The 144,179-nt window shown below is 39.1% G+C and overlaps 9 protein-coding genes, 1 long non-coding RNA gene and 1 pseudogene across 22 annotated transcripts in view; 7 read left to right on the top strand and 4 right to left on the bottom strand.

Moving 5' to 3' along the window:
• st8sia5 (ST8 alpha-N-acetyl-neuraminide alpha-2,8-sialyltransferase 5) overlaps positions 1-18,363 on the bottom strand; it is an 18,411-nt gene extending 48 nt beyond the window's left edge. Inside the window, exons 1-9 of one of the 3 annotated variants that reach the window (XM_058416292.1) lie at positions 17,635-18,363; positions 12,687-12,797; positions 11,813-11,905; positions 10,016-10,108; positions 9,659-9,748; positions 9,406-9,550; positions 9,049-9,161; positions 3,083-3,175; positions 1-2,375 (exon numbers count right to left, since the gene is read on the bottom strand). The exon at positions 1-2,375 is cut by the window's left edge and continues 48 nt beyond it. In XM_058416292.1, coding sequence (XP_058272275.1) covers positions 1,907-2,375; positions 3,083-3,175; positions 9,049-9,161; positions 9,406-9,550; positions 9,659-9,748; positions 10,016-10,108; positions 11,813-11,905; positions 12,687-12,797; positions 17,635-17,813 — 1,386 coding nt within the window. In that variant the 5' untranslated portion in view covers positions 17,814-18,363 and the 3' untranslated portion in view covers positions 1-1,906. The remainder of the gene's footprint in view (positions 2,376-3,082; positions 3,176-9,048; positions 9,162-9,405; positions 9,551-9,658; positions 9,749-10,015; positions 10,109-11,812; positions 11,906-12,686; positions 12,798-17,634) is intronic. The other 2 variants (XM_058416294.1, XM_058416295.1) reach the window with 2 other exon arrangements.
• Positions 18,364-23,771: 5,408 nt separating this feature from the next.
• Positions 23,772-26,740, bottom strand: rpl37 (ribosomal protein L37). Its single transcript, XM_058416516.1, has 4 exons — positions 26,601-26,740; positions 25,876-26,011; positions 24,520-24,604; positions 23,772-23,873 (listed from the first exon to the last, which is right to left on the bottom strand). The coding sequence occupies exons 1-4, from the start codon at positions 26,601-26,603 to the stop codon at positions 23,804-23,806; spliced, it is 294 nt and encodes a 97-aa protein (XP_058272499.1). The 5' UTR covers positions 26,604-26,740; the 3' UTR covers positions 23,772-23,803.
• Positions 26,741-29,817: 3,077 nt separating this feature from the next.
• On the top strand, positions 29,818-36,736 carry LOC131369155 (radial spoke head protein 3 homolog; annotated as a pseudogene).
• Positions 36,737-50,699: 13,963 nt separating this feature from the next.
• Positions 50,700-66,046, top strand: thbs4b (thrombospondin 4b). Its single transcript, XM_058415047.1, has 22 exons — positions 50,700-51,020; positions 53,158-53,355; positions 53,528-53,814; positions 54,723-54,825; positions 54,942-55,024; positions 55,126-55,177; positions 55,498-55,646; positions 55,909-56,046; positions 57,164-57,241; positions 57,434-57,586; positions 57,777-57,881; positions 58,002-58,109; positions 58,344-58,503; positions 59,310-59,428; positions 59,725-59,777; positions 60,054-60,247; positions 61,970-62,148; positions 63,224-63,272; positions 63,399-63,595; positions 63,786-63,958; positions 64,622-64,761; positions 65,657-66,046. The coding sequence occupies exons 1-22, from the start codon at positions 50,942-50,944 to the stop codon at positions 65,713-65,715; spliced, it is 2,856 nt and encodes a 951-aa protein (XP_058271030.1). The 5' UTR covers positions 50,700-50,941; the 3' UTR covers positions 65,716-66,046.
• On the bottom strand, positions 55,422-77,475 carry LOC131368880 (uncharacterized). 2 transcript variants are annotated; one of them, XR_009207211.1, is made up of 4 exons: positions 77,081-77,475; positions 64,400-64,771; positions 63,771-63,926; positions 55,422-59,225 (listed from the first exon to the last, which is right to left on the bottom strand). It is a non-coding gene; the product is annotated as an uncharacterized LOC131368880 (long non-coding RNA). The 2 variants fall into 2 exon arrangements; XR_009207212.1 differs by having other exon boundaries at positions 55,422-57,871.
• zgc:122979 (uncharacterized protein LOC641576 homolog) lies at positions 71,763-75,178 on the top strand. Its single transcript, XM_058415049.1, has 4 exons — positions 71,763-71,968; positions 72,392-72,638; positions 72,836-73,338; positions 74,400-75,178. The coding sequence occupies exons 1-4, from the start codon at positions 71,876-71,878 to the stop codon at positions 74,631-74,633; spliced, it is 1,077 nt and encodes a 358-aa protein (XP_058271032.1). The 5' UTR covers positions 71,763-71,875; the 3' UTR covers positions 74,634-75,178.
• Positions 77,476-78,460: 985 nt separating the features above from the next.
• hwa (huluwa) lies at positions 78,461-82,897 on the top strand. Of its 2 annotated transcripts, none has more exons than XM_058415052.1 (3): positions 78,461-79,446; positions 81,409-81,595; positions 81,906-82,093. In XM_058415052.1, the coding sequence occupies exons 1-3, from the start codon at positions 78,859-78,861 to the stop codon at positions 81,941-81,943; spliced, it is 813 nt and encodes a 270-aa protein (XP_058271035.1). In that variant the 5' UTR covers positions 78,461-78,858; the 3' UTR covers positions 81,944-82,093. The 2 variants fall into 2 exon arrangements, with proteins under 2 accessions (XP_058271035.1, XP_058271034.1); XM_058415051.1 differs by having other exon boundaries at positions 78,463-79,446; positions 81,952-82,897.
• A 140-nt stretch (positions 82,898-83,037) lies between these two features.
• atp5fa1 (ATP synthase F1 subunit alpha) lies at positions 83,038-88,419 on the bottom strand. Its single transcript, XM_058415048.1, has 11 exons — positions 88,263-88,419; positions 87,415-87,490; positions 87,127-87,296; positions 86,826-86,999; positions 85,860-86,026; positions 85,338-85,638; positions 84,488-84,712; positions 84,227-84,334; positions 83,980-84,124; positions 83,379-83,529; positions 83,038-83,252 (listed from the first exon to the last, which is right to left on the bottom strand). The coding sequence occupies exons 1-11, from the start codon at positions 88,320-88,322 to the stop codon at positions 83,174-83,176; spliced, it is 1,656 nt and encodes a 551-aa protein (XP_058271031.1). The 5' UTR covers positions 88,323-88,419; the 3' UTR covers positions 83,038-83,173.
• Positions 88,420-93,887: 5,468 nt separating this feature from the next.
• Positions 93,888-100,852, top strand: haus1 (HAUS augmin-like complex, subunit 1). Its single transcript, XM_058415053.1, has 9 exons — positions 93,888-94,017; positions 94,105-94,279; positions 95,944-96,079; positions 97,046-97,180; positions 97,663-97,786; positions 98,563-98,628; positions 98,871-98,942; positions 100,261-100,308; positions 100,673-100,852. The coding sequence occupies exons 1-9, from the start codon at positions 93,997-93,999 to the stop codon at positions 100,730-100,732; spliced, it is 837 nt and encodes a 278-aa protein (XP_058271036.1). The 5' UTR covers positions 93,888-93,996; the 3' UTR covers positions 100,733-100,852.
• Positions 100,853-102,374: 1,522 nt separating this feature from the next.
• ark2n (arkadia (rnf111) N-terminal like PKA signaling regulator 2n) lies at positions 102,375-120,467 on the top strand. Of its 6 annotated transcripts, none has more exons than XM_058415277.1 (6): positions 102,375-102,651; positions 104,571-104,748; positions 105,816-106,615; positions 114,424-114,501; positions 116,353-116,437; positions 117,038-120,467. In XM_058415277.1, exons 3-6 carry the CDS (start codon positions 105,886-105,888, stop codon positions 117,201-117,203), a joined length of 1,059 nt encoding a protein of 352 aa, XP_058271260.1. In that variant the 5' UTR covers positions 102,375-102,651; positions 104,571-104,748; positions 105,816-105,885; the 3' UTR covers positions 117,204-120,467. The 6 variants fall into 6 exon arrangements, with proteins under 6 accessions (XP_058271260.1, XP_058271263.1, XP_058271259.1 ...); XM_058415280.1 differs by lacking the exon at positions 104,571-104,748 and adding an exon at positions 116,779-116,849 and having other exon boundaries at positions 102,377-102,651; positions 117,038-117,133; XM_058415276.1 differs by lacking the exon at positions 104,571-104,748 and having other exon boundaries at positions 102,377-102,651; positions 117,038-120,465.
• Positions 120,468-123,936: 3,469 nt separating this feature from the next.
• ark2ca (arkadia (RNF111) C-terminal like ring finger ubiquitin ligase 2Ca) lies at positions 123,937-140,179 on the top strand. Of its 4 annotated transcripts, XM_058416131.1 has the most exons (11): positions 123,937-124,238; positions 125,066-125,288; positions 127,184-130,534; positions 130,818-130,936; positions 132,957-133,146; positions 133,310-133,435; positions 134,071-134,197; positions 134,609-134,713; positions 134,813-134,908; positions 135,017-135,120; positions 137,248-140,179. In XM_058416131.1, the coding sequence occupies exons 4-11, from the start codon at positions 130,909-130,911 to the stop codon at positions 137,363-137,365; spliced, it is 894 nt and encodes a 297-aa protein (XP_058272114.1). In that variant the 5' UTR covers positions 123,937-124,238; positions 125,066-125,288; positions 127,184-130,534; positions 130,818-130,908; the 3' UTR covers positions 137,366-140,179. The 4 variants fall into 4 exon arrangements, with proteins under 4 accessions (XP_058272114.1, XP_058272115.1, XP_058272113.1 ...); XM_058416132.1 differs by having other exon boundaries at positions 125,173-125,288; positions 127,184-130,936; XM_058416130.1 differs by having other exon boundaries at positions 127,184-130,936.
• The last annotated feature ends 4,000 nt before the right edge of the window (positions 140,180-144,179 follow it).

Here is a 144,179-nt window from a genome sequence, read left to right as displayed (position 1 = left end):
GTGCATAGTACAGTAATACTATGTTTGAAAGCTATGTTTATATGTCGCAAATGTCCCTTTTGTCATTTTAATGACTTATTCAAATTCTTAAGTGAATGAGTTGTGATTCTAGTATGAGTTCATAATATGCAGAACATACTTAATAAGGCTATGTGTGAACTTCCTTGGAGAAATCAGACAATGTTAGTCAGATTAACACTGATCAACCTCAGAATGTGATCAATTATTCACCATTTCAGTGGAACCTGACACCACCTCTATGTGAGCATAATGAATCAATTATGTTTGTTCTGCTTCAGTGTACATATTTCCTAATGGTGACTGTGCAGAAACACAACACACAGAACATTGCCTTCTAGGAAAGATAAAAAAAAATAAGATGGACAATTTACAAGCCCATCCCACACACAGAGACTCATTAAACATTTGTCAAACAGTGGCAGTTCTGTAATATGCGAGTTAAGTATTTTAAAAGATTTTAAAATGTACCCGATGAACCAAAAGAGTGCCATTCAGAATGGTGGCATCAAGGAGGAAATATGGCATGACACATAAAAGCAACAAGAACAAAAGAAAAAGACAGACAGTCACAAAAAAAACTCCCAAAGTTTGATTTTCCCTAAATGGCTGTGATTTACAAGTCCATTTATTGACAACTTTTAGTTCATTAGTCACATCCTTGTTATAGTTTTGAAAAACCTATAGCTCCTGCATGATATCTTAAGACATCACTTGTATGGTACACCACCTTTTTGTCTTGTGGTAAAAATGTCTTTTAAAAAACTGTTGTTTTTTTAGAGTTCCCTTTGTCCTTAAAACTCTGTATACAAATCATTAGTCTTGTAGAAATGTCTGTTTCTGAAAACCTCAGTTCACTGTGAGGTTCATCGTGGTCCAAGCAGTCTTGTAACAGAGTCAAAACAGTCTGTTATGACAAATCATCCATAATTCAGAAAGGGTCATATAAATTAACACTGTAAAATTCTGCATAACAGTTTTAATTAAACGTTTTAAAAATAGCCAAAAACTATTTAAACCATTAACTGTAAAGTGATTATATTCCCACATTATTATGCTGATACATTTGCAGAGGCTTGTCAATAAATTATACAGCAGGAATGATAAGCATTTTTATTTTATTATTCCATATATAAATGTTTTTATATTTGTGTATCCACTTCAAACATTGTGACAGGGCCATCACTTCACGACTCTTTTACTCCATTATTTTCAATGCAGTGCTGTTTAGACGTTTTTGTTTTGTTTGTTTTTTTTGGCTGGTACTGTCTAGATAGGAAAAGTTTTGTCCTTTCTCTATACAAATCTGTTTGCTATTTTTGAGAACATGAACTTTATTACAACCACTCTTTAGAGTCGCAAGAATATCTTATGAAAAGAGAAGCGCTTGCATGATTATTATCAAGAGTTTGTTCATGACAATAATAAGTCATTTATATTTAAGTGATAAATAGTTCTACGGTGGGCATAAGACATATTTATGCTTTTTGAGGTTTCATGGTATTTTCACAGAATAAAACCACTGATTTGATGTTTCACAAAAAACAACTGCACAAAATACCTCGCACAAAACAAGCACCATGTAGCGACGGCACAGACTAAAGTATTTGTTATCTATATGAAAAACATAGTGTGAAACAAAATGGTTGCCTTTAAAGACAGCGATATCGTGTTACAGACACTAAATCCGACCCCTGGCTTGAATTCAGTCAACCAGATCAGAAGTCATCTCAATGGAAACCACATTAGCACATCTCAAGAATATTGTCTTTCACATGCAATCACACTCAGAGGCTCATTTTGAGTTTCACACCACTGGCTGTCAACTGGAAGCACCTCGCTTAACAAAAAATGGCTGACCATTTGGCAGCTTTGGTAGTGAATGCCATCACCTGCACTCCCCCGTATGCACATGCAGGATTCCACGTGCGTGCATGTGCAGAAAGTTGAAGAGCTCATGTGGCATGTCATGGAAGCCTGGGCGGGGTTTGACGTTGTCGTAGTAGTGGTGCGTAACGAATATGCCTGCTGGGTTCATGGGAAATGCCCAGAATCCGTAGAGGTGAACCTCCTGGCACAGTTCGAGTGCCGCTGTGGCCAGCATGAGGCCACTGCTTAAGCGTTTGGCACGAACACCCTGTGCTGCCCAGAAGCGTTGTGCACCCAGGAGGTACTGAGGGTGGAAGAAGAAAACACCTCGTGCAAAATTGCCACCAAAGTCATCCAGCGCATACTTGACACGAAAGGACACATCAGTATTGCGTGCATTATAAAAGGCAGGCAGCACAATAGATGCATTCATGTAGTTTGCCAGGACATCATAGAAGGGCCGTCGCCACTTATCCAGTTTCTGGAACCTGTATTTGGTTTGTGAGTGAGAGAGAAAGACAGAAAGGCAGTAAATTTGAGCACCTGCATTTGTATGCTTTCATATATATTATTGATTTCAAGTACATTTAAATGGTACTGTGAAAGTTTGATTGCATGATATTTCCATTCTTCGGTGCTTTAAAAAATAAGCATTATGTATCAAGTCACATAAACACATGCTCCAATATTTTATGAAATCTGCTAGCTATGGATTTGTTAAAAAATAATTGGAATGGTTCAGGAAGCAGCCACTGTTTTTAAGAGAGCAGAGTTTTATCTTAAAAATGAACTTTAAAAAAATAAAAGATAATTATGAATAAAGATTTGGCTGTAAAAAAAACAATTGGTTCAAATATAAGCAATAATATGCACAAATATACAGTATGGTTCAATCTACACACACACACACACACACACAGACACTCTTGATGCTCTTCCAGTGCCTGTGATGCTACGTTCAAAATAAAGTGATTTTATTGCTGCAAGGTGCCAGTCACTGTACTATGAATTCACCAGTAGGAGTTGCAACTACTGGTTGCCATAGTAATAGCATTTACCAGTAGCATTCAACAACAAATCTGTTTTTTGTTGCTAAAATTTTGGATGTAGAGTGTTCGTCTGGATGATTGTGTGTTTGTTGGTATGAGATGCTCTATATGTGAGCATATCATGAGCCTCCCAACCCCCTGCTCACTTCTCTGTAATGATGCTCGGGTTGATGGTCACGAGATTAGTCTTAGTTCCCACATCTGCTGCATACTTCTCAGAAATAGGAGGAATGTTACATCTGCAGTGACAGAAATAGAGAAAAAAGGAGAGAAATAAGTAGTAGCTTCAAGGAAAATGTCCTAGCCAGGATTAAAGGGTAGTTTATTTAACTGGTAAAGGCAGACAATTTGTGATAGACACTGATTACACTGTGAGAAATTCACTGTGACTTGTAAAGGGAGACAGTGACCCTGAAAGACTGAGATCATTGTTTTGATATTAATTACAAAGACCGTGGTCATTTAAAAATATGATGAAGAGGGACAGTCCAAAAAGGTCAAGTGAAGAGTTAAACATATTGAAAGGCCCTTTAGCTCACTGAGATCAATGGAGATTAATAATAAAAAAAAAAAAAAACAGTGTCCTAATACACCGAGCCTGGTAAGGAATATTTAACAGCACAGAGAAGGTTGCTTCGGTGTTAGAAGTGGTGATTCTGGGAGTGCTGTAGTGCCCCCTGCTGTCAACAGTATTAACTGCAACAATTCTTTTTAGACAGTATGCTGACCTCATTAATGTTTTTGTAGCTGAAAGAACACAAATTCCCCCAGCTGTGCTCCAAAATCTAGAGGAAAGTCTTCCCAGAAGCATGGAGGTTAATATAATAGCAAACAGAGGACTAAACCTGGAAAGGGATATTCAAAACACACATGAATGCTATGTTCAGGTGTCCACAAAGTTGTGGCCATATGGTGCATTATAATGATTTTTTGTCTTGAGATGACTTTTCTTGATATGGATTGTTTAAAGTTCACTCTCATAATACAGACCCTATGTGTGAATCATCAGGGACTACTTACATATGTAGTGCTGTATACATGCATCTATATGTGACATAGACAGAATATTATGTCCATTTATCGTGTTTTTCTCAACACATATTCTTTTTGAGAAACGTTATTTGAGCCATTCCAACTAGTAACCAGAGACATACTGTATAGAAATAGACTTGGGGGCCATAAAGGAATGACACATTGATGACAACGTTTAAGCTTTGGAGTATATCCAATGTCTTATGAAGGCATGGGTCAAATTGGGGCCACAGTTGAAAAAGTTGCTCACTGGTTTACTGGAAGCAGGCATATCGTACACACACAGGCACAGATTTGGGGGGAAACAGGTTTGGGGTTTCACTTACATATATTGAAGGTTGCTGGTTTTACCTTTGTTTTTTTAACTATTAAATTCATAGGCAACTATAGCTATCATCAGATCTTTATTATGCTTAGGTACAGAAGAGTGGGGAAACTGGTTATCTTGTCTGCTGCAGAAAATGCAGCTTCATTTTCCCAGTGGATGTTCATGAGTGACAAAGCTAAACCTGAGGTAAGTACAAAGAAAATGCAAACTGTAGACTTAGAACAGGAAATGCTATGAATCTAGCAGAACTGTGCACTGTATTCCTGTATTTTAATTTATGCACCTGTGCATAACAGACATTGCAAAGTGTAATAAGTTTGGACCTGGAGGAGGCCCACAGGATTTAGGGCAACATTTGAGATGAGGCCTCTAGTAGACAGCATTTATAATTATAGCAACAACCTCAGAGAAATTCTGCAAGGTCTTCCTTGCTGTCTGTGACCTACTCAAAATAGAACATATGTACGTCACAGCCTATCTAGGTTCCATACTGACATAATGATTTTTGTTTTCCCTACTGATACATGCATTTCTCTAATAAGAAATGTGACACGTTACAATTTCTCAGTTGGAATGGGAACTGTGGCACAATTTACAATTTAAAAATCTGAATATTTTGCCTTTTTGTCTTAATTTATAAGTGACGTGAATTGAATTATCAAATTGTGAGCAAGGCTTCATATTCATTTTTATAATTAGGTGTAGAAAACTCAAATTCGGTTTGGTGACATGATCTATTTTAAATTTCTTCAAATTCATATCAATTTTTTCAAAATACTACATATTTTGAAAAAGTACATCACTGATTTGAATAGTAACAATCAAATCTGTGCTACTTTGCTTTTCTAAAGTTAAAGACATACACCAATCATGTATAACATTATGAGCATTGAGAGGTGAAGTGAATAACACTGATGATCTCCTCATCATGGCACCTGTTAGTGGGTGGGATATATTAGGCAGCAAGTGAACATTTTGTCCTCAAAGTTGATGTGTTAGAAGCAGGAAAAATGGGCAAGTGTAAGAATTTGAGCGATTTTGACAAGGGCCAAATTGCGATGGCTAGATGACTGGATCAGAGCATCTCCAAAACTGCGGCTCTTGTGGGGTGTTCCCAGTCTGCAGTGGTCAGTATCTATCAAAAGTGGTCCAAGGAAGGAACAGTGGTGAACTGGCGACAGAGCGAAGGCTGGCCCGTGTGATCTGATCCAACAGACGAGCTACTGTTGCTCAAATTGCTGAAGAAGTTAATGCTGGTTCTGATAGAAAGGTGTCAGAATACACGGTGCATGATGGGTCAGGGCTGTTTTGGCAGCAAAAAGGGGACCAACATTTTTAGGCCGGTGGTCATAATGTTATGCCTGGTCTGTGTATTGTATCAGTGTAGTGTTTTAAAATCTTCATAAAATCTTCAATCTGAATTTTGAAAAGCTCAGTCTGAAATTGACTATGTGACCAAAAATGTAAATTAATGTTTCTACACTTGATTCTTCATATTATAGTTTCATACGAAATCTTGCAAACAAATTGAAGGCATGGAATGAAATTTCACATTGATGTAATTCTGCTATAAATTTCACCTTAAAATACAAACAAAGGCAGAACATTTAAATGTGTACTTTTTAATTCAGATAATATTGGCACATTTCTCATTCCATACAATTCTCACTTATTCACTCCAACTCAGCTAATAAATATCTAATAGTGTTTTATAAAACCACAAGACTCTAGAGTGATGCGGATGCAATTATAGATATTGACTGCAAATGATTAAGATACTGATACTAATAAAAACCATTTACTGACCACAGTGGCATCAACACACATTTTTATTTGTGGTTCACATGGGACCAAGGATTATTCTTAAAGTAAATTTAACTAGCAGTCTTCTTTATTTATAAGAAATCTGTACTCAGTTTTATAGTACAAATAAGTAAATTGCACTCAAAATTTTGTTAAATAATCTCAACACTGCAAAAAGGATCCATTACCCAAACATGAACATTACTATTTTACTGACTACTTTACCGACACAACACAAAACAAGAAAAATTGTAAACAACCCAAATATTGAAAATTGTCAAATTTACTGAACCACTGATTTTTTTTTATTCATTGGAGACGAGACCACACCCATCAGGGTAGAAATGTAGGAAATCATAGGATAAATGACAGAATCTGGTTTGTTTTGACAATCCAGAATCTGGACAGGATCTAGATTGTTTTGCAGTGCTTCTTCCTTGTTTTTTCCTCATCAGTAAAATGCCTCCCATTGCATAACCGAGCCATCAGTCCTCCTCACTGCAGGGATCAAGTGTTCAGGTCAGTGCTACTCTTTTGCCTGTACGCCACGCATGCACTTGAGAACAAAATGAAGCATGACTCATATGATATTATTATTTTTCCCACCCATATCTATGTAGAGCAGTGTCTGTAATGTCTGAGCCCCCAAACTCTCAAATATACATTTATGTAATGAAGATTTTACTGTAATCTCCTCCTCTGTGTATTTGAAGTTGGCCTGTCCTTTCTGGCAGTCTGAACATATCCTGCACTGTTTTCATTCACTTGAATTCATTTGTAAAACACCTGCTCTTTCTGTTCACTCGCATTAATGCACACATATCATGGTCACTTTGTCCAATGACCACTACATTTCTGACACAATTATGTCAGATGTCACTTTCCCTGTTTCTATGGAAACACAAGCCACTTCAATCTTGTATGACTGAAACTCTTGTCATCCATGCCCCAATAATTTTATTATTCAATAAGGTCATTCTTTTCAAAATCAAGACCAACTTGGCCTCGACATCTATTTTTTATAAATACCATAAAGCAAGGCAAGATAAATTAATTGTTTATTTGGTTAGGTTACAGCCTAATAATCTGACAGCTAGGTAAATGGAAGTAAAAAAAAAAGAATTGCATACACCTCAATTGGAATTGTGGCCAGTCCAAATAATTTTTTATAAGATCACCAAACATGCACAAAGCAAAACATTTTTATTTCTTGTGGTTTTCACAATCTACTGCCATTCATGGTAATATTAAAGAGCTAATAAAAGCATTATACTGATAACTTATATGTGCAGTTTGTTATTTTCAGCAACCAGAGTCTTCCTTAATGTCAGACAAATCTAAACATTGAGACATTTTACTGCAGCACTGATCTGAGCAAGTGAGCAAACTCAGAAGCTCTACGTTAATATGGGACGTTGACAACAGTCCACATTCCAGGTACACACACAACATTGGATCAGGTTGCATGTAAACGTGCACTTAAATGAAGCGTGTCTAGACGGTGTCCGGTTTAGCATCCACATAAACATTTCATCAGGACACTGCAATTAGAATGAATTCCTTTATACCGGCAAAAATCTTTGCATGTAAGTATAGTCACCCATCTATACCCATCCGCCCACAACATTAAATCCACCTGCCTAATATTGTGTAGGTCCCCCTTGTTGTGTACACACAGACTTCTGATGGTGTGCTGTGGTATCTGTCACCATGACATCAGCAGCACGTACTTTACCTCCTATAAGTTGCAAAAGATGCTCAACTGAACTGAGAGCCGAAATTTCCGGAAATTTGAAACAAAAACTCTTTGTTTTTTTTGCAGTGTGGTTATTATCCTGCTGAAAGATGCGAGTGCTATTACAGAATATTGTTGCCATGAAGGGGTGTACTTGGTCTGCAACAATAATTAGCTGGTACGTGTGAAATTAACTGCAATGTACTGAATGTTCTAACACCTTTGTCTCATAGGCAGCATTTCGTTTTTTAGCAATGTGTGCAACAGTTGCTTTTCCATGGGATGAGCTAGTCTTTGCACCCCACATGCATGATTGAGCCTTGAGCATCCATGTTCACTGGTTGTCCTTCCTAGGACCACTTTTTCTAGGTACTAACCACTGTATACCAGAAACACACCACAAGAGCTGCTGTTTTCAAAAAATAAAAGGCTCTCACCCAGACATCCCAATCTGGCTCTTGTCAAAGTCACTCACATCCTTATGCTTACCCATTTTTCCTGCTTCTGTCACCCTGGAGACCTGACTGTTCACTTGCTGCCAAATATAAATCACACCTACCAATGATTTTAATGTTATTGCTGATCAGTGTGTGTGTGTATTAGCTATACACTAGCTTTAAGTCTTTGAGACATTGTTACATCTCAAGATATTAAAAGATATTATCTGGCTCTTGTCAAAGTCACTCACATCCTTATGCTTACCCATTTTTCCTGCTTCTGTCACCCTGGAGACCTGACTGTTCACTTGCTGCCAAATATAAATCACACCTACCAATGATTTTAATGTTATTGCTGATCAGTGTGTGTGTGTATTAGCTATACACTAGCTTTAAGTCTTTGAGACATTGTTACATCTCAAGATATTAAAAGGACTAAAAGAAACAGAGTTTAGGTTTAGAGGGAAAGCCAGTGGGAGTAAGTACTAGTAGTTACTTGTGCTCTTCTTTTTAACCACAATACAGTGCCACGTCTTTTAAAAACTGGTATATGACTGATACAACTAGAGAGTGACAAATAAAAGAGTGGCTCTAGCTAAAATAGAGACACAGCAAACATTCTGAGAGATACTAATTAATCATAACAGACATTCTGACAGCTCTAGCAAGACCGATAGGGACACTGACTGCACTGAGACATTTTTACTCCAGACACCATAAAAAAGAGGCAGTATAAACAAAGACATTGACTGATACAGAGGGGGGAAAACATCTTACCGGAAGACAAAGTCGGTAGAGTCAATCTCTTTCCCACATTTGCTGTTTTTAATTATTCCTCCATTTCCAATTACAGCACATTTCTTAAACTGGGATTTAGAGTAAGGCATGTCCTAAAGGATAAGAGAGAAAAAAAATAAACAGATGCAACTTTTCAGCAAAGTCGTTGTCATGTTATTATTCCTGTGTGATGCTGTTGCTAGGTGACAGTTGCCAGGTTGTTGTTGGGTGAGGGTAGATGAGGTAAATGCTAAGCAACAGCTGTTTTACTTTACTCTATGTGTGTGTGTGTGTGTGTGTGTATGTGAGAGAAAAGAGAGAGAGGGAAAGTGTAAGAGAGACAGAGATTACACCAACCTCTGGAAACATTTTAAATATCTCGGGGCTGATGTGCAAGATGACACTGGTGTCAACTTCATAGCGCAGTTTAGTCGCGGATGGTGTGTTCTTCTGTGTCGTAAACAAGAAGGAGGGAGCATTACAGCACCGTGACAGAGACATCCTGTTGCACAGAGAGCAGAAAGGTTGGTTTAGACTATTGTGACCCGGCCAAAATACATACATATATATACACTTTTAGGAATGAAAGAGTGATTATGGGTGTACATACTTGAAGTTGCTGATCTCTTCTTTGTTCAGCTCCCATGAACAAGCCTGCTGCAGATTTTTCCATCTTTCAAATAACTCTGATGTCTTCACCCTAACACACACACACAGGGGCAATTCAACTCACAACTTACTCTACATCAGCACACATCATGCCTTTTATATATTTGATAATGACGGGAAAAGAGAATCAAGAGAAGACATGAAGGCTAAAGTGAACACCCTGGCACGGAAATAGCAAATCTATAAATGAACGTCCTTCGCTGACTTTCTCATTCTAATCGAAACATTCTAGAAACTTGATTCCATCAGGAGAGTCCAGACTGCAGATATCTGGGAATCTGAGTTGTGTGTGACTCACATGGACAGCACTTTGATGTCTTTGATTTCTTGGCGCAGTTCTTTGCAGGTGGTGGTGTTATACAGAAGGGGTCCATTAGCACTCTCCAGATACCTGCCAGGATACACACAGTCATACAGCAGCTACACTACACTAAAGCCTGGTCTCAAACACACATATACACACACATACACACACACACACACATGCACCCAAAAGATTGTGTGACTCAGATGTTGTCAAGGGTCTTACTGTCTGCTGGGTTTCGCACCTCCAACGCACACACATGCATTCAGACAAACTGCATTCTTTGGTTGGTTGTTGAGGAGAGACAAAGTTCAGAGGGGTTCCATTACATCGATGATAAGCAAAGGAACACTGCAGAGACATTAAGATGTGTGCGTGTGTGTGTGTGTGTGTGTGTGAGTGGGTGGGTGTCCACCTTGGTTATGAAACAAAAATACAAGAACGTACATAAAACATAAAAGGATTTAAAGTATGAAGAAAAACAGAGCAGCACTGCATGTAAAATGGGTAATTGTCACGACCCAAACCTTTCTCTCTCTCCCTCTATAACTAACATATATAAACCAGCTTAATTACTTAACTACTTCAGAAGTAATGAACTTTAAATGGACTACAGCAATACCACAGACCACTTACTGTGCTTTAGTCCAGAGCCAAAATGGCAGCTAGCTATAAGTACGGTAAAACTGAAATTTATTTGACAAGCTTTAAATAATGGTGCACTTAAAATTCACTTAGCAGAACTGTGGCTTTAATGGGAATCAAACTACTACAAGTGGATTTATCAACCTACTTGTACAATGTTAGCTTCAAGAAATTGGAACTGAGTTATGCTTTAGCATTCAGAACAGTTTGTTAGTGTTAAGTGATGATCCCAAAGCTGATTATTTTTCTAAAAGATATCCAATTAGATATATTATCCCACTTATGGACATTATGGGAATGTTAATATTCCCAATTCCCAATGCAGCCCAATCCAACACGGCCAACGGCCAAAGAATTTGAGCCAACATGGTGGTCGATATCAGATGACAGACAAGAGCAATGTAAAATTGAACAGACTAGTGTAGAACAGACAAAATGCAACAAAAAAAATGATTTAAAACAAAGGACAATGCGGCCGGCGAAACAGACTCAAAAACACACAAAAATACAAAAGAACCATTCCATACATCTCTGACTAGAGTGACATTATGAACATCTGACTGTGCTGTAGCCTAGAGAGGTGCACGCTAGATACTCAGGAGCAGTCTGGATGTGTACAATTATAACCTTTGTGCAAACGCATGACAGATGTTTGTTCATAGTACAGATTAAGAAAAGGAAGAAAAGCAAAAAATTAAAGCGAGAGCCCAGTCAAAGACAAGATGGCAATGCGGGAAGACTGACTTTAGGCAGAAAGTGACAATAACACACACATACACACTCAACACGAGGGTGCGCTGTGTTTGTGACCCACATGCTGGCGTGGGTTTGGAGATGAGCAGCAAAGGATTATGGGAGACAGAGAGAACAAGAAGTAAATACACTAAGGAGGACAGAGTGAGCACTCCCAGCTTCAGGGTGAAGGTAATGCAGGAGATGGAGTCAGAAGTCAAAGGTCAAGAGGGGGTTCAGACAGCATGCAGAAGCAGACCACGGGGTGGAGGGGCGATAAACAAATGCACCCTCTCAGACCAGATGGACAGGGGACAGACATCATTCCCAAAGAGGTGGAGTAGGGAAGGGGGGAGGACGTTTGGCAAGAAAGAGAGAAACTGATCGGAGACGCCATCATCATCAATGGCCTACCTTCTCTTTTCTTTTTTTTTCTTCTGAATATCGGCTAGGCAGGGAGAGATAACTACGGCGTTCTCTGAGTGCTGAAAATTCTGACGGAAACATCTGTCAACATGCAGACAGTTTGGGGTTAGCGTCATTCTTTAGCAAACGGATTTAACCCTTGTGTTCTTTTCAGGTCAGAATGGCCCAGTTTAATTTACTTTGACATTGAAATAACATTTAAGTGAAACCATTAAAGATTGTCCAATATAAAACATGATGAAACTTGATGTTCATCTTTAATGGAAAATTACAGTTGTGCTAGAAAAATCAAGTTCTATTCATTCTGACCTGAGGGTAATGGGTGTATAAAAAAAAAATCACAATTATTTTATAGAGATTGCTGTTTAGTTCATTCTGACCCGAGACTAAAAAACATATAATAAATCCTATTTATGCTCCCATCTGAATCTTTTCCCAAAAAAAAAACTACAGTTTTTTTTCAAATATTGCTTAGTTTAGTGAAGCTGAAAAATATATTGTTGTAAAATGAAACCAGAACAGATGACCAAAATGAATGAATAACTTATACTGCTAAATGGTGAACAGAACAGTTATCACCCTTCTGACTTTTTTACTTCTATACCCTCTCTCCCTCCCTCTCTTTCATCCTTCTGCCTCCACCTTTACCTGGACCATTCCTTGGCAAATTCACACAAATGGAACAAAATTGGTCCCCGGCCCCTGACTGGCTGTGGCGTTAGCAAAATCTGTTAAATGCCTTTGTAGTGTTAATGTTAATTAAGTCCAAAACATGCATGAAGCGGCATTCATGTTTGTTCACTTTCACACGTTTTTCTCTCTCTCTCTCTGTGGGTTGGGTGGTTTCAGTGCTGCATTGTACCTTTTCCTCACAATTCTGGCAGGTTGCTTCATCCCTCCATCATCACGGTAACTAACGAGGCCGCTCCAGTTGCCCACCTCCTCTCCTTTGAGGCGGGTAAACTGTTGCGTGCTAGTGAAAGAACGAGGCAGTGCATTTAAGGTTTAAAGGTGCATTTCAAAAGAGTGAAACACATTTACATTCACATCTAGTTTGCATGTGAAAAGATCACAAGTAAACTGATGAACCGATCAATGTAATTAACCAGCAATCACACCCAGTTTTTAAGATTTGTTTTCCTCTGGTACCCCTCATGTGAGAGTGTTTCTATTGTGGAAAATAAATGTCAAAAATATCAATACCTTCATCAGTGAATCATCCGTTAACTAACAAATTAACTGACAATAAACATCAGTTAACCAGTGTAATAGTTATTTCACCTTGAGAAAAATGTATGTGCAAGAATTGCATCAGGAAAAAAGAGATTTGGTCAAATAACCAAAGGTCTGAAATAACAAATAATTGATAATCATCTCAAACAATTAAGGTGTACTTTTATCATTAGTAAAGTGGCAATAAAAAGGCACTCGACCACATTGATCTTGATATATCGCTGTTTAACAGCGTTCAGCCAATATATCTGACACCCTGGCAAGAACCCAGAAGATCACTGCCTCAGAATAAACTGGCCTAAATTAATCTTTTTATCTAAATGTAGAATTAGTTATTGCCATGTGTGACTAAAAGTGGGACATCTGAAATCCAATTACAGTGTCCAGTGAAGATATATGCAAGGCAATGGGATCCACACTCAATACTGAAAAGTAATCTCAATGTTATAATGGGATTATTCTAAACTTAAAAAATTCAAAATAATTGCTTTAAAAAGACCCTTCTAAATATTGTAGTCAGTAGTGAATGGGCCAACTGATCCACAAAAGGCCTTCTGGTTTTTATTCCATCCAAATAAGACAGACACCTGATTGCTTGTTAATCGGATGATTTTAGTCTTCAAATTACTATTAGGCACGGCGACTACTTTGCAGAAAATGAAAACATACAGCCACACAAGCCCTTTATATCTGGACAGCCCTAGACATGTGCACAGTAATGAGCACAGAATGGACTCTTGAAATTCTAGGCCATGTTTCATATGTCCTAGGTTTCACATTTCACCTGTTTAAGTGCTCCTTGTGCTTTTCCACCTCCGGTTTTCAGACTGCTATTCCTTTCATTTTAGAACAAACACTATGAGTGCCTTTACTTAAATCAGGAGTATTCAAATTAGCTTATTTCTAGTTTTAACTGTTTGGATTATATATACATAAGCATGTTTCAGCAAGTCTTAAGATAAGTGATGTAGGTGTTTTGTGTTTATTATTCACATTTATAAATGTATTTAGGCCCAGTTTCCCAGACAGAGATTTAGTCTAATCATAGATTAAAAGGCTATTTGAAACTGGACTAACTCCAAATCTCTTTACGTCAGTTGATCTAAGGGAAAGAAATAATCATAGATTCAGCATCCTCTAGATTTACATGATCTGACTCCCAAGCCAAAAATGAATGTTGCTCTTAGAGTCAAAGTAATTAGAGTTTAAATTAAACCTCTGATATGCCAGGTTTAAACAACAGTTTATTGTTGTTTGTAAAATGAGATGTACACTATATCAATGAGGACCAGCAAACACCACAAACCCCAACAGATATTCAGAGATTAGTGAGCATTTACAAGAATTAGATGTTAGTTTTGAGTTAGCTTTAGAATGCATAAAATAAATGCATTAAAAATCATTCCTCTGTAACAACTTTCATCAGTGACCCAAAGACAATCATTTGTCTTGTCTGTTAATGTTGAACGCGGTGCAGAACTTCAAAACTGCAGATATATGTGTTGTCAGTGAACCAGCATCATGTACAGTGAAGCAGACAGTCTGCAATGCAATTTGTAAAATAGAATTACAATTACATCTGGTTACCTGATGCTCCCAGGCTACCTACAAAGTGCAATTCTATAAATATGGCAGGCTGAATTGTAAAGGTGCCATATTTCCATCAAATGTCCAGATTTGTAAGTACAGGAATTGCATAAACTACTATTCCATTCCTTTCAAAGGTTTCAAACACATTCAAACTTTTTCCTAAACTAATCTCTGTGTGTTCAGAAGATGCAATATAGAAGCCTTTGGAAAATTGCATTATTAATCCAAGACATATACCCAGAGTAGGTTTCCTAATATGAACTGTCCAGATCTGTTATCACCTTGTGAACTGTCGGTCCAGAAGCAGACCCAGCAAAGAATTTCTGAAGGCTTAAGAGAAACAAGTATTTGTTTATTCTCCCTAAATCAAATTTAATAGTCAAAAGTGGTAACATGAATCGCCCCTATGAAACAAAACATAAAAGCATCAGAACAGTTAAGCATGAAACTGTCAGTTTTTTTATACCCTTGATCTCGATGCTCATCATCTGCTATACTGCGGTCTCTCCATCATTCTTGTCATCATTCTTGCTTGATAACTTTATTTGTAGGTCTCATGCCAGTCCTAAGTCTTTTTTTTTTAGACTGAGTAATGTCAATGTCAATTCTGTACTTTTATTAAAGATTGAGGAAAAATAATAAAGGTTGTCATGCTGTTCTTTTATACGTTTGATCACTGGAAGCAGATTCATCACAAACAGATGTTCAGGCTTCAGCAGCTGATGTGTGCTGTTTATCCATAATTCTGCAGTGTCTATTTGCCAAACAGCTTCCATTTTTGCTTAGGTCCATTGCAGGTTCAGGTGGATTTATGTTAATCTCACTAATTTCACTAGAACATCTAGTTTAATTTGATTCAGCACTATATAGCCTGGTAATACATTGTGTTTCAAAGAATTAAGATCGTAATTAAATGTGAAAAATTTGAATTGTTTTACACTGCTTATATTTAATTGTATTTACTGGCCTAGCTTATTATTGTACTTTTATTAACACATTAAAAGGAAAATGTTTTTTCCCTTTACACTTTGGTTTCTTCAGTATTTTTTTTTTTTCAATTTACTGTGGAAAAATACACAGTATATCAGCACTCTTGTGTCAAGGATAATTCTCATTGAGAATAAACAACAGATTTTATTTTTGTAACTGGAAAGTTTATCTGTGAAACGTGGTCACTCAAGGTGATTTTTCCCCTATGCATTTCTGAGTGAATTAATGGAGATCTTAGAGGTAAAGCAGCCTTAATTATTTATACTGGGTTGAAAATGAGGCCCTACCTCAACAGCTAATGGTGAGAGATCTAGGAAGAGAGGGTCAGCCAGGAGCTATTAAAGATCCCTGAGAATGAGTTGTTAGTACTGACAAACATCAAGACTAATGTGTTCACAGGCATTTCACTTATTTCTAAAACCTTGAGTGAAGATCCTGATGATCAGATTAGGATGTTGCTGGTGCAATACGATTTGCATCTATTATTCCAGTTGTTGAGAAGGAGTGATGAAAACTGATTTTTGGAAAATGAGTGTGTCACTCTCCTCCTCTTTTGTTTGATTAATAAACTACAGGGTCATTTTGTTGAAATGTGTGTAATGATTTTCATTCATTACCAAGCACTTAAAGTGTTTCAACAGTGTAAATGATGACAGACTCTCCCTGATGCCAAAAATAACCCAAAACCAGTTTCATCTGAACACTGAAGTGAGAAATGTCTCTTACACGCAGAGAATGATTTCTCCCAACAGACATCTAAAGAAAACACACACACACTCATAGGTACAGTCACCTGGCTATTTTAGAGTGTGAAGTGTTTCCCAAAACCCTGTCCAAGAACTAAAGAGGCCTAGTGCACACACAACCTGGTGAAGAGTGTGTAAGTCTGTGAAAGGGTTCAAGTAACCAAAATTTAGCAATTCATAGAAATCAATGAAATAGTTCATCAAATTGTAGGTGGGGTCAGCATTTTTTATGAATTCCAGTGGAATCATGCTAGTTCCATGAAGTTTTTGCACGACATTAGGTTGGACCTCATTTTTGTATTTACACACCTACACACTCCTCTGTTTCCACAGGTCAAGTGCAGACAGACGGTTCAGACAGGATTCATGCTATCAGAGGCGCCATACACCTGATGTCATGAATGCACTGTGTGCGTGAGGCAGTTGAGGGTAAGGTGGAAGTGGGGGTGGGCGTGGCTTTAAATGTAGCATATGGACATCTGCAGGCTCACAGAGACCATAATGCACAGGGGGGCCCTCCGTCTGAGAGGCGCCATTTTGCACTGACACACAAAGACACACGGGCGATGATGTGCTGTCTCAATCAAGGAGATCCACAATTCTCTTGGACCAAGAAGCTTAGTACCATTCTGTCCTTCTCAAAACCTTCCAAAATTGAGAGCTCTAATTAGAATAAAAAAGAAAAACTCATGAAGCTCTGCTATGATGCAGAATTCAGGCTACACCACAGTCCTTTCCTCTCTCTCTCTCTCTCTCTCTCTCTTTTTTGTACACTGTCATCATAGATCATTTGTATTTTTACGCAATTGCTCTCAAATATCTGGAATAAGGATTTCACAATGCAGTTTCATGTAAAGATGTATGATTAAAGGTTGAAGGAAGAGTGAAAATAAAATAAAGAAATAAAAAACTAATTAAGGAAAAATAAAACTGAAGGACCCAAAGCGTCGCGCGGCATAGACAGTCGGCCAGTGGGGACTGTGTATGGCATTTGGGGAGGTGGTGTTATGGAGCTCACGCCTCGAAATCAGGTTTTGTATTCCCTCCAAACAGAAAACCGCATGAATAATGAAGAAAACCGTGCGACTGTTTAAACATAACGATCACCTGCGTGTTGTTGTTTCTGCGATTATCACAGAAAAACATGCCTATACGACCTATTCCGCTTTGTTGCAGATCTAACGCCACAGTTATAGCGCATGCATTATAATACTGACTTACAATTAAAAAAAAAAAACATTTTTATTTTACCTCCTGATATAGTTCTTGCCGTAGAGGATTTGCTGCAATAACGTGACCACGCCGAAAGCGCAGATGAAAATGAAGCACAGGGATCTATTTCCCAGCAAATCGCGCCCGGCCGTCGGGTCCGAGTATCCCATCCTTCCGCGCGCTAATAATAACGGGGAATAACGGAGAGGCGCGTTCATCCAGTCCTTGAGCGCATTATTCTGGGACCCAGTCCTCACAGGGATTACTTATTTTGCAGTTATGTTTCGAAGCTCCGGTTTCCAAAGTCGGTACGGGAATATGTCAATAATCTCTGGTGATATGTGTCTGTGAAGAAAGACGCCGCCAGCATCACGCGCGCTCCAGTTTCCCAGGTTCAGCGCACGCGCGTGACTGGAATAGAAGCTCCCATCGGACCTCTGGGAGGAAAACTAAGAGGTATAGAATATAAAGGGCGCGAACCCACCAAACCTGTCGCCTGTGTTCAGTAGTCGTGTCCGCGCTTTCGCTTGGAGTCAAGCATGCAAACAGTGTGCTGCAAGATTTCGGGACAAATGAAGGTCTTTAGCCTACAGAGACGGTCTCCATGCCTGGACCTCGCGACTGCATGTAACGCGTGTGATGTCATTTTAACGCAAGTCTCAAACGTTGACTAACACGCCAACATACACGTGCCACTTCTGTCCTTAAATCAGTTTGTAATAGAAGAAACAGTAAATAACGTTTTCCCAAAAATAATAAATAAACACACACAATAGCTATGCTATGCTCCACCTGCAGGACCACTGCAATGCACAACCTCATTTAACGCAACCGATTCATCTGATCAGCTGATTAATAAAGGAGTTTATTGGCTAGATGTAGAGGTGTACAGTCGTTATTTTCCTATATCAAACGTAAAAATATGTGATATGTAAAATATGCCAATGAATTTAAACACCACACCCCACCTCTGAAAAATCTTCCTTTTTATCTGGAAGCAAAACGCAGGATTTAGAAACACAGACCACCCAGAGTCACACCAGTAAAACCTACACCTATCTAATCTACAGCTACTGGTTTTCATTTACGCTGCTTGTTAATGGGGCACAAGAGCTTAGGGGTTAGTGTGTTGGTTGGGACTTTGATTTCTTGCATACTGAGGTGGCAAGTTCTCCTCATGCCCTGAGGCTTTCCTTCCCCAATCCAAAGATATGCATGGTAGGCTGATCTCGAAATTGACCCTGTTCAGGGTGTCCCAGAGCCCGCTGGGATAGGATCCAGGTTTCCCTGATACTGACTTTGACTGTGAAATCTCCTCGAGATTCCCTGTAGGAAAAGTGGTACAGATAATGGGTGGAGAATTATGCTGCTAAATGTGTCTGAATTGGAACACTGTCGTTGATGTTCAGTCAATCATATTTTATTAGTTGAATATTGTAATCAATTGAAAATGGAAACTTGGAGCACATATTCAGGCAATGCTTATTTTGACTGTATCAAAAATGTATTAATTATCAAGTCACCACTATATTGCAGGAAAGCTGAGTTTTGGGAATAAGTAAGAAGAGAGTTTAAAGCTGCAAAGATATTTAAAACACCATTCTTTGAGATCATTTTATATCTTTCAAGGTACATGTATCTTGTGTCTATAGAGGCACAGTTTAGGTATACAATTTAATTCAATCGAGATGACCCTTACAACTGTTTCAGTGTTGTAAAAGCATTGAAATTCTTTTAATCATGTAAAAAAATGTAATACCTGCTTAAACAATTAAAAATCCTGATCAGGGTTCAGGAGAATCTCGGGACAATACTGAAAACTCTAGACATGAAGAGCGAACACATATTGGAGAGATGCCAGTCCACTACAGGGCAGAATATAAACACACATTTACAGAAATCCACCTACATGTCATGTTTTTAGAAGTGGAGGAAATCAGGGCCCCTGGAGCTATGAGCTAGCAACCTCTGCACCACTGCACTGCCCACACTATTGAAATCGAATATAAAGATTTTTTTTGTAATAAAATAATAATAATAAAAAAACCTGACCCACAATAAGCAATAAACTATCAGTGCAAATGTCAATCAGGGTGTCTATATGTGTGGGTTTGGCATTCATTGTCAATTGTGCATTAATCAGTGTTAGTAAGAGTGCAGAATTGATGGATAATGAACATTACACCTTTTCTAAAGTTAATTTCCCATAAATTGCTGTATTTTTGGCACTTGTTTAAGAGCAGCATTGCTCTGCACAGTGTGCACACTCTCTGCATTGTAGGGTGCCAGGATTTCATATATCAGCTCAGTCTGATGGCCTGCCAGTGTGCAACAAGCCTGTGCTTTGTCAGTGTGCTCCTCTATTTGATCTCTGTCACTGTCTTCAAGCAGTTCAGTTTGACACAGCATACTGTTGCCTTGGGTTCAGACAGCACTGCATTTTATCTATAAACATGAATAAAATCCCTTCATCAAACAATAAACTACAAGACTTGAGACACGATCTGTTACCTTGCTCATTCCACTCACACACGTGTTCAATACAAATAAACTTTGCTACTGGGTGCACTCTATCATGGGTTTGATCCTGTTCTTAGCAATTTTGTCCTGCTTATTCCAGCCTAAATTTGTCTCTGCCCATTTGTCTGCTTGGTCATTTCCATCAATAAACTTGCAACTTGCATCCAGCCAGCTCCTGGTGTTACAGTGCTTTGTAATGGTACATGTGCAAGTCACTGCTCCTTAAATGGAGCTAGATTTTAATGGATCTTTTTCAGTTTGAGTAATAGTTAAATCATCTTTATTTAGCTGTACAACCATTATAATATGAGTTGTGTTTCTGTGCTCAGTTAATGCTTTTACAAAAATTTAATGCGTATAATTTGGCTGGGTGTTTGTCCCATTGGTTAAAGTTTTAACCAACTTCAGTTATTTGGCAGGAATGTTTTTGCTGTCCTTTATAGCATGTCCTGAGTGCTTTCTCCATCTGTTAATTCGAGTGAGAGAAAAAGTCAATTTTTCAAGCTCTTTTCTGGAATATGAGGGTTTGGTTAATTTTAGGTTGAAATTTTATGTTTGTAGCCCTTATTAGCTTTGCTAGCCTCTGTTGGCCCTGCTAGTTTTTGTTAGTTGCTGTCTTTCTTTTTTCTCCTTGTTAGTTTGTTGCCCCTGTTGGCCTTGCTAGCCACTCCTGTTTACCCTACCTCACTTGGTTTACCCTACCTCACAAGATACATTGCACCACGTAGGCTTAGTTTAGCCTAGTGTAATCAGTTAGTTTTCTTTGCAGTTAGTTAGGTTAGTCAACTAAAACAGAGCACAGAGTAGTTTTTTTATGTTCATTTCTTTGGTACTGCCCATGTTCTCCTACCATTGTGAGTTAATATCCTGTGCTGTGTTCTACCTCCTGTCCTGTTACGTCATTCGTATGCAATCATCTCTACATAAAGGTTATTGTTCCTTTACTTCCCTAGGACTAATATATATATATATATATATATATATATATATAATATATATATATATATAATATATATATATATACTGTATATATATGACTATATAAATATTTATCTATATATAAATATTTATATTTAATTTATATTTAACTAATTACTTGGTAATGAATAAGTATAAATTGTATAAAGTGTATTTTAACTAGCTGATATGCATTTAGATATCCATAATATTATTATGATGAGTCAAAACACATTATAATACATCTTTATATTAAAATTACCTCTAAATTATAAAGATCAATATTGCAGTGTAGATATCTAGATAGATATCTAGTAACATTTCAACTAGTGAAAATGTCATTTAAACAATGGTATAAGCAATATTAATAGAAATGTGAAAAGGCCTTTAAAATTCAAATTTTATTTGTCAAATACTCCACACACAGTAAAACATGCTGTAAAATGCAATTTTAACCATCTCTGTCACAAAAATATGATCAAAACAGACTAAGAATATTAATTACAATGTCCATCGGCTGCTCCCTGTTTAGGGCTGCCACAGCAGATCATTCGATCAGCAAAACTTGATTTTGCCACAGGTTTTACGCAGGATGCCCTTCCTGAGTCAGTCTTTTTTATATTTTATAAGGGCTTGGGATCAGCTCTGACAGTTAGCCCCTCAGGGGTTGATTTCCTGCCCAGCAATTGGACCCAGGTCACAGTGGTGAGAGCACCTAGCTGCACACTGTGCACTTTACGTGGCCAAGACAAACGTCTGTCCTAGCTCTGTGGTGTTGTTTTTGTGTTGAACTTGTTGTTGTATGTTTATGTAGCACCAGGTCCTGGAGAAACATAGTTTCATTTCACTATGTACTGCACCAGCTATATGTGGTTGAAATGACAATAAAGCTTCTTGAATCTTGAAACAAGATTCTGCTAAGAACATTACTACAATGAAAGTTGAATTTAACTATACAGGTGAGAGAGAAAATATAAGATATGGATATAGATTGGTGGTAGTTGTATGCAACATGTAGTTTGTTGAGGTAGTGGGTGTTTTGCAGAGAAGTCCAGAAAAGTTGAAGGATTGAATGACACCCTGGAAGATGCTCCTCTTCCTATCACTGTGTTTGTCATTCATATTGACTGGCATGTCAGAGCTGTTATGGGGATTTCTCAAGGTTCCTGTGGTATCAGTATTTTAATAAGTAATGGTTATTGCTTTGTATAGATGTCAGCTAGCAAACCAGGGCATGTGAACAGATTCACACAGATCTGTACACATTTCTAAGAAACTGCAGATGTCAATGTAGAGATGACTAAAAGAAATGTCACTAAAAGGAATGTACACAGCACAGATTGTGGCACAGAATGTTTACCATGTTTCCTGGAGGATTATAATGTCTTATATTTGGTCTGAAGTCATTTCTTTTACAGCCAAGCAGTGAGGATTTGATGCTCTGGGTGTTCTGCATTGAATTGATCATTCGGTGAATCATTTCATACGTAAAATAAAATTAAATCCACGTTAAAAAAAAAAGACAATAGAGATAAAATTAGAAAAAGATTTATATTTATGTAGATGTGAGAGACGTGCTCATACTCAACAGTCTGGCGCTGATGAGTAAACTGCTGTTGACTGGGCTCTTCCCTCCCCTGGTGGAACTGCCCCCAGCCAGAGACTGAGGAGGCCCTGGCACTATATAATTACTGACTAATGCCCATCTGGTGCTACCAGTTATTATTTGGGTGGTGATAGATCTCACCACAGCAGTGACACTGACGTGGCATGGAAGTGGGAGTAGAACTGATTAAGGCACTGTAGTGTTGCTGGGACATTTTGAACACCTCAGTGTCAATGCCAAGTAAAGAATATGCCAGAAATATCCAACCAAGTGTTCTGTGGTCATACACTGTGTACTGATGAAGTGCTAGAGAAATATTATCATACACAGGTATATATTTATCTACTAAAGAAAATGCCTACAAAAGCCATTCAAGTGTAGTGTTTCTAAGTCTCTATGATTATTGCATTACACTTAATCACTGTTAATTACTGATGGAAAAGCTTAGATAGTCCCACATTACTTACAGCAATAGCTATTCTAAGGAATGACAGTAAATCAACTGATTTGTCAAATTATGTATGCAGGGAGCAGATTTAAGATGGATATGCCTAATAAATCTACAGCTGTCTAGAAGCTGTGTTATGAATCATCTCAAAAACATATCAACTATATGAGGGTCACCACAGAACATGTAACTCAAGCACAAACATTTTCCTATTTTTTGGTGCAATAAAATATGTTAATATGCTGGTTAATATACATAAGAAAATCTTATTCAAACTTCAAACAAAGGATAACAGAGCATCATTAAGCCAAAAAACAAAAAGGATAAATCCAACTAGTATTACTATTATAGAATCAAGTACAATGCATGGGTAATGTGAACTAATATGCCAGAAAAAAGTTGTTAAAAAAAAAAGTTGTTGATTTTTTAAAATCAGCACAAATCAGTCCAAATGATATCATGTCAGCAACTGAAGATAACATTAATTAGAAATATTGATTTGCTAGTCATTCAGGACAGATTTTTTCCTTCAATATTGCAGACATTTAATCTACCATAGAGAGTAATGTTAATGCTATGTGCACTTTAATACACACAAGTGTGTACTTGAGAAATTGATTGAAAAACAGACCACAAAGCATCATGTTTGTTGTCGACATGTTTATTGGGAGCATGTATTATGAGGAGCTGGATGCAGCCACTGCTGCCCGCCTGGGTTTGGGGACGGTTCCTTCACGGAATCCATTCCTGAGGGGAAAGAGATATTTATTCATAAATAATTTATTTTTAAAAGATTAACAGATCTGTGGATTTATTGCATTTACTTGAGTACAAAACTGATCTCATCCATCTGACCATTAAGCTTTAAACAAAATTAGTAGTCACAATGAAGCTGCACCCTCAGCTCAAAATATTGATGTTATTAGCTGAAGTCTATACTATACTGCTATGTTTTCCACAGAAATACTACACAATTCAACAGAAGCAGAACATTAAACAAGTAAGCACCACACAAGTAATTAAGACTTGTTTGCAAACATTATTTCAGGAATCCAGTGAAGCTGAACCTGAATTTTCCCTTAAGCAATCCCTCTAACAAATTAAATACAAACACTTCTAGCATCAAAACAAATTTGAACAATGTGTACATGTTCTAATTTGCAATAATTTCAAATTTCACCTATACTGTTTATTTTACGATAATAATAACAGTGCTGGAAAGTTCAGTTTTGTTGAGGTTTTGAGTGTTTGGTCATACCAAAAAAGGAATCTTATTAACCGATGAGCTAAAGAGCAGAGATCAAAAAACAGCAAACACCAAGTAACTGACACTTCATTTAGTCCTAATAAAGCAAACATTTAATTTTTCTGGCTCTGGGTGCAAGTGACTCACCTGAATCTGCGGAACACAACCTTCATGTGTCTCATACGGCCAGTTCCAGTGGTGCTGCGCCTCTTGGCCTTGGCACTCCAGTTATCTAAAGACACAAAAAAACAAGCATACATTTAAAACATGAACAGAACATCTCCCGCTTCCTAAAATCTGTAACATCAGAAAATTAAATGATTAAAAGAGCTAAGGGATAATGTGGACACAATGAAGTTCCATACATCTCCATTTATCTAAACTGCATGCAGATCTAAGACATTGGAATGGATTCACAATTTTAAAGACTCAAATTCCATGGACATATACAAATGTGCAATTAACACAAAAGGAGTCACTGTGGATTCATCGTTCAAATGCAAAGACTTTAGTGCGTCTGCTTTCCTGAAAGGCATCTAAGGCATACTATAGTAAGTTACAAGGAAATCTGTGGCTCTTGCCCATAAGGCCCAAAATACTAGCACAGTGGTAGACTATAGTAAGGATATGGAGACTGCAAACGCATTTCAGTGGTTTAAACTGAGCACTAACAGTATGCCAGCATGTTCAGCAGGTCCAATTTTGTTTTCAGCATGAACCATGGCACCTATTTTATGATTTTATTTCATATACTTACCCTCATATGATTTGTTAAGTAGCTGATCTCTTTTTCATTAACAAAACATTTGAAGATGCCTGGATAGAGGCTGCATCTACACTAATCCAGATAAATTAGAAAAGGCGATGCGTCCACATTATCGTTTTCAGTCGTTTCCCAAAAGTTGGTCATCCACACTGAAAGGTCCGAAGACACTTGTCCCTGTATTGCGCACAAATAAAACATGACACTTTGACCTGTGTCATTTCTGCCTGCCATTTATTTACTTTCCGGCTTTCTGAAACGCCTTGGCAATATGTTGAGGAAAAGCACAGTTTTTTTTTTTTTTTTTAATAAATGGACCTGCAGTGAGGTGCAGTGGAGTTGCTGCTGCGAGTAACTAGAGTATAAAGTCGCAAAAGCAGGCGAGACTTCATCTTAGCTGAACTGGTCACATGACTATAAATGCAGCATCGTTTTCGAAAGCCTCCGCTTTCACAGTCCACACCGTCACGCAAAAACTGCAATTTTCGATGTTATCCGCTTTGGAGCGCGTTTTCAAAAAGATACGTTTTCTTCAACTAAAAACACCTTCTCAGTGTGGATGGAAGCCCAAAATATGGGCTTCCATACTGCAAGTACAAGCACAACACTATAATAGATGTTCATAATCATGAACCAGTTGTTCATCACATCACTATGAGGTGCGTTCATGATTGCAAGTCCCCCTGATCTCTCGGACCATGATGACCTGAGGTGGACTGTGTAAAGAGTGAAGTACTCACACTTTCTCTTGCGCTTGGCAGGATAGCCGCACTTGCCGCAGGTAGACTTCTGCAGGTGATAGGCTTTGGAGCCGCAGCGGCGGCACAGAGTGTGCGTCTTGTTGCGACGCTTTCCAAAAGACGACGTACCCTTCGTCTGGAAAAAGAGGAGAAAAAGTTCAGGTAAGGATTCCTGGGGTTGGATTCTAACCTGCGGTTCATCACAGAAGCAACCGAGCCAAATAAGCTCGGTCAATTGTATTAATAACACTAACTAGAACTCTACCATTCTAGGCATAATAACTACATGAAGTATCCAAGTTAATGTTAACTGAAACACTGATGAATATCACTACATCAGCAGGAGATACTCGTTTGCCAACTTTTCTAAAAGTAACGTCCAGGAAAACAGCCAGGCCTTATACAAACATAACAAAATATGAATTATGACATAACACTATAACATAAAATAAGCCTGAAAACGGTCAATTCAGATGCAACTGCCTGCCCATGTCGCTAGCATAAACGCTAGCCGCCTTGCTCTGTTGCCGAGACGGCTAACGTTAACTAGCTAGCCCCTACAACAAATGATCTAATTTATGTATTTATACTCAATCCTCCACAATATCGAAGTCAACTGACTCTAAATATCGTTAGAGTATAAAAACCACACCGAAACAGCGATATTAAAGTGAATAAAAGCAGATGTTAGAAGATTTTCGGCGGCGAGGCCACCAAATACTCACCATCTTTTCCTCAGATGAGAGCCGAAAGAGGGCGGAAAAGGAATTGGTGCAACACTAAAAGACATCCGGGTTTGGTTGCGGTGTAACACCGAAATGGGTCCTGAAACTTTTCGAGCGATTCATAACAGACAGACAGACAGACAGACAGACAGACAGATAGATAGATAGATAGATAGATAGATAGATAGATAGATAGATAGATAGATAGATAGATTTTAGGCATAGGTCTATAGGACGCATATAGTAGGTTTAATATTAATTGTATTTATTAGTATTATTTAGGGGGCGTTATAGAAGAGGCGTTATAAAAGCTCAGGTTAATTTCAGATTAGAATTTTTTTAAGTAGTCTTTATTTTCCATGTACTCAAAGACAGAGAAAGTAAGGAAACTGCTGAGATGAATACGGGTCTGTGTGTGTCACGTTATGGTGTCGTATTAATATTGACCACCAGAGGGCGATAGAGTGCCAAACCATACCACGAAAGAGTAGAGCAAAAACACACACACACACACACACACACACACACACACATACATGCAGCTCCCGGAAACACGTGACGTGGTTTCCAAGCATGAATTTCCAGTATGAAATCGTCATATAATTTAAGATGTATTTTAGACTCATAGAATAAAACTTAGTATCAGGTTATCAGGTATCACACACAGACACACACACACATTTATACAGACATAGACAGACTGGCTAACATCACAGTTTTCTGTGATGAACTTTACCTATCTATTTCCTTGACAGGAAAACAAAATGACATGTAAATGGATAAAAAGTACATCATTCATTCATTCATTTATAAAAAAAAAAAATTCTTTTTAAAAATCATCAGTAAAGTACTATGGAATATGAAAAACAAAACTTTTGTGACATCACACAGCCGAGTGTATATGACTGTAGAAAGGACATTGTTCATAATCACGCTCTCCGGTGTTTATAATAATTTATAATCAGGTGAGGTTCATTTTGAGTCCTCACAAGGTTTCTTCCTCATACCATCTAAGGGAGATTTTCCTTGCCACAGTCACCTCAGGTTTCTCACTAGGGATGATTTTGCCTAACATTAATCTAGGACTTTTGTACTATGTTTCTTATGTTCTGTAAAGCTGCTTTAAGACAATGTCCGTTGTTAAAAACACTATACAAATAAAATTGAAATTGAAAATTGAATTGACATGTTGGAGTAGGAAAAGAATCCACTTTGGGCTGGTCAGAGTAACTACACTGTTGTTGATTATTTTCCTATATAACATAACATTTCCAGTTGGTTGATGATTTTGCTTACTTTTAGAAATAAATACTATTCTAAAAATAAGAAACTGAAAATGTGTACAACTTTATAATAACTTTATAAATATGTATTTTTTCTTTCATCTCTGAGACATTTACAATATATTGTGGCATTGACATAAGCAGCTTTTATATTGTAATATACAGCATATGCATATTATCTCTGTGCACTGAGCTAAATAATATAACAGACTCTTTTTGACCTTCAGATATAACCTGAATTAAACACCAAACACATTCCTGAATGGAAATGAAGCCATGTGGATATGGAGGATCATGATGATGATGATCAAGATGATGATGATGATTCTTAGTAATCATTTTCTTGTCTTTCTCTCTCAATCAGAGACTTCTTAATAAATTGCATAGGACAGGTTACACCAGAAAATATTATGATCTCATCTGATGAAGAACTTCTCACCTTTAAAAAACTTTCAAACATCAATCCCCAACAATCCCCACTCTGCTTTTTACACGATGTTCTACAATTCTGAGGAAAGACGTACACAGTATGGAAAAATCTCCTATTTCTTTATAATGTTTGGAGGGGTGTCCAAACATTTTGCACTAAGGTGAATTAGATCACATGAAGCTCCAATAAATGGGCATAATTACTTCCCCTCAACCATATAATAAATAAATGTTGTTAATTAATATTACTGAGTACTCAAACCAATTACAATGTAACCAGGTCACTTTAAAATAGAATATGAATATACAATATGAAGCGGGACATTTCAGATGATCATGTGTGTAAACATTTGCTTTTACAGGTGGACAGAAGAAGAGTGCATCGACTAAAGATGTGAACCAGAAAGAGCCAGAAAAGGCTTTCTTTTAGAGCACAATAATACAATAATCTCTGGAAGTGTGAAAATTGTTGTGTCCAAATTGTGTTTGATTTGAGTCCAAATATTGTGTATATTTTTTTTTATTTCATCGTCTGTACCGCTTATCCGATCTATACTCGGGTCATGGGGAGCCTGTGCCTATCTTAGGCGTCATCGGGCATCAAGGCAGGATACACCCTGGACGGAGTGCCAACCCATCACAGGGCACACATACACACTCAGTCACTCACTCACTACGGGCAATTTAGAGACTCCAATCAGCCTAGAAGCATGTCTTTGGACTGTGGGAGGAAACCGGAGCACCCGGAGGAAACCCACCAAGCACGGGGAGAACATGCAAACTCCACACACACAGTGAGCGGGAACGGGACTCGAACCCAGGACCCTCAAGGTGTGAGGCTAACTACTAAGCCACCGTTACTGTTATGAACGGGATAAAAATGTACAGTAGTGCAAAACCAGTTTTGTTTTATTTCTATAGTGCAAAGATGCCAAGTGGATAACAGTGAGGTAAAGTAAATGTACACAGATATTGCAGTGTATAAGTGTGATCAGCTATTCAGTAAGGAAACAGCCACAGGGAAGAAGCTATTTCTCAGTCTGTTTGTGTGGGCGCTAAGACACCGGAAGCGCCTTCTGGATGGGAGAAAGGTAAGCAGTCCATAGTTCCGGTGAGAGGCGTCTTTGATAATGCCTTTCGCCCTTTGCAGGCAGTGTTTATTGTAAATGTTATTGGTGGAGGGTCTGAGTGCCAATGAATGAGTTTTCACCACCCACTGAAGAGCTTTACGGTCTGTAGTTGTGCAGTTGCCGTACCAGACTGAGATGTAGTTGGTGATGATGCTCTCCATGGTACAGCAGTAAAAGTTTACAAGAATCTTGAAGTAGAGGTGGGCCTTTTTCAGTCTCCTCAGAAAATAAAGGTGCTGTTGTGCCTTTTTAACCAGGAAGGAGGTGTTCATGGACCAGGTGAGGTCCTCTGAGATCTGGACCCCGAGGAACTTAAAGCTGGGTATCATCTGCAAACTTGATAATGCTGTTAGAGGCATGTACAGGTATGCAGTCATGGGTGAAGAGGGAGTAAAGGAAAGGGGACAATACACATCCTTGGGGAACTCCAGTGTTGAGGATGAGCCTGGAGAATGTTACGTTGTCCAGTCTGACAGAGTCCAATTGCAGAGAGGAGTACTAATTCCAAGCTGTTTAAGCTTCAAGATTAGCGGGTTGACTGTGTTAAATGCTGAACTAAAGTTAATGAACAGCATCCTGACGTAAGTGTTGGGGATGTCCAGGTGAGTCAGAGCACAATGAAGCGCTGTGGAGATGGCATCCTCTGTTGACCGGTTACGGCGATAAGCGAACTGGTGTGGACCCAGAGTGGGAGGTAGACAGTCTTGGAGGTGGGTGAGGACCAGTCTTTCAAAGTACACAGATAGGGAAATAAATACAACTCCTTCTCTTAACATTAATTTTTTCAAGGTAAAAACCATTAACATATTCATGTACATGTGTGTATAAAATATATCTGATGTAACTGCAAATGATTTCACAACAACAACACAAATGCCCTCAACAACACACAAATATGAACAGAAAACTGAATATAATTCCTGACACAATATAAGGAAATGAAACACATTTATTAATCAAGTCTAGATCAGTTTATTGATTAACAGCATCTTCAGCTTCACGGCTTCATAGCAATACAGTAGTTTTGGGAAACCAAGTGAAAGGTCACAATGACCCAAATGATGCAAAAGATTATGCAGAAAATGTTCAAATCTTAACAAATATGAACTGGAAAAAAGGTCCATCCCATTAAAACCATGGCTCTCAGTGTGGGAAAAAGGAGTCTGACACCAGTTTTACTATTTACTCTTTTACTACATTAACATGTTATGCATATTTATAGTGACTTATTGCTATTTTTTATAATGATACAGATGCTTTTTTTTAAATAATGTTTGTAAATAAAAGCAAGATCACTTTTTTGGTCACTTTTCTTAATTCATACAATCATCCACAAAAGCAAATGTAGCAACAAAAGCCCTCTCTTTTCTGTTTTTTTCTACTTCTAACAATATATATATATATATATATATATATATATATAGATAGATAGATAGATAGAGAGAGAGAGAGAGAGAGAGAGAGAGAGAGTAAACACGTCTATCACGTGATTTGACGTCACTGGGCCGTGTACGCACATGTACGTCATTTCGAATTGTTGCTATGGTAACTTCCGAACATAATCTCATGACTTTGGAAACAACCTCAGTAAAGATGTATCTTTCCAAAAGAGAAAATTCCAAAATGAAGACTGATTTTATTATACAGGGTAAGAGACTGGCCATCCCTAACCACAGTGGACACACGGACCGTGAGATGATGAGGTAAGTCTAACTGAGTTATCGAGCTAAATCTAAATCTAGCCTACTAAGTGTTTGTTTCTATCATTTGGTGTATCTGATTTATGTTTATTTTAAAACTCACTGGTATCACTTAATTTTCATGTGAAACAGAAATGATCGACGTGTCGTTAGAGGACATGCCCATGCCCAACACAACGTGCCCACCGTGAGTATTTACACCAACGGGAATCGTACTTAGTGCAACAAATGTTTACTATGGAATCACATTACTGCCATGCAAGAAAATTAAATCCTCATCAGTATCTCGTTATTCTGTGAAAAACATCTAATTACTCAGTGTTGTGGATTCAGGTCACATGACTTCAACTCCACATTTTTAACAGACAGCTCAGCTTGACCGAGTCAAGATTCAAGATTCAAGATTCAAGAAGCTTTTATTGTCATTTCAACCACATATAGCTGGCGCAGTACATAGTGAAATGAAACAACGTTTCTCCAGGACCTGGTGCTACATAAACATACAACTACTAGTACAATACAAAACAACAAACAACACCACAGAGCTAGGACAGAAGTTTGTCTTAGCCAAAAAAAAAGTGCACAGTGTGCAGCTAGGTGCAAACAGAGCATAGACAAGACAGTGCAAAAAAAAGACAATAAATACAATAAAGACAACACAAAAGAACACAGGACACTTAGTGCTGAAAGGAAATAAAAGAACGTGTACTGGAATGTAAGTGAAATAAAATAGATAAAGTGAAATGATGTAGAAAAAAAGTATTGTGCAAAAATACATAGTAGCGGTTGGAAGCAGCAGTTACTTTTTTTAGAAAAAAAGTATTGTGCAAAAATACACAGCAGCAGTTGAGGTAGTGCAAATAGAATAAACATAAGTATAACTATAACAGCGGATGACAGGTAGAGGTAGTGCAGTAAGTAATGAACAGTATAAATTATGTGTGTGTGTGTTTGTGTCCACACAGTCAAGAGAGAGTGTGTGTATCAGTGTGTGAGAGACAGAGAGTTAGTATACAGTTCAGTCCTGAGTGAGAGTGTGTGTGTGTGAGAGAGTGTAGAACAGTTCAGTCCTGAGTGAGAGTGTGTGTGAGAGTGTAGAACAGTTCAGTCCTGAGTGAGAGTGTGTGTGAGAGTGTAGAACAGTTCAGTCCTGAGTGAGAGTGTGTGTGAGAGTGTAGAACAGTTCAGTCCTGAGTGAGAGTGTGTGTGAGAGTGTAGAACAGTTCAGTCCTGAGTGAGAGTGTGTGTGAGAGTGTAGAACAGTTCAGTCCTGAGTGAGAGTGTGTGTGAGAGTGTAGAACAGTTCAGTCCTGAGTGAGAGTGTGTGTGAGAGTGTAGAACAGTTCAGTCCTGAGTGAGAGTGTGTGTGAGAGTGTAGAACAGTTCAGTCCTGAGTGAGAGTGTGTGTGAGAGTGTAGAACAGTTCAGTCCTGAGTGAGAGTGTGTGAGAGTGTAGAACAGTTCAGTCCTGAGTGAGAGTGTGTGTGAGAGTGTAGAACAGTTCAGTCCCGGGTGTTGAGGAGCCTAATGGCTTGAGGAAAGAAACTGTTACACAGTCTGGTTGTGAGGGCCCGAATGCTCCAGTACCTCTTTCCAGATGGCAGGAGGGTGAAGAGTGTGTGTGAGGGGTGTGTGGGGTCAGCCACAATGCTGATGGCTTTGCGGATGCAGCGTGCGGTGTAAGTGTCTGTGATAGAGGGGAGAGAGACTCCGATGATCTTCTCAGCTGTCCTCACTATCCGCTGAAGGGTCTTGCGATCTGAGACGGTGCAGTTCCCAAACCAGGCAGTGATGCAGCTGCTCAGGACGCTCTCGATGGTCCCTCTGTAGAACACAGACAGGATGGGGGGAGGGAGATGGGCTTTACTCAGCCTCCTCAGGAAGTAGAGGCGCTGCTGGGCTTTCTTGGTGATGGAGCTGGTGTTGAGTGACCAGGTGAAGTTCTCCGCCAGATGGACACCAAGGAATTTGATGCTCTTGATGATCTCCACAGAGGAGCCATCGATGGACAGCGGAGAATGGTCACACCGTGCTCTCCTGAAGTCAACAACCATCTCTTTGATCTTGTCGACGTTCAGGGAGAGGTTGTTGGCTCTGCACCAGGCTGTTAGATGTTGCACCTCCTCTCTGTATGCTGACTCGTCGTTCTTGCTGATGAGACCCACCACGGTCGTGTCATCGGCAAACTTGACGATGTGGTTGGAGCTGTGCATTGCTGCACAGTCGTGAGTCAGCAGAGTGAACAGCAATGGACTGAGCACACACCAATGGAGGAGCTCCAGTGCTCAGTGTGGTGGTGCTGGAGATACTGCTCCCGATCCGGACTGACTGAAGTCTCCCAGTCAGGAAATCCAGGATCCAGTTGCAGAGAGAGGTGTTCAGGCCCAGGAGACTCAGCTTCTTAACCAGTTGCTGAGGGATGATTGTGTTGAATGCTGAACTGAAATCTATGAACAGCATTCGAACGTAGGAGTCTTTGCAGTCCAGGTGTGTGAGGGCCAGATGGAGGGTTGTGGTGATGGCGTCTTCCGTGGAACGGTTAGGACGATACGCAAACTGCAAAGGGTCCAGCAAGGGTGGTAGCTGTGACTTGATGTGCCTCATGACGAGCCTCTCGAAGCATTTCATCACGATTGGTGTGAGTGCGACGGGACGGTAGTCATTGAGGCAGGAAACCGTGGACTTCTTTGGCACAGGGACGATGGTCGTTGTCTTGAGGCACGTAGGGATGATGGAGCTGCTCAGTGAGATGTTGAAGATGTCAGTGAAGACATCTGCTAGCTGCTCCGCACACTCCCTGAGAACTCTGCCAGGAATGTTGTCTGGTCCAGCGGACTTCCGTGGGTTAACTCTGTATAGAGTTCTCCTCACGTCAGCCGTGGTGAGACAAAGCACTGGGTCATTAGGAGGAGGGATGGTCTTCCTCGCTGTTGTGTTGTTCTATGCCTCAAACCGAACGTAGAAGTCGTTCAGCGCATCTGGAAGGGAGGCGTCACTGTCACAGGCAGGTGAAGTTGTCCTGTAGTTGGTGATCGCCTGAATGCCCTGCCACAAGATCCAACAGCAGCAGGAAGCAAGGAGACGAGTTGCAGGAAGAAAGGGCACAAAAAAGAAGTTTCAGTCAGAAAGTTCAGGCAAACATCAAAACAGAAAACACATAGATGTTCAGACTGGTAGCGATTTACTAATCAATGAAACTTTTCTAAAAGTGTTCAGCTTGTATATATAATGTTTAGGCCTTCTCTGTCATTAATTTCATGAAACACATCAATAAGCTAGAACATGCTTATACCAAGGACTCTCAAACATTTTGCTCCTCATTAACTGTCCAGCACTACCATGAGCAGTCAAATAAACTAATAACTATAAAAACCTCAGTAAATATAACAGCTTAGTATAACAGTGAGGTGTGATTTCCATCAATGTAACAGAATTAAAAATACAGCAAGTGTAGCTGTGCTTTATGGATCCCACACTGATAACCATGTGTTTATAGCAAACGGTTTATTTTACTATCTAGCTGAAGTGGTTGCATTAATCTTTAATCTTTAAAATATAATATGCTTATGACATGTATATAATGTGCTGAAAATCCAATTAGCAAAGACGTACTTCACAAGTTTACACAGTGTACTTCCTGTGTACTTTGAGTTTAAACTCAGCAATGCTATCTGTTTGTCCCTAGAGTCTAGGATATAAACAATTTGAGAAGCAAATGTAAAAAAAATCAATCTTCCATTTTATTCGTACTGCTTGAATTGTTTATAAATTGAAAGTCCAGCACTATCACTGTTGGGCCCTTGAGCATATGCTAATCTGTGCACCAGGCTAAGTCTGATTTCTGTCCTAGAACTATACCTGGAGGAGCTGAGTGATCATATCGAGGAGGTCAGTGTGGCATGCCAGACAAATGAATTTCTGGACAAACCATCAACACCCCTTTTTATTCCTGCCAAAACTGGCAAAGATGCAGCGACCCAGATAGAAGATGGAGAGGTACAGATAACTTATTCATTATTCGTCAACACGGTTAATGTTTTTTTCACCGTAATACAGTAGTTATGGCCACTTTTTAACAGGTTTGTTTATTGTGTATGGATTTTATATATAAACACCAAATCTCCCTCTCCAGTCTGCAGAAGAGACAACTTCCTACTTTGCAGTGTCTAGCTGTTTCAACATAATAAGTGTGCGACTAATAAAGTTGGTGTCTTTCTTGGTTACAACTGTTTGACTTTGATCTGGAGGTTCAGCCAGTGCTGCAGGTCTTGATAGGAAAGACCATGGAGCAGGCTTTACTGGGAGTACTGGAGGAGGAGGAGCTGGCTGGGTTGAGGGCTCAGCAGCGTGCTTTCCAGGAGTTGCATAATGCTGAATTGGTTGAAATTCAATGACTGGAGGAGCAGGAGAGGTGCCACAGAGAGGAGAAGGTAAGATCAACTGCATCATGTCCAGCTGGAATTCTCATTTTGCCCATTTCCCATTTTTAAAAAATGACATGGTCAGTCTTCAGCAGTTCTGGATAGATAATAAATAAGAATTAAAATTGATTAATCTTTAGAGTCTTTAGACAGATATATGCCTATTATAGGCATGTTATTCAGAACAAGACTGAAATAAAATCTTTGTACAAACTGAACACAAATTTGACGTCTTCCAAATGCAGGCTCGGAGGGTTGAGCAGCAAAGGATGGTCTTGAAGAAGGAAAGAGAGACAGCAGAGAAAATTGCTGTTAGAACATTCAGTCAGCATTATCTTGCTGACCTGCTCCCCTCAGTCTATTCGAAACTGAGAGACGATGGATATTTCTACGACCCAGTGCGGAGAGGTGTGTTTCTAATTTACTGTCATGCAAAGAAAATACTTTGTTCTGTACCTAACCAGAACAAAACCTAGAGCAGACGTGAGACTAACACTTCTGTTCTCTGGGTTCTAGGATGTTTCCAAATTTAAATGAACACTAGCTATAACCATTAATAATTAAAAATATGCAAAACATTAACACAAAATGTATGTGTCAGAGAAGAAAAGCAATTAGTCAAGCAGTTCATTATACCACTAAAATATACTCATTTTCTTTACATCAGATATAGAAACTGGATTTCTTCCATGGCTGATGGCAGAAGTCAAAAATACTCTGGAAAAGCACCGAATTGTACAAACAGAGCTTGACGGTGAGTATGAATTTACCATTCTACAGTAGCTGTCATATTCTATACAAATTCTATTTTATTCTACTCTACATCAAATGTGAAGTTTGCTTTAGATACTGGCTACCTTTAGTTTACTGACTTTCTCTAAAATATTTACTCATCATCCTGTTAAAAATCCCTCCATGATCATATTTAAAACTTCACACAGTTCACATTTTGTGTGACAGTTGAAACAGTTTCTATTATTATTTATCACATCCCACTCTTCTTTTTCTGTTACAGGTCTCATCCAAGATGTGACCAACCGCAGACTGTGTCTCTACTACAAATGAAATACAACTAAAAAAACTATCTATCTATCTATCTATCTATCTATCTATCTATCTATCTATCTATCTATCTATCTATCTATCTATCTATCTATCTATCTATCTATCTATCTATCTATCTATCTATCTATCTATCTATCTATCTATCTATCTATCTATCTATCTATCGACAACAGGTACTACATAACATCTGGTACCTACATCTGGGATTATTCCCAAATGGACAAAGCTATTCGTCATATCAACGATATCACTTGGAGTTTATTATTATTATTGTTATTATTTTTATTTTTATTCTTACATAAACAGTTAGAGTAGAACCATAATCTATTATACACTATTTTGTAATATTAAGCAAGCAGAATATTGCTATTGTTCTTTGTGTGTGTGTTTTCCTACTTTTGTGTTCTCATCTAGCTGCAATTAATCCACAGATGCTAGAGTTGTAAAAGTCTTCATTTGCAGCTTTAGGTGTTTCCAGTAGCTGGAACTACTGAGGAGGCTGTCTCAATGGCTTGGATAGTGGGGAGCTGTCTTGACAACTGGGATGGTGTCCACTGATGGAGCTGACTTGACAATTGGAACAGTGTCCACTGATGGAGCTGTCTAAATGGCTATATATATATATATATATATATATATATATATATATATATATATGTTTTAAGATTAAGTTATGTTTTTAAGATTGGTTTTTCCCAGCGGAATCCAACCCACAGATATCCACCTACTGTATATACATTATGCAATAATATCATGTATTACAAAATAAATGCTAAAAATGTGTATTGTAGTGGAATTGTAGCGCCCTCTTCTGCTTAGATCTATATATATATATATACAGTGAGGGAAAAAATTATTTGATGTGATCCTCTGCTGATTTTGTATGTTTGCCCACTGACAAAGAAATGATCAGTCTGTAATTTTAATGGTAGGTGTATTTGAACAGTGAGAGGCAGAATAACAACAAAAAATTCCAGAAAAACGCATTTCAGAAAAGTTCTACATTGATTTGCATTTTAATGAGTGAAATAAGTATTTGATCCCCTATCAATCAGAAAGATTTCTGGCTCCCAGGTGTCTTTTATACAGGTAAGGAGCTGAGATTACAGTAGGAGCACTCTCAGGGAGTGCTCTTAATCTCAGCTAGTTAACTGTATGAAAGACACCTGTCCACAGAAGGACACAATCAATCAGATTCCAAACTCTCCATCATGGCCAAGACCAAAGAGCTTTCCTTGGATGTCAGGGACAAGATTGTAGACCTACACAAGGCTGGAATGAGTTACAAGACCATCGCCAAGCAGCTTGGTGAGAAGGTGACAACAGCTGGTGCGATTATTCCCAAATGGAAGAAACACAAAAGGACTCTCAATCTTCCTCGGTCTGGGGCTCCATGCAAGATCTCACCTCATGGAGTTTCAATGATCATGAGAACGGTGAGGAATCAGCCCAGACTTACACTGGAGGATTTTCTCAATGATCTCAAGGCAGCTGGGACCATAGTCACCAAGAAAACAATTGGTAACACACTATGCTGTGAAAGACTGAAATCCAGTAACGCCCACAAGGTCCCCCTGCTAAAGAAAGCACATGTACAGGCTCATCTGAAGTTTGCCAGTGAACATCTGAATGATGAGGAGAACTGGGTGAAAGTGTTGTGGTCAAATGAGACCAAAATCCAGCTCTTTGGCATCAACTCAACTCGCCGTGTTTGGAGGAGGAGGAATGCTGCCTATAACTCCAAGAACACCGTCCCCACTGTCAAACATGGAGGTGGAAACATTATGCTTTGGGGGTGTTTTTCTGCTAAGGGGACAGGACAACCGCACCGCATCAAAGGGACGATGGACAGGGCCATGTACCATCAAATCTTGAATGAGAACCTCCTTCCCTCAGCCAGGGCATTGAAAATGGTTCGTGGATGGATATTCCAGCCTGACAATGACCCAAAACACACGGCCAAGGAAACAAAGGAGTGGTTCAAAAAGAAGCACATTAAGGTCCTGTAGTGGCCTAGCCAGTCTCCATACCTTAATCCCATAGAAAATCTGTGGAGGGAGCTGAAGGGTCAGCCACAAAACCTTAATGACTTGGAGAAGATCTGCAAAGAGGAGTGGGCCCAGATTCCTTGAGATGTGAGATGTGTGCAAACCTGGTGGCCAACTACAAGAAACGTCTGACATCTGTGATTGCCAACAAGGGGTTTGCCACCAAGTACTAAGTCATGTTTTGCAAAGGCGTCAAATACTTATTTCACTCAATAAAATGCAAATCAATGTAGAACTTTTTTGAAATGTGTTTTTCTGGATTTTTTTGTTGTTATTCTGTCTCTCACAGTTCAGATAAACCTACCATTAAAATTACAGACTGATCATTTCTTTGTCAGTGGGCAAACATACAAAATCAGCAGAGGATCACATCAAATAATTTTTTCCCTCACTGTATATATATATATATATATATATATATATATATATATATATATATATATATATATATATGAGAGAAAGAGAGAGAGATGATTCCTCACATCATAGAAATATTTTGGATATTATAGATCTAAGCAGAAGAGGGCGCTACAATTCCACTACAATACACATTTTTAGCATTTATTTTGTAATACATGATATTATTGCATAATGTATATACAGTAGGTGGATATCTGTGGGTTGGATTCCGCTGGGAAAAACCAATCTTAAAAACATAATCTAGAAAATCTAACAAGGAAATACTAAATCTACTAGACTGAGTCTGGAGTGTTTATGGGCAGTGTAGTGAAATACACTGGCATTTCTTCTTAAGGCTGAAAGCTGAGCTCTTGGCTTAAGGCTTAAGTGCATTTTTTGTTTTCAGAATTGTCCATTTTAACAATGTTTCCTTCTATTATTTTCAATATTTCCTAGAATTATTCCACTTTGTACTCTGTGAAAGGCATTAATGAAGTCATAGGAATGAAGAATTATATTCAGCTTGGCAACAGCTTTCTTTCTTTCTTTCTTTCTTTCTTTCTTTCTTTCTTTCTTTCTTTCTTTCTTTCTTTCTTTCTTTCTTTCTTTCTTTCTTTCTTTCTTTCTTTGATGGGGTCAATCCATCCATCTCTGTAGCCCCACCAACAGGCAAATCTTCAAGGTCCATTTTTTCTTATAACCTCTGAACCATTTGTCCTAGAGTTGTAATCTTTTTTCTATTGAATCCTTGAGTCATGCACCCATTGGCATATTGGATTTTGCATCATTTAGAATTTTGCAAACTAGCAAAATAATAATTCTATCTAATAATAAGCATGTTAAAATATTGTTGTTTAACATGCCATTTTTGATGTAATAAAACTTTCTTTAAGAGATGCTTCAAGGTATAACATGAAGTTCATTAATCAATTAAAAATTATACTGACTGGCAGAATATTGTGAAATAAAAGGAATACACCTCAAGTTGTTTTATTTGATTTGATTGTTGTCCTATAACAGAACACACTGTTGTGTTTTATTCCTTACATAATTCCTTATTGACATTAACAGTGTTAGAGATTTACAGCTTTCCTCTAACCACATTTCTAACCCGGGTTCATGCTTCAAACTTAAATGTATTTAGTGAGTTTTTGAAGAGCTCTGTAATATCCTGTCGCATGTTGTATGCCTTGTTTTAAACTCTGTCTTGTTATTTGATTAATAATATGTCAAATAGTAGAAGGAAGCTTTTAAACCTTATGTTACTTCCTCAGTGACCAGGTGTCTACTTCATCTAAATGTCAAACAACCTCCTAGTCCACATATGGTAGCCTAATTACAGAGTGAACACTACTAACTTGTGTAGTTTATAGGGATAGGGTGTCATTTCAGAATCAGCTACAGACTGAGTCCATTTCCGTAAACACAGTGACAGCCAGGTTCATGAAGGCATTCAGATGTCATTCATTATTATTCATTTCACTGAGGTCACGAGTACTGATTATTTCTGTGTGTGTGTGTGTGTGTTGAGCATAATTTAAATGAACTCGGTTTGACACATGGTTTTCTTTGGCAGCTCTCTTGCACAGAACACAAATGAGAACCTTGTAAAAAAAAATTGAATAAACACACTTCCACACACTGCCCCTTTCTTATATACTGTACAACAGGTCACTTGGTAATCCATCTAAAAGAAAGCTACACTATTTGTAACTTTTGTTTTTAGAAATTTTGGCCATCACGTACATATGTGGGTCTTCCCCAAAGTGTTGCCATAAAGTTGTATAGGATGACTTCTAGTGTTTTGCTTCACTGGGACTAAGTGGCCCAAACATGTTTCAGCATGACAGAGCTCCTGTGCACACATGACAGAGCTCCATGAAGACATGGTTTGTCAAAACGGTCTGCACAGATCCCTGACCTCAACCCCATTGAACACCTTTGGGATGAACTGAAACAGCGACGAAACCCCAAACATCCTCACCCAACCCGAAAACCTGACATCATATCATTAATGCCGTTATAGCTGAATGAACACAAATCCCCACAGACACACTCCAAAAACTAGTGAAAAGCCTTCACAGGAGACTAGAGGATATTACTAAAAGCAAATAGAGACTAAACCTAAATAGGGGTGTTCAGAAAGGAGATATGGTTGTGATGAATTTGTCTATAATCTTTTGGGCATATAGTATATGATAGGCAATCGAAATAAAAGGGAGTTGCAAACGAAACACATAGCATGTTGCTGGATCACCAAAATACTGCCATTATCTCAGCTCCTACTGGGTTGAATGCAGTGCTTGAAGTAGTGCCACGTGGATTGGCCCATGAATTAACTTTTTATACAGAGAGTTGAGAGGAACTTCTTGAGCTTTAAATACTTTGTAAAGAACTTAGAAAATACACTTTTGCTTATTTTTTTACTCAGCAAGTAGATTATATGAAAATTCGGAAAAAGTTCCTCTTCAATAAAACAGCCAGTTGCGTATTCACAAGGCATTGCATAAACACATGGTGAGTGTATTTTTTATTAGGCCCCAAGAGGAATATATATTTTAATACACACATGCACATGCACCATGTGAGAATGTGTGCATCAGAGATGATCTAGTTCATGGTGTTTGTGTGTGTGTGTGTGTGTGTTTAGTTGGTTTATGTATGAGATGGCAGGTTTACTGCTCTCTGTGGAGTGGGAAAAAGAACAAAAACAGCACTTATAATCAGTAACAGTGTACAGTAAACAGTTTCTGCTCATTTAGACAAGTTTTTCACATCTGCTTTGGACTTTTAGAACTAATTTAACACTCTTTATGGTTATATTTTAGATGTGTAATGATTGATGTGTAACAAGCTGTATACATTTTGTAACTCTAGTAATTGTTTGTTGTTTATGTCTTCAGATGTCTTCATGGTACAGCTTATTTGTGGGGCATTGCTTATTTCCACATGACCAGTGTTATTTCTTGAGTTTCTTAGATCCAAACTGCTGACAGTGTATAGTACATTTTTTCCACAGTTGTAATCATTGTATTTGCATTTTATGCATATAGCTTGAGTATGGACGTACATATAAAGTTATTCCCAGGTATTTACATATCTATAACTTTGGCTGGCACAAGATTTTCGACCTATTGAATGGCTTCCCAACTGAGGCTAGCTAGGCAGAATGCTCGTATGCTCTTTTTAATCCAAGTTTTTCTATTCCAGATGACACAAAAAGAAAAACAAACAATAATAAAAAATCCATCTTTTTTTAAACATCTGATATATGACATATTCCTGTTTGTGAAAATGTTTTCGCAATGTTCTGAAAGGGAAAAAAAAAAAAAAAAACGTCTGGATATTCTGTGCACTTTCTAAGGTATTGTGGGCTCTGTAAAAGACATTAACAGAGAAAAATGCACACTTGAACACGCACACTTTAATACACCACACCATTAATCCACATATTCCATTGCCTGTGAATAAATATATATAGAAACCTTACCATGTATGCATGGTAAAGTTTCTATATATGTTAAGTGTTAAGACTAACAGAAAGCACATACCTGTCGCAGTACCCAAAAAAAAGTAATTTAGCACCATAAATTAAGTCCTTCTTTGCCTCTGGCTGAACCCTTAAAAGTTTTATGTTGAACCCTTTAGACAAAGCGAAAAGAAAACCTTTTTTGGAACACTAAAACTATTAACCATTCAAAGAACCGTTTAGGAATCCTTTTTTGTAAGAGTTTATTATGTTTAGGATCAGCTGATGTCTAACCATTACACATCAGTCTGGCAATTCGCATATGCGGTTTATTGAAGCAGGCTAATCTCAGCCCTAAGTCATGCAGAACACAAGGTAAAAGCGAAACCACATAAACCAGCTTGTCTTTGCTTGAAACTGGAACCAAAAAAGACAGCAAATCATTATAGGATGAACCCAGAGTGTATAGAAAGCAGGCATTCAAATGGCCAGATATTAATATGCAATTCCCCCGATTACTGTCCATTATCACAATCTTTATACAAAACCTCAACCCACAAACTCCCACAGGCTGTTAAAATACACTTTTACAGGGACAAATTTTGGGCAGGGGTTTCATGAAGAGATCCACCATTGTACAAAGGTTATAAAGACAATTTTTAGAAAGAAAGATTCTGTCAAGGCATTGGGGCATTTTTCTGCTACATCCCACCATATGCAGATGGCAATAAATAAACGAGTGGATAAACGTAACTGGTGCTTTGGTGCATTTTGCTGATATGTTGTGAATCTTTCTAGCTTATCAAAAACATAAGATAAGATTGTATAACCCTAGAGTGTAGTCAAAGAGATGGTTTATTATGCACAAAGAGAGCCTGGGTAATCCATACTTTTTTTTCTGACATATACTGTGCACACTTGAAGGGCATATTTGAGATAATATACCCCCAAGGCTAGCCATCACAATTTGGCCCTTCGTCAAACTCGCTCAAATCCTTATGCTTGCCCATTTTTCCTGCTTCTAACACATCAACTTTGAGGATGTTCACTTGCTGCCTAATATATCCCACCCACTGACAGGTGCCATGATGAGGAGATGATCAGTGTTATTCACATCACCTCTCAGTGCTCATAATGTTATGCCTGTTGGTGTATATCATCAAATTATCATGGATAACTCCCACAAGTCTCCCCTTTGGATGACTTACAGTAAGATTCTGTATTTATCCTATGTAGTACAACCTCTGGCCAGGTGATTATTCCACTATGCATCCCAAAATAAGAATAGGTTGTAATTTTTTTTCTGTGTACCAAGCATAGAATAGTAATGTCATATCAATGTAGGCATTAGACCTAAGAGTAGTCAACATAACTGTAGCTTCTGTTACCTCAGCCTGGTTCAGGTTTTTAGAAACACTCAGGCAGCAATAGCAAACCATGATATAAACAGGAGTATGGCAAAGAAAACCATGACCAACCAGAAACCTAGCCAAGCACCTTACCAATCACTGTTCACTGATCAATACACTGAATACAGTCATGTAACTCATGTAGACTTATGCCCACCACTGCACAGATGCCCTCTTGTTGAGGGAAGGGTTGCTGCAATTCTATACACTATTTTTGAGGCTAATTACCTTTATCCCACAATGATTTCTATCCTAATGGGCATGGTGTCACCCAGAATAACATGCCCCATCTACAGGGTACAACGCTTCACTGAATGGTTTGATGAGTATGAAAATGATGTATGTTGTTGCCTTCACTGATTCTAGATCTAGGCTGAATTGAAAAACCATGGGAGATTTAGACTGCTTTCTATCATTATAATCCTCATAAATTTGATCAAAACACCAACAGAGGGGAAGAATCGTATACAATATTTATTTTTAAACTCTTTGCCTTCTGTGTAAATACAGTGCTCCCTTAACAAGGCTTGTTTTTACTGGCTGTTTTACTTGCTGTGTTTTACAATACAGTACAGGAAACAGGGGCACAGTCGCTTATTGGTTAGCTCGGATGGCTCACACCTCTGAGGTTGGGGGTTCAATTCCCACCTCCACTCTTTGTGCACAGAGTTTGTATGTTTCCTCCCCAGTCCATGATGTGTTGTAGGTTGCTCAGCATCTCTAAATTGTCCTGTGTGTGTGTGTGTGCCCTGTGATGCGTTGACACCCTGTCAAGGGTTTTCCCCACCTTGTGCCCTCTGTCCTTGGGAATGGTTCCAGGTTCCTGGTAACCTTGTGCAGTATAGAAAATTGATGAAAATGAAGGAAAGGATGTTTTGTGCTTTTTGGTACGTCACTCCACTTTCCCATTACATGTTTAACCTCCTTTATAACCTTCCAAGTAATTAGTGTTAGAAGTAAAGGTCATGTGTGCTCTCTCAGTTAAGTATTCATATATGCGACTGTATATATACTGAAAAACGCAATCACTGTTTTGTTTCTGTGATCACATGATTCATCTGCATTGGGCTGCTTTGTTCGTTTTCCATCACACTCTTCAAACGTGAGTGGTATCTCTGTGTGTACAGAAGAGAAACAGACTAATTATCTCGGTAATGGATCCCATGTGTAGTTGTTGATATTTATCTGTAAACAGACACAGTACACACAGTATATCTGTACTAATGTGTGTGTTTAAGATTTTGGAGTGGAAAATCTGTGTGTGGTTGTAATGGATGAGGCTTGCCTTCAAAGGTCAGGAACAGAAATACCACCTATCATTTCCTACACTTGGCTCATGACACGACCACCACTCTGACCAGGATAAAGCGGTTAATGGAGAGAAATCAATGAATGAAAATGCCTGAACACTTAACAAACATTTTGGCTAAAAAGAGTAAGTGTATTCTATAATATAACACATATTTCTACATTTGTATTCTATATCTGTTTGTATCAAACCTTACTTTTAGCATGTGAAAAGAAAACACACAGGGAGTCAGCAATAATTGATTCTGTACACCAGTGTGTAATTATAGGCTTTCATTTTTAAGTAAACATTTGTACAGAATGTGCTTTTCAACTTCAACCTCAGAAAGTGGTAGCGTCAATCAGGGTGGCTACTGAAGACTCACTGTAAGATTCATCAGGAAAGAATTCCACTGCCCACAAGGCAACCATTATTCTATTGACATTTAAAAGTAAAAAGCTCGGGGCTAGAATCTAGTGCCCTACAACAGGCTAGCTAGTGCCCTCTAACAAACCAGGACTGATTGCAGTCTTGTTAGGTATCTGCATAGTTTCATGATTTGCTGCATGAACAGCCTAAATACATGGGTTTGCTCTGGATAGTACCACTTAGAAACCATAATGAAGACTTCGGAATGCAATCGATCAGCAGATGAATAGTTTTGCACTCAATACTCCATCACTGAACAGCTGATCTCTTCAACAAAATAGACATTAGGTTAAAACTAGAATGAATTTGCATTATGTTACCATATAGTACACTATATAGAAGAGAAATGTTTTATAATCACACTGTCTGGTGTCACTGAGATGCTTTTCCTTTTGGGTCTGGTTCTTCTGGTTCATCATTGATATCCTTGTCGATATTACCTCTGGCTTGCTTATTAGGCATACATTTAAAATGTACATTTTATATCCTAAATTAAGCTGCTTTGTGACAATGTCCACGGTTAAAAGCACTGTACAAATAAAATTGAATTGAATTTATGAATCAACATATCAATGCATGGTTAATATTTTGAACTGTGAGTGAAGCAACCTGCAGAAATGGCAAAAGGTCTTATCTTACATCAACACATAATCTTCATGAGGCCTGGTGAATTTCTGAAGATTCTGCATTTTGTTGGTTTGCTTCTTTCATGCAACCATTTCGGACATCCTGCTATTATGAAACTGGCATCTGATATTTGATTTGATATTTGATTATGAATTGTGACCTCCACACAAAAAAATCTACTACATTGACTTAAGCATGCATCAATTCCATTTCCATTTACGGCAGCTGGCAGAAGTGTCTATCAATGAATACATTAATACTGGTTTTCTGTGAGTCTATATCTCTGATGTGAGGAAATATAACACACCAAAATACACAGGAAAGTAGTAAGTGCTAGTTGACGTATTTCAGGAAGAGGTGGCTCTTTAGATGTTGTTTGAAGACTCAGGTGTTCAGATGTCTAGGGGAAGTTCAGTCCACTACCGAGGTGCCAGAACAGAGAAGAGTCCTGATGCATACCTTCCTTATCATCCTCCTAGACAACTGTTAACCACACATTACTAAATACAGAACACTGTGCAAAGTTAACAACCATGCTGGACTTCATTTCACAATATAAAATAAAGGAGTACTTATATCCAACCTATTGAGACTGTGAGTCTGTGGGCTTTCCCCACTTGGGAAGAAGCTGAGACTGACTTGGTGTGAGTGTGTGACACAAAGGCAAGGACTGATCAGGTGTGGAAATCATGAACTAATTTAATAGTCCACCAGGCAAGTAAAAGCAATAATAATTTTCGCCCAGTCTCATATTTTGGTTGCTTGGAAATCTAACTGACTAGACCAAGGTTTCCCAAACAAGGTGTGGCGACCATATGGGGTTCACATTCAGACAAACCATGTGCCAATTAATATGTGCTGTTTTTAGTGTTTTTTACTTTCCTGACACTCAGCACTAATGTACATCAGTAAACAAAAAAATTGGACAAATTTCAATCCATCTCTGTCTTCAAAACAAACTACTATTGTTTCTTAAATCACAGAATTATGTACTATGTCTGACTGTTATTGTTAGTGACTACCACTCACTGGTTTTCCTATTACAGTTACTTTTTCATATTTTAAAACCATACAAGGTCAGGTTTTGCAAACCAGACTTCTAAAATTTTCTAGACTAGAAAATATTTTCAATTTGAGATGCAGCTCATGACAGTAATCATGATGACACCAGCCAGATTTAAACCTGCCAGATTTAAAACTGAGACAGAGTTTGTCAGTATGTTTAATTGCTGTGAATGGAACCAAATATTTTACAGTTTGACTCGGAAATCTGATGAATGTTTTGGCACTGATGAGCCGTTTAGCGGATGTCACTTTTAGCTCATCTGGATGTAAGACAGCGAGTGAGAACATAATAATTCCTTCCATGTTACTGCTGCTTCTGCTTCACGAATGCAAAATCACGCCTCAAGTATCATGCTACTATATCACACCAGCCTGGCATACATTCATTTCCTTAAATAACACAACACATCCCACTTGACTGGTATGTCAGTGCAAGGAATATTCCTTTGGATTTTAGTCACGAATGTTAAACTTAATATGTTACTAACATAATAAAATGTAGTTCTGTAGTACTATATTTTAGATCTGGATTTTAAAGAATGCGACGGTTGATGCAGGAAATTCATAATGTCAGTTTGGGGATGTTTGCCCCTGATGTTTGGGAACCTTTAGACTAGGCTCAGGGCCAGAATCCTGCCTCCACCATGTGTGCATGGAGGTTATACTGTATATTCTCTCGATGCTTTAGGGTTTTCTCTCTCTGGTTTCCTCCCCCAGTCTAAAGGTATGTACTGTACACTGATTGGCATCTCTATATTGTCTGTAGCGTGTGAGTGTGTATGTGAATATGTGTGTATGTGTGTGCAATTGTGCCCTCTGATGGGTTGAAATATCAGCCAGGTTGGCCCCCACCTTGTGCCCTGAGTCCCCAGGGATGGAATCCACATTCCCCCCAAACCCTGTGTAGGATAAACTGTACAGGAAATGGATGGATGGATAACAGATTTTTCTTGTCCCAGACACCGTGACTACTGATTTGTTCACCCATCCATAAGTTCAAGAGCAGGGACTGATTAACAGGTATGTGAAAGAGCAGAGATCAGTAGGAGCAGAAACTGATGTATGGAAAGATTTAGGAGGAGGATATCATGACAGGGCCCATCAAAGAGCTAGACCTTCCTGTTAAAACTACCACTGTAACAAGTACTAAATCACATGGTGGTCGGATTGAACAAACACACTCATAAAGACAGCTTTTTCAAGCATCATATACATTGCTTGTACAGTCTTTTAAATAAGATCAGATGCATAAGTTTATAATCTCTCTCTCTCTCTCTCACACACACACACACACACACACACACACACAGAGAGAGAGAGTATCCTTTTGTTCCCACAGTATAATAGTGTAATAGGATGCTGTTGGTTCGCTGCAAGACTACCCTACTAATGACTTTAACATATGTGTGTCTGTATGTGTGTGTGTGTGTGTGTGTGTGTGTGTATGTGCACTGATCTACTGACAATTCCAACAGAGCCAGACATCAAGAGGCAGATCTTAAACCCTGTTCTGCTACTTGTAACACACACACACACACACACACACAGACTCAGAACATTCCATGTAGCCCACCTGGGTTCAGACATACCCACAATGCCCTGGAGCTTAATGACATAGCACAGTCTAATAAAGACTATAATTTCCCTCCCCCTCTCTCTCTCTCTCTCTCTCTCTCCCACTCCCCCCCCCCTTTCTTTCTTTCTCTGATCTCAACCAGATCAGAATACGCTGCTGCTAGGGATTATGTCATTAACCACTGCAATGAAATGTAATGACTGGTCAGAATAATCTCTGTCTGTGTGTGGTTCAAATATGGACACAGGATATATAAATATCCACTACTTATTTAAATATTACTACCCTCAAATATTTTTGTCACATTTCCTGAATTAAGGAAAGAACCAAAAAACGAATTTATTTGAAAGCTATAAAAGCTGAGACAGTGGAGACAGATGAACCCATTTTATCAGATCTTCAGTTTGATCTTCAGTTTAAAGCCTGTGGAGGTATTTCACAGCTCAATGTCCAACCTGCTGAAACATGGACAGATAGGTCATTAGCTAGCCTGATCACTTGATGCCTAATAGTATAAAAGCTCTGTATTTAACAAAGATGTCACTTTGATACTTGTAAGCATTTGCCTTGTTTTAAATATACAGTATCTATGTGCTTCAAAGAGGTAGCACTCAGGATAATGTGTAAGGGGCTAAATCCGAAACACGTATGAATGAATATGAGCTAGATAGCTAGATGTAACAAACTTCTGAAACCCCAACTGTATTTTGTTAATATTGGTAACGGCACATTTCTGTACACAGTATACTGTTAATACTTGAGGTGTTGATCACTTCAGCATAGCTGATTAGTTAACACAACTATTACTAAGCATTCCTCAGATATAGAGGTATAGATATTTTAAAGATAATGAACATATCTTTTCACCAGATGACTTCTTTACTTTTACTTGAGTGAGCTACTTGAAGACTCTTTTTACTATAACTTAATAATACATATTACTACAATAGCAGTACGTCTACATTTGGCAGACACCTTTATCCAGAGGTAAATAGAGCAGCTTACAATTTATCTTTTTTTTTTTTTTTAATTAAAACTGAGCAATTGAGGGTTAAGGGCCTTGCTCATGGGCCCAGCAGTGGCAGCTCGGTGGACCTGGGATTCACAACTCACAGCTTCTGACCAGTAGTCCAATGCCTTTACCACTAAGCTACCACTTAGTTCAGTAAGTTGCTGGAACTGTTGCATAAGCACAGTTCTTGTAGAGCTTACTTTACAAATCTGAAAAACTGTCTACCTCAACATTTAGCAAATAGGCATATATTACAAATGAGTTTAACATCAACCAGGATTATTTTTTGATGTAATATGTTTCATTACAAACATTATGCACCAATTTAATCTCCCTCTTATTAAATTGTGAGATCAGTGGTGTAAATTATAGTACAAGAACAAGATTTGTGCAGTGTTTTCTACGAATCGCATAGAACATTGCCGTTCCTAAGATTCATGGAACATCCCAGCTCAATCCAGCAGTATTTTCCCAAGCTCCCAAATGATCCATCATCACATCCATTTTAGCACCTGCCAATGACAAAGCAATGAAAATATGTATAAACATGAGCAGGAGATGAAAGGTGAAATGAAGAAAGGAGAGCATGATGGGAACCAAATGAAAGCGTATAAACTGTGCCAAAACAATTGCAGACATGACTCAAGGCAGCCAACCCTGGCTCCGCCCCCACAGCATGGGGCCGCCTGTTAAACTCATAACTCCGCCCACCACAGCTGCTTTAATGTGATAGACAACCGGTTACTTCACTCTTTTACACACACACACACCATTAAATACACACAGGAGCACATAACCCACTCTTTTCTCCCTTAGAGACACATCGAGAGAAGGGAAGCAGAACAAGCAGAGGAAACAATCACTACACAGACTGGATATTTTAAGTCCCATATATAAACAAACTAATCTAACTTAGAGACACTTCACAGGGTAGACAACACACACACAGAGTGTGTGTGCGTGTGTGTGTGTGTGTGTGCGTGTGTGAAAGATGACAGGGAGGATGCAGCTTCTCGTAGCCATATCTCTAATTCTCAGTTTAAATTCAGCAGTGGATGCTGAGTCAACTGGTGAGTAGACTTTATAACCTTCCTATTATTACCTTCAAAGCCTTAGAGTACATTATAATAAGTTATGTACATTTTCTAAAACATCGCACTACCTTAAACTTATTTTATATGCATTTTTAACTTGAACTTATTTATGTGAATACATTAACTTGTTCTATTAATTATTTCGACGTTTCTTTCATGTTCTTTCTTTCATGTCTTTGAGAGATCTTCTGTCAATCTTTTTCATGATGTTAGTTCTCTATTTTTATCCATCCTCAAGCAGTCTGAACTTGTTAAGCTGTGTTGGTTTATGAAACTTATAATCATTGTATAATCATCAAAGTGCTTCAGCTCCGGTTACTGCCAATTTAGTGTGTGTGTGTGTGTGTGTGCTTTCAAAGAGAGAGAGAGAGAGATTGAAAGAAGAAGAGAGAAACAGACAGTGAGCGAGAGAGACAGAGAGGGAGAGAGAGGCAGACAGGGTAACTGTGTATATGACCTAAGCTGTGTGCAGGTTAAACTCATGATGATTTTAGCAGGGCCAAGGAGATCAGATTATTGTATAAAATCCAAACAACACAAATGCCGACACTGATACATCATATTGAAACAGACACAAATTCTCTCCCTTAAATATTCTACCACAGTTTGCCATAAATTCAGGCATTATTCCTGATCATGAAATCTATGCCTAGTGTTCTATTCATTCAAAAGTGAGATGATATTATTGTTTTGTTCAAAGTTTAAATGGTCATTTTGCCCTGGTTCAAGTCTAATCAGAGGTTAAATTAATTTCATCCCTCGGGCTTAACAGTGATCTGGATTTGATCTGAGATGTATTGCACACACATGCACATACACACATAATCAAAGCACATATGTTAGCGATCTGCATGCGAACAATCTCGAGTGCTCCAACTTCAGTCATTCATGACTAGTCACAGCAGCTGGTGCTGAGCTCTGAATAGTTCAACGGGTTGCCCTCACATTCTTCTCATTCATCTTCCTCTACAGAAAGAGAAAGTCGATACAGTTATAGTGTGCTTCTTTATCCTCTCTATTTTATTGCCCCTGGTCTCAGAACTCAGAATCTTTTTAGCCCTTCAGTGGCCAGAAAGACAGACGGTAGTTAGAACTGATTAGGTGCTCGTAAATGTAATGGCACAGCAACCACAGCACGGCAACCAACTCAACAAACACAAACATGATAATATTAACTTTGAAGTGTGCAGAAAAATCCCTGACCAGGCACCCAAACCAGCATGAACGGAGGAAACGATTTAGAAACTTGCCAAAGCTTGCACACAGGTATGGCACTTCAACCAAAAGACTGGAAAAAAGTTGGGTCTAGGCTTAAATGTCAGTTTAACACAGCCGATTTCCCTGAGCAGTTCTCTAAACACATAAAGGTTTGAACTCGGTTGCTGGACTTGCCCCAACACACACCTTTATTATAATAAGCGGAAACATAAATAACAGCCCTGTTCAGGCTCCAACAGCCAATGGCCAGTAGCCACCGCCATAACAACCAACATCTGTATTTGCAGTTTCAGGCAGTGAAATCATTGGTACCACTGGTCAAAAGAGCTAACTTCTGGAAACTTTTGAAATGATTCACTTTCAGTAAATAAAAGTCCACTTGAATAAGAGTCAATGTGAATAAAAATTTAAATGTAGGTTACTCATGGGTTTACTTCAGTTAGTTTTCAGTTCACTTTTTAGGTTTATGTATTACAAACCACATTTATGCTTAAAGATGGAGTTTATAAGTGAACCTAAGAAGCACAAAAAACACATCTTAGTTTATGTTTAAAATTTCTTTTAAAATCCTTTTACACACTGGCAAGGAATGATCTATGCCAAGGGGCCTCAATCCAGTAACTGATGATGTACACCAATGTCAAATCTCATGTCCCACTTTCATACCAGTAATTCGTAGAGAACTGTTTCCACCAAATTTGGTGCATGTTCTCTGTCTGGAGAGAATCATGGGTTCTTTATAAGGCAATGTCAAGGTTGAGTTTGAACTGATTTGCAGCTACACACTTTCTTTAAAGCCATATGCATCTGGCTTACCAACATATGGCTAAAATTACTTTTTCACAGTCCCCATTTCCTGTTTCTACATTTAAATTGACACTGTTTACCTCTCCAGTGTACAACCTCCTGACGTCACCAGACTGTCTGCCAGATCTCCTGCATGGAGGTTTAGCAGAACAGGGGGTCACAGAGCTCTTCCTGCTTGCAACATTCCGCCTGCAACCCCGAACTGGAACCACAGTTTTTGGGCTCTATAATCCACGAGACAACAGCAAATACTTTGAATTCACCGTTTTGGGCAAACTGAACAAAGGTGAGCATGTATTAATGGTCTGTATACAATTTGAACAAACATTTAGAATCCAGTTTGCATTGCTGCAACTCACTGGAATAGCTGAAGAACTGATTTCTCTTTTTTCTTCATCCTTCTTCTACCATCTATGTATTTTAATCAATTGTTAATCACTTTCTCCTCTTATGGCTAGCTACACTACGTTATCTACGCATTGATGGCAGGGTGGCCACCGTCACCTTTAACAACCTCAAGCTGGCGGACGGAGAGAAGCACCACCTCCTTTTTCACCTGAAGGGCCTGGAGGTTCCATACAACCCGGCTTCTTTCCCACCTGGCCAGGCAACTTTGCCGGTGCCAGGAGTGGAATTGCATCTGGACTGCCGATTGGTGGAGACACTGAGAGATTTACCAGCAGTGTTTAATGGGCTCAGTAACAACCAAGGTGTGGAGCTGAAAACCATGCAGAAAAAGGGACAGGTATGCACAAAAACAACTAGACATTAACAAAGGAATACACAAATAGGTGTGCACACACATACAGTACACTCTGTTCCACATGCTTAAACATATTTTTAAACCATCCAGGGATTAACTGCCTTGTACTCAACAAATTACTATTAGAAATGGAAAGGAAAATAAGCAAAGTTTCTAGAGAAAGAGGACAGTTTAGACACTTCCGCAGTTGTGCAAGAAAAGTGCTCCTAAGGGAGTACTTGCAGGTTTATAAGCTTTTTAATCTGAAACATCCTCTTTTTCTGGAAACTTTTTGTACTTGAGTGAGTATGTGCCCAGGATCACCTCAGATGTGTGTTCTTGGCTAACAGGAGTGGAACCCAATGTGGTCTTCTGCTGTTGTAGACTATTCACCTCAAGGGTGGATATTTAATGCATGCAGAGATGCTTTTTTGCTCACCATGGTTGTAATGAGTAAATATATCCTTCTTGGCAACTTGACCTTGGTCATCTAGCCCTTTTCCTCTGACCTCTGTTATGAACAAGGTGTTTCCACCCACAGAATTGTCACTCACTCGATGTTTTTTTTTTGTTGAGCCACTCTGTGTGAACTATAAAGATTGTCTGTGCAATTTCCAGGAGATCAGCATTTTATGAAATATTCAAAACCGCCCACTCTGGGACAAACATCCATGCCACGATCATAAGTCACACTTTATATTTGTTCTGAAGTTTGATATGAACATTAACTGATGATTTTTTGCATTATGCTACTCCCACATGATGATTAGACAACTGTATGAATGTACAGATTTACATGTGTTCCTAATAAAAAGATATGTGGAACGTATATCTCTCACAGAAGTATATCACATATCTATATCAACTGCCTATGCATTCTTTACAAGCATGCTGAAATCAATATTTGGCAGGAGGAGCTGGAGGAGCTGAAACTGGCTTATGGTGATTCGGTAGAGAATGTTGCATCACTGCAGGGCTGCCACACCCACCAGAGTGACTCTGTACAGACACTAGGTAGAGACAAATAAAATATAATAATGAGAGAGATCTCTCTCTTTACCGCCAAAGATGAACTTTATACTTGAAATTTGCTTGAGAAGTGGATCCTGATAAATCAGTTTTTTTTCCAGGGCTCAATACTAAACAGCTGACCAACCAGATGCTGGAACTCACCAAAGTTATAAATGAGCTGAAGGATGTGCTTGTTCAACAGGTAATGGGTTTGAATCAATATCTTTCCATTATATTCTATTAATGTGCACCACATTTGATTCTCTTTGATCCTCTTTGACCCTTATTTATTTGTATTTACAGGTGAAAGAGACTGCCTTCCTCAGAAACACAATCTCTGAGTGTCAAGCATGTGGTAAGACACTTTTCTAACCAAAAGGTTAGGTATGTTTAGAGATACAATCAGCCGACCTTAACAGTTGTCTCCACATATGGTAACCAAATGGTCTAAGCACAAGTCAAAACAGCTCAGAGCACGGACAGCAAGATTTTCTCAGAGACCAGTACTGCACAGTGTTTTTCTTACTCTAACAGACCTGATATTTGGATGCTTATTCATAAAAACAAGAAAAAAAACCAATGAATACCTTCAGTCATGATATTGCAAAGTCATACCTATTTATTAACGAGGGATTATCCTCAATAAATGTGCACATCTGGGTGCTTGTCTTGCAGATCTGGCTGGTACAACAGTGAAACAGCAGTGTGCTCCTGGTGTGTGTTTCCGTCCTGACATGTGTATCGAGACGGTGGATGGGGTAGAGTGTGGCCCTTGTCCTGACGGATACACCGGAGACGGCTACAGCTGTGATGATGTTGATGAGGTAACACTTCAGTAATTACTAAAATATGACAAATTGTTCCACCAAATATGGACATGACAATTATCCATGACCGATTTTCACAATATTAACCAAGTTAATAGGTCACAGAACACTCTAGGGCTATAAACTCATTTTATAAAAATCATCCAATATTTATCATCTTAGAAATATCAGTTCTCATTTGTTCTCCCAGTTAGTATTTCCTTATGAACAATCTCTGTATTTGAACCCTTGTGTGTGTGTGTGTGTGCGTGTTTTACAGTGTCAGTTTAACCCCTGTTTCCCGGGTGTGAAATGTGTAAACACCGCTCCAGGGTTCCGTTGTGAGGCATGTCCTAGGGGATACACCGGCCAACCAGTGGAAGGTGTGGGTGCAGCTTTTGCACAGACACACAAACAGGTTAGTGTGGGTATATTAGAGATGTAACCATACATGAATATGTTATTAGGATTGAACAGGTAATGTGTTTTAAATGGATACAATTACAAATATAAGTAGGAGGTGCACTATTTGTTTTCAAGAAGCGTGCCACAAATGCTCAGAGGGCTTTAGTTGAGACTAAAGCTGTGCATTGGGACTAGTATCTGTGGGATAAAAAGTTCCACATTTTTTACTTTCTTGTGGGAGCAAAGCAAGCTTTCAGACACAAAGCACAAATAAAAAAGACCATGGTTATTAACATGCAGCAGCCCTTATATGATAAGGATCATGGCGGTTTGTTTATATTTTAGAAATTTGAGTAATTCATTAGAAAAATATAAAAAAGCTCGATTTTAAACCTATTTCAGGATTAATGTTGTGTTATCAAGTCCAGCAGTGACTATGCATCGAGACTCAAGACTCTTTCCCTAGATGTCTTAACAGCTGTGTCACTGGCTGTCTGATGTCATCTAATGACATCTAAAGTCCTACCTCTTCCTAGTATTTAAACTTGCACATTTTTTAAAAATTGTGACGTTAGTTGTGCTTTTCCTGTGCATCAGATTGTGCTTTTTAATCTGATGGTATTCTTTGTCTGTGACCTTCATTGACTGAGACAAACCACTTCTGTAAGTCACCCAAACCATCACTGCTGGACAAGGTTGTCTGCCAAATGACTTGTATCTTGTAACTTGTATCTTGAAATTGACAAGAAAAACACTCTCACTGAATTCTTGCTCTGAAAGTTGGGAATATCTCAACCCTGAGTTCAGCATGTGGAATACAACTGAATCGAATTAAAATGGCTGTTCACGTCATGGTTGGGAGCACGTCTCTACTTTTGTGTGAGTTATACTGTATATATCAAGATTTGACACTGACACGCTAAATTAAAAGGTTGAAATGCTGTACTTCCACTTTGAATGGTATGTAAATCCAAATACAGATTCAGTAATAGAGCAGTCTACAAATAAAGATATTGCTTTTATAACTATGTCGTATGTGTTTGTGCAATCACATGTTTGTGTTGTAAATGTGTTTGTATATTTGATATGACTGTATTTATTGCTTCATGCAACCCATATTTTAACCACAGGTGTGTGATGACATTGATGAATGCAGCGGGCCAAATAATGGAGGCTGCACAGCCAACTCGATCTGCCTGAACTCTATGGTAACATCTGCTCTTCTTCCCTGTTGTAACTTTTTGGACTCGAGTTCTTTCATCACACGCACTTTTTATTAGTACATTGAACTTAGGCCAAAACCTTTTGTTTTTGTTAGTGTAATATATGAGATGTGGCTATACACATTTTCACATGTATAATACAACCCAAGTTGTTTGTTTATGTGTTTATGTGTGTAGGGCTCATATCGCTGTGGTGGCTGTAAAACAGGATTCACCGGTGACCAAGTGAGAGGCTGTAAACCAGAGAAGAGTTGTGGGAATCGGCTGCAGAATCCCTGTGATCCAAATGCGCAATGTATTGAGGAACGAGATGGCACTATCACCTGCCAGGTAACTAAATAACTAACACATACATACTATGGTACACACAGACACAAAGTGGTAGTGATGAAATAGACTACATCATCATCTGTCAGATCACACAACCTTCTTCATTCATACTATATCATGACTTGAATCTGGTTGTAAATCTATTTGTTTTTTTCATATTTGTGTGTGTGTGTGTGTGTGTGTGTTCCAGTGTGGTATCGGCTGGGCAGGAAACGGTTATCTATGTGGAAAGGATACTGACATTGACGGATACCCAGATGAGAAGCTTCGCTGCCGGGATCCCACCTGCAAAAAGGTAAAAAAAAAAAAAAAATGCCTATGATATTACATAACCATGGTAGACTTGTGATAATGTCAATGTGTTAACTGTGTGTGTGTGTGTTTGTGTGTCTGTGTGTGTGTCTGTGTGTTTCAGGACAACTGTATTATGGTGCCAAATTCAGGACAGGAAGATGCTGATTCAGATGGACAAGGTGATGCCTGTGACCCAGATGCAGATGGAGATGGAATACTGAACGAGCAGGTACACACACACATATATAAACATTTGTTTTATTGTAGATGAGCATGAATCCTATGTTGATTTCAGCAAGAATTTTGAACCAAGAGACCATCTGAGAATATCAACAGGTGGTAGTACAGCTTGTTCTTAAGTTTATAACTTTTAGTTCTTTGGCTCATAAAGATGTCTGACCCTCTGTGAGTTATGACAACATATGTGTGTGTGTGTGTGTGTGTGTGTTCACGTGCACTCTAGGACAATTGCTGGTTGAAGCCAAATGTGAATCAGATAAACAGTGACAAGGATAGCCATGGTGATGCATGCGATAACTGCCTTACAATTGAGAATCCAGACCAACGGGACACTGATTCAGACGGCCGTGGGGATGCATGTGACGATGACATGGATGGAGATGGTGAGCAACTGCATGCACAAACACACACACAGACACGCACACACACACACACACACACACACACACAAATGCACACACAAACACAAAAAACCTTGTGAGGACCCTTACAGCTGATTAATAAATTACTGTTAATGATCCTAAGCAAAAGGAAACCTCTTTTAATTCATTGTTTGGTTAGTTTAAAAAAAAACAACTTAAGGTTGCAGTACCCAATTAGGTTGCACAAGCAGTCCAGCTCCTCTAGGACAGCATATACATATGTGATGTCAGAAGGAGGTTTGGTGAGGAGAGCTGGACAGGGCCATAAATGATCCCCAGACCTGAATTGAATTGAGAATGTCTGGGACATTATGAATCACAGTATCCAAATTATCTGCTAATTAGCACCACAGACTGCCCTGCTCTGATCCAAGTCTGACAGGAGATCCACCAGGACACTATCCCCTCATATAGCGCATGACGGCCATACTCTACTGACCTATATACTCTATGACCTAGGTAGGCTTCATGTTTGCCGGTGTTCCTCCATGTTTGGGGGTTAGATTCCTGCCTCCACCCTGCATGTGTGTGTGCAGTTTGCAAGTTCTTCCTGTGCTTCAGGGGTTTCCTCCAAATACTTCTGTGTCCTCCCCAATTGGATGGATGTCTTGATGGATGATGGGTTTTCCTTGTTGGATGCCATGCAGTTATCAATTCATCAACTCTTAGTTCTGGCTTGAAGTCTGTTTTGTACAAAAAAATATATATTGACCTTAGTTTTTTTCAGTATGTCTGACTTTCACATGTGTTTCGAAACTGGCTCACAGGTATTAAAAACTTCCTGGACAACTGTCAACGAGTGAAAAATCGTGACCAGCTGGACCGAGACCGAGACGGAGTGGGAGACGCTTGTGACAGCTGCCCTGATATTCCCAACCCCAACCAGGTATGACTTTCTTAAGGCACAGTTATTATTTCACAATTTTTGAGAAATCTTTTCAACCACCACCAACCATAGTAATTCTCATTCTCAATTCTGATTTACAACAACAACCACAGTAGCCCCAAAATATGTGTATATAAAAAGCCTTCTGTAATCAGACATTTCCCAATTCCAGGTACAAAGCCTCATATGAAACCATTAATACTGCACAAGTAGCTGACATTCTTAGCACATATGTATCTATTAACAGTATTCATTTTCAATTTTGGTTGAATCTTCTCCACTCCTGTTTCATATAGTCGGACATTGATAATGATCTTGTTGGAGACTCTTGTGACACAAACCAAGACAGGTAAGAAAAAGGTTTTTAAAAAGTCTTTTTGAACTACATGCACAAACTACCACTAACTTTCTATTTATAGCTTATTTTGCCTGGTCCCACCCTAATCTTAGCAAAGCACTTAAGTTAAGAAGACAGATTTCCATGATTGTATAAACTTTAAGTATAGTCCATCTTAGGCTACACATAAGCACCATGTTACTCTAGGTGTGACACCGTTTCTTTTTTCCTTATGGAGTGCTTGTGTGCAATATTGCACTATTATATTTTAAATCCTCTGCCACACAGTGATGGTGACGGACATCAGGATTCAAAGGACAACTGTCCATTGGTGATAAACAGCTCCCAGTTGGACACCGATAAAGACGGACTGGGTGACGAGTGTGATGATGATGACGATAACGATGGCATCCCCGACTTCCTTCCCCCAGGCCCTGATAATTGTCGCTTGGTGCCAAACCCTGACCAAACGGATGACAACAGTGAGTGCAGCATGTCAACCAAACCCAAGTGTTCCCTGATATATGCTCTAATTTTTATTAGAAGCCACAATCCCATCAAATTCCATATCAGAGAAACCTTAAGCAGTGGCCATCCTAGATGTGAATTAAATATGCCTGACAAAAAGTCATGTTCAGTTGAATGGTAGAGAGCACTGGAAGGGAAAAAAGGGTTTACTAGTCCAATTTCTCTATGCACCAAATTCATCTAGCTGAATCTTGGAATTTTAGGCCATTAGGAAGTGTTTTTGCTATACACTGAAGACATTTGGGTTTGAGATTAAAGGGTGAATAGAAGACAGTAGATCAGAATTTCCTGACATTTTGCATACAGGTGTCCAGATCCTACCTAGATCTAGAAACAACCTAGCACATGGCATCTTTGGTGCCAGACCACACAATGTTTTGGGCAGGAAATGTATTGGAACAGTCTTAAAGTAAATGAAGTAAATAACATCCCTTGCTTAATATATAACCACTTCAAGCCTGCGACCCACTGACATGACCAAATTGTTGCATTTTGTTTTTTGTGATGCTTTTACAGGCTTGTACCACTGCTTCTTTTAGTTCTTGTATGTTTTGAGCTAGAGGGTTTCTCCCTATAGTCTCTGACTCAGGAGGTAAAATGCGGCTCAGTTGGGTTAAGGTCTGGTTACTGACTAGGCCACTTTTAAATCTTCCACTTTTTTTCCCCTTGTGAGATCCTTTATTGTATTAGCAATGTGTTTTAGACTATTGTTTTGCTGCATGATAAAGTTCCACCTTTTGAATTCATTCTAACCTACATCATCAATAAAGATTAGTGAACCTGAAACTGTTATCAATTTTAAGTAGATTTGGATTGGATTTTTTATGTTCCTTTTGAAGTTATTCTCTACAGAAGTCAAATTTAGTATTGTAAGCATTGACTCCCCTTGAGCAGGATCTCCTGGAGTCAAATACTTTGCACTGTTTTGCATTGATTACAGAACTGTCTCTCCATTGCATTTGGATTGTCTCTCCATTACCTTTGCACATTTTGATATTGACATCTCCTATTCCTCTGTATACATTTTCTCCAACTTTCTCATATTAGATAGAGAAATCTGGTGGACAGCAATTTCCAGGTCATGTCAGACATTTTCACATGAATTTAAGTCTTAAATTAAGTCTTTGTAAAATATACAAATACACATATATTTTAAATTCAATTTTCATTAAAGACAGGGCAGTAGACAGGACAGTTAGTAACAGGACCGCCAGGTTTTTTGCACCAAACTGGGCTTTTCAAGGCTGCCTAGATTTTGTCTTACAGCAAATTATGAGAATTAAATCTAATACTTTTCTGCAACTAAAGGCAAAGTATAAGTTTATACAGAACCATTTCTACTGTAAGATTTATTGCAGGAATTAGGAGAGAGAAAGTGGATTATGGAGTGTATAGTTTTCCTGCAGCAGAAATATGTGCATTCCACAGTGACCTTTTTTCCGATTCAAAAGCTGTGAAAAAGAAGAAATATGTGCAAGTGTTTTGTGAGATTTCTGAGATGTAGCTGAGCTGGAAGTAACTGAAACCTGGCAACCCTGGTTAGCAATATTAGGCTTTTATGAGGTTTAAATGTTAGGTTACTCTTAAATTTGACTATTTAGATTGACTAGACTTCATTAATAATGACAACACAGGACCTTCGCACTAACCTGCTCTATTTCTGTTTATGTCTCCAGATGACAATGTAGGTGACATATGCGAGTCAGATTTTGACCAAGATAAGGTGATTGACAGGATTGACAATTGTCCCGAGAATGCAGAGATCACACTGACAGACTTCAGGGCCTATCAGACTGTTGTGCTGGACCCTGAAGGTGATGCCCAGATCGACCCCAACTGGGTGGTTCTCAATCAGGTGATGTAGCATTTTGTTTGTCATTTTCTATCATATATACTTCTAAAAACAACAGGTATTCTTGAACTGAATTATGTTTGTCTTTTGCAACAATCTCAATCAGAATAAAAGTTCTATCATTTTAAAATCATAAGGAGAAAATACATTTAAAGACTGCATTCCAATTCCACTCTGACACGTGAACACATCACGTGTCTAAAAACAACTGCTACTCATTGATTACATTCGCATTTAATTTTATTTATGTGTAATAAATAAAATTTAAAACAAAACCCATAGAACTATTCACAAAGAAAAACAAGTAATCATGGCTATCATAGGCATCATCTATATCAGACATGTCTCTAACATCTACTCTAACATGTAGGTTCACCTCCTGAGGTCAGTCACAGAACATCAGTCTTATTGTTGCTCTAGGCTCAGCTGATCACAGGCCTGTGTTCTGACCACTGGTATTTATGTTATGTACAAACTGAATCTATTACGTTTTATGTCCTTTTTAGCACGTAACCCATATCCTGAGCAAACCATGACATGAGGATGATGATGATGATGATGATGATGATGATGATTCCTATTTCCTATTATTCCTAGGAGTAACTACTTCTTGCTAAAAGTGGTCCTTGAATTTATGTCACAAGTTCACATTATTAACTTTAATTAATTAATGCTAGTCAGAAAGACTTTCTTTCAGCCACCCCATTTGGTAACTCATATGAACGGGAGAACTGTCCAATGCTTCAGAATTGGAGCCATAATAGGAAGAAAACAATAAGAAAAAGGATTACTTAAACAGGTTTAAAAATGAGATTTAAAAATATGCATGTAATACATATATAGCTGCAGGGTAGTTAAAATAGTATCATGCTCAAATGTAGATTTTGTAATACACCATCTGATTGGAGTGGTGATGAGTATGTAGGCTGCTGCAGCAAGAGCTGTACACTCAGAAATGAAAAGGTGGCTGATTAGCTAAGTGTACTCTCTAAATTTTAGCTTGTAATATGCCAGGTCAAGGAGCCACACATTCACCATGTAAGTCTAACAAGCTTGTATCCCGTGTGCTTTGCTACAGGGAATGGAGATTGTGCAAACAATGAACAGTGACCCTGGCCTTGCTGTGGGTAGGTCTTTGCTATAATCAATGGGGAAAATATTATTTTTTATAAAACCTTTCATTCTATAGATGTCCATTTGTATATATAAGAGTTTAGAGCATTCCACGCTTAGGCCTACTGTTACAATTTCAGGTTACACTGCGTTCAGTGGTGTTGACTTCGAGGGCACGTTCCACGTGAACACCGTGACTGACGACGACTATGCCGGCTTCATATTCGGCTATCAGGACTCATCTAGCTTCTATGTGGTGATGTGGAAGCAAACGGAGCAGACATACTGGCAGGCTACGCCCTTCAGAGCTGTCGCTGAGCCTGGCATTCAACTAAAGGTCAGGCTTCTAAACAAGTTTTCTTTAACTATAGAGCTACTGTAATTTATATGTATATGTCTAACACATAGACATGTACTATGTAGGGAGCTAATACTTATATTGCTCGCATTTAACATTGAAACTAAATGTTGACCTAAAATATGATAATAATTGTATAAATAAAATCCTGTACCTCTGTCTCTCTTAGGCAGTAAAGTCTAAGACTGGTCCTGGTGAGCATTTGAGAAACTCCCTCTGGCATACAGGAGACACTAACGATCAGGTGCGTTTGCTCTGGAAAGACCCACGTAATGTCGGCTGGAAGGACAAAGTGTCATACCGCTGGTACCTACAGCACCGTCCACAAGTGGGGTACATCAGGTAAGCTCCATAAAAAAAGTGAACATTTTAATCTCAACAAATCACTGTGTAATAAGAGGAATAAAAGACTGTGTATAATTGCTTATATAGGAAAAGAGTAGAAAAATAATTAACACCTTCCGTCAGGTTACAACGTATGGATTAGTTTCCTAAAACAACATGCCCTGTCTTGTACTATGCCCTAAATATTGATCGTTAATGTACACACACTGGTGTGAATAATAACATCACAGTAATCGCATGGCAGTGCGCCCTTAAGAACATCTTACAGAAACAGCCTTTTAAAAACTATGTCTACTTTGTTCTGAAAAACTTCTGAAGGTCAAGTGGATGTATTGTGACAAGTCTGCTTTAATTTATGCTGTTCCATAATTTGAAACTGTGGATGTCATTAACAGAGCTTCCTAAATAAAAGGCAATTCAAATATTGAAATAACCGACCTGGGTTTGTCACCGCAGTTGTTTGTTTTAGAAGTGGCTCTTCAGAAGTTCCACCCCTGCAGCACTCTTCAGCTTTTAAAAACTGCTGCAAAAATAGAAGAAACAAACAGACCTCATTTACCGATGTTGAACATACACCCACATGACCTCTACTATTTTAAATGTACAAGGATGTGTACAATGATGTGTGTAATGACTGTTTGTGTGTGTGTGTGTGGGTAGGGTGCGCTTCTATGAAGGCACAGAGCTGGTTGCAGACTCTGGTGTGACAATCGACACAACAATGAGGGGAGGCAGGCTGGGTGTGTTCTGTTTCTCTCAGGAGAACATCATATGGTCCAACTTGAAGTACCGCTGCAATGGTGAGCTCTTCTGAACACACACACACACACACACACACAAAGAGACGTTCAAATATTTATAATTCATTTTTCAAACATTTATATCTACTGTAACTTACAACAGATGGATAAACAGTTGAGGAAGTTGTCGCTCTGTATAAGTTCTGGAAAATTAACAGGCAACTAGCTAACTTCTGTAACCTAGGGCTCAATAAATACATACACAATCACACATATTCAGTCCAATACTGGGCAATGACAAAGTTGCTGTTATTTTACAATAGTAGTTGTAATTATTTTACCTGTCTACCACAAGAGCATGTCATGAATTGTATAGAAATGACACCACTTTTTTTTATGTGGGTCCCGTTTTTAATAGATGTAAAGTAATTGGACAATTGGTTACTGTTCCATGGCCAGGTGTGTGTGTGTGTGTGTGTGATTGCTTACATGTAAGCAGATAAAATGTCTACAGCTGATTTCAAATCTAACATTTACAATCTGTTCCTGTTAACTCTCAATATGAAGTCCAAACAAACTCATCAGAGGGATAGAAAAAAAACAGGTGTGGCCAAGCTATTAGTGCTATTTGATATATTCTTAAAAAGAAAAAAGTTCAGGAACACCAAATAGCCTGCAAGACCGTGGAAACAACTGTGGGAGATAACAGGGAATTCTTATCTTGGCAAAGATAAACCTCTTCACAGCAGTTGGCCAGATAAATTATTTAAAATCAGCGACAAAGTAGCCATTACTTCTACGTGTCCAAATATTTATGGTCCTGATTGCATGTTCATGCTTCTGTTATATACCCTGTTGTAGTAAACACAACACATTGTACATGTTACACACTTAAAGACACACACACACACACAATATATTAAATCCTGTATTTATTTTGATTACTCTTTTGCAGACACTATTCCAGAAGACTTCCAGGAGTTTAGCACACAGCCAATCATGTATCCTCTATAAATACTTCACGCACAGTCTCACACCTCCACGCATGACCAAGTGGTTATGTATCTGTGTGTGGCACAGCCAGGTGGTTGTGTATGTGTGTGTGAGATAACAGTCTGTCCATAGTGTATGTGTGTAGGGTTAAGATATGTCTATATACGATGTGTATGCTTTTGATAATTGACCCGTTTCTATAAACCTATTACTCTTTTTTTTGTTTTTTTTAACTGCGTACTTAATGAAGTTTCGAGACTCATCATTTATTTCAACTTGAAATTTGACTGTAACCAAGCCATTTCTGCTGTTTGTTCTGCTTAAAGTGAGGGATAACCAAAATAAAATTTTCATAGTACATGAGTACTTGTGATCTTTTCTCGAATGAAACAACGAAATGAATGAACCTTGTAATAAATGTTGTTCTTGTTGCTGCTAGGCATTCCATAAGGTAATATACTGTATATTTGGGTGAAATATGGCACAACAAAGCATGTTTACTGTAATAAGCTGAGGCTTCAATGCCCTCATAGACATCCAGTTACTGCTGGTGATTACAAAGAACATTTCATTGTTATCTGTTCAAACGCAAGCTCCACTGAACTGAAATATATAGCTTGAGCTGATTTAGTGGGAGAAATGAAGGGCAGCATAAACAGATTTATGATCACTTGATTAGTCAGGACAAGAAAACAGTTTGCCAGAAGATTATAGAGACAACTGATGCCTCCAGCCGTTTTGCCCAGATGGTGTGCTCTAGCAAAATGCCAAATGGAGACTGCTGCATTTATAAACATCATGAAAAAATAAAAAGAGGCTGAGATAAGTGAATGTCCGTTTCTGCAAATAGCAAAAATAACTCTATTAAAATATATACCTGTATTAGTGAAGGAAGAGCCAGGATGGCCAATTTCCATTAAACAAAAGAAGAAACAAAAGAAAACCTTTACACCTAATTCTATCTAAAGAGCAGTGGCATTGAAAGATTATACAGATTGTGATGTAGGCGAAGTGTACAATGTGGAGGCTGTATTTGCTATATAAGACTGGTTCCTGTGAATACAGGTACATTTTTGACCAGTGCTCAACACATTTAAGGAACAGATGTGCTTACAGAGTACTGTTTAACCATTGAGTTAATGTTAATTGAATTAATATTGAACACAGATGTTTCAATTTAACATTCATGGTCTTCTCACATATTACTCCTACTACTGAGAGAGGCGTAACTCAAGTTCAAGGTGAATTGCTGAAACACCTTTCTGTAATGCAGATGAGGAAACGTTCCTTGTATAGTAGCATGGCATGGTGTCGATGGGTGCCACCTATTGGCCATGGCAATGGCATTGACAAGCCAGTGATACTGCCACAGTTTAGATAAAGATGCCAGACCAGTCATTGCTAGTCAATTTCAGTGGACCTGGGACTAAAAGGTCTATATCAATATCTATATCAAGATCTAGGGAAATCATGTCATATGAGGCCGTCTGATCCCTTTCAGAATGACTTTAAATTTATAAGAAACCAGAAAGATGCTATCTATGGTGTTGACATACTGCAATGGCCACCACATAAACATTTATTACAGATACAATCTAGCGGGCCCTCAGGAAAAGCTAGAATTTTGGCAAATGCATGTCATTCATGGAGATACATCCCTCTACAGGTCAGTGTACTGGATGCTCTTACATTCAGGAGTGTTTATGCCACAATCATTAGTTCATGGTTCATTCTATGAGACGGACCCATAAGTACAAGTGATCTGGCTGTGTGTTACATATCTCTCTGACCAGTTAGGACAGCACATCTACTCTGAGCAAAAGCAACTAGGGTCTTTTGACCACTAGCAAAAGCAGCATGGGAAACTAAATTCTTGTCTCTTGATTCTGGATCAGTTTCTATGCAATGTGAGACGCGTCAGAGGAGAAAAAAATGTACTGTAGATAATGACCCTGTCCTTGTGTCCTATAGCAGCAGGCTGTCCAGCACAACCAGGGAGAACAAAAATAGGCAATGTGCTGATTGGAAGAGGTCCAACTGCACCTGCCAAAACTTTCCCAGACCTGGGACTCTAATTTAGGATGCAGATGCCACTCTTCCGCTGCCCCAGTATATCACTGTGGATGAGAATGTGCATGGTCTAACCTGAGTGGTCAATTATCCTTGTGCTGCCCTGGTGATTTATATACCTGACTGTCATGACAACACATGACCAGTATGGTATCTCAGAATTGGTAAGAAAAGCTTCTAACCTCACATACCCTCTGTGTCTGTGTCCTCAGTGCTTCCCAAACAGTGAGGAAAGCATCCATAGTAGGTATCTGTTCCCAGTTGGGCACTGGGAGAATAAAGGGAATCACAACCCATCTGAGAGAATGAGTTAAGTGCTGCTTACTGAATAACAACAGGGTTAATACCTGTAGATGGGCAAATAGAAACATATATCCCAACTACTTTGTTTGTCATGCAAAGATAATGGCCGCTATTTTGAAGGTGCAAGAGCAAAGATAAGACATTTGTCTGGGTCAAAATAAAGAGGTTTAGGTATACTTCTGCATTATGTTAAAAAATATAACCGCACTATGAGCTTGGCACAGTAAAACAGTAAGATATTTAGTATTTTACTGAAGTAGTCGGTTTTTTACAGAATGACAGGAAGTTGTGCTTAATTTTGTGTCTGTGATCCTCATGGCCAACAGGTGGCACCATATCTAGTTTTTTTCCACTGAAAATGTTCTGCCTCCATCCCTTTTCACCATCTCCTGTCTTCTATTTCTTAGCTCATTATACTTTAAAGCAGGGATCTTCAGTCTTGTCTGCAAAGGGCCGGTGTGGCTGCAGGCTTTCATTCCAATCAGGATGGAGTCAAACCTGTTTCCACTTGTTTAATCAGTTCATCTGGGGCTACAATAAACTATCTAGTTTGCCTCTTATTTGGCTGGAATAAAAGCCTGCAGCCACTCCGGCCCATTGCAGATAAGATAGAAGACCGGTGCTTTCACGGTATAATTATATGCTTATTTGAGATGTCATCTACATATTATGTTACAGCACTAGAACAGATATTACCATGATATCTGAATATGGCATGTTTAGTTCATGATGTATATTACTTTACAATATATATTACATTTTTCTTTCCATTTTAAATTTGATCTTATATCTGGAAGAAAAACCCAACATTTCAGTATTATTAATTATTCCCCATAATGAATCAATCAACATATGGATTAATTGACTGATCTCCCTTTTCCATCTAATTCTTTTGTTCTTCTGTGACTTTTAATGATTGCCCACTTTCACTCTACTCAGAGTCGTGACTCAAGCTTCACACACACACACACACACACACACAGTGAGAGAGAGCGCGAGAGGAGGGGTGTAGGACAGACAGTACCTGTGAACGGAACACTACAGCTCACTCAGCTTTATAAACCACACTTTCTCTTTCACACACACAGAGGAAGTCTCTGCACATGGACAGAGGTGTAGAAGACTTATCTTTATTTATGTATTTATTCATTTTACTTTATTTTTTACTTATTTTTTATTATGCAGTTGATATAAATGTACTTTCTTTTTTTTTATAAGAAATGAAAGGTGGAACCTATATCAGGACATCTTTATGTGCAACCAGTTAAGTCTGAAACATTTGTACATTTTACACTGTCCTTCTGCATGTCCTAACTTCACTTCACAGTTTGAGGCAGATTTTTTTTTTTCTAAATGTCCAGCCACGCCCACGCACTTTCGAGGACAGTAATAATGCAGACACTGTCTGCAGACAATGTGAAGACACAGACAGACACACTCACGCACACTATCTTTCTATGCTTGTGAGGACCTTCTTATGATTAATGCAGCAAATTAATGTTATAATTTCATTTCAGCTTAACCAAAGAACATTTTAGCCCTTTTTCTAAGCGATAACATATGCAAAATAATAATAATAATAATAATAATATCATTATTAACATTTCTTAACAATTATTAAGACAAGTTTTCCTCGTGTGGACAAATGAAATATTTTCTATATTTCTGGGGAGGATATTTGGCTTGTCCCCAAGAGGAAAACTGCTTACTTATTATTATTGTTGTTGTTGTTGTTGTTATTAATATTATTTTATTAATATAATTTTTTTCGAGGTGGGGACCAAATGTTCTCCCCAGAAGGACCTGAATGTCTGACAATAGACTGTCGGAACAAGATAAATGTCCCCACAAAGTCACAACTGTCAGACATCCCCATCCTTCCTCCCCTTCTAGGGAGAACATTTGGTCCCCACATAGATTACCCCCTCCCTCCCTCCCTCCCCCAAACCCACGTACACACACAGACACATTGAAATAAACCACAATTCTCTAAACCCTCTGGACATTTGCGATTCACGCGCCAAAGGTTACTGCAGACACGAGATCACGACTCATTCACAGCCCTATTCTTGACAAAATGACACTGAGCTGTCGAATCACACACACACGGACACACAGACACACACGGATTTAACACACGCCCTGGTGCGACCCTATTTTGAGCCGAATGATAGGAAGCTGATCACACATACACTAGCGCCATGTATTCTGTACAAAAATGTCAGTAAAGCCTCAAAACCCACACCGAGTGGTTCCACCATCCCGATCATAATTTCTACAATATATTCTATCCAAATGCTACTGAAAAATTAAGCCGACACGGATTTATTAATAACGACAATAATAAAAAATCATGTTTAAAAACGCGGTTATAGTCAGATCCCCGCGGCTCGTTCTCATAGCTCCAGCATAAGCGCGCCTCAAAATGGAGGAAACTAGCGGAGAACATTTCTCTGACTCTGCCGCAAGGTGCATCTTCTCCAAATTTGTCCGATTTTCCGGTAGCAACGGGAATCCTGCGGTGTTCCCATCTGCTATTGGCCGCACGCGTCACGACTGAGGAAATACTGCCATGTATGTACTCAGGCACAAGATGCATTCACACTGCGGCGCTGCAAAGAGATCCAACGCCGGCCAATTACCGCCGCTACCACCCGGAGACATGAGGAATAACGTGAAGTAATATTGCCTTCATATTCCGGATAGGGATATTTTTGCTCACATGTGACTATTACGCAGTGTGATTTCCACTAATCTGTTACACATGCTATGTTATCCCTCACACCTTACACACCTTCATAAGAGATTATTGAACTTTTCGAAACGCATTTTAACACACACATGGATGAAACGTGATAGAGTCTACTTACATATACTCATATATATTGTAAGTATACTTACAAAAGGCTTACATATGAATGGGCTTGAAAAGTACACTAAATGCACATCTCTAAACAGAAGTTGTACCCTTTAGGGCGCCACCCCTGAGACAAGGACAGGAACAGTTTGTACCCTTTTTGTAACCGTTAGAAGAATGAGAGAGAGAGAGAGAGAGTTCCATAGTGGTTATATTTATTATACTTAATTTATAGTGTATAATCCATTATTGTAACACACACGCGCGCGCGCGCACACACACACACACACATGCGAGTATATGCTACTCATTGCAACTATAAAACTATTGCCTATAAATGACACATCTATAAAGGGACATTATGTTCCATCATGTTCATTCCGGATCTCGGCTCATTTATTAGTTGCATAACAGCACTAATGCGGAGATAATTCCGCATAAATGAGCCCAGACTGGGTTTATAATTCAATAGTTTATTCCATCTACCAAAAAAAAAGATAGCTAGGAATACCAGTTTCCGTCTCGCCACATCCATTATAATAGGAGCTAAATCTGAGAACCGAGAAGGAGGGGGCTGTGTGTGTGTGTGAAAGAGATAGCGAGCGAAAGAGAAAAAGAGCGTTGGTTATTTTAAAATTCCGGAAGCGTTTCCTCACATGGACCGATGGGCCGCCTTGTGCATCTGATGCTGCCGAGTCGCCCAATGAGCGCCCAGAACAGCTCGGTTTCCAACACGGTATTCCCTCTCGTGCAGATCCTGGGCGGGCCCGGGGAAGCTCGGTCACGCAGCGTGGGTGGTGTGTGTGTCTGCCGCGCCGGTATAAAAGCTCGCCGGCAGCAGTGGAAAGATGCAGTCAGTAGTAGCTTGGTAACACAGAACCGGCTCGAGCTTCAGCACTACCGGCAGCATCAGCATCAGCAGCATCAGCACCAGCAGCACCTATAGCCATCATGGTTCTCATCTGGACACAGTTTGGCGTGAAGCATAAGAACGTCAAGTGCAAGGTGCGAGTGATCCACGGCGAGGAAAGCTGGACCTCCGAGGTAACCTCAAAACTACTTTCTTTATATAAATTTACCATTTTTTACAACATGCACTCAAAGTCCTTTAGAATTGTGAATTATGTTTGAATTTTAGTACTGCACTCTCAAAGGAAAAGTTGTGAAACCTAACACAAACCTTACAAACCTAAGCTACAAACACTGAGCTAATTACACCCCAGGGTACAAAACGTCACTGTACAATAGTTTCTCTCAAACAGTGCAGAGTGCTTTTAAATGATGACTGGTGGTTTAAATTACCAACAAATTCTGCTTCTTTAATATTACTAATAGGGTCTAATGTAGATGGTGTCTGATTGTCCACACACATGAAATTACTAAGTGTCTCTGTCACCATGTGAAATATAAAGAAACTTATTCTTAACCAGTTTATTTATTATTTATTTATTCTTTCTGCCTGAACAGGAGGTGCATGAGGACCCTGAAATACCCAGTCCTCCTTCTTCACCAGTGTGTGTAGACCACTATGCTGTGTTAGGGGTGTCAAGCGACTCGAACGAGGAGGAGATCAGACGCGCATATAAACGGCTGGCACTTCGCTATCATCCCGACAAAAATCCAGATGCGGATGCAGAGGAGAAGTTCAAACAGATTGCACAAGCCTATGAGATCCTTACAGATTCTGAAAAGCGCAGCCTTTATGACCAGCAAGGTAAGAACTTTATAAAAGACACACTATCCCCATTTTCACACTTTGAAACATATGCACAAACTTAGACAGATGTTGAAAGTTCAGATTGTGTGCAGAATTCATGAATTGATCTCAGGAACTCATTATTTCCACATGCACATCACTTTCTAGAAATTTAATTTAAGCAGAAATATCTAACACACATGTCTCTCTTGCAGGTTTGTCTAAGGGACAGATGTCTTCTGCAAAAGCAGACCCAACCCCCAGTGGCCCCAAGGTCGACACCCATGCCTGGCGCATCTTCTTCAACTTTGAGTTCGACTCAGATGAGGACCTCTTCAACCCGTTTCTGAGGAACCCTCAACCCCACCTGGGTCGTCACCACAGCAACAAGACGGGGTCCCACCCTGGGGGTGCAAGTGAAGTGCATGACCTCTACGTGTCTCTGGAAGACATTCTGACAGGTGTAACAAAGCGTGTCAAAGTCACTCGGCTCCGTCCCACAGAAAAGAACACACTTCAGCCAGAGGAACGTGTGATCGATGTAGAGGTGAAGAAAGGATGGAAGGAAGGGACCAAGATCACCTTTCCAGGGGAGGGACAAGGGGCGTCAGGCCATGGCCCGAATGACCTCACGTTTGTGGTCAAAGAGAAGAAGCATAGCCACTTCAAACGGGAAGGGTCCAACATCGTCTACACAGCCACCATAACGCTCAGAGAGGTGAGTGTGTGTGCTAGTAGTACAGCCTGTTCTGTTCTCCGCCCACGCAGTCTCTGCTAGATGATAAGCCTCTGCAGAGCACTGTGGCTATATTTAGAAACTCTACCCCTCTCCCGCAGGCTTGCAAACAGACACACTCCTCCGCCTTTTGCCTCTCCTCATCTTCCCTCTGCATCTCCACACACACATGCACACACAGAGATGATTTTTCTTTCTGTCATTCACTCTCAGTCATTTCCTGATCTTTAATTCTGAATTTCCTGCCCTTCGTGTTTTACCACCATGTCCCCTGATCTTCCAACTCTTTTTGGAATCTCCTTCATCTCAGAACAAAACCTCTCACTCTCCTTCTCATCACAGTCTTTTGTGCTCTATTTAAATCACTCATCCTGTTTGTCATGACATGTTTGCATATATTTCAACCATCTTTTTCTCCAAACATCTCACATCTTCATATCTCTCTCTTGAAGTCACCCCACTGTTCATCTGTCTCTTCATCCCTATCATCTGTCTGTCTCCCACTCTTCTCCCTCCCCGTCTCCCACCCCTTCGTCGCTCCCTGACTGTCTCGCACCATCACACTCACCTCCTCCTCCCAGCTCCTCTCTCCTGCTGCTTCTCACCACCCCATCCCTCATCTCTCATCTCTCACCCTCCCCTGCTCATCTCTCTCATCGCTCTCCCACGCACTTCCTCCCTCCTCCTATCTCCCACTCAGACTAGAACAAGAGAACAGGAACACATTAGCAACACCGTCTCGTAATGGCATCTTGCATAACAGTAGAAGTTCATTCACTCTGACCCAGATTCTCCTCATTCAATCTCGAGTGAACGTTATGTAATCCAAAAATCCAAAAATAGGTATTTTACACTGGTTTGGAAACAGTAAAGCATACTCTAGCCTGGAGATTTCTAACAGATACACTCAAATTATTGTTATTTGAAGTAATCCTCATTCTAAAAACACAACTGTAATAAGGAAACAATTTTGTTCATGCTTATCATACTAAGATATAGTAGCAAATAATAACAACCTTTTTTGTCCCTTTCTCTTTCTGTAGGCATTATGTGGATGTACTGTTAGTATCCCCACTCTTGATGGACAGTCAAAGCCTGTCCCCTGCAGCGATGTCATCAAGCCTGGCTCAGTGAGAAGACTAATCGGGGAGGGGCTTCCCCGGGCCAAGAACTCAGCCCAGCGTGGTGACCTGTTGGTCGAGTTCCAGGTGGTGTTTCCTGAGCGCATCCCACCATCCAGCAAGGAGATCATCAAACACAGCCTTGGACAATGTTAACACAAAAATGCAAACTCACACAGATCTAGTGAGGGTGGTAGCATCAATTTTTTGTCTCTGTGAGGCATATTGTGTGCCGGACTGTACACACATGCACACAAAATATCAGCATCATAGATAGTCCATAGATTTTAGACAAACACACACATTACACTCAGACCTACCACCTATAGTCATAAGACAGACAGGTACACACAAATGCAGACACTGATACACACAGAGGTGCTACTCTTAAAGTATCAACACACATCCTGTATGTAGCAGGACGTGACATGCTCTATGGGAGAGGGCTCGATGGCCTCCTTTAGGAAATTGCTGTTCCTATGATGACCATCTCAACTTGCTCTAAACAATGACAAATTTGTACTTGTGTACAGAATCGTCAATTAATTAGTCTCTATGAGAGAACCTGTGTCATGTTTCAATGAATTATTTATAAAGGATAATTATATGAAGATTTCAGTGTGCTGTATAATCTGGCATGTAGGCTAAGCCTGTATGAAAAGCATGTTTTTTATGTACAAATAAAGACTTTATTAAATAAACTACTTTGTCAATGCATTCCTTGATCAATTTTCCTAAAGCCCCACATTGTAATAATTATAAATGTTTCAACTTGGATTTTGGTCCTGCTTTGAGAATTGGGAAGAACACTGCTAAGCAAATGTTAGCCTGAATCAACAATCTTTATTTTGCCTTAAAAATGTGACAATATTAAGCAATAACTTTGCTGATAATAAACAAATCACAAAAGCTTTTTTACAACTCCCTTGATTGTTTCTAAGCGTTTTATAGCAATGGCCAATTGGAATCTCCTGTTTCAGACAGGAAAAGTGAACAGACATTATCCAAAAGGCTCAGGTGAAATCATCTGAAAATTCAGACTTAAAGTGCCAGTGACTTATAACCTATGTAGTATAATGCAACAATGCTAAGAGGAAGGAAAGTCTTAGCAGATAAAGAGAAAAAAGACATATATATATATATATATATATATATATATATATATATATATATATATATATATATATAAGAATTTTCAAATTCTATGATGTAAAGACCGGAAATGACCATAATTTACTTGCCTTTGCACAGTGACCGACAGAGGGCGCCGCATGATAGTGAGAATGTAAGCGTTCATTCCAATTCTTGACTTGACTTTTTTAGTGTGCAAAAGTTCCATATATAAATATAACATATACACATACATACATACATATTATATTATATATATATATATATATATATATATATATATATATATATATATACACATAATATTTTATATATATATATATATATATATATATATATATATATATATATATATATACACATACACACACACACACACACACACATACATACATATATTTATATATATTATATGTATATATAATTTCCCCCTGGGATTAATAAAGTTCTTTGAATCTTGAATATACATATACACCAAGTTCTACTATGGACCTTTTGCACACTAAAAAAGTCGTCAAGAATTGGAATTCTCACTATCATGTGGCGCCCCCTGTCGGTCACTGTGCAAAAGCAACTAAAATTATGGTCATTTCCGGTCTTAACATCATAAAGGAATACTAATACTAAATTGGTGAATTTAGAAATTAATCAACTTAGTGATTTAGGTCTATAAATCAACAAATGTTAATTGGAATTATTATTATTAACTTTCAGAATAATTAATCCCCTTACATTTTTACAGTTAATGTTAAAATAAAATCTATTTGAGCTCCATGTTTCAGTAGATATCGCCTGAAACAACATTAATCCCGATACAATTCGTTTTTCCCTTTTAAACTCCTTTGTGAGACCTCATTTTAACTGTGATCGAATGTTTTCACAAAGAATATCACAATTCACAAAGAACAGCTTGTTCATAAAGAAAAGAAGGAAGACAAATTTTAAAAATACATAGATACATATATATTTATGGTTATGCCTATACATTTCACATATGCTTGATTCAAACAAGGAGAAACACATTAAAAGGATCTGGATATGTTCCAGTTACAAGAATGACAATGATATTTACTCATTAAATATGACCACCACTCCCATTCATAAACAGTTACACCGACCTACCCCTCCCCTCTGCAAACACCCCTCACCCCCCAACAACAAATTGTGATGGCTAGAAGACAGGGTCAAAGTATCTCCAAATGGCTGGCACACTGATACTAAGAGCAAAGTCTAGCCCCTCTGCTCCAATCCCACAGAAGAGTTACTGTAGCTAAAATTGTTGAAAAAATAATTCTGGCTATGATAGAAAGGTGCTAAAACATACAGTGGGGCCGCAGACTGGTCAGACTGCTCATGCTGACCCCTGTCCATTGCTGAAAGTGCCTACAATGGGCATGTGAGCATCTGAACTGGACCATGGAACAATGGAAAAAGGTGGCCTGGTCTGATGAATCGTGTTTTCTTTTACTTACCTGACCAAGAAATGGCACCAGGATGCGAAAGGTGTTGACTTGAACTTCAAATTCCACAGATCTGCATCTGATTGAGCATTTGTGGGACAATCAAGTCCAATCCATGAAGACCTCACCGCCCAGCTACTTTCAGTCTCTTCAAAATGAAGTTGCCAGTAAGTAGTCCTACTACTGGTTGCCATAGTAACAACGTTTAACAGTGTTTAGGGCAACTAGTATTCAACTTGACAACAAATCAGTTTTCTTGACAAGCACAATTAGACTTTCTAGAGTGAGAGCATTTGTATTTAAAATTTACCACATACACTATATTGCAAAAAGTTTTGGGACACCCCTCCAAATCACTGAATTCAGGTGGTGTTTTTCAGGGGTTGGGCTTGGCCCCTTAGTTCCAGTGAAAGGAACTCTTAATGCTTCAGCATACCAAGACATTTAGGATAATTTAATGCTCCCAACTTTGTGGGAACAGTTTAGGGATGACCCCTTCCTGTTCCAACATGACTGCACACCAGTGCACAAAGCAAGGTCCATAAAGACATGGATGAGTGAGTTTGGCGAGGAGGAACTTGACTGGCCTTCACAGAGTACTGACCTCAACCTGATAGAACACCTTTGGGATGAATTTGAGCGGAGACTCAGCCAGGCCTTCTCGTCTACCATCAATGCCTGACTTCACAAATGCGCTTCTAGAAAGCCTTCCCAGAAGAGTTGAAGCTGTTGTAGCTGTAAAGGGCGGGTCAACTCCATATTACATTCATGTGCATGTAAATGCAGACATCCCAGTTTTGGCCTGGCTTGCAGTCTCCACACTAATTCATCCCAAAGATGTTCTATCAGGTTGAGGTCAGTCCTCCACACCGAATTCCTCCACATCAAACTCACTCATCCATGTCTTTATGGACCTTGATTTGTGCACTGGTGTGCGGTCATGTTGGAACAGGAAGGGGTCATCCCTAAACTGTTCACACAAAGTTGGGAGCATGAAATTGTCCAAAATGTCTTGGTATGCTGAAGCATTAAGAGTTCCTTTTGCTGGAACTAAGGTCCCAAGCCCAACCCCTGAATTCAATGATTTGGAGGGGTGTCCCAAAACTTTTGGCAATATAGTGTATATGCATCATATCATACAAGATGAAGGAGAAGCGGTGTGTGCTCACTTCACCAAGATGTCCCACATAGTCACCTAAGGTTGCTGTTACATGTCACCAGAACAACATGAACAAACATACTCTCATTATTTGTAATTATGTCTACATAAGGCGACGCAGTCTGACTTATTTTGTTGTATGCAATAATAGCAGTTAATCAGAGCGTGTTCTACAAAACCCACAAACCAGCACTTGATTTTAAAGCAGGCGCGCGAGGTTTACCTCAGACTCACTTACCACTGCTTCGAGAGTGATTTTAGCATTTGAGCGTTAAAAAAAATTACTTTTTTTTAATAAATGTAACCAGAAACTGCTCTATTAGTACAATGTGATCATTCACACGGACGCACATGAGGTAAGTTTTTGAGGTTTCTGAGCTCTTTCGAAACTTTCTATTTCTGAGAGACCGCTTTAAGTCAGATTAGCCTCCAGCTAACTAGTTATTCATACACTCATCACAAACAGCGCAGCAGAATCGCTCCAGGGGCTTTTGTCGGAATTAACCGGTGTGAATTAAACAGTGTTGTTTATTTAGTCAGTCGACAGCACCGCTGTATTTATAATAACTTGTTACCAGTTTAATTCATCACCAATATCGTTATTTTAATTCGACGCTATTTTTGTGATGAAATGTCTCAGTCGGAAACGGCTGTGCCTTCGCCAGAGCTGCGCGAGAGCCTGCAGGTGTCCAGTCTGACGCTCCTGGTCCTCGTGCTCATTCCCTGTGTCGTTTTGCTGCTGCTGTTAAACTGCCTGTTGCTGGGATACAAACTGCTTCTGTTTGCGAGGAGAAAGAGAGCGCGCTACGGTTCCGAGAGCGTACTTTTGAATTCGTCATCGTCGCTGTCCACACGCCAGAGAATCGCCCGTTTTACCGACGACCCATCCTTCGGCCCTGCACGGAAAACTAAATACGCGTCCGTGTCAGAGCCGATGCTGGCGCCGCCGATCACATCGTCCCTCACCTCATCTGCGGAGCGGAGGGCTGCGTGCGGCCAGCGCTGCAGGTCCGAGGCTCTCGCGCGACCGGACGGTGCTACCTATGCGGGTTCGGGTTCGCTCCGCGTGCCCAGCACGCTACTGGGGGCCAGCGGGTCGCGCGGCTCGCGCGCTTGGCGAAGGAGTGCTCCGGTGATTTTACAGTCCAGCGACTCGGAAATGGAGCGCGAGAATGTCGCACCACCAAATTCTCCAGAGCAGCTCGTGACGCAGAGCACGGTAAGAGTCCTGACCGGGACTTTTCCAACTCCAGCCTGAATGTATGATAAAATATCAGTATTGTGGTCAGTATTTTTATATTACTGCCCGAATCCATCATTACTCACAGTAACAAGTAACATCTATAAAATATTTTATGTAGATTTTCTTTCTTTATAATGTCTTCATTAGATACATGACTATAGCCACACCAGCACAAATGTGTGATGGCCTGCAGAAACCCTTCACCTGTTGGCATTTTCTACTGCATGTTTTCCTGTACTGAAATACGGCCAGAAGTATGTCGACACCTGAATATCACTCCCAAATGTGGGTCTTTCCAAAACTGTTGTCCCAGTTTGGATAAGCACACGACTGTCACGCATGACCTGTATGCTGTAGCATTAGGATCTTTTATAGATTAAAAAAATAGAAATAGCCTTTGTCACATGTACATTACTGCACAGTGAAATTCTTAGTTCACATATCCCAGCCTTGGAGGTTGGGGTCAGAGTGCAGGGCCAGCCAGATACAGTGCCCCGGAGCAGAGAAGATCAAGGGCCTTGCTCAAGGGCCCAGCAGTGGCTGTGCTGGGGCTTGAACCCCCGATCTTCTGGTCAACAACCCAGAGCTTTAACCACTTGAGCCACAGGACCTAAATATGTTTCAGCATAGCTATGCCCAGTGCACAAAGCAAGATCCATAAAGACATGTCCAAAATCCCATACTGTGAAAGTACTTACTGCATTCGATTCAGTACCTGCTGCTTGGCCAATGATATAGTACTGATTGATAAGTGTATATGTGTGTAGTGTACTGCATCCACTGTGCTGGCATTGTCATGTGACCTATGACAGCGTAACTGCAAACTTTCTACAAGGTAACAATTTGCTCATATGTTGTTAAGCAAGTATGATTTAACCACAAAGAAGAACATTTAAAAACCTATAGCACTTAAACTTTCAAAAACGCTGACGCACTACATTTCCACTGTTTTTAATTCTAACAGCTCTACCACACAAGTGCTGAGTCCTTACTGTAGAATCGCAGCAGAAGCAGTAGGGCATCCAGAATTTCGACATATTACTCCTTTGTTGGACTGCTTTTCAACTACTGCATAGTAAGGTAGTAGGGACCACTTCTGGTGTGCTAAAGGTTACAGTATACGAAATCAGGTGTCCTGCACAGAGCTCTGACCTCAAGCCTACTGTACACCTTTGGGATAAACTGGAACATTGCCTGCATGCAAAGCAGTCGAAAATAACATCAGTGGTTGAGCTCACTACTTCTCTTAATGATCAATGGTCAAAAATCCCCAATGCCAAGTTCCAAAATCTAGTAGAAAACCTTCCCAGTTTAAGGCGGATGCTGTTATAGCACCAAAAGGAGGGCAGGGAGGTTCTGGTTGGAATAGGATGTTCACCATGAACATATGATGGGGTGTGATGGTGATGGTTTAACTTCTAGTTTGCATGCATCAGGAGTAACATTCTGCCTTTTTAAATGTCTCGGTATATTTAAAAATATACTTTTCAAAGACACCCTGTCAGCCTCTACGTTTATAACCTAATCCACTTATGGAAAAGCGACAATTTTAAATATCTAATTTTGCAGTGGGAAATGATTTCTCACTTTTATTATAAACCTCATTCACGTCACTGCAGGGTCTGTAAGCTCTCTTCTGTGTTTCGATGATGTGATGCTGTAGGTGTATCACAGACAATTCTTAAAAATCTTAATGTAGAGACATAGTAAAGCATATTATGGGTAGAAAATTATAATGGGGGTTTTTCCCAGACTGCCACACAAATGTCGCAACTATGCCGAGACACTGATTGTGAATAGTTTCATCTTTATCTTCAGTAAAATACAAAAGAAATACAGTAAAATGTGTATACTTTTGTTACACGCATGGTGCCTTGACAATGCCGTCTGTCTGATTTTGCTAATGTGTTTGTGTAAGGTGTTTGTGTTTGTTTGCAGCATGGGTCATCACCTGTGATGATACGCAGGAGTAGCATTGTAGAGCTGGAGCTGATCTCCCTCGATAAGGTCCACCTGGAAGGCGAACTCGTCAGTAGCATCCCACAGGAGACCTCGTGCTTCATAGCATCCACAAGCACCTCAGCTGCAGGGCCTGGCCTGGATAGTGACTTCGGTGCCAGTGCAGGTCAGTTTAAAGCTTGTTCTAATATTTTCCTGTAATTCCGTAAAGAGCTAGGAATTTTCTTAGCCCAATCTCAGTGTTAAATAATTTAAAGTCTCATACCACAGCACTTAAGACTTCAAAATGTAGCTTATATAGGGGGAGATAGATATTGCTTCATCCCAACAAAATAAACAGAACTGGACTTGGGAAAACTCTTAATGTTAACAAGATTTTTGTTGTTGAGTGAAAAAACCTACTTTTTTTAAACAGTGGAGTTTCCCTTTTAGCCGGCTTTTCTATATATTTGTATTGAATTATGTCCACATTTCAGGTGTGTGTAATGAAGAGGGTGTAAAACTGTACACATAATTATCCAGGTGTGTCTTTGCGCATCCTGTCGGCGGACAGCGACGGTTTTCCAGGGGCGACCTGGGCATCTGGTCTTGAATGGGATTATTACGACCCTAGTTACGTCACGCAGAACCACGTTCCCAAACACAGACACCATGCACCGCCCATCACAACCAAACAATACTGGGTCTAATATGCATCGTTCTCCAGCTATGTAACCAAAGAACTGTATAGTTTTAAACTCCTTGACACATAGAACCCCTGACACCTTATCCACATGTATACTTGCACAGTTCACTTTCCTGAACTGCAGGATGTTTTTGTTTAAAAGAATCACTCACTTGTTCATGTGTTTATTGTGCACTTGTTTTCCACTGTATGCACTCATATGTTATTGGTGTGCATGTATTGTCATTCTCTACGTTAAGCTCCTGTAGTTTGGGTTCTAGAGCACATTTATGAACACAAGCACTTGCAATGATCAGTTGACACTGTGTACATCACCTTATATTTTGTCTAAATAAAACATTTTATACTATTGATCAGTAACTAGAATATGAGGATGGAAAACAACCACCACCAGATTGATACAGGCACATGCAGAACATGTCCTTGAACAAACTGCTTTAAATAAGGATGTGTTTCAGTGAACACTTTCCAGAAGTCAAGGACCATTGCAGCACTGAAGATTGGCATTTTAAGTAACCTCATTCAGAATGAGGAATCCTACCTCAGCCATGTTTTATTAGTGGTGGCACAAGTTAATAGCCATAAACATTAAATCTCACTTCTTACTCAATGGAGGTTTAAGGTGTGCATAGAAGTTTGTTATTGTACCCATTATATTTTCATGAACTTGGAACCAGTTCCCAAAAATAGTTATTTCAACTACAGCAATATTATCCAGAATAAAACATTTAAAGAGGGTGTTGAACACAATCCACCTTAGTCAATGTGCTCTTGTGCACAAACCTAATACTTTGTAACCTGCTCCTGTCTATATCAATAAAACCCTCCATTATTTTTCCCTGGGGCCTGTAGGGTTAGTCCTCATACACACATTTCCAAATTAGAAATTTCTCCAGGAGTTATATTAAAAAAGAAACAGGAAGTAGAGTGTGGAACACTTTATTTTGTTAGATTTATGTACATTGATCAAGTGCCACCCAAACTTTAACGTTCATATAAACTTAACTGGAGCACTATATGCAAACATTGAGACATGAGCAGAATGGAGAGGGGAAAACATTACTCGAAGCTAGACAAGAAGTTAAGCACGATTTCTTTCAGCTTGGCATCCGATGCTTCAGAGATCTTGCCATCAGCCCTAGAACAGAAACATCGGTTTTGTTTAGAAAGTGCAGTCATATCTTTAAAACAATTAATGCAATATAAAACATGGATCAAAAGGATGAGAATCCTGAAATTGTGATCAGTCTTAACAGTTGGTTACCTAATGGTTGCAAGCAGTTCCTGGTGCTGACTGCGAATGTGCTGCAGGAAGGCTTTCTCAAACTTTGTGATCTTGCTGGGTTCCATCTTGTCCAGGTGGCCCCTCACACCAGCATAGATGACTGTGACCTGTTCCTCAATGGCCATGGGAGCTGGAGATAAATAAAAAGGTATTAAAAAGGCTGTCCAGATGAAGAATGACAAAAGTGTTGTTATTACAGTGCTTGGATAGCCATTTAGCAACAGCATTAGGTTTGGTCTGAATGCTAACCCAATTTACAGATATCTAACATTCTTGAAAGATTCATGTATAAAAAACACCACAATTTTAAGTACAAATCAAGTGGGTCTCCATTGCACAAGACTAAAATAGGGGCATCCAATCTTATTTGGTGGTGTGAGAAGGTTGAAGGAACATTCCAACCTTGTTAGTCACAAGTCAACTGAAAGCCAAAGATAAACTTAAACACGTAGACTCAGATGTGGTTGGACTGAAGTTGCATCCACATCAGCCCTTTGTGGATAGGATTGGACATCCTTGCTGTTGAACACTAAAACTTGAGCTTTACTTATCTGCCACAATGAGAATCAAGTCTGCTTACCATACTGTCCCTGTTTCAGCAGCTCTGTAAGACGCACACCCCTGTTGAGCAGCTGCTGTGTGGCTGCATCCAGATCAGAACCGAACTGGGCGAAAGCGGCAACCTCACGATACTGAGCCAGCTCCAGCTTCATTGTACCAGCCACCTAGACACACATTTAAGGTGTTTAGGGGGTATTAAAAACTAGGTCAACTCAAATAGATTCCACTAAACTGTCTAGACTAATGATCAAAAGGTGATGGTCTACCTGCTTCATAGCCCTGGTCTGGGCAGCAGAACCCACACGGGACACAGACAGACCCACGTTAATGGCAGGTCGGATACCCTTGTAGAACAACTCCGTCTCCAAGAAGATCTGGACATTTGGGAGAACAGGAAGAGTTTAAAAAAAAAAAAAACTTAAATTAAAATACCATTGTACCTTTACCCATTACATATGTATAGTGTGCAAAGAAGCTAGAGCAAGACATCAGTGCACCAGAAGAGTGGTGCAAGCAGTTACACTAACCTGTCCATCAGTGATGGAGATGACATTGGTGGGAATGTAAGCAGACACATCTCCAGCCTGAGTCTCAATCACAGGCAGAGCAGTAAGTGAGCCACCACCAAAGTTGTCGTTCATCTTGGCAGCTCTTTCGAGCAGACGAGAGTGCAGGTAGAAGACATCACCAGGGTAGGCCTCACGTCCAGGGGGACGACGCAGCAGCAGGGACATCTGACGGTAGGCCACAGCCTAAGGGGGAATGAAAAGTTTGATGACATACAACTTGAATGAAAGCCCAAACTATGCAAGAACACAAATGACAAGAGGTACTGGCAGAAGTGATAAAGCCAAAACTAGCACATTGCAGTTAATTGCCCCCCCCCCAAGCAAAACAGTGTAGATTCAGGCTGCTCCTGTATAGCCAACAAGGGGTCAAATGCAAAAGGTCAATGTTCCAAACGGAAATACTATACATTTAATAAATGTATTAAAAAGGTTGTGCAAATTTTAGGGCACAGAACCTCCACAATCACAGAACTATTGAGAATCCTTGTTTAATTAAACGGTGAAGTACATAATACCACCTACATTCAAACTTGGAAGATTAATGCAGACCCAACAATAAGAAAAAGGTTTAGATTTATTGGGGCACTGATCAGTAACATGGGTAATGCATGTTGTCTAGATCCCAACCACAGAGAGATTCACTTATTGCATCCTATGATTTCCAATTCCTTAATAGTTTTCTGGTTAATGCTGCCAGAAGTTATCTTTAGTTTGAATTAGACAGTTAGATTATGTTGATCAGGTTATAATCCACACTGCAGACACCACAGTCTTAGTAAAGGGTAATATTAACATTTCAGACGCTCACCTGCTTGGAGAGATCGTCATAGATGATAAGTGCGTGCTTGCCATTGTCCCTGAAGTACTCGCCCATGGAGCAGCCAGAATAGGGTGCAAGGTACTGCAAAGGAGCAGCATCAGAGGCTGTAGCAGACACCACAATGGTGTATTTCATGGCGTCGGCATCAGTTAGCCTCTTAACCAGCTGAGCCACAGTGGAACGCTTCTGTCCGATGGCCACATAAATACAGTACAGCTTCTTCTTCTCATCTGTACCATCATTGAAACGCTTCTGGTTGATGATTGTGTCGATGGCAATGGCAGTTTTACTGTTAATAAAGCAGAAGTCAAAACAAGCATGTGAGCAGCTCATCTTTATATGAATTAATGACAAGTGACTTTCAACAAAAACTGGACTGAAATCATTTTATAATCTGTAACTATACATGAAACCCATGTACAACAGTCCAGGAATTATTTTTCAAGACAACCATTAAAAGGTTTGTGCTGATGCTGGGTTAAAGCAGCCCATTTCACCAGTCCTCCATACCCAGTCTGTCGGTCTCCAATGATCAGCTCTCTCTGGCCACGGCCGATGGGCACCAAACTGTCCACAGCCTTGATACCAGTCTGCATGGGCTCCCTCACAGAAATACGGGGGATGATACCTGGAGCCTTCAGACCAACACGGCGACGCTGCTTAGATCCCAATGGACCCTGATGCAATACAGAGGAGGATTTAAGACCAAAGCCTCAGACAATGCAAATTCAGAATGATGAAAACACACCATCTTTAGTTTTCCGACCTCCACTAAGGCCTCATGACCTCACAGGTCAAAACATTAAAGAATTGCATTATAGCCTTGCAGCTTATTTCCAGTATGCACTGCATTTCTATTAAAACTAATATCCCATATAACTTTTTTGTAATGCCTATTGCTGTTTTTGCAATGTTAATATAATGCTAATTCATTTTTGTAAAATTTTATTTTGTGGTATCTAGGCAAGGCCAATTATCTGAGGCAAAAGGCATGTAAAATTAACCAGCATGGCATCGCAAGATCTTGCTGAATATTCTGTCCTTTTGGCCAGAAAAAAAAAAAAAATTGTTTCAATCTGAACAGACTGTACCAGTATCTTGTGTTTAATTCATTTTACCCTGTAGATCTACAAATAAACCCCAGCAAATTCTACACTTTCCTGTCACAGGCATCAGAACACGACTGGTATTTAGTAATGCATTTGACTCTGTCCAACAGGCAAACCTTTCAATGTCTTCGGTTTGCCTTCATATTACCTATGTAGTTAGTGTCCCACAGGGTCTCTGCGTTGGTATGCACATCTGCCCACATACATTTCTGCTATTCTAATGGTCTCAGTTTCTGGACCAAGTATACACAGTGCTCTCATTCCATGCAGTAAAAATGCAGTAAGAGACAGCAAAAAAAAAAAAAGTGTCCCCTTCCTCAATTACTCCAAGAAAAATAAAAATGTTAACCACTATGACTCAGCATACCTTGCCATCGATGGCGTTTCCCAAAGCATCAACAACACGGCCGAGCAGCTCCTCTCCGACAGGCACGTCCACGATAGCCCCGGTTCTCTTCACAATGTCACCCTCCTTGATCAGCTTATCGTTACCAAACACCACAACACCGACGTTATCCGGCTCCAAGTTCAGAGACATACCCTGAAAACAAAGGTTTTTGAGCATAAACATATCCAGAAACTATAACTGCTCCAATGGAAATAAGAAGTTGCACTCATTCAGATGCTAAAACAGACCAAGTGAACCTGGTTCACCAAAGCACACTGACCTTCAGGCCTGAGGAGAACTCCACCATCTCTTCAGCCTGCACATTTCTTAGTCCGTACACACGAGCAATACCGTCACCAATGGACAGCACACGTCCAGTCTCCTCGAGATCAGCACTGGTATCTGCACCCATGATCTTCTCCTCCAGAATGCTGGAGACCTCGGCAGTGCCTGGACAGGACATAGGGAGTCATGATGGACAAGCATTTTAGAGAAGGGGGGAAAAAAAAAAAAAAAATTGTATATTTATCCCACACTACAACAAAAACAGTGCAGTCCAAGCACATACCAGTCTTCTGCATCCATGGCTTTGCTGTGTGCAGGTTCTTCACTCCCACGCAAGCAGCAGCTACGTTCTTGGAAACCTGGAGAAGAGTTAAATCAAAGGAGTTACATATAAATTAAGAAGAAATCCATATTGTTGATTCACTTCCCGGAGGCCCTTTTACATGTCCATTACTGTTGACCTTCAAGTGCTGTAGAGCACCATGGAAGTTACTGAAATGAAAAGTGATGCGATATAGTAGATATTGTTTAAAAAAAGTGATTAAAAAGTAAATGCTGTACATTTGCTAAGCAATCCATATAAAACGTCACAGCTAAGTAATCAAGGGCTAGCATACATTAGCTTGCAGTGCTAATCGCGGAACAAGGCGATCTTGCTAAAAGCTAAGAGCTAAAACGAAATCCTTCTTAAAAACAACATACTTCTCTCTTAATGGTCACTACATTGAAACAAATAACGTGCAAGAATGTAGTAATAAAACATGCCACGCAGTCACCTAGCTGAACAGCTTAACCGGATAAATGACCAAATCCTGACCTTCACTAGCTAATGTCATTCATTTGACATGGGTTTATTGCTGCAACATTAGCTACAACACATAGCTATTCACAGCATACTAGTGACCACAGCTTAGTCAATTTAGTGATCTTTCTGCAGGATATTCCTCAGTATAGGTTTCAGCTCTCGTACAGAACAACGCAAACTGCAGCACTAACAGGCCGCCCAAGAGCAAGATGGCGGCCGCACACGCCATGGGAGCGCTGACATTCAGAACACCGGAGTCTTCAACTTACTAAATAACAAAAGCCTTTCTTGCAACAAATACGCACAATTGATGTGAAAATACTCACAAACGCGGCCCGACGAGGCAGGGTGCGGGCAAGAGCCGCCGCGACGCGAACTGACAGCATGTTTGGTGTTTAAGTGCAGAGCTCGTCCTCCTCCACCGAGCAACTACAGCGCAAGGAGCGGAGTGAACGAAATGGAGGACGCCGGCACCAGTTCATATAGAAAGGTCACAGCATGACCCGGAAGAAGTATACGGGAAACTTTTTTTTGTTTTAATAAATTTTGTTACCGCAATGAATTAAGTCCGCGAGTTGTTACCTTCAGACAAATATTTAGGTGCTATTACAGTATGTCCACTAACCAAATCTGCAAATGAGTGTATTTTCTATCTATGGTTAGCATATTAATATATTTAGCCCAAAAGTCATTTCACGTTTGACATTGGGACTTAGAAATGAAACCAGAGCGCCACCAGTAAGGGTTTTCCACATAGACTCTCATATATATATATATATATACACATATACACACGACTCACAGTAAATAGACCTAGTAACCTAGCAAGCTTTTTTGACTGGTGAAGTATTTCGGCTCTGTCATTACATTGTGTATGTACAATATAATATATGTAGTTTTATACAATATAATCATCTATAATAAAGCTATGTGGATCTTGTGTATTAATAGACACGTTCAATCCAACCTACTATCATTAGTCCTATTTTAATATTCAGTGCATATATACACCAATGCTTATATTCACATTTTAATATTTATTCATTCATTTTTATATTTATATTTATACACCGATCAGGCATAACATTATGATCACCTGCCCTAATATTGTGTTGGTCCCCCTTTTGCTCCCAAAACAGCCTTGACCCGTCATGCACTCAGTAGAATCGGACCACACGGGCCAGCCTTCTCTCCCCACGTGCATCAAAGAGCCTTGGCCGCCCATGACCCTGTCGCCAGTTAATCACTGTTCCTTCCTTGGATCACTTTTGATACTGACCACTGCAGACCGGGAACACCCCACAAGAGCTGCAGTTTTGGAGATGCTCTGATCCAGTCGTCTATCCATCACAATTTTGCCCTTCGTCAAACTCACTCAAATCCTTACGCTTATATATATATATATATATATATATATATACACACACACTATATTGCCAAAAGTATTCGCTCACCCATCCAAATAATCAGAATCAGGTGTTCCAATCACTTCCATGGCCACAGGTGTATAAAATCAAGCACCTAGGCATGCAGACTGTTTTTACAAACATTTGTGAAAGAATGGGTCGCTCTCAGGAGCTCAGTGAATTCCAGCGTGGAACTGTGATAGGATGCCACCTGTGCAACAAATCCAGTTGTGAAATTTCCTTGCTCCTAAATATTCCACAGTCAACTGTCAGCTGTATTATAAGAACGTGGAAGTGTTTGGGAACGACAACAACTCAGCCACGAAGTGGTAGGCCACGTAAACTGACGGAGCGGGGTCAGCGGATGCTGAAGCGCATAGTGCGAAGAGGTTGCCAACTTTCTGCAGAGTCAATCGCTACAGACCTCCAAACTTCATGTGGCCTTCAAATTAGCTCAAGAACAGTGCGCAGAGAGCTTCATGGAATGGGTTTCCATGGCCAAGCAGCTGCATCCAAGCCATGCATCACCAAGTGCAATGCAAAGCGTCGGATGCAGTGGTGTAAAGCACGCCGCCACTGGACTCTAGAGCAGTGGAGACACGTTCTCTGGAGTGACGAATCACGCTTCTCCATCTGGCAATCTGATGGATGAGTCTGGGTTTGGCGGTTGCCAGGAGACCTGTACTTGTCTGACTGCATTGTGCCAAGTGTAAAGTTTGGTGGAGGGGGGATTATGGTGTGGGGTTGTTTTTCAGGAGCTGGGCTTGGCCCCTTAGTTCCAGTGAAAGGAACTCTGAATGCTTCAGCATACCAAGACATTTTGGACAATTCCATGCTCCCAACTTTGTGGGAACAGTTTGGAGCTGGCCCCTTCCTCTTCCAACATGACTGTGCACCAGTGCACAAAGCAAGGTCCATAAAGACATGGATGACAGAGTCTGGTGTGGATGAACTTGACTGGCCTGCACAGAGTCCTGACCTCAACTCGATAGAACACCTTTGGGATGAATTAGAGCGGAGACTGAGAGCCAGGCCTTCTCGTCCAACATCAGTGTGTGACCTCACAAATGTGCTTCTGGAACAATGGTCAAAAATTCCCATAAACACACTCCTAAACCTTGTGGACAGCCTTCCCAGAAGAGTTGAAGCTGTTGTAGCTGCAAAGGGTGGACCGACGTCATATTGAACCCTATGGATTAGGAATGGGATGTCACTTAATATGTGAGTCAAGGCAGGTGAGCGAATACTTTTGGCAATATAGTGTGTGTATATATATATATATATATATATATATATATATATATATATTAGTGGCAGACCGTCAGGGCCGGTAAGGCCTTCTCTGCTGGCCTAAACAGCAGTAATCTGTATCACTGACTTGCATTTTAATATATTTTATATTTTTCCATGAATGTGTATTCAATTATTTCCAATAGTCTATTCTCTACATTTCATAGCTTTTCTCTTGGAAAGCGCTGCTTCCAGTAGTGTATATTTATGATAAGAGTATTTATCCAATCATATTGCCTTGACACCATGTGTTGCCTGGCCGTAAGGCCTTCAGAATCAATAGTGCAGGCACCCGTAGCTTTTTCCTATTCCTTGTGAGGTGTGAAATACTGTAGCCTAATTTCTTTTTTACTTTGTTATTTAACAGTTGATTAGTACCTATTGCCGTAGCGTCCAGGGTTGATTCTAGAATTTTATATTAAGGGGGGCTCAGCCCCCAATGAGGGTATAATAGTAAAAAATAAATAAATAAATAAATAAATAAAATAAAATAAAGGTTTGACTAACAGGGTAGGATAGTAAACTTACTGCAGCATTCCACTGTATTGCATAGATGTGTATAACATTAAAGTACTGAACAAGCCAAATACAAGTCTTCCTGATCACACACACACACACACACACACACTTGTCCTCTGATCCTCGGTCTGCGGATTGAATAACGCGCTGAAAGACAAGGAGGAGCCGAAGTCTGTCGCCGTTTTCATATGAAATTTAAAGGGGACTGAGGAGATCACCAATTTGTGTACAGTTTATGGAGAATTGCAGAATTTTAGGAAGGCTGAGTAGAAAATGGCCTAGCGACGTCCATGGTGGCGTCATAATGATGGTATAGAGGTGGATTACTTCAGGAAGGACACCAGTGAAGGCCTAGGTGTGAAATGCACGGCCCGCCACTGATATATACATATATATGCACACCTGTACACACTGACTTAGATTGTGGTATTTTTGTTAGTACCAGACAGGCTGATTTATATATTTTAAAAAAGTGCTGATTTTTTGTTGATTTTCATGTGAAGCAGCGGTTTAGGGAAAAACATACTGTGACAAGCAGTTCTGCTGGCAGAAATGCTTTGTTCATGAGAGACTGGGTTAAACACAGGAAGGCTACAGTAACTTGAATAACTACTATTTACAAACTTGGTGAGCAAAAATGCTCAGAATGCACCTCACAATCACTTTGAACATTAAGGCAGATGGACTATACCAACAGAAGACAACATCTTTACGCACTCATGAAAGGGAAAAACAGAAATCTAAGGCTCTCCAAATCCTGACTGTTGAAGATTGGAAATAAACAGTGCTTGGTCTGATGTATTTTGAGTTGAGGGTACGTATTTGGCATCAGCAGCATGTATCTCTCAGTTTTAGCTGCTAGAGGTGTAATGGTGTGGGAAATGTTTTTAAGACACACACTGGCCTCTCAACCAAGCACTGTTTAAATGTCACATGAAATCTGAGTATTCTTGCAGACCATGTGAGTCCCTTTTGGGCACAATTTACTTTTCTTATAAAGTCTATTTCCAGCATAATAATGCACCATTAAGATGACATTAAATTCAGTGTACTTTAATGAACTCTGATTCACAGCATGAAGTTGCAGCTGAAAATCCTTAGTAATTCTCTCATCAACATGGACCAGGAATATTTCCAACATCTTTTGGAATACATGGCACAAAATTGAAAGCAAAGAGGGAAAAAAAATCATACAGATTATTTGTAATACCTTATGCCTTGGCTTTTGCTCTCAATCACACCCTGTCAAGTATTTTCAAATGCTGAAGTTGACTGAGGCTACTATAGTGTCATTTCCACCTTCTCAGAGAATTTGGTTTATATGCACAAACTACAGCCAGAATTGCTCTTCCTGATCTCATACCAATCTTAAGCATTATTGGATAAATACAATAACTGCTTATCTTCACATCACTGAGACAAAATGATAATGTAGTGATAATGTAAATAATCAATGGCTGTTGTAAGCCTCCTCAGATGCATAAAGGCAATAAAACAAAGACAAAAGAAAGTAAAAAAAAAAAAAAAAAAACACACACATAAGCATTGAGTGATGTGGGTTTACGTTTGTTGTACACAGTCTTTTTTGTGCTTTTCATAGGTCTTTTACTCTTTCCACTCTGATCAGCTGGAGCCATAGCCCTGAGGTTCACTAAAGCACACAAGCCTCTTTACTATAACAGACTCAACCCATGAAGAGGTACACAAATCAGAGATTTACAGTAGAGAGAAGTCAAGCCAAGTCAAGAAGCTTTTATTGTCATTTCAACCACATATAGCTGATGCAGTACATAGTGAAATGAAACAACGTTTCTCCAGGCCCCTGGTGCTAAATAAAACAGAGGTACAAAACACAGAGCTAAGGACAGAAAGTTTGTCCTAGCTACATAAAGTGCAATCTGTGCAAACAGAACATACAAAAACAAAACAGTACGGGACACATAGCGCCAAAAAATGTGCAAACTAGAACTGTAAACCAGTGGTTTCTTCTTAACATACACTGATCAGGCATAACATTATGACCTCCTGTCTAATATTGTGTTGGTCTCCTTTTTGCTGCCCTGACCCATCCTGCACTGTGTATTCTGACACCTTTCTATCAGAAGCAGCAATAACTTCTTCAGCAATTTGAGCAAAAGTAGCTCATCTGTTAAATCGGACCACACGGGCCAGCCTTCTCTGCCCACATACATCAGTGAACCTTGGCCGCCCGTGACCCTGTTCACCACTGTTCCTTCCTTAGACCACTTTTAATAGATACTGACCAGTGCAGACCGGGAACACCCCACAAGTGCTGCAGTTTTGGAGATGCTCTGATCCAGTCGTCTAGCCATCACAATCTGGCCCTTCGTCAAATTCGCTCAAATCCTTACACTTGGCCATTTTTCCTGCTTCTAACACATCAGCTTTGAGGACAAAATGTTCACTTGCTGCCTAATATATCCCACCCACTAACAGGTGCCATGATGAGGAGATCATCAGTCTTATTCACTTCACCTGTCAGTGTTCATAATGTTATGCCTGATCAGTGTATATACTTGTAAGCATATACATATAGCAGAATATAGAAGTAAAGTATAATGAGTAACATAGAATGGAGACAATAAGACATATGCTATTCAATACAATCAGTATCATACTAAGACAAAAATCAGTCTTAGAATAAAATCAAGCATGCATTTTCCATATTCCCTCGAGCACTAGGTGGCGGTACATCAACATTTAGTTAGACTTTACCTCTGAGAGGAAGAAGTTATGTTCGCGACATGGCGGGATTTTTACTGTTTGTATACACAGTTATCTCTCAGCAGTTTAACTAGCTTCCGTGGTTTTGATCAGCAGAAATATGTGTGAAAAGAACAAAAGGGTGAGCAGCACCATCAATGAAAATGAAGCTGGAAAAATCTATATCTATGTGTTGTTGTGTTGTTTTGACACAGTGTGTTAATTGTAGGTCAGCCGGTGGCTCGAGACGGTGTTCGGTACTGAAGGAGTACCGGAGTTTGAAGTGAACACGCGCACGATCGAGCTGCTGGACCAGCTGGCACAGATCAGTGACCTGAGGTGTAAAGAAGTGACCTTACTGACAGACGACTACAGACACAAAGCAGCAGAGTACAGCAGTGATGGTACACAATTTAATGGCTATTATTAATACATTATTTCCCTTGTAAACTGACCTGTTTCGTACTGTGTGCAGTATCACATCATGTGCAGTATCACATCATGTACAGTATCACATCATGTGCAGTATCACATCATGTACAGTATCACATCATGTGCAGTATCACATCATGTACAGTATCACATCATGTGCAGTATCACATCATGTGCAATATAACATCATGTGCAATATAACATCATGTGCAATATAACATCATATGCAATATCATACCATGTGCAATATAACATCATATGCAATATCATACCATGTGCAGTATAACATCATGTGCAGTATCACATCATGTGCAATATCATACCATATGCAGTATCACATCATGTGCAGTATCACATCATGTGCAGTATCACATCATGTACAGTATCACATCATGTACAGTATAACATCATGTGCAATATCATACCATATGCAGTATCACATCATGTGCAATATCATACCATGTGCAGTATCACATCATGTGCAATATCATACCATGTGCAGTATCACATCATGTGCAATATCATACCATGTGCAGTATCACATCATGTGCAATATGTTCCTAGTTCCCTAGCACCTTTTCTGTATTTGAATACATTGTATATCTAGAATATTTCATTTATATTTTCGAACACATTTTGTACTTTTGAATACATTTGTATACAAGAAGTGTCAAGGATGCTCAGAAGTTTCCTCAGCAGTCTCCTCTCTGACACCTCAGCCAATGTTGCCAGATTGGACTGAAGAGTTCCAGCCCAACTACAGCTTACACCCCGCCCATATAAAAAAATACCAGCCCAAAATGCATACTGTGATAACTAATACAATAACAAATGGGTTAGTGCAAAGGGCACTATGTAGTACTATGCAGTATGTAGTGTGTACTATGTACACACTCACACATACACATACTACGTTGGTCGCTCTCCCATTCTCTTCTGTAGGACTTTCTATTTTTAACCCACTTTGGCATGATGATGATGATGATGATAAAGACACTTACAGCTTTGTTAATAACTTTGTGATATTTGCTTAACAAGTACAACGATTACAGCAATCAAGATTGAAGTCTGATTGGACAGGACTCTCCTGAACCTTATTGGCTAAACTGAACCATATTATTAAAATGTCAACATTACATATTATACTTTATTGTAAAGTTCGTTTGAATGGAAAATTAATAAAATATCATGTTTATGGTCAAAAATAGTAATCTGCCAGTTGCATCAAAAATCAGCCCAAGTTTTATCAACCCACCCAGTGCATTTTTTCCCGTTTAGACGTGACCAAATGGAGCCCAATCTGGCAACACTGACCTCAGCCAGAGTCTTCAGCTCCACTCAATAGTGACTCTTGTTCTGTTCTTAACACTCACCCCCTAGTGGACAACATTGTCCTTTTGAACATAGTCAGCGTTATGTGTCTTGTTTGTCTGCACTGGCTTGTCATCCTGTGCACTTATGTTGTATGTTTAGTTTAAAATATGCACCTTGTGGTATAGTTTAGCTCTATGTTTGTCTTAGCTCTATGTTTAGCTCTATGTTTGACACTTGTACAGTGTAGTAGATAAACACTGCAAATCTGAGAGAGGAAAGTGGATGGGATACAAACTATTTAAGTTGCTTTTCTTTGTTCTAGCGACCCACTTGCAGGAAGTGCTGCATCAAGGCGCCGGGCTTCAACCTGGAAGCGTTGCCAAATCCACCTCCGATCTGTTGTCTGTGCTAGAGGGTACTTCTGAGGTCCTTAAAGTCAGAGACACATCAATGGGAAGGTAATAAACACACAAGCACATTATATTTGAATACCAAGGTTTCTGTTCACAGATTCAGTTCTCAATAATGTTGGTGTTGTGGTAGAGAGTGTCCTTGTCGAAATTTTCAAATACTATGTCCATAAGTAACCCTATATGACAGACAGCTATTAATGTCCTACATAAGTGCATAACATATATGATTCTAGTGATGTCTAGCATTTGGGATTTTCTCTGTTCTATGCAAAAAAACGATGGCTTCTGTACATTCCTTGGACCATTGTTGTTTAGTGTCTTCTTCAAGAATTCTTCAAAGTAGTCTTGGATTTTGCACCCTCAGCTTGCAAAAAGTGTTTCTCACTCAGAGTGCAAAAAATTGAGGAAAAAGTTTCCTGATTTTCAGCAACTGTACAAAGTGCAAGCTGTCCAGTGATAGCATCAATTACTGCCCAGCGAACAGGACACAAATCCAAACCAACAGGATATTGGTCTTGTATAACTCTATGGACTTTTTTTTTAAATCATTTATCTAATTATTGAACGTCACTTGCCAGAGAATTATACCAATAACTGTGCAAGAAGGTGAGACTATAGTGTCTCAGAAACTAAAATATTCATTCTACAGTTAATTATCTAAGTAACCTAAGCCATAAAGGTAGCTTATGGCTTTTTTCCTCACATTTTGATAATTGATTATTAGCATCGCATTCTCACAAAACACTTCTGTGTTACTTTTTTGTAACTCTATCGACCAATTTCTAGTTAAATTACTAAAAGTCCCCTAGTTATCTCTCAAATCACACGTTTGGGGTCATCTATCAGCTGAGAAAAGGCTTCAATTGAGAAAACAAAAATTCTCCCTATTATTGTGCAGATATCCATATAAATGTATATCCTTTGTAATATACCATGATCTAAATTTTCAAAATTGCACCCCAGCATTGTAGTGTAAATGTAATTATCAATTATTAATCACTGTCTTTACAGCTTTGTCCCTGCAATTAATAAATTGACCAATGACCTGGCCGAGGCAGAAAAGACCGACAGGAAGTTGGGGCAGGAGCTCGCTGCTGTGAGGAAGAAGATGGCTGCCACAATGATTCTCCGGAAAAAACTTCAAGAGTAGGAGGAAAACACAAAACACACATATAACTGAATGTTACACTGTCATATTTAGACATTTTAAGAAAATTCCCACCCAGAGAATATTGCAAATCGACAGTTCTCTTAGAATATACTGGAGTGGCTGTGCTTTTTTTTGCACTTTTATTTTTGCTACACACTAAAGAACTCAAAAGATGAATGAGACGATAGATCAGCTTTTATTTCCTGATGCTGATGATCAGCTTTTATTTCCTGAAGCTCCACCTCTTTTTGTTTTCAGATTATAAGCCAATGTAACTGCTCTGTAACCCAACAACAGAGTGGCAGATAACCGTTAACCTCTCACAGGAATAATAAAAATACAGCGTCAACCAACACATTAGCACTTATTTTAGTATGAACATGTTTCACAAGCTTTTTCTTTTGATACAAACAGAGCAAAGGCTCACTAATCATTAGAAAGAAAAGCTGAACTAAAAATCCGCCCTATGTTTTGTTAGGGATTTGAAGAAGATTGCACAGGTCCAGCAGGTTGAGGCTGCTACAGCTGAAGAAAGGTTGCTCAATATGGACTTCATGAAGAACAAATCCAGAGATCTGACCTGCAGAAATAAGATGGCACAGGTGTGTGTGTGTGTGCGATTGAGTGACCTGTGGATTTCATATTACGCCGACCAAGCATAATATTATGTTGGTCTCCCATCTGCTGCAAAAACAGCCCTGACCCATCATGTACTATGTATTCTGACACCTTTCTATCAGAACCAGCATTAACTTCTTCAGCAATTTTAGCAACAGTAGCTTTGTCTGTTGGATCGGATCACACGGTCCAGCCTTTGCTCCCCACATGCATCAGTGAGCCATGGCCACCCATGACCCTGTCTCCGGTTCACCACTGTTCCTTCCTTGGACCACTTTTGATAGGTACTGACCACTGCAGACCGGGAACACCCCACAAGAGCTGCAGTTTTGGAGATGCTCTGATCCAGTGGTCTAGCCATCACAATTTGGCCCTTGTCAAACTCGCTCAAATCTTTACGCTTGCCCACTTTTCCTGCTTCCAACACATCAAATTTGAGGACAAAATGTTCACTTGCTGCCTAATATATCCCACCCACTAAGAGGTGCCATGATGAGGAGATAATCAGTGTTATTCACTTCACCTCTCACTGCTCATAATGTTATGCCTGATCGGTGTATAATGATTTTTTTTACTTATGTTTTTAATGTTGAATTTAAAAAAATAACACTGGGTTGATTGGTCAAACCTGAGCACATTTCTGCTATAGCAAAATCCTGAAGAGAGTGCCTAATATAGCTTTAGATTAATAGGAAACTATGCTCATAGTCATCTAACGTGTATGTGTGTGTGTGTGCGTGTGTGTGCATGTGTGTTCTAGGACAAGTTGGCTTCCAGACAGATGAAGGACTCACTCACTCATCAAGCTATTATGCAGCTCGCAGAAGTATGACGTTCTGTCCACTTTAAACCTTTTTATATTCACATTTTCATCATTGTTAGTCCAGGCTTTCTCTGTTCTACGGGTATTAGGTGAAGTGTAATATTGATTACGATACCAGCAGGAAAGCTCTGCTCAGATAATTACTAAAACATTATTCAGGAAAATTACAGGAAGCTGTGCAGTGCGAAAGATCTGTCTGAGTCAGACTTTTTTCTCATTTTTAACTCTCTCTTTTAAATTCACAGAAAATTACAGCGCTGAAGCAGGAAATTGCACCCCTCAAGAAGAAACTGGAGCCTTATAATGATCTGAGCCCTGTAAGCAAGCCTGCAGTCTCTTCCAAGCTAATGTTTTTCATCAGTTACAACACTAGCACCACAATCGTATAAAGAAATTGCTGTGCTAAAAATATGGTGTTTAAAATTGATTTAAGATGGAGAGCCGGAAATGTAAAGAAATATGAAGTCACAAATAATTGTAATCCTTAGTTTCCATATAATGAGGTTCAAAAATGTTTAAAAATTGTCTCAGGCCTCAGGTGCTCTGCTCCAGAATAGAGTATATACTATGTATTATTTGTACAATATTCAGAATGTTGAATGTGGCGAGTTTGGGGGGTTCGGGAAAGAGGAAACTGGAGTCGGGATAAGGAAGCTCAAAAAGTGCACTTTTCGTGCACACTTGGCTGATCCAAAGCTAGAGCTCTCGCTTCTGAGACAAATACACAACTATAAAAACACACAAAAGTGACAAGTGTTTAAAATAGTATCAGAATGGTGGTCCAGTATATACACTTATATTGCCAAAAGTTTTGGGATACCACTCCAAATCATTGAATTCAGGGATTAGGCTTGGCCCCTTAGTTCCAGTGAAAGGAACTCTTAATGCTTCAGCATACCAAGACGTTTTGGACAATTTCATACTCCATTTCATCCTAAAGGTTTTCTATTAGTTTGAGGTCAGGTCTCTGTGCAGTCCAGTCAAGTTCCTTCACACCAAACTCATTCATCCATGTCTTTATGGACCTTGATTTGTGCACTGGTGTGCAGTCATGTTGGAACAGGAAGGGGTCATCCCCAAACTGTTCCCACAAAGTTGGGAGCATAAAATTGTCCAAAATGTCTTGGTATGCTGAAGCATTAAGGGCCGAGCCCAACCCCTGAAAAACAACACCTGAATTAAATGATTTGGAGGGACATCCCAAAACTTTTGGCAATATAAGTGTAGTATTTTTGCCAAACAGCTCCAGGTTCCCCAGTTTGATCTTGAACTCTGGGGAGTTTTATTTGAATCTGTATATGACTCATGAAACAGTACCAAATTAAAACAAGAGGTTATACTGACTTCAAATGATGAATCTGATGAATCTCAAATTAGCCTGTGTGGCACTAACCTTCATGTCATGGCCCATTTCTTCCATTCTGATTCTAGTTGATCACACACACACACACTTTACAGAAGCTCTTGACCTTTATCTGCCTGATGATATCTGGAGTTATGTGCATAAAATGATGACGTTAGGATTTTCTAACAAAGTTAACAGCATGTAAACATATCATAGCCTCCCTTTTAGTTTATTCTAACAATTTAAATGTTTTATTTGTTTTTCTATCCTTTCCCTCTTCCCCTCCGCAGAGTCCTGCTCTGGCTCGAGTTGCAATTGAAGAGGTGAAAAGAGAGCTGGTAAGTTTTTGCCGTATTGCGTTTATCACTAGGGGTATAAGGATCGGGTAATATGGATAGATGCATTGAAACAGACACAAAAAATTGAGGGGATAACCGTAAAATTGATTATTATCCATTATCATTGATTCTAAATTGATCATTGACTAACTAGCCTTTAGGAAGCAAAAGAGTATCCTATCAGTTTAAATGTCAAGTCGGTACCTTAAGAAACCATATTGTATCACAGAGGATTTAGTAGTGTCAAATATTAAATTGCTGCCATAAGATTCAAAATCATACGATATTGTGTATAAGCCTTGTGCTGTGTTTACACATCTGCTCATTACATCTGTTACATGTTTGTATTTTGTGCATGTTTCAGGAGGCCCTGGATGCTGCGCTAGAGCAGAAGGTTGATTTGATGAACACTTTATCTAGATGACTGACTAAAGAAGACCAAGGATATTAGCAGCAGTTATAGTGTTGTTACTGAACTAACTTTTTTCCCCTACTCATTGTTTTTTGTGTAAGCATCTGAAAATAAAAGCAATTTTCTATTGAGTTTATGTTTTTTTTCTTCAAATCAGTAGTACTTTTGCTTCTTCAATGCTGGTGTTATGGGGTATTTGTATAATATTAGAAGAGAAAAAAGGCAAAGCAGGTATCGTGGTGGTGCACACACCTTCACAACACAGCTTCAGGGTCTCAGGTTTCTGGAGTTTTGCATGTTGTTTTCTGCGGGTTTTCAGGTTTCTTTCCACCTCTAAAAACCATGCCAATAGGGGATTTGGCTTTGCTAAATTGAGTGAGAGTGTGACGGAGGGCTGCATAGATGGAGGGAAGGATGGAGTGGCATCATATTCAGTGTGTATTCATGCCTCATGTCGAATGTTCCCATGAGACTCCAGAGCTGTATTGCAGCAAGTTTCTGTTAAAGTGAATCTGCTTATTCCTTGCTTGTCATTTGTTCAAAACTGATTCCCAGGACACAGGCATGTCCAGCACACAGCAAATCAGCAAATCAACAAATCAGACTGTCCCGCTGTAGTACTTACTATTTTCTTCATAAGTTTTCATTTTTTAGCACTTTATGTAGGAGACGATTTGAAAGCCTCAGTCTTTTATATAATAGTATTATATTTTGTAGTGTAGTGCCCTTGCACAAACATCTAAACTGTTTACCAGAAGTTTTGCCAGAAGTTCATAAGAAACCTAATTTGCATATGAAAACATGAACTATCAACAAATTTGTGCCAACGTTGCCAGAGGGTTAACCACAATGGTTTGCCAGAAACCTGCACTTTTTGTAAGGGTGTGCAATGTAAAAAAAAATGGGACACATAAACAAATATCTCAACATCTGGATGGTAAAGTGTTTTATCAGGTTTTAATTTGTGTCTTTTTAAATTTTTATTTATATTTGTCACATATACATTACTGCACAGTGAAATTCTTTCTTCATATATCTCATCGTTGGGGGTTGGGGTCAGAGTGCAGGGTCAGCCATGATGCAGCGCCACTGGAGCAGGGTGGGTTGGGGGCCAAGCTCAAGGGCCCAATGGTGGCAGCTTGGCAGTACTGGGGCTTGAACCCCAGTCTTCCGGTCAGCTACCACTGTCCCACAGTTAGTAATTTATTACTATGTTAAGTATAAAATAATCTTAAAAGGAAAACGTAATTGTTCTCAAATCCTGCTATTTTACAGCCACACCTTGACGGCTCGGAATAAAGATAATGGACATCTGTATCATGACCATTTCTCAGACCTTGTATTAAAAGGCATGTGTGAGTAGAGGGACATAAAATGGAATAGCTAATTACAAAATTAATTTTTATTTAAGTACATTTGGATACAACTGCTGAAATTTAAACAGAGGACTTCTACTTTTACTGGAGTAACATTTTAACTAGATTATCTCTATTGACTCAAGTACAGGAGAGTAAAGTGGCACGCGCGCACACGAATGTTCTCCTATCCGCGTGCCGGCGCTCTCTGTTGCAGCCGAAGTAAAGATAGACCGGAAGTGCTTTCTTCTTACATTTATCGAGTAAAACGGACATTGGCAGAATCCCAAACGGCTTCTTGGTGGACAAATAGTACACTACACAGGCCCTTATGTCATACCCTATGTAGTGCGTCTATGTAGGAAGAATGTAGTCAGTTGGTATTCACCCTTTGTGAAGTAGCCAACTGTGCTAAAGGGGCCGGGACGCGGACTAGCGGGGGCCGCAAAACACGTAGTTTGAACTTTGGCTTTTTAATACATATGTATGCTGAAGTTTTAATGTAAGTGCTCTTTGAAAAACAAAGGACAACAAGATGTTAAGAAGAATATACACCCGAGCTGAAGTTTAATACAGGTGCGCAACATTCAACATCTGAGCAGTTTTATCTAAGCAGCTAGCTAGACAACTAGCCGCCGCAAAATAGCTGCCTCATTAGCTATGCTACCATTTTCACATTTATCTTTCCTTTTTCTTTTAAAAGGCGACGCGGTTTAAATCTACTCGCGGTTGGCTAGTCTCTCCGATTACCTGTTAACTACAGGTATCTTTTTAGTTTATTTGTCAATTTTGCCCGAGTTAGCTGCTGTCAGAAATAGCTCACGCGCTCACCGTGACATAAGATGAACATTTAAAGCGCGCAACCTTTACTGTGTGGCTAATAAAAAATCAGTTTACTATCCGTGCATGGAGATGACCGGGAAATCTGCTTTTGCGCTGCATTTTATATAGATATGTGACGTGAAGATTCTGTACTTTTATTGCGTGGTAAACGGATAAATGGCTTATTTGAAGACATTAGTTAAGTAAGGTTTGTGGGTCAAGACGCGGCGAAATGCATGCTAGATGGTTGTGCGCATGCGCAGTGCAATGCGCGCCCGCGTATTGTTCATACATGATGCATAGATGCGCGTGCCATGTCGCCGGGTTTGGAATTACAGTCTATGCAATACTGTCCCCTACACCCTACCTAGTGCACTGTGTCCTAATGCATGCTCCTGTGCCTGGTGTTGCAGCCCATTGTTCCGTTTGCTTCAGTGTAACTGGTATGAAGTAACATTTCCCCAATTGTATGTCGTGCATTATATGTAGATGAAGGAAGTCATCTATGATTCATCCCCCTGGTGCTTGGCTATAGGGCATGAAGTGATTTGAATGCACTACACGGAAGAGTGCAAAAGTTTGCATAACCTTTTGTTTTAGATCTGCCAGTGTGTTTGGCCACAAGGTCTTTTTTGTATGCATGCTGTTAAATACATTGCCTTCTTCAGATCAGGTGTGCACATGGCAGAATGTTGACATCTTGCTCTTGGTTCTTTTCAAATTTGTTTTCGATTTTTTTCTTATATTTTGTAAATAAATGGAAAATAGAGGCATGTTTGCATTTTGTTCACTTGTGACACTATGGGAGATGCAAACTTTTTTGCTGCGTTGTGTATCCAAGGCCAGCAGGCTTGGGAAACTTGAGAAACTTTGAAATGTCAATTTTGAGATTTATAAATATATTATATTCATACACATATGAGTTTGTGTATATACACATAACATTATGAGCAGTGAGAGGTGAAGTGAATAAGACTGATTATCTCCTCATCATGGCACCTGTTAGTGGGTGGGATATATTAGGCAGCAAGTCAACATTTTGTCCTCAAAGCTGATGTGTTAGAAGCAGGAAAAATGGGGAAGTGTAAGGATTTGAGCGAGTTTGAAGAAGGGTCAGATTGTGATCTGGATCAGAGCATCTCCAAAACTGCAGCTGTTGTGGGGTGTTCCCGGTCTGCAGTGGTCAGTATCTATCAAAAGTGGTCCAAGGAAGGAACAGTGGTGAACCAGCGACAGGGTCATGGGCGGCCATGGCTCATCGGATTGAAAGCTGGCCCGTGTGGTCCGATCTAACAGACGAGCTACTATTGCTCAAATTGGTTAAGAAGTTAATGCTGGTTCTGATAGGAAGGTGTCAGAATACACAGTGCATGACAGGTCAGAGCTGTTTTGGCGGCAAAAGGGGAACCAACACAATATTACACAGGTGGTCATAATGTTATACCTGGTTGGCATATGTGTGTGTGTATGTGTATATATGTATATATATATATATATATATATATATATATATATATATATATATATGTATATATATATATATATATATATGTATATATATGTATATGTATATATATATATATATATATATGTATATATGTGTGTGTGTGTGTGTGTGTGTGTGTGTATGTTTATATGTGGTCTTGATTATGCTCTATGTCTTTGGGTTGCAGGACACCATGCACACGCATTCATGCACATTGATACAAGGGTATGACAGGAGTTCAATAATAGCCAGTCCCCCTGCTGTCGTGTTTTATGGTGGTGGGAGGAAACCAAAGAACCCAGAGGAAATGTAGAGACTGCGAGAAAGCAGCTGAAACTCCACCCAGATAGTAACTTGAGCTAAAGGTAGACTGCAGTACTATGCAACCCAAAACATTAAAAAAAAATCCCAAGCAAATGTAATGCAGTACACAAACCGACCAAAAAAACCTGCTTGTCAGTGACGTAACCTGACGTGGAAGAGTTTCGAGAAACAGTAGCTGATATGTTATTGTAAATGGACACCATTAATATGCCCTTGTGGCTCATTTTAAGGAGCGCTCATTAAGACTGAATGACTAGGTAAACCTCTCTATCAGTCTTCTCCCCTACACAGAACCTGTTCTGTATGCTCTTGATTTCTGGTAGGAACTTTTTGTTTTCTTTCTTTTTTTATAAAGGTATTTTCCCCTTTCACCTTTGCAGTTTTTGACCTCTTTTTTCTTTAGTATAACAGTTGTAGAGATGAACCAAACAGTATTCAGTGATTGCCGATTATTGTTGTTATTAAGTATGATGGAAATCATGATCAGGCAGAAACACCAAACTTGGTTTAAACTGTTTTTACTGTAAGTTAAAACATTTACTGTAATAGATTCACATATGCCTTTGTCTAAGCTGTATGCTGTAAAAATGAATATTTTCAGATAGAAATAACAAACATCTTAAACAATTGTTGCAAACCTATTGGTGTAAAATTTCACATCTGATACAAGGTTTACAGTTAAGTGTAACATGGATATTGGAATTATGTCAAAACTCCATATATTATTTGTAAAGATTCCAGATATGGTAAGAGAGAGATCCTCAGTAAGTGAGAATGGCTGGTTATCAATCACAATAAATGTCATAATTCTTAAATTTTTTTTGTTACATTCAGCTATTTCAGCTAGATTTTAATATTTGCATGATGCACTCCTCCTAAGTGTTGCATCAGGTTAGTGGTGTTAAAATTCATTTCTTTTCTTCTGCCAGAAGGCAGATTGTTTTTTTTACAGCTTTTTTTTTTTTTTTACAGCTTTGCAAGAAGAAAGTAACTTATTTCCCTTCAGGCCATGTTATTTTACATTTTAACCTAGTGCACATAGCAAGATTTGGCATCCTGTATAGCCTAACTTCCCATCCATAATCTATTGTAAAATATTTATTTCCAGGTCTGGAACACACAAAACACCTAGCAGCTCCTGCTCTAGAGACCCTGCCCATCTGGCCAGTCCTCTAAAGATGGCTGAAGACCAGAAGGCCGCTGAACTCCCAGAATGCCCTGCAGAATGTGGGGCCACATCGGAAAATCTGGACTTGTCCCTGAAACCTGAAGCCCTGTCCTCCAGCTCTCCCACTATTGAGGAGCCAATCAGCATGCAGAGCCCCTCCAGGCCGCTGCCCCCTGGCTTACTGTCCATGCCCTGCCTGCTGAAGGAGCTGCGCCGAGACTCCTCCCCTGAGGCTCTGCCACCGGAAAAAGGCCCTGCCACTTCTGTCATTCAGATCTGCCCTCAAGAGGACAGTGACTCCTCCGCCTACCTGCGTTCACCCTCGTCTTCTGGTCATCTCGGCGATTCGGACACTCTTTCCTCAGCTGAAGATGATGTGGAATTGGCTGACGCTAAGCCTTCCCCTTCTTCTCCCTCTGACCCCACCCCCAGGAAGTCGTCACGCCGCTCACGATCCGAGAGCGACGCGTCTGCTGGCGTTGCCATGGTTGCCAAGAAAAACCGCTGTCAGGAGAAGCAGGCGAATGGCGGGCGGAACCGAGAGCGGGGCAAGCGCAGCCAGAGACATAAAGAGCGAATGCGTCTGCTTAGGCAGAAAAGGGAGGCGGTTGCCAAGCGCAAGTCCCGCCCGCTGGAGGATAGCAGCACTAGTGACAGTGATGCCACTGCACACTCTTCATCATCGTCGTCGACAGCATCGTCTGACAACGAGGGAGGGACAGCCGGTCTGCATCCTCCAGGTATTGTGTCCGGCCACACAGTCGCACTAATTATTGAATACTGCTCAGATGAATTGGGGGTGTTCATCTTTGCAGTATGATCTTTCTGAAAACAACATTGGTAGTCAAAATGTATACATCTCGGATAACAAACAATTCTTGTATACACACACAGTTTCACATGTAGGGCTGATACGGTGTCATGGTTGTATGGTTCATCACGGTGTGTGATCAGATGGTTACCTCGCCAACGAACTTCCTTACTCCATCCTTTTTGTGTGCGGCTGTGACTCCTCATATCTTTTGTGCCCCCCACATCATACTATAGCAAGCTCCATATAAGAAAGCTATCCTTAAAAAAAAAAAAAAATCTTTTGTTTTGTCTTGGTATATGGACAGGTGTGTGTGTATATGTACACACACACACTCACTTGACACACACACACATATATGTATGAGATTTTATAATGCAATTTAGTTTGTACTTTAATTATCACCATTGGCTTATGTATTTTAAAAATTCAATTACAGGGAAAAATCAATCAGGAGTAAAAGTAAAAAGTGGCATTGCAAGTAATGCAGAGTTTAGTATCCTGTATTAATGCTAGTTTTTCTCTTGTGGGTGTGTAACACACAGTGCTGTTGTTGCATATGAACCTCTACTGGTTTCTCAAGTTCAAATCCCTTTTGCCCAAATACATAAGACTAATGTAATACAGTACAGTAATTACATACTAAAACAACTAGTAACCTACAGAGCATTTATATTCTGTTATATAATTTACAATTCAAGTCTCTCACTGTAAATAAGAGAATTTTTAATTGGCAGTGTTTTGTAGTGATGATTCCTGTTACAACCTTTGATTAGTGCCATGCCATTTGAACCAGTGTGACATTTGTCTGAGTGTAAATGCATGTCTTATACATTCAACTGTCATGAAAGTGAGAGTCGCTGATGATCTTTTTTTCCCTACATCGATCAGGTCACCTACAGAACTTATCGTCAGTGTCACAGCTCATTTGTGCGTCTACAGGAAATTAGACTGCATTTACATTTATGATATTTAATTATGCCATTTGGCTAATGCACTTATCCAGAACGACTTACAGAAAGCTGCAGTTAAACTGCACTTGTTCTTCACTGTACTGTAGTGGTAGTTAAAATAGAAATTCTTTGGTTTGGCAAGTCAGCTTGTTTGATAAACTGTCATCAGTGTCATCCGTGCCAGTGTGGTCTCTGTACATACAGCTATGCTGACACTAACTATGACAGAAACTTGATAAATGGAGATGCGCATTGTTGCAACTGTCAGATATTGGTATTCTTGTGATGACATTTATTTTCCTTTTAGCTATAAAAACACACCCATACACATGCATAGTGTCTGTTGTGCATGTTGGCTGAATGACCCCATGCTGGCTAGTCTTGACACTTTTAAGGCATTTTCACACTGAGCATAATGCAGCTGAATGCCATTAAAGTGCCAGTTATGCTGAATTTGTTAAAACGGCAGCATTGTCTCATACAGGAGCTCATCCCCAAGCTCCAGGCAAATTACAACAAGCTCCATTTGGCTGTAGGTTTGTAAAGTCCTTTTTTATTGTTGTGCATCAAAGAATAATAGAGCTGAAATTTAGCTTTTTGAAACTGTTCATAAACACGCATGGGTTCATTTGAAAATCTTCTTGTGCTCTTTTATCATGTGAAGAAATCATGTTCAGCATGAATAAGCCTTAAATATACAGGATTAGTGTTCCATACACCTACACATACACTGCTGTTTGAGGTTTCTTGTTCGTTCTTGTTCGCACGCACAAACAATTCAGTTCTCAAAACACACAGCCACATATAGGCGTGTCCCACTGCTGATGATTTTCATGCATGATTGGTGAATGTAAATGATTGGTCCCAAAGCTCTGTCCATGACAGGGTGCACAAAGTTTTCCACAGTCTCTCTCTTTGATGTTACCAGACATGCAAATTTTAGAAATGAAGCCAACTTGAGGAGAAGTGAAAGTGAGTATATAAAAGCCATACCAGGAAAAACACTTGGCCTTAATCAGTGGTACCCAATGTATGTTCATATGTAGCTCTATAAAAACCCAAGACTTTTGAACAGCTTCGAAGGAAAAATTCTTACTGATGTTTTGAACAGGGAGATGTCTTTAGTTTTTAAATCAGCAGCTAAAGTTACTTTCAATATTATTTTCCTTGTGCTAACTTTACTTTTTGGAGTTCTCTGTACACCAAATTAAATTGATCGGTCTATATGTTTATCTAAATTTCTGTCTGTCTAGCCATATCTTGGTTTCTCTGTCTCTGTCTATCTATATATTTTTTTTTATTTCACCAGACCAGGCAATTTACTTGTATAAGAACCTTGTGTAGTATAAAAGTACATTCCTCCAAGAGCCAGTCACATTGCAGATTGCGCCTTTTGTCCAGCCAATGCTGTTGGTTTGAGTATTGTTCGAGTCTTGTCTCAATTAATCTTGTTTTTCCCTGTTCAGCCAAGTTGTATTTACTTGATGCACCACAATTCAGACATGTAGTAAAGATACTTATTCTCTGAACCTCAGTGTAGACACATTTTCTTGCGCGTCTGGCGAAATATAAATCAAACCTCCTTATCTCTATTAGATGGAAATGGGCACCTTTGTGCCTATATTCGCCAGTCAGAGTTTTCCGTCTCAGAGTAATAATATATGTTAAAGTTTGTAAACCCTAAAAATCCAGTACACCATAACTAAACTAACGGTGCACAGCAGCTGCACGGGCACTTCTGCCTTTGATATGAAAGAGTCAATCGTATATATACAAGATATTGATCACATGCTGATAAACACCCAATCAACGGGTGAAGTCTTTCCATTCATTTTGAAAGAGTTAGGAAAATAAATCAAATTAAGCAAAGGCCCAAAACATAAATAATCTGTTCTATCCGCCTGTGCCATATTTGAAATCTGATTAAGTTTCATGCTTAAGCTGAAGATATAATGAAATGAAATTTTTGATCACGGTATGTGTCTTTGAGACATCTGTGCTGGATTCTCTGGACACTTTTCCGCAGTTTTAAGGTCACACTCAAGGCACTACATTGTGAAATGTCTCTTTGCTGTAAATACACAGAGGAGTTTTGAGGAAGTCCTGTACTAGCATTTAAGTAAACAAAATGAACACTCCAAAAACATAGTTGTCCACTCCCACTACACAATGGGTGCTCTCATTCTTTCCTTCACTTCTATTACAGAATATATCTAAAACCCATGACTCAATGTCTCTTCCATGCCACAGACCTAACGTGTCTGTCTTTCTTTGCATCCTAATTTTTTTTTTTAACAAGCTGACATTTTAACAGCAGCCCAAGAGGTGGCGCTGTTCCTCTTGTGGATTTTTTGAAAACTTCTACGTTTTATTTACTGACGAATTATACAATATATTAGTATAAAATAATAACACATTGTCAATTCCACAATATTCTGGAAATTTTTGGCACCTTTTCTTCTTCATGTAGTACAAATATAGTTAGCATATTTAACTCCAGTGCTAGTGTAGTGTTTTTTTATTTAGGTTTGTTCAGTAAGTAAAATCAGTTGTATTTGGGAATCTAGATGTACATTACTCATGCGAGATCAGTTATGGTCGTGAGAGTGTTTAAAAATTGGTGGTTCTTATTGTCGCATGTTCATGCAACGTACTGCAGTTCCCAGAATGCACCGTGAAAGCTGCATGACTCCCATTAAGCTTGTCAGCATGGCCGCCGTGAAGTCCAGGGTTTTTCTAGTGTGTGCCTGACGTTTGTGTATGTGTGTGTTTTCGGCGCTTGCTGTCTGTCTTTAAGCTGGCCGCCGTGGAAACAGCATGGGTGGAGTCCTGGAGGAAGCGCTGACACGAGTGGCGGCCGCCCAGAGGCGTACAGAGGAAAGGTTCCGTGCGTGGATGGAGCGAATTAGCCGTCTCCATTCCGGTGAGGACGATGATCAGTCGTACAGTGGGACTCCAGAAGGGCGGAGTCACGTTGGCTCAGAAGAAGCACCTACGGCCTATCGGATCATCCGGCTGAACAATGAAGCCTCTCCCCCCACGCTGAACTCTGCTCACAGCTGCGTCCTGGATCCAAATCTGCTAAACGTGTAAAGGAACGACACGCTGAGCTACTGAGAAAATTCGAAGAAAAATATTTGCGCAAAATAGAAACATTCTAGCCAACAATGCTGGATATAGTACACAAGGCCCACTGTCATTTTGTCTCCCCCCTCCCCCCAGTTACTCACTTTCTTCTGATCTTCTTTTGTCTTCTTTAATCTTCTCTCTCTGTCCTCCTCTCTCTGTTTAGACTCCTTTATTGGCAAATAGGGTTGTTCCAAAAATTTCCACAGTAAAAACAAACAAACAAACAATCTATTCATATCGTTGCTGTCAGATTCAGTCAGTTTACCAAAAGCATGTGCAAGACACTCAGAACTAAACCCAAGTGCTACAAACACAAGTCCTAAAGTATTCCGTCAACACACAGCTGATACAACATCCATAAATAATATAATTATATTAATAATTAATAATGATATAGCTGCAAGGATCTCAGGTTCACCACCAAGGTAGTTATGACTGCTTCGCAAAAGAGAATCCACCTGGATGAATGCATGTTTTTCTTTATATGATATTTTGAGGTAAGAACTTGTTTCTTCCATATTATAAATTTCAATCTGGCATTTTGGTCAAAAATGAATTCATCACGTAGTCTTTTATTTCTGGTGCGTACTTTATTCTCCTTCTGATGTGTAATGTTGGCATTAAAAAAAAAAATCTAAACTTGGTTTTATAATTTTCTAGCTGCCAGCCAGTTATCATCTGTGATGAACATAGGATAAGGACCTTGGCCATGGTCCTGGAAAAGATTTGCCTTTAGAAACAACAGTTACAATTTAAGAAACATGGTCAATATGCAGAACATAGAAACTTGAGATGCTGTTAGCTCATTTTCAGGTCATATATCCATATATTTTGATGCCAGTCTACTTCATGCCACTATTAACTTGACTGTGATTGGTAACATATTAGACCACTCTGAAAACCTCTACTTTCCCTTGGACTAATTTACATAAAGTTCACATAATTTTTTTTTTCCTTCTATTTAAGATAGCTATATCGAATTGTGTGTTTTTAAAGGCAAATGTTACCCCAGATTAATAAGAATTTGCCAAAATCTCCCTCTTTGTGCCCACCGTCTCCACAAATTGAGTGCATAAAACTTGGTTTTCTAGCTATCCAAGTCAGATTACTTTGATAACCCTGTAGGTAGACTACAAAGTCAGATTCGCTTTGGCTTATTAAAATGCACCATTGAAGGTACTGAATGTTATAAAATCAGACTTGGATACCTTGTGCAACTCTGCACAGAGGGAGAGTGATCCAGTTTCTTCATCAATATACAGATGCTCTCAGGAGAAATAAGTCTTCAAGAAAAGAGCAGGGGATTATGTACTGATGTATTCTTGTACACACTATCATTCCTTGCTGTGCGTGAGTCTTGGAACTTCTCTGACTGGTTTTTCAGACCAGACAGATCTCGCGCACACAACATTTTAAGTCTTACTGTGTTGCCTTGGGGGTGAAAAGGAAGAACCGACTCATTGGTTGTGATCTGGTTTGGCATTGGTTTTTGTTTGTTTGTTTTTATTACATCACATGCATGTAAGGAACAGAAAATAATAAGAAGCAATAATGCATGAACAGCTGCACTGTGATGTTCTACTACTAATATAACTTCGAGTTACTCCGTACACACATGCTATGAAGTTCAAGCTAACCTCATGCTCAAGTGTTGTGTATCCGAGTCTCATACTGAAGCTTGATGCGGTCAGAAACACTGTACAATGCACACACAGACACACATCTATAACTGTTCAGCAGTTTAACGCAAGTCACAATGTCGGTTCTTGTGTGTGTTTTTGTTGTTTATTGTTTGTTATTTTTAAAAACACCAAAAAAAAACAAATCCTTGCTTATAATCACAGAAGGGCCTTAACGAGAAATGTTTATTTTACACGCATCTACACTTTATGGAAGGAGTTAAAAGTTTACAAATTTGTGCTCAATAAGGACTCACTTCTTCAATGACTTTGTTGAATTGGGCTAGTGAACTGCAACATGAAAGAGCTGATGGAACTAATGAACCATTTTCTTATACCTTGATTATCATTTTCCTAGTATTATAATCCGTTGGTAATGTCCTTAGTTCAAAATTCAAAATAAAAGAATGCTGTCATGGATTTCTGTCCATCCTTTATGTTTTGTATTTAATGAAAACACGAGGCTATCCTCGAGACTGACCTTGAGTGTATTGCACTTACTTTAATAGGAACACCTGCTTATTATCCATCTGACCAATCATGTGGTAACACTGCAGTGCATAAAATCCTGCAGCTTCAGGTCAAGAGTTGCAGTTAATGTTCTTACAAACATCAATATGCAGACTGTGTTCTCAGTGACTTTGACCACGACATGGTTGTTCATGCCGGACTGACTGGTTAGAATATCTTACAAGCTGCTGATCATGTGGAAACTTCACACACACACAAGTCTCTCGAGTTTACACAGAATTGCATGGAAAGCAAAAAAGAAGTGGCAGTTCTGCAGGCGGAAACGCCTTGTTGGTAATAATCAGAATGGTTTGAGCTGAAAGAAAGGCTACAGTAATACCGTGCAGAGCCGAAAAGCATTTTAGAACACGTCAACCTTGTGAGACATGGACTATAACAGGAGAAGATCAGGCTCCACTTCTGTCAGCCAAGAACAGTAATATGAGGCTATAGAGGGCATGGATAGACCCATACGAGATGAATCAAGAACGGAAAAATGACCAGTGTCCGAAATGGCGTACTGTCAGTTGATTCAGTAGGCACTGATCAGTTTATAGATCTGGACATACTATATCCACCATGTTGGCATCGTCATGTGACCTACAATTGCAAAAACATTATCCAAAAAATGCAATTATTATTATTATTATTACTACTTCTCTAAATATTATTAATACTATACTATTTCTATAGTATTATGGAATAGAGTAGGCTCCATTCTGCAGAATCTCAGCACACACCAAATTTATAATATTTAATATAAAATGTCATGTTTGGCAGGTCAGATAATTGCATGGATGACCAGAAGTACAGGTGACCAGTGAGTGTATAATCGATTTGATCGTGGACAATTTGAGAAGTTACTCATACAGTTTAAAAGTTCGGGTCAGTTGCTTTTGAGATCTAAAATGAGAACAGACAGATCTTGCATGGATTGAGCAGGGAGAATAGTTATCTTAATTTTTATTCTTCTTTGGACATTTCGAATAGTAACGTAGATAATTCACGTTTTGAACTGCATCCAGTAAATAAGCATTTTTTACCAGTTTGTAGCTGGTCTTTATTTTCACTTACGTATATTATAACCTGTTAATTGACGTAGATTAGTTGTTGTACTTCATGCCTCTTTGTCCAGTATGTGTGCCTTGTTATTTGTGTAATGTTAAAAAACAAGTACAATTACTTAAACATTTTCCTGTCTGTCTTATAAAATTACTGCCATATTATTGCTCCAAAAGTCAAAGACATAGTTTGATGCTGTGTAGCTGAATGGTAAGTTTGACTAAAGAGAAAGTTCTAGTAACACGAAAGGGTTTTCCCCTCTGGGAAAAATATGCAAACACTTAGAAATGTATTTCAAAACGAAATAAGATACAACAGAACATAGGAAATAATGATTTTGTCATCGGCATTTGTGGTAGTAAGTTAAAACTAAAACCGTTTGTGTGCATGTGTGTATTGTACAGAGGGGCCAGAGGTCATCGGTCACTATGACGTGTCAGACACACACTCTGAACAAGAGCAGCAGTTGCACACCCTCTCAGGTCAGTGGATAGGGGTTAGACAAAATAAATGTAGACACTTAGGAGCTAAACCAGCACAGTTCAGGAATCATCAATCTTATCACCAAAGGGTCATGCTGCCTGCAGATTTTCATTCCAGCCAAACAAGTCACACCTAATAATTTTGCAGTATTTGCTGGCCCCTGTTTGGCTGGAATGAAATCATGTAGCCAGTTTGGGCTTATGGATAAGACTGAAGATTCCCGTTAAAGTGAATTTATTTCTTTGATGTCTGTGTATACACTTCAGTTCATCCACGAGCGACTATGAGCTCTGTATGATGCATACTCATTACAATAAAAAGATATACTGTACATTCCAAATTACAGCCGAGTCACACCTATTCAGTTAAAGTGACCTGTAACCATCTAGTAATCCAAATCATTACCAAGGATGGAGTATGCGATACACGGTTATTGGACAATCTGGTTAGGTTTTTCTTATACATATGCACAAATGACCTATGCATGAGAGTTTATACATAAATCTTTTCAAAGAAAACTGATTATCAGATATTAGTAAAACATTAAGAATAGATTATACACTGACCAGGCATAACATTATGACCACCTGCCTAATATTGTGTTGGTTCCCCTTTTGCTGCTAAAACAGCCCTGACCCATCATTCTGACACCTTTCTATCAGAACCAGCATTAACTTCATCAATTTGAGCAACAGTAGCTCATCTGTTGGATCAGATCACACGGGCCAGCCTTCACTCTCCCCACGTGCATCAAAGAGCCTTGGCAACCCATGACCGGTTTACCACTGTTCCTTCCATGGACCACTTTTGATAGATACTGACCACTGCAGACTGGGAACACCCCACAAGAGCTGCAGTTTTGGAGATGCTCTGATTCAGTCGTCTAGCCATCACGGTCCGGCCCGTGTCAAAGCTCAAATCCTTACGCTGGCCCATTTTTTCCTGCTTCTAACACATCAACTTTGAGGACAAAATGTTGACTTGCTGCCTAATATATCCCACCCACTAACAGGTGCCATGATGAGATCATTGGTATTATTCACATCACCTCTCAGTGCTCATAATGGTATGCTCGATTGGTGTAGGTTATGGCTATCACATTTGGCTTCAGAGGAAATGGCCTGATGTAGCAACATGACAGATACTGTAACTGTTCATAGAAGTGTAAGAAGCAGCTGCAGTAAAATCTGCACATAAATTGTGCTTGAAATCCAGTCAGCCATGTCTTAAAATCATCATAAATGCGTAAGTTCGTCAGGAACGTCTTAATAAGAGCAAGATTGAGAATACATCACATTTAGGTACATAAAGATTTTGACAGTGACAAATCTATTGTTATGTTAGCTGTCTATCACAGTGTATTGGAGTATTTAATTCAATAATAAGGGCAGGTTTCAATATAGCTTACATTTATGTACATAAACATTGACAGTGACAAAGCTTTTGTTATATTAGCTGTCTATCACAGTATATTGGAGAATTTATATCCGAATCAGGTGAACACTGTAGGAATTACAGCACTTTTTATTTCTGTCCTGCCAAAAGCAATCATTTTCCCATTTTGCATAAACAATATCAAGTTAAGGTCTGCACGTTGAGCTCATATTCATGATTTGATTTTTTTTTATTTAAACTCCAATATATTCTGATGAAATGTAAAATGATAACTGTAAATGTTCAAATGTTTGTGTACCTGATTGTCTTTTACTTTTGAAAGTTATTTCAGAAGTAAATTCATGAGTGTGATTTTCTGTTATACCTTTAGTACATTATGTGTTCACTAAATATTACTGATCCCTGCATAGTGTTATAAGAGTTGGTGAACGTCTGTCCTGGTTGTGTCGCCGTAGGTCCAGTAGAGGTGGCGCCTCCCCAGGTGAGTCTGCCGTTATCTGACAGTGAAGTGGAGATTGTCGGCGTACAGGAGAATACCAGGTTGGAAACACTCCTAAGCACTATTATTAGCTAATTATTTAGCTTACTTTATTCATTTAAATTAGCAAACATGAGTTGCATTTAGCTTTTTAATTTGTCACTAATTTAATATTGCCTGTTAACCACACTTATTTTGTATTATTCAATTTTGGTTGATTTTTCATTCTAACTTTTTTATCTTTCCTTTCTATACACCCTCCCTCCCTTTCCTTCCAATTCCCTTCCTTCCCTTTCCTTCCTCTTCCCTTCCCTTCCTTGCTTTAAGTGTTGATAATTTGCCTTTATTTAAACTTATCACTTCTCCAGGTTACCTACAACTCTTTTGTTTTTATACTTTGTAGCCAAAGATTTGGACACCTGACAATCACACCCACATGTGGTTCTTTCCCAAACTGTTGAGGAACAAAAGAAAGTATATATACCCCTAGTTGTTTGTTTAAAAAGCATATATGTTTGTGATGGTCAGGTGCACAGAAACTTTTGGCCATCTTGCACAATAGTGCAGTACTATCTCTAGTTAACTTATAATAAAATGACCGTTTCAAAATTTGTTCATTATTTGGCCTCGTTCTCTTAGTAATTTATCATGTCCTCCTACAGTGCTGTGTCAAGATTTCCGAGAGGTGGTGTCATCCAGTCTCTGTCAGCATGGAAGCAAACAGCCATGCCCCACTGGACAGCGGTCTCTGCCCAGCCTGAATGGGCTCCACCCAGTGAGGTGGTGGATCTGACACTGGATGAAGACAGACACAGATACCTGCTGTGATTCCACACTCTAGGCAATCAAACACAGTGTCTTTAAACATTATAAAATTTATCCCTTTATTCGTTTGGTGACATTTCAGAAAAAAAAAAAAAGAGTTATTTTTAATGGTTTGGTTTGACAATCTGAACTGAATCTGACAGATTTTCACTTTGCTGTCATGCATCAGTCTTTGAAAGCTTTAGGAAGGCCACATCCAGATAAGGATGTAGATACACTGGTGATGAGAATTCAGTTTCCTTGTGTGTATGGCTTCATGTCATGTATAACAATTAGCAGTACTGTAATGGAATCAGAGCTTACTTCAGACACAGGCTAGTCATTTTCTTCTAACAAGTTACAGTCTGGTGAGATTACAGCCTTGGAAAAAAAAAAGCAACAAGAAACATGTTGAGCAGAATGCGATTTGCTCAGTTCGATGAATCCAAATGCATAGCTGAACAAATCTGTCAAAACTACTGTTAGAGATATACTGTATGACTTCATATTTCATTTGTACTATATGTGCACTGAAATTTGCCTTTTTTTTTCCCTGTTTCTAAAAAGACTATCAGGTTAAATCTCAAATGTTTTGAGTAGTTGGGCAAACACACATGGATGCCTGCTGTTAGCCTCAGGAGTCTTCAACCCTTTGCTGTAACTTAACTGCAAAGCTGCTTTATAGTGCAAACATAACAGGTTTTACTCTGAGAATAGCAATAGCTCAATTAGGGGTTTTTGTGCATGAGTGTGTGTGTATGTGTGTGAGAGAGAAAGAGCTACAGAGAGAAGTGTTATCAAACTGTTCAATGCTGCTGCCTGAGTGTATGTTCCTGTGTGTGCGTGTGTGAAAGAGTTTCTCTACACTAGAGAATATCTTCAGGCACACTCGTGTTATTATATTTTAGCACAGAACATGGCCTTTATGCCAGTGGAAAAAGAAGCATCGGTTTGTGAAAGTCCTTCGAAATCCGTAGTCACTATTTTTTAAAGTAGTAACTGAGACTAGTTTAAAACTGTGTTTAATATCCATATTGGTCTATACGATTGTATATTAGTTTTGCTATATCATGCTTTCTCATAATACAGCATTAGATGTTCCTGTTAATATTTAAAATGTTTTCTTTTTTCTGATATGCTTGAATGAGAGTTATTAAGAGGGAAATATATATTTCCAAAAAATAGATCTAATACATTTTTGCTGTGGTTATTATTATTATTATTATTATTGTATAATCAGTCACATCATTTAGCTTCCTCTTCAGATTGACAGAGCATCAGACTGCGTGTGAGGATATGGGAAGGTGAAAGCAACATTCTTCCTGCTAAAATCATGTGTACGAGCAATATTTGTCCTGCTTGCATATGACATGGATCTGTCCGCGAAAACTAAAGTATGCCGTTGCCGATACAGCAGTTAGCTTTGTGCAGCGGTATGCAAATAATAAGGTGTACATCTGTTATTCTCATCTTGTGTGTTGTTTTATATGAATATACATATATTAGGTGTTGCAGACACTTCTGATTGTAACAATCTGCTGACCTAAAGTTTCCTTGTCTGAATTTGGTGTATTGGAGAAGGGAGAAATTCCTTAATGGCTGAGAAACATTTAAGAGAGTTGAGCACTTGTATGATTGGCATAATAATTTTGAACCACAGCACTGTTGTATTTTCAAATCTCATCGATTCGGAAAGTGTTTAATTAATGAACGTTCTCTAGCGACTCTTGACGGCGGCAGCAATAATTCATATGACAGGTTTCTGTTAATGCACTCGTTCTAGCATGTTATAGCTACTTCATATGGATCTGGATGGTGGATGATCCATGTTTTAAGCCTAATAATAAACTCATTTAAAAAATGAGTTTGTTATTTAACAGAGACACCTTTAATATAGCGAAGCTCTCTGTAAGGGAACACCTATTTAACATTTCCTGAAGGAGTTTCAGCTGTCAGTGCTTTGTAATGGTCAGTAACTTTTCTCCACATTTGTGGGACAGAAGAGGTTACAATTTTTTGTTTCTCTGTAACAGGAAAGAGATGCTGAGGAAGAGAATGACCATTTTACTGCTGTTACAATTGAAGTGATGATAGGAATTAACATGCCTTGCGGAGATCCCACAATATTAGCTGTAGCTATAAATGATTTAAATAGTGTGATCATAACTGCTGTGGTATAAGTGGAATAAAACACTTCAGTAAGGGTTGTAATTTGGAACGTAATCACCTGTATCAAGCTGTATGTCATTTCACCCAGTCTGATTGTTCTTGTATATCGCAGTTTCTCAGCCCTGGTCCTGGAGTACACCCTGTCCTGCACATTTTTTTTATTTTTTCCTGCTCCCAACACACCTGATTGAACTAATCAGCTAATGACCATCCCTTCCTGAGTTGAAGTTGTTGTGTTAGAGCAAAGAAAACACTAAAATCTGAAAGACAGATGATATCCCAGGTCCTTCTTTTATAATAACGTCAGGCATTCTGTTCTACGTAATGTATGGCCCATGTAAAGTGCCACTTTAGTTCTTGTGAGATAAGTTACCTGTTATCAGGATGTAGAGCAGGGAAAAGCCTTGTTCTGTTTGCCCATTAAGAGAAGTTATAGTGGGGTTTTTTTTGTTTGTTTGTTTGTTTGTGGGGTTTTTTTGCCCACACCACCTACGCTTACCTCTCTCTGATTCTTGTTTGTATTATGTTCTCCATTCCTTACTGGACAGCTGGAAGCAGACCTGTCAAAAAAGTACCTTAGCTTCCTTAAAATATCACCACACATTAAAACTGCCAATATATTAAAGATTCCAGGGCACTAGGCACCTGTGATCTCAAACTGAGTGAACCAAAGCTGCAGAGGATCCTATTGACTTTAATAACTTGTGGTAGCATGTGTATTGATGGAAAAACATACCGGTGTCCTTATAGATTCTAAACACACATTTTACATAGGAATGAACCAGATGTTTACATTCGAGCCGCACACAAAAACACTCAAGGGACGTATCAAGGTCAACACTTTAGTCCGCAGATATGTTAGTGTAATAATGAATGAATTCTAGGAACATTTCTAATTTAATACAACTCACTGTGTTTAGACAAAGGGAATGATTTGATCAGGTCCAGGTTAAACTGTACACATCCTGCTCATGGAATTAATGTTCGATTAGATTTTCTACACTATCCCAGTTGAGTAATTATGATACTCCTCACATTGTGACTGTTTTTTGGCAGTATTTTAAATTATGGACAATATATATTAATACCTTTTTTTTTTTTTTTTGCTTTTTTTTTTTTTGCTTCTCCAAGTTCTCAAATTGTGAATATTAGAATAAAGGGAACTATTTTAAGATTAATAAAGCTATTTAAAGTAATGTGTATGTTTTCTGTTTTATTCTAGTAGAGTTTTTCTCACTTTTATTATGATGATTATGATGCATAGAATATCTTATTAACAAATTATCAAAGCATCACCGGGTACATTCCAGAGCATGCCACTATATCGTGGGAAAGTGGCTCACAACCTTTGACCTTGTGCCACTACGGGGTGGGGGTTAGGGCTCGGCAGCTGGTCTGTTCACTCCTCAGGACAAAACCCCTCACACACACACACTACAGCTGTATGCTAATGTGGCTCGAGCCTGTTGCACTGATAGAACAGAAGTGGAGTGTAAAGTTATTCATTTCAAACGTCTGTCTCAAGTTGGTGCAAAGCAAAATAAATAAATAAAAGTGAATGACAACTGACATAAATGAATTTTTGCCTCAACTACATTTTAAAAATGCAATAATGTTTCAAATTTAGGACAGATATCTAAGCATCAGTAGAATAAGAACAAGGTGTAGAATAATTGATTAGTTATAGACTTAAATAAGTACATTAACACTGTGCCAAAATATGTCACATAGAAATAAATTCCAGTCTGAAAGATGACGCTGAATACAAATTCATCATTGTCTTTTTTTTTTTATGACATTTTGCATCTTAATAAACATTCACTGTTTACTCATTTACAAACAGTTAATAATGAATAATGAACCATTTCACCCAGTAAGTACTTCTCCTCCAGGACTGTGGAGTGGCACTGAGGAGGAGCTCGGCCTTGGAAACTTAAAATTTCAATAGTTTTGATTTGTTTAACATTTTGCTTAGTTACTGCATAATTCCACATACATCACTTCATAGTGATAATGTCTTCATATTCATTTTAAATAACAGATTTTTTTTAGCGGGTAGGGGTAGCACGTTATAGATGTTTAATAATTGTTTTAAAAATAAAAGAAAATGGGAATAAAGTGAAATGATCAATGTCTTCAAGTTGTCCCAGATGTTTGAAATAATTTATTATCCTTTTTTTTTAATTACACAACAATATACCTGAGAACTGGTGCAGATTTATAAGGAAAAGGATGATGGACACACTATTTAACATAAAGGGAGGAAAAAGTATTTACTATATAAGAGAAGTGTCCAATATATACTTACGTGAAAGTCAAAACATTGCTACTTTTGAACATACTCATGTATTAAAGTATTAAAAAGTAAGTGCTCTTCAAGTTGTCTTTATGCAGAGTAGTTTTTTTTTTTTTTATCTGAAACTCTTAGATTACTGGTTTAAAGTAACTGCTCCATTTTGCCTGGAAACATTATTCTTGTAACTTGCATGCCTAATGCTTCATACACCGAATAGGCATAACATTATGACTACCTGCCTACTATTGTGTTGGTCCTCCTTTTGCTCCCCAAACAGCCGTGACCCGTCATGTACTGTGTATTCTGACACCTTTCTATCAGAACCAGCATTAACTTCTTCAGCAATTTGAGCAACAGTAGCTTGTCTGTTGGATCGGATCACACGGTCCAGCCTTCTCTCCCCACGTGCATCAATGAGCCTTGGCCGCCCATGACCCTGTCGCCGGTTCACCACTGTTCCTTCCTTGGACCACATTTTTTAGATACTGACCACTGTAGACCGGGAACACCCCACAAGAGCTGCAGACGTCTAGCCATCATAATTTGGTCTTTGTTAAACTCGCTGAAATCCTTCCACTTGCCCATTTTTCCTACTTCTAACACATCAACTTTGAGGACAAAATGTTCACCTGCTGCCTAATATATCCCACCCACTAACAGGTGCCATGATAAGATAATCAGTGTTATTCACTTCATCTCTCAGTGCTCATAATGTTATGCCTGATCAGTGTAGTTTGCTGAAGAATTAATTCTGTAAATTACCATTAGCTAGAATTTGACATTCTGCCAACCAGTGATGTTAGCTTCTGGCAGTGATGCTTGTTTAACCTGGCATTAGGAAAGAAATTAGGCTAATTTATTTAAATTGCAAAGTAGTGCACACACTCCTTTAAATTAGACAGAATTCATGACTTCTAGGGAGGCAAAAGAGATGTCTTAGTTAATGAAAGTCTTTGAATATACAGCATATTAAAACATTATTTCTGAAGTACAGTCATGGTGTTCATGTGCTTACCTACACAAATAGCCATACTGTTTTAACTAAAGTATGTACAGTCATTGGCTGGATGTGAGAAGAAGAGAATTTTTTGATTTGTAATGCATGCTTCTAAATTCTAAATAAAAATGTGAAGAATAAATATGAAAAATTAAATTTAGAAAACAGACACTGTTTATTTAAATTCTCTAATATATATATATATATATATATATATATATATATATATATATATATATATATATATATATATATATATTCTATAATTAAAACCCCTAAATCCTGTTTGGTGTTAGATTATTAAATACTGTACCGCTTGATATATGCTTTGATATATTAGGTATACTTTAAGAAAACACAACTGACCAACAGTGAGGCCAAAACATGGTAAAACAGTTGCTGTGTTTGTTTGTGTTAGTGTACTGACAAAATGTAATTGCTTAATTATTACACAGCTGCAAAGTTGTATATTTTATATATTTGAATATGTTATTGTTAAAAATGTTTTAGTACAGTATCAGGATTGTGTGTGTGTGTGTGTGTGTACGTGTGTGTAGGGGGTTGTGCACCATGTGTTGCGTCTGGCAGACCGAACAGAAGGAGCAGAGATAATCAGACCTCTGTGAGTGTGTGGATGATAGTGTGTGTGTTTGTGTGTGCGTGTGTGTGTGTGGGGGGGGGGGTTATGGGGGATGGGCAAAATGGCCATATGGGGTTTGTTGTGGTCAGGGCAGCCCACTACTCACATTTCCTTTGAACATTTCAGTTCAACAGGCATTAGTGTTAATAACTGTATTTATTTAGAGTACTTTTATCTACATATAGCAAATGGCAATAGACAGAACATAACTTAACATAATGTCCATTTGCTATTCTTGTGTAACCAACCTTGACCTAAGTAATCTGATTTTATCCAGTCCTCCAAACACTGAACAGATCCCAGTCCAATCTAGTGTTTGCAATCCTTTCTTTTATTAGGGTTGAGGTTATTACATTAACATTCATTCGGTTTTTGTCCAGAGTGGCTTACAAAGCCCTGGTATTTGAACTCATACACTGCTGGCCACTTTTGGACATGAAGTGCTGATGAGAATTGAATCATTTGTCGATAATAGTCAGTAGGTTCCTCGGTGTTCTTTTAGCCCACACACAGCTGACGTCATTCACACTAGCACGCTGTATTTTTGGCACTATGGCAATTTCAACAAACACACTGCGCTGTCCAGCAAGCGACGCGATTGGCTGCAAGCGGAGCTGCCGGAAGTAAATCTCTGCTCTCTGATTGGATGTCGCTGGCTTTGTGCGCGCAGCAGCTGCTTCCCTCGACTGCAGTATTTAGAATGGTCCTGCTGAATGACTGCAGAGACGGCCGGGGTCTCTGACGACTGTGATTGGTCGAGGCTCGGCTTCCAGAAGACGAGTACGTGGACGCTGATTGGCTGCTGCTCTCTTTGTGCGCGCGGCGTCTCGGCAGCTGCGTTTTGAATGGTCCTGCGTTTGAGAAGCCGAAGGCGTCCATGGGCAAAAGGAGTCAGGATGGTGTTAGTTCATGTCGGATATCTGGTTCTTCCCGTGTTTGGTTCAGTAAGAAGCAGAGGTATCGTTATTGTTTCTTTTTAATTATTATCATTACTAACACTCTTACTAAATAAGCGGCGAAACGAGCTAGCGCACAGCAACGACAACGACAGAAGACAAAACCCCAAACGGCTTTCTTCTCCCTATCCCAGTGCACTACATAGGGTACGGCATAGAGCGGCGTGTGTACCCTACCTAGTGCACTAATCAGTCAGCCATTTGGAAATCAAACATTGCATTGGCGAAAAAGATGAGGCACGTCGGCTAACATTAGCAGAGGTTGATACAGCCGTGTTTTTTGTTTGTTTGTTTGTTTGGTTTATCGACTCTAGACAACGCTAGCAATACTTATCTGTTATAAACATTCTTGTTAGTTGAGTAGACGTGTAAAAAATCGCTCCAAACGACCATAACTCGTCCGATGCCGTGATTTTTCATTTTGATCTCATTGGGTTATAATAAACAACACTGCAGTCCGCATCTTTTGTGCTCCAGATGCAGTCTTTACTCCTATTTAGAGAGATCTTTAGTTCACTTCTGGTGATCATGCATTATTAAACACTGAGCACCGCAATGAACGCTGCCATCAAAAAAAAAATCCACCATCAAAATGCTAGTAAATAGGCAAAAACTCGGATATAAACGGAGAAACCTTCGTGATTCCTGCAAGATCTTATAAATGAGAGAAGATCCTATAGAAACTGAGGTCAAATAATAATCCACGTGCAGGATCTGTGCAGTTTCTGTCATATTACAATGATGTACGTACTATACAGGTCATGCAGTAGCATTTCATTGTGCTTGTGTTTTCTGTTTTCTTGTTTTTTACCCTTCCTTGTTCCATAGTCCGGAGGCCGCCGCTACATGCCGCATCACTCCGATTTCTCTCTCTCTCTCTCTCTCTCTCACACTCAGTCTATCTGTCTTCCTCTCTCCCCTCTTCCATTGTGTAGCTATAGCGATCGCCTCTCTGCCTGTGTTCTGCCTCCCTCTGCCTCCATCCCCTCTTTCCATCCGAAGACGACATTGGCATTTAAAAACCAAAACCAACCTTCTTCCCACTCATCCAGTATCCTTCTGTGTGCGACTGCAGAATAACACACTCCTTTCTCTTCTTTTTGAGAAGACACCGCTCTCTCTTGGTTTCAAAACTGTCACTGTTAATGATAACCCATTGTAGCAGTCTACAATTATCATTGTGATTGTCCCATTTATTTTCCTCAGCAATGGCATATAGTCTTACATAAATTATTATTATTATTTTTTTTTTTTTCAGCCTGTAAATTTCTGTGAAGTGGATGCGTTCGCTTCTTGTCCGGAGAAAAAATCGGTGTTTATTATTATTAGTAGTATAAAAATATCTCTGTAGCCAAAGCCAGGCTTCCAGGCACTCATACAAAAAAAAGCGAGATCAGTCGTCTTAGCTCGTCTTTTAAGGGCTGTGCGTTCAGCAGCTCAGACCTTCCTGTCACAAGCACTAAATGCTAGCAACTGAGCTACAGCTGTTCACTACATTGGCGTTATTTATAACCGTAATTTGGTTCCAAATTGATTTGTTAAAACATCGAGTGGATCCATGAAAATGATCATATTGGTCGAATGTTTCTGATGATCCGACAGCCAGCAGTCTTTGTAGTGAAGGACTTTCTGGAAGAAAGTGGACAGATTTCACACCTTCATTGCAAAATTGAGTGATTAGAAGATCACCATGCCTTTAAAAAAAAAAAAAAAAAAAGCAAAGCTCAACCAAGTAGTCAATCGTTATACTTCATCGATGGACCTAGAGTGTGATGTGGATAAGGTATAATGTAAATACATCATCGTCTGTCCTGAAGACTTTCCCATGGCAGAAAATTTACCGACCTTTACAAAGTGCTGATGCTGGACATTCCTTCATAACTCATAAATAAACATAAATGTAAATGGTTATATTTTTTTTATTCAACACATATTTTCAATTGGAGGCTTTTTTTTTTATGTGTTTATTGTTCCACTTAGTTTTTATGTGGAGCATCTGCCATGTGAATGTCCCTGGGAACTAGCTGTTATAAAGGAATATTAGATTGAGGATGTTAAAATAACCATTGATTTGCCGTGCAACCAGCAGCGTCGTCAGATCTGGTGTTATACGTCAGTAATTAACACCGTCTGACCAATAAGAGTCAGAGATTTCAGCAACACTGGGGTTTTAAAAACAGACAAAGAAGCCCCCAGTACCACTGCATTACATTTTCTTTGGTAGTGTAAGCAGTGTTTGACCTTGTTTGACCTAGCAGTGTTTTCTAGACAGCCTCGTACTTGTCAATTTTAGGCCAAATGTCAGTTTTATTATAGTCAGAATAATGCACTGTGAGACTACTGTTTACTGTGCAGTATTGAGATAATGAAGGCTTTGCAAAATGAAAAACCAAACAGGAAGCTTTCACACTAAAGCTCTTGGCTAGAGATTCTCTAAATTACTTCTATTTTCTATTTACCTGAACTAAGCACACCAAACGTGTCGCCTTATTCTTGTTTCCGCTAACCAATCCAGTGCCTCGCTCTCGGCCACAGCGAACGTCATCCACATTACAGGAATCCTTAGAACTGCACTGCTGTAGAAATCTTCCTAGAGTTTTGAAATGTCTATTTCTTTGGTTGTGGTTCTTGGCTTTCTGTTTGTGTATTAGGCTCTTCAATGCATGATCATATTTATTTTTCATTACTTAAAAATTTTGTTTCTTTTGACATTTGAACAGCAAACTCCAATGTATCTTTGTGTAGAGATGTCCTGCTGTACTGATATGTGCTGTAGCATACACATCTACCCATTGGATGCTGCTTCTGTTGTTTTAACCTTATGGAGCATGTTTGGCTCTTCTTTTTTATTTGCATGGGAATATTCTTCTTATTATTCGTATCACATGGTTCCACTCATACTAATATTTTCCAATAAAGACTGTAGTTTTTTTCCTTAACCTTCAGTGTGTTCTCTGCTGATTTCCATGTGACCTTCCCTCAAACCCCATCCCTTTTCCAGTTATTTGGCCTCTTTGGCCCCTTCCCCAATATTCATTTCTCAGTTTCTCTCACTTGCCAAGCTGAATCATGGGAAACCTACTGTCACAAAAAATATAGGCGATCTGTTCACATCCACTTAGTCCACAAACATCTCCATTCGCATCTGTCTCTTTTATTTCCTTAATTTATCTCCCTATTTCTCTCTTCTGCAAGCACATGATCCTTTTGTGTTACAAACATGGCTAAAAGTCTTCAGTGCTTTACTATCAAATTTCACAATAATGGTTTTCATAAATGGGTTAGGTCTGGTAGATGATCTGTATTATTAAAAGTGAATGAGTATTTCACTGGAAGATGAACTTTTCCACATTTTATAGTGTTACAATCTGGAATTGAAATGGACCTAAGATTATACACTATATTGCCAAAAGTTTGTGGACACCTATACCAAGTAGAGTTCGCAAACATAGTTATAGTTCAATTAGTTGTAGTGCAACCATCAAACGTTACATTAGTTCAGTGGAGTTTAACTGTGTGCAATTAACGTGATCTCAGTATGAATACAACTTGCTTTTGGGAGACCCAGTGACAAAGTTTTGTTAACATATCATTTTGAACTAATCTCAGAAATATCCATTAGGCACAACTGCAACTCTGCCTACAGAGCCTGTCCACCAAAAAAACCAGTGTGAGGGCATGGATGGCATTAGACAGAGAAGCAAACAAGATTTTAATGGAAATTTTAAATCTGATGCTACCACCATTTTGCTTCATTGTGAGGACCGTTCCCAGGGTGGTTAAAAATTTTTGTATCAAAAAAAAGGCCAGAAAGTAAAAAATGAGTCAGACCATAGTTCTGTCCATGATGGCTGAGTGTTCAGTTTGCCTTTTGGTAAGCCTTAATAAGAATCTGCTATTCTTCCTTAAAGCCCAGCTTTCCAGCTTTATGGAGTGTCCACACTGTGGTTGTCCAGTTAGCACTATCATTTCATGGATTTCCAATTTGTTTTATTAAAATAGTTGTTTTATTGGTGCTCTGCGAGATTTTCTTGAGATTTTTTTAGAACCATTCCCTGATTGAGACTTTTCCAGACCATTGCCTAGACTTGTGTTAATAGCTCCATTGTCTTTATGATGCTGTTTTTTTGCAAGGCAGTGTAGTATTTGACATCTTGAAATGAAGTGGTACCTTCACACCCCAGTACCTAGCCCTTTAAAGACAGCACCATTAAGAACAAGGAGCTATTAAAAGACGTCCAGGACAGAGTTACTTTAATCAGAAAAACAACCCAAAGGCCAATGTTAACGCTTGTTATTATTATGCTACCACCAGCTTGCTTCACTGTGGGGATGGTGTTCTCAGGGTGATGAGCAGTGTTAGGGTTTTGTGCAAAGGCTGTAAGTCTCTCTGTATGCTCTAACAGGTCTTTTGGCAGAATACAAACAGGATTTCATATGAATCACCAATCTTCCATAAAGCCCAGTTTTGGTGTGTTTGAGATGGTTGCCCTCTGAACAATTTCTCCTGCTCCTTCAGTGTTCTCCTTAACATCTTGCTTGCTTCTCTAAGTAATAATGGGCTATTTTTTATATATTCATGATATATAATTCAAATTAAGTCCATTTCAGTTCCAGGTTATAACAAAAAATGGTAAAGTTCAAAGGTGTAAATGCTTATGCAAGGCACTGTACACAGTCCTGCGATCACAGACACATCTACATACATTTACAATCCACACTCCGGCGAGTACAGCCCTATTTAGAAAGGAACAAAAGACACAAAGGGGAAATAAGTAGTCTAAACTGACATTTGAAGACAGTTGCCACATTTGAAGGCAGCAGTTTTATGGATGTTCAGTTCAAGTAATTGCTTTGTCAGCTATATATAAAATGAACTAGTGGAACTCAGCAAGATTTCCAAGCTAAAGAAATGTGACCTGACAGACATGTAACTTTCTATTATCTAAAAGTAGCTAATAAGCTAGAGCTTATTCAGGCTTCAGGCTAATGATGGATTGACCATATGCTATCAATGTTGGCTTGGCGGGGCAACAGGTATTTGAGGTCCTTGGTTTAATTCTGAGGATGGGTTACTGCCTTTTGTTCATTTTTTAAAAATTAAGTGTTCAAATGGGTGTATGTGAGATGCCCTATGATGGAATGGTATCCCGCCCAGGGTGTATTACTGACTTACACCCAGTTCAGCTCCACCACAATGACAAAGCATTACTATGAACGAATGAATGCGCTAATTATTGGGCTAAATAAAATATGACAATATTTAGAACATCGTCTTTGCACTGAAGAGGGTCTGATGCAAGCGTTTTGTGACCTTATCTCTAAATTTCATTACAAAACTAGTGAAAAGGTAACGAGAGACGTTTCAACCTATTCAGACCATCATGATCATGCATTATGAGTACGTTTGTCTGAATGCGTTCTCTAAGATCTAAAATGTAGCTCACTTCTGTGTGAACATTTTTTTTTTACATTGAAATTGAATTGTAAATCGTTTAATATAATAAAATAAATGTGTGCCAGAACATTGTAAACCCTGTCATTGGAGTAGAGCAGTACTTTACCTATACGTATTTATACTTAATATATATTTATAATAATATGTTTAATATTATTCTTCTAAACTTGTATTACTTTTTTTAAACAACATCTAAACATAAAATATTCTCCTCCAGCTTGCCATGCTGAGATCTGAAGGCTGTTTTTTCAGTTAGAGTATAAATAGGAAGAGGAGAGTTACTGCCCAATCCTGTGTTGCATTCATCCTATGTTTATCACTGATAACTGACTGGCAGTTAAAGACATAAAACAGGGTTTATCTCTGAGTTTGGAGACAGAACTTGTAAGTGTTCAGATAGTACACCAAAAAAAAAAAACCTCTTTTAATCAATGAAAACACCCAAAGGAATAATTTTTTCTTTAGAACTTATGAAATACTGAGGTCTCGATTGTTAATTTTTTTTTTTTTTTTACAAATAAAAAATAAAAAGATATGTGAAAAAGATATCCATACATAGACACTGCAGAAGAGCATTTTAATCTCATTCAACGAGCATGCATGGTTGTTCTACAATACTGTGAAACATCCAAAAAGGTTTTAAAATTTCCTTTTAAGCAGTACTTTTAGTTATCAGTTGCTATGAGCCTGCTAAAAATTCACCCTTTGCCACTACTACCATTTTCTAAGATTGCCCGCTTTTTTTTTAAAACACAAAAATCTCATTCAGTATGCACCACATTAATATATATAATACAGGTATACCAGCAAGTGACTTTTGACTTCTAAAGTTCAAGCAGGTAAGTTCGATTTTGTGCTTTTCTGACTTTATGTAGCTAGTGATTGCTTGCACACATATTTTAGTGCAGTGTACTGTATCTAGCATCGCAGTTTTAAAAGAAACGTTAAAGCTAAGATTTAAACCATGAAAAAAAGGTTTGGAAATTGATTAAATATCCTTATAAACCATACACGTTTCATGTAGTCGTAATTTATATCTTAATTGTAAAATTAACTTAATAAAGTGTTCAGTATCATACAGTTGACACTTGAAGCATATAACTCAATGTCATGAATTTACAGCATTTAAACTGAAAATCGGTTTCATGGATTAAACGGATTAAACCAGCTATAATCCTGATAACGCCTTGGAACTGTAATCATTTTTGGAAATATGCCTCTTCATCTGTTACCAAATAAAGGTAATTCAGTATGTTATGATATACCAGTATACTGTGATATATAATCTGAATTTGGCATACTGTTACATAATATGATAGATTCAATAGATAAAACTTTGTCCCATGTAGTTAATTTTACACACACCAGTTAGCTGCCAATGTACAGGCCAAGTGCTTCTCAAACCATATAGTAACTTTAGGCAGCAGCTGCAAAACCATGGCCTTTGTTGGCACTTCCCCTCTCGTTCTTTCTTACTCTGTCTCTCACGCTTCCTTCACCTGTTTCACACCATCAGAGTATGTTGTGTCTTGTCTGAGGTCACACTTAGAGCTATTGTTAATGGGAAAATGGGCTGGGTAAATGATAAAAATCAATTGCTGGCCAAATGAAGGCTATTTCCCCTTCCTATGTTTTCAGATGCCGGAAAAGCTGAGTAATTAGTTCAGTGCATTAATAACGACCAAGTATGTGAATATCCAGAGAGTAGACTATGTAACCTCAGTCCATATCCTGATAAGTAATAGAACGTTTGATGTAGAGCACGTGCCCTTGAAATAAAAAGTCACCAATTTGCTGGTGAATGTGAATATTTCATTGTTTCAGACTAGTGACTATATTTTCTCTTGATAAGTTTAAGTGCAAAGCAACATATTGTGCATGGAGCATGAGAGTTAAATGACAGCATTGCACTGGACTTCATTATTCTCTCTTTAGTCAGTGACCCTGATTCTGAACTGATTATCAGCCATCCATGAACACTAATTAATTCACCTAGTTAAAGCCATTCATGACATGTCTTGTAATGTAATGCAGCAAGAGTTAGTTACAGCATCAAATATATAATCGAATTAAACAATTTGTTCTGCAAATGTCAACAGGGCATAGGATTTATTTTTCTTCTCTGGATGTTGACATTGTGTATACATGGAAAACCTAATATCCTGGACATTAAGGATGAGTAGGGTGAGTTGGGTTTAAAAGTCCACTCCAAGGTTCCTCAACCATGTTGTTTTCACAGCTTGGATTTGGTAATTGTCTTTAAGCTTATTCGGTTTCATTTTCATGCAAGATGTGCCTTTCCTGTGGGTAAATATATAAACTGAATTGGCACAGATTAAAAGCTATGGCCCACAATGTAATTATGACTAATTCCCAAAGAATCATTTACACAACACACACAAACCCTACTCTGAATCTGAATTTTATTTTTTAATACCAGTGCTGAACGGTCCTTAAAAAGGATGGCCAGAATTCCCTTTACTTCAGTAGTACTAATCAAAAACAACTAAATTGCATCTTTCTTTCTTCAAGCTTTAATCTGTGAATGGGAGATATTATTATGATAGGAGCAACAATATATTACAATTGACAGATAGATAGATAGATAGATAGATAGATAGATAGATAGATAGATAGATAGATAGATAGATAGATCTATAATATTTTTTATTCACTTGTAACTTTTGCTCATATAACAGTTAACATCACTGTTTCACTGAGATATCATTTTATTAATTTTCCATTGGTTATATGCTATATTAAAAGGCTTGCTCATTAGGGATAAAATAAAATAAGGATAAAATAGTTTAATAATTTAATTTAATAATTTATTTTAATTTCTAGTTATTTTTCCCCCTTTCCTTTCTCTGTTTATCTTCTTTTGTAAAGCTGCTTTAAGACAATGTCCATTGTAAAAGGCACTATACAAATCAATTGAATGAATGAATGAATAAAAGTCCTTTTCTCTTGAGTTTACCATTGACAAAAACTACTAGAGCATAGTTTCACAGCCCAGCCCTCAGAGGCCAGCAGATGTCTGTGTTTTGGTTACATCTGAGTTCTTAACACACATGAATTAGGTAACTAGTGTCATATGGTTCAGGATAGAACAAAACTATTGAGCATCTGGTACCCTGAGGGCATGCTGTTTCTGAACATGTCTGTGCTCTCTGATTGGCTATTCTCACACTGGTGCTGAACTCCATTAGGACTAGTCATTGAACGATTATTCTGACTCAGTAACCTGGTTGTTGTGTGCAGGTACTCATTTCAGCAGGCACCAACACAGCCATGCTACATCCTGCCGACATTTCCACCTGGCCACACCCCTTCCTGCTGAGTTCCCACCAACTGGCCTCGCGGCCCCACAGTACCAGGAAGTCCCACCCACTTTCCTACCTCAGGCCTTACAGCAGCAATACCTCATACAGCAGCAGCTACTGCAGCGCAGGTACACACATCACCATTGTGTACAAAAGCTACAGCCGTGCAGAGGCACATAGTGTTTACACATAGCACAGCAGCTTAGGTATACATATTTGCAGCAGCACCTGCATATGAACACAAATGAAAAATGTTGTCACATATCACAGATTATTAATCTTTTTTTCCAGACGCACACAAGAGCGCGTTCCTCTCAACACACACCGGTTACGCCCAGGATATGATTATTCCCCACCCATGCACATTCCTCAGCCAATCACACAACAGCCCAGATACCTGGCAGAGGGCACAGACTGGTGAGTTTTAGACAACATGCATATTCTACACGTATACATACACCAATCAGGCATAACATTATAATCACTGAAGGTGCTGAGTGAGCAGGTGAAGTGAATAACACTGATGATCTCATCATGGCACCTGTTAGTGGGTGGGATATATTAGGCAGCACGTGAACATTTTGTCCTCAAAGTTGATGTGTTAGAAGCAGGAAAAATGGACAAGCGTAAGGATTTGAGCGAGTTTGACGAAGGGCCAAATTGTGATGGCTAGACCACTGGACCAGAGCACCTCCAAAACTGCAGCTCTTGTGGGGTGTTCCCAGTCTGCAGTGGTCAGTATCTATCAAAAGTGGTCCAAGGAAGGAACAGTGGTGAACCGGCGGCCAAGGCTCATTGATGCATGTGGGGAGCAAAGGCCTGTGTGGTCCGATCCAACAGACCAGCTACTGTTGCTTCAATTCCTAAAACGTTTATGCTAGTTCTGATAGAAAGGTGTCAGAATACACACTGCATCACAGTTTGTTGCATATGGGGCTGCACAGCCACAGACCAGTCAGCCTGGTTGGTGTATACTTCCAAGCACTGATAAGTTCACTAATCAGTACTTACCACCTCTAATTCTCGTCATGGATGTAATGTTTTTCTGACAGGGATCTGAGCGTGGACGCCGGTTTGTCCCATCAGTATTCACTGCAGCAGATTCCACAGCCCTACCAGCACTACTTAGCCTCTCCCAGAATGCATCACTTTCCCCGGAATACTTCGTCTACACAAGTGGTGAGTACTAAATTAAATAGCAAATGGGAGTAGAAAAGCATGTGAATATGACTCTTAACTAAAGTACTATTTGTAAAGGGTGTTCATGTGGAACTATTCAAAGCAGCAGAAAGGTCATTCACAAATACTCAAAAGCAAAAGATCCAAGCAGAAAGAAAACTTTTATTTGTCACATGCATTACAGTACAGTGAAATTCTTCTCTTGTAAGGAAGCTGTGGTCAGCCATCATTAGTATACAGCCATATTTGTCACATATACATCACAAATGGTAATAAAAGAGCATGTGAGTATTATGATACCTACATGATCAGTGCCCCAGGAGCATAGATCCTGAGCCTTGCTCAGAGGCAGTAATTAAACAACTGTGCCACACAGATGTGACATTTTTTCTATTGCTTGTGTGTGTGCAGGTTGTCCATGAGGTAAGGAATTATCCATATCCCCAGTTGCACCTACTGGCTTTGCAAAGTTTAAGCCCCAGCCGACATGCTTCTGCTGTACGAGAGAGTTATGAGGTAATGCACATACACATGCACCTTATAGGACACACTTCATAAACAAACTGATTAAAATGAATGCGGTTGAAGTCTCACATGCTGATAAATGTGTGTTAGGAGCTGCTTCAGCTGGAGGATCGGTTAGGCAGCGTGAGCCGAGGAGCCATCCAGACCACCATTGAGAGGTTTACTTTCCCTCACAAGTACAAGAAGGTACATACATACACACACACACACACAAGAAATGAACAATTAGACGTAAACAGACAACTCTTCCCATGTGGTTTGTCATCTCCTAACTATATTACTGTGTGTTTGCAGCGGAAGCCATTGGATATGAAACTGTGTGATGATGAGGAGGAGTCTGACGTGGACGAGAAATGCACCATCTGTCTCTCCATGCTGGAGGATGGCGAGGACGTCCGGTATGAAGTGCAAACTTTCTAACTCTTACACTAAGACAGAGCTATATATATCTATGTACATTTATTACATCACATATCCATTTTAATTTCATTTGTCTTTACAAATCTCATATGCCAAACCTTTTTGTCCGTCCTCCCCTTGCCCATTCCAGCTGTTAAAGACTTGTTTACCATACCCTTCTTTATTTTTTTAAGACATCCAGTCAAATTCACATCAAATGAAACTGAACACAACCATGCTAATTGGTCTTGCATTAATTGGCACAGAACAGACCACCTGCGACCTGTTCCAGTTTAATTACAACAACTTCTCAGCACTGTAGGAATATTTCAGTCCCCAAAGAGCTATGCCTGACTGAAACAATTCTGAAAACCAGCTGCTTCTCATGCTAAACAAAGTTTTCTAATTCTGAGTACAGACAAACTTTATGAATTATGATGAATGAATGAAAGGAGTGATAGGAAGCACAATAGGTTTCATGGTAGTTAGTAAATAATCTGCTTTTAAGTAAAATGCTAAAGCAAGTACATTAGAATTATCCCAAATGACATTCTATACATCATGTACTATGTACTATATCTTTCTGAATTCAAATGAAAATCAAATGGAACACTAAACACTAGGTTTTTTTTTACTGTCCCAAAGTATAAAGCATTTCCTGTCTGGTGGCAAATATGATGTTAAAAAATAAAACATACAGCGTGAGCTCATTTAAAAGATACACCGATCAGGCATAACATTATGAGCAGTGAGAGGTGACATGAATAAGACTGATTATCTCCTCATCATGCCACCTGTTAGTGGGTGGGATATATTAGGCAGCAAGTGAACATTTTGTCCTCAAAGTTGATGTGTTAGAAGCAGGAAAAATGGGCAAGCATAAAGATTTGAGCGAGTTTGACGAAGGGCCAAATTGTGATGGCTAGACGACTGAATCAGAGCATCTCCAAAACTGCAGCTCTTGTGGGGTGTTCCCGGTCTGCAGTGGTCAGTATCTATCAAAAGTGGTCCAAGGAAGAAACAGTGGTGAACCAGCGACAGGGTCATGGGCGGCCAATGCTCGTGGGGAGAGAAGGCTGGCCCGTGGGATCTGATCCAACAGACCAAATTGTGGAAGAAGTTAATGCTGGTTCTGATAGAAAGGTGTCAGAATACACAGCGCATGACGGGTCAGGGCTGTTTTGGCAGCAAAAGGGGGACCAACGCCATATTAGTCATAATATTATGCCTGGTCGGTGTATTTATAACCGTTCTTGTCCACTGAAATGTGGACAGCCATCTTTCCAGAAATGTTTTTCTTGTCTAGCATCAGTCCCTGTTAGCCCCGCCCCTCTTCAGCTACATAAGCAAAGCTGTGCAAAGCAAAGCAAAGTGTTGAGTGTATGAAGTGTCCAACATTCCACACTTGATTTTTCGGTTGAATAAGTGCATAATCCAGCTACCTGAAGTGCACTTCTTCTTCTTGTATGTATTTTCAGTGTGAAAACATACTACAAAATAGCATTGAATTGTGCATGTGATTTGGGAGACACCAATGTGGATATGGATTCTCCTCATGGTCCCCAGAATTCACACAAAAATGTTATATTAGCGAGTGAAAATATCTTTAATACAGGTAAACACTGAAGGTTTCGCTAAATGGTTTTACGTAGTGCAAGCTTTAGATTGTTTTATTTCATTGGCAGATTCTTGCTTTATTACTGAAACTGTATATGCTTAAAATTGAAAACTTTTTCTGCCAATAGAACAGAACTATTTCAAGCGTGGAATGAATAAAAATGTCTAGAAATAGGTTTAACAATCACATATTTGGTTTAACGTAATACTGTAATGGGAACTACCACATGCTTTTGACTATAACCGAGATATTTCACACTATTATTACTATACTATTCATACTATTTATACGTATTTATACTTGTATAGGCTAATATGTATTTCTGAAGTGTAGGGAATTATATATGAAAGATCTTACACAACCAGAGGTTTAAGTTATTCTAGAAATTAGCTATAGACCTGAATTTGTGCTAAATTTATGAATTCAAACAGTTTTGTGCAAAAAATCAATTCTCTCTACATCATTTTATTTATTATATTATTCTCTCTCTCTCTCTCTCTCTCTTTAGGCGATTGCCCTGCATGCACCTCTTTCATCAGGTGTGTGTGGATCAGTGGCTGGCCACCAGCAGGAAGTGTCCCATATGCAGAGTGGACATCCAGACACAGCTCACACCTGAGAGCTGAAACACACACAACCAACCACCCACCCACACACACACACTGACTCAGTTCACATTTCTGAATTCAAGCACACAGACACACAAACACAGCTCTGCAATGAGCACAGGAACACGCGCCTCATGCCAACCGTTTGAAGATTTCTAGTCACAGACACAAAACCTGTTTATACTCATGCCATCAAAAGCCTAAGCATAGAGAGAGTCACACACACAGACACTCTAGTGTACATAAAAGCCTACACTACATTCTCAGCCTATATACACAGGGTCAGTTAAGCATTCTGCAGTGATCTCACACACACACACACACACACACACATACACACACACACACAATCCATGAAGTCCGTGATGACATCTCATACATACAAACATACACTAAAACAATGAGACTCTATTACTGTTCTCTCTCTCTCACACACACACACAGGTTTTACAGAGTAATGTAAGGATGATAGTACGAGTAATCTGGTCTCTGTGTGTGCATATTTGTAGCATCTGTGTGTGTGTGTGTGTCTGTGCGCGTGTGTGTGTGTGTAATTCTAAAGCCATGCCCCTAATGAAAGACGTTATACAAGCTCTAGTCAGGGTCTGCAAGAGTCAGAGCTTGCAGGCAACACACACATATGCTTAACTGCTGCTTGAGAGCAGGTGTGTGCATATTTCTTTCACGCTGCAGCTATTTCAGTGTAGTGCGTGTGTATGAGACTGCATACCTTGTGTGTGTGCTTCAATGTGGAGAATCATAGAAATTAGTTAGCTGTGCACTAACATTCTTATAGAAAAACCAAAATTACACACACACAAAAAAAATCAACAAAGAAATGATAGCAAAAAAAAACAACAGAAGCATCTGTCAGAATTTATTTAAAAGAGGGCGGGGCAGTACATACAATGTTTCCAATCCAGGAATTTAGGAGACATGGGGAGATTGTGATTGGTGGGTGTGTAGATAGGGGCGGGGCTCTCTAATGTAGTAGCTGCATGCCTCTGTGTTTGGGCTGTCTGTAAGTGTGTGTGTGTGAATGTGTGTGTGTGTGTAAAATAATTCTGCATGAGTGTAAAATAGCCCCTTTAAGCTGTGATGATCTGTAACACTAGCAGACTGATGTAGCGTGGGTGTGTGCGTGGGTTTGTGTGTGCGCGTGTATGTGTTCGTATGTGTGTGAAACCCTGCCATGATCTTTGACCCAAAATGCCTACTGAAGAAGCACATGTGAGCGTAGCTAAAGCGTCCAGCCTCACTCTGGTGCTTTATTGCCATGGTTAAACTATTTATTATTGGTATTTACACATGCAGTGTTTTGATGGGGGGGGAGAGGGGAGGGGCAGCCAAGCTTGTACATTAAACTGTGTGTGTGTGTGTGTGCTTTTTGTGTGTGTGTGTGGGTGTGTGTGTGTGACGGGTCTCCCCTCGTGGTCGCTATGCTGGTCGCTATGCTGGTTGCTATGTTGGTTGCTATGCTGTCTTGCTAGAACAACTGTTTTAGAATGTGCTGTGATGGAGGAGCATCCACCAATTGTGTGCAAGCTGTGGGGACGGAACAAGGATTGAAACTTTTTTATTTTTCATCTTGCTTTTCTCTGGTAACTTTTAGACAAACTGTCATGGTACAAGAATGATTGTAAGACAGAACTTTTCTTGTCTAAAGTGTTCAAACAACTCCATGATCCTCTGTTTGATTCTAACCTTGGATTGCTCTGTAGAGTGTCACATGTTCTCCCATCTTTGGTTTCTGATAGGTTTTTTGGTTTCCTCCTACCATCCCACCTTCTGGTAGGTGGATTAGAAATGCTAAATTGCCACTAGGTGTGAAAGAGAGTGGGCTGGTGATAGACTGGTGTCCCATGCAGGGTGTATTCCCATCTCGTTCCCAGTGTATCCATCGTGACACTGTCCAGGATAAAATGATTACTTAGGACGAATCAATAAATGATGTTTTTTTTTTTGTAGTCAGGGTTTGTTGTTTTACTGCCAAAAGCAAATAATACAAAAGCAGAAATCCTGTAACTGCAAATGTTCCACTTTACCCAAAATTTCAAGCCTCTCTCTCCGCTTAACCCAGACAGTCCCATGTCCGAGATATTACTCATGCCATGTTACAGTGTCCAGACCATCCTATATGGCTGCAACACTAAACCTCTCTTTTTTTATTTTTTTTAACAAAAGTGCTTCCCAATACTAAATTTTATTTGCTGCCAAGGAGGATCCCTTCCTCTCCAGCCCTGCTTCTTGTGTGTTGATTGGTGGATGTTGGCTCGTGTTGATAGTTTACACAGGGTTTTGTCCGTTGAAATGCCTTAAGTATTTAACAATCATAATTTATTACTAACTGTAGATATTGTGGGTACATATTTAATTTTGTATAGTTTCTTTTTTTGTTGGTCATTTTTTTTGTGATTTGAATCATATTTTATTTATTTAGAGTAAACACAAAAATGGAGTAAGACTCTTACCTCATGTTTGAGTTGGTTTTGCAGGAATGCTTTTCGCATGCGGGTGGTCGTGTTTGTGCGTGTTTCTTCCTTGGTGCTGTGACCTCACTGACATTCCGCTTGCTGACTGACCATATGCGGTGGCGGAGTGCGAGTGCTCTGGGTTTGATTCGCTGTCCTGTTTGCACTCTTAGTTTTCTCGGGGCCACCCTCTCACTGGCATATTTCCTACCACTCTGGCAACCTCCATTATACTTGCCTTTAATTTCTCTCTCTCCCTCTCTCTCTCTCTCTCTCTCTCTCTCCTCCTTTATTATTATCATTATTGTTATTATTATTATCTTATTTAGTTCTCTCTCTCTCTCTCTCTCTCTCTCTCTCTCTCTCTCTCTCTCTCCTTTTTCCTCCTTTATTATTATTATTATTATTATTATTATTATTATTATCTTATTTTGTTTCTCTCTCTCTCTCTCTCTCTCTCTCTCTCTCTCTCTCCTTTTTCCTCCTTTATTATTATTATTATTATTATTATTATTATTATTATTATCTTATTTTGTTTCTCTCTCTCTCTCTCTCTCTCTCTCTCTCTCTCTCTCTCTCTCTCTCTCTCTCCTTTTTTCCTCATTTATTATTATTATTATTATTATCATCATCTTATTTTGTTTCTCTCTCTCTCTCTCTCTCTCTCTCTCCCTATTCTCAATTTCTCTTGCTTTTACTCTTCTTATCTCTCTTACTTTCTTACTTCCTTGCACTATCTTCACCTGTCAATGCTTTATCTTTTCTCCTCTATCAACCCCTCTGCTTTCTTTCAGACAGCCCTTATCTCTTTCTCTTTCTCTTAGTCTGCCAGAGGACATCAGCATTCTGTAGTGCAGGGTCAGGATTAACATTAAAAGCACAAATGATTTTTTAAAACTGCATGTTTTACTCAGGTTTGAATATATTACACAACAGAAGTAGAAATGTACAATTAAAAATAAAAAGCACAGATATTCTACTACTAATATTTCAGAGGATTAATTTTTTTGCTGCTGCTTGCATTGAATAAGAAAAAAAAATAAATCCAGAAGGTGCCAGTGACAGGGGTGCCACAGGCTGTCCAGCTGTGGGTGTTTTTTTTTTTGTTTGTTTGTTTGTTTTTCACTAGAGGATTTTCTAGCAGAAAAAAATAGAATTAGAATATTTATCATTCATATTAAAGCAATAGCGCCTCCTGCTGAAGAGACTGCTGTTAGATGTCTGGTCAAGTAAAAAGCTCTGCGTGAAATTATCTTTTGGTGGAATTTTTGTACCTTATTTATTACTACTACTAATAATGATTTTAAAAAGTTGCATCGCTAAACCCAAACTGTTTTGTTTGTTGGTTGTTTTTTTTTTTCTTTTTCTTTAAAAGCTTGTACATTATCCTTTTTGTATGTGCTCTTTTTATAATAAAAGTTGAAAAATTCAAAAAATGTGTCTGCTGTCAGTAATTATATACAGTGGGGTCTGAAAGGGTGTGAAAACTTGGGATTGTTCATTATAAATATATATATTTTTTATGTTAACAAAGAAAGTAAATGTTTGTTAGAATGAATACTTAATATTATGCACTATTTCTAGGTCCCTATTTAAATGTAAGTAAATTTGTGATATTATTGTCTGTTAAATCATGTGTATCATAAGGTTTTGAGAAACATCATAGTGTGTGTCTGGCCGTTTATAGAAGAAAGAAGGAGGCGTATCAAACACTAAAAAAAAACCTAATATACACCGATCAGGCATAACATTATGAGCAGTGACAGGTGACGTGAAGAACACTGATTATCTCCTCATCATGGCACCTGTTAGTGGGTGGGATATATTAGGCAGCAGGTGAATAGAAGCCGTGGATATAAAAAGCATTTAAGAGTTTATTGCAAAAAGTCAACTCAAGATTAATTCATCAAGACATCCCGGAATGATCCAATTGAATCCAAAAAAATCCCCACAATAGGACCACTTTTGATAGATACTGACCCCTGCAGACCGGGAACACCCCACAAGAGCTGCAGTTTTGGAGATGCTCTGATCCAGTCATCTAACCATCACAATTTGGCCCTTCGTCAAACTCCTTACGCTTGTCCATTTTTCCTGCTTCTAACACATCAACTTTGAGGACAAAATGTTCACTTGCTGCCTAATATATCCCACCCACTAACAGGTGTCATGATGAGGAGATCATCAGTGTTATTCACTAATAATAATGTTAATGTTATGGCTGATCGGTGTATATTCTAATATCTTAAATTTACTGTCACTGTAGCTAAAAGGTTATATTATTATTTACTATGTACCATATAAAGATATACAGTGGGCTCCACCTGTCTGTGTCACTACCATGTCTGTATTTTATTATAAAAAAAAATAGGTGAAACAAAAATATCTAATGTATAATGAAGAAGGTATTACGCAAGCATTCATTATTTAGAAGGCAGACAGATCTCCTAACACAATGTAAATGTCAAGAATAAACCTTACTTAATTCATTCAGTCCTTAACACTTTACATGTGTTATGTCAGTAAAAGAGCTACAATGATAAATATTTACTTGTACATTTTAGGCTGAGTGCATATATGAGTTGTTATGTACTTCTAGATTATATAACTAGCCATTTAGTCCAGCTACAGGTGATGATGACCACCATCCAGTGGACCAGCTGCTTTTTTGATAAGGAAGCCACTTGTCTTTCTTCCATGGAAAATACAGTTGGTCTGAGAATGGGATTGTCACTCCTCTGGTTTAAATAGGTGTAAAATGAAATACCTTAGTGATGGTATTTCAACTTCAAGTTGTTCTCAAGTAGAGAACCATGGAAAGAGTTGTTACCCATCTAAGCTGCTTTGGTTGAGTATGAACATTATTATTTACCATTGTTCTTGTAGCTTTTCTCTTCATTCAATAAAAATATCCTGCAGATTATATTGTCCAGCAATCCCATCACCTGCCCACTGGATCCCAACCTCCTGCTCTTCATTTCTTCCATCATTAATGATTCCAAAACATCTGGTCATCTACTGACTTCATTGAAGGTTATTCACATCCTCAAGAAACTCTTTCTTTTTCATGTCATATCCTTACATGGGCTTCCATACCAACACTATGTTGCTGAAACTAAACTCATCCTCTCTTTTCCTCTCTCATATATTCTGCATGGATCCTAGCATGTCTGACAGACATTTTACCATGATTAGCATGAATGCACAACTCTCTGATTTCACCATCTGTCACTTTTGGATGGTCTTGGACAACCAACTATCCTTTTCATCTCATATCACTCAGTCATGCTCAGGATCCAACCATTTGTGCATCATATCCTGTCTTAGATGCTTTATCAAACCCTTGTCATTTTGAGACTGGAGTTCTTCATCCTGCCCCTGTGCACTATCCAACCTCTGTACCCGATTCATATGGCAGCTACATGACTTTTCTTCAACTTCAATTTCTCACACAGGGCATATTTCACAGGGTTGATTTTCACATGTCTGGCAGCATGTATTGCACTAACCACACATGGAATTGTGTGTAAATCTGGTTGAAGAAGAGTCAACCCATACCCAGGCCTAGATGCCCCACTGGTAGGAATGAGGAGTCAAACAACTCTCTTGTATAGGGATCAGTCTCTGCAGATTGGAATGATTGCTCCAATAGAAGCAGTACAATGGCTTAACATCAGACATCTGATATTTCTGACAAACAATGCTGTATTGGCATTGGCATCATTGGACAGTCTGTTCAGGGTATGTCCAAGTGAGACACTGGGTCTCTAAAATGATCCTTGCCAGGACACTGAGCACATGATACTGTCCATTTATAACATCCAGGGGATTCTAACTGCATGAGAGTGAATCTTGGCTCAATTACCAAGTCAGTTATTTGTGAAAGAATGAAGGGTCCAATATTTAAAGGGTAATCCATCTCCAGCCCTAGAGTGCTAGAAGTATATATGCCTGCTAGCTGGTTAATGACAAGGGAATACTAAGAGCAACTTAGTGGTTTGAATGAAGGCTGAATGAAGAGAAAAGTGACACTAGTCCTGGTATTGTAAATTAGCATGTCTAGGATCAGCATTGAAAGTGCATGCCATGGTTTCAGGAAGAGAACTCAGGCATGCTAGTGGAATGTAGTCATAGGGCTGCTGGTCAGCTAGATAACAGAAGATGGGAGATATTTGAAGGATATATTATTGGACAAGAGTGCTCTTTAAACTATTTGAAAATACTGGTGAAAAGCACAGTGAATGATAATTAATAAGGCTATTGCTAAGGCAATGCTAGTGAGTTCAAATGTATATTAACTAGCTTTAACTAAACTAAGCTAAGGGTATCTCAGTTCCATAGCAAATAACTTTCTATTTATA

This window comes from Hemibagrus wyckioides, linkage group LG18 (assembly GCF_019097595.1).
Source record: "Hemibagrus wyckioides isolate EC202008001 linkage group LG18, SWU_Hwy_1.0, whole genome shotgun sequence".
NCBI classification, from domain to species: domain Eukaryota; kingdom Metazoa; phylum Chordata; class Actinopteri; order Siluriformes; family Bagridae; genus Hemibagrus; species Hemibagrus wyckioides.
Note: the sequence above shows the minus strand (reverse complement) of the source record. Positions and strands in the feature narration are given on the sequence as shown.

Excerpts from the sequence above, each read along its gene's own strand:
- rpl37 (XM_058416516.1), bottom strand. Across the intron at positions 24,605-25,875 it reads TGCCAAGCGCAAGAGAAAGT|ATAACTGGAGTGCCAAGGCC; the intron begins GTGAGTACTTCA and ends TTGTGTCTTTAG. Across the intron at positions 23,874-24,519 it reads GTTGTGTTCCGCAGATTCAG|GAATGGATTCCGTGAAGGAA; the intron begins GTGAGTCACTTG and ends CTTTCCCCTCAG.
- thbs4b (XM_058415047.1), top strand. The coding sequence starts at position 50,942 with ATGACAGGGAGGATGCAGCTTCTCGTAGCCATATCTCTAATTCTCAGT. Across the intron at positions 55,647-55,908 it reads GCTGTGATGATGTTGATGAG|TGTCAGTTTAACCCCTGTTT; the intron begins GTAACACTTCAG and ends CGTGTTTTACAG. Across the intron at positions 60,248-61,969 it reads TGACCAAACGGATGACAACA|ATGACAATGTAGGTGACATA; the intron begins GTGAGTGCAGCA and ends TTATGTCTCCAG.
- zgc:122979 (XM_058415049.1), top strand. The coding sequence starts at position 71,876 with ATGGTTCTCATCTGGACACAGTTTGGCGTGAAGCATAAGAACGTCAAG. Across the intron at positions 71,969-72,391 it reads AGGAAAGCTGGACCTCCGAG|GAGGTGCATGAGGACCCTGA; the intron begins GTAACCTCAAAA and ends CTGCCTGAACAG. Across the intron at positions 73,339-74,399 it reads CCACCATAACGCTCAGAGAG|GCATTATGTGGATGTACTGT; the intron begins GTGAGTGTGTGT and ends CTCTTTCTGTAG.
- hwa (XM_058415051.1), top strand. The coding sequence starts at position 78,859 with ATGTCTCAGTCGGAAACGGCTGTGCCTTCGCCAGAGCTGCGCGAGAGC. Across the intron at positions 79,447-81,408 it reads AGCTCGTGACGCAGAGCACG|CATGGGTCATCACCTGTGAT; the intron begins GTAAGAGTCCTG and ends GTTTGTTTGCAG. Across the intron at positions 81,596-81,951 it reads TGACTTCGGTGCCAGTGCAG|GTGTGTCTTTGCGCATCCTG; the intron begins GTCAGTTTAAAG and ends ATAATTATCCAG.
- atp5fa1 (XM_058415048.1), bottom strand. The coding sequence starts at position 88,322 with ATGCTGTCAGTTCGCGTCGCGGCGGCTCTTGCCCGCACCCTGCCTCGT. Across the intron at positions 84,335-84,487 it reads TCTCCATCACTGATGGACAG|ATCTTCTTGGAGACGGAGTT; the intron begins GTTAGTGTAACT and ends CCAAATGTCCAG. Across the intron at positions 83,530-83,979 it reads GCTGAAACAGGGACAGTATG|CTCCCATGGCCATTGAGGAA; the intron begins GTAAGCAGACTT and ends ATTTATCTCCAG.
- haus1 (XM_058415053.1), top strand. The coding sequence starts at position 93,997 with ATGTGTGAAAAGAACAAAAGG. Across the intron at positions 98,943-100,260 it reads CTTATAATGATCTGAGCCCT|AGTCCTGCTCTGGCTCGAGT; the intron begins GTAAGCAAGCCT and ends TCCCCTCCGCAG. Across the intron at positions 100,309-100,672 it reads AAGAGGTGAAAAGAGAGCTG|GAGGCCCTGGATGCTGCGCT; the intron begins GTAAGTTTTTGC and ends TGCATGTTTCAG.
- ark2n (XM_058415277.1), top strand. The coding sequence starts at position 105,886 with ATGGCTGAAGACCAGAAGGCCGCTGAACTCCCAGAATGCCCTGCAGAA. Across the intron at positions 114,502-116,352 it reads GCAGTTGCACACCCTCTCAG|GTCCAGTAGAGGTGGCGCCT; the intron begins GTCAGTGGATAG and ends GTGTCGCCGTAG. Across the intron at positions 116,438-117,037 it reads GGCGTACAGGAGAATACCAG|TGCTGTGTCAAGATTTCCGA; the intron begins GTTGGAAACACT and ends GTCCTCCTACAG.
- ark2ca (XM_058416129.1), top strand. The coding sequence starts at position 124,127 with ATGGTCCTGCGTTTGAGAAGCCGAAGGCGTCCATGGGCAAAAGGAGTC. Across the intron at positions 133,147-133,309 it reads CAGCAGCTACTGCAGCGCAG|ACGCACACAAGAGCGCGTTC; the intron begins GTACACACATCA and ends CTTTTTTTCCAG. Across the intron at positions 133,436-134,070 it reads CTGGCAGAGGGCACAGACTG|GGATCTGAGCGTGGACGCCG; the intron begins GTGAGTTTTAGA and ends TTTTTCTGACAG.